The following is a 144,179-nucleotide window of genomic DNA, read 5'->3' as shown; positions in this document are numbered from 1 at the left end:
TGGAACGGTCGTTAAGACACTAACAGCTTACAGACGGTAGGCAATTAAGGTCACAGTTATGAAAACTTAGGACACTAAAGAGGCCTTTCTACTGACTCTGAAAAACACCAAAAGAAAGATGCCCAGGGTCCCTGCTCATCTGCGTGAACGTGCCTTAGGCATGCTCCAAGGAGGCATGAGGACTGCTGATGTGGCCAGAGCAATAAAATTGCAATGTCCGTACTGTGAGACGCCTAAGACAGCGCTACAGGGAAACAGGACTGACAGCTGATCGTCCTCGCAGTGGCAGACCACGTGTAACAACACCTGCACAGGATCGGTACATCCGAACATCACACCTGCGGGACAGGTACAGGATGGCAACAACAACTGCCCGAGTTACACAAGGAACGCACAATCCCTCCATCAGTGCTCAGACTGTCCACAATAGGCTGAGAGAGGCTGGACTGAGGGCTTGTAGGCCTGTTGTAAGGCAGGTCCTCACCAGACATCACCGGCAACAACGTCGCCTATGGGCACAAACCCACCGTCGCTGGACCAGACAGGACTGGCAAAAAGTGCTCTTCACTGACGAGTCGCAGTTTTGTCTCACCAGGGGTGATGGTCGGATTTGCGTTTATCGTCGAAGGAATGAGCGTTACACCGAGGCCTGTACTCTGGAGCGAGATCGATTTGGAGGTGGAGGGTCCGTCATGGTCTGGGGCGGTGTGTCATAGCATCATCGGACTGAGCTTGTCATTGCAGGCAATCTCAACGCTGTGCGTTACAGGGAAGACATCCTCCTCCCTCATGTGGTACCCTTCCTGCAGGCTCATCCTGACATGACCCTCCAGCATGACAATGCCACCAGCCATACTGCTCGTTCTGTGCATGATTTCCTGCAAGACAGGAATGTCAGTGTTCTGCCATGGCAAGCGAAGAGCCCGGATCTCAATCCCATTGAGCACGTCTGGGACCTGTTGGATCGGAGGGTGAGGGCTAGGGCATTCCCCCCAGAAATGTCTGGGAACTTGCAGGTGCCTTGGTGGAAGAGTGGGGTAACATCTCACAGCAAGAACTGGAAAATCTGGGGCAGTCCATGAGGAGGAGATGCACTGCAGTACTTAATGCAGCTGGTGGCCACACCAGATACTGACTGTTACTTTTGATTTTGACCCCCCCTTTGTTCAGGGACACATTATTCCATTTCTGTTAGTCACATGTCTGTGGAACTTGTTCTGTTTATGTCGCAGTTGTTGAATGTTGTTATGTTCATACAAATATTTACACATGTTAGGTTTGCTGAAAATAAACGCAGTTGACAGTGAGAGGACATTTCTTTTTTTGCTGAGTTTATATACAAGCACACACATGCACACACAAACACTACTTACCCTCGATGTGTTCTCTGATGAAGGGGTCGTCCATGATACTACTATGGTTGGTTTTCAGTATCTTCTCAAACTCTGTGATGTCATTATTCTGATAGGAGCTGGGAGCAGACACACAACAGTAGAACAATCACTGGGTTAGAATAATGATATAATAATCCATAAAATCATGATATAATAATCCATAGAATAATGATATAATAATCCATAGAATAATGACAATGATCCATAAAATCATGATATAATAATCCATAAAATAATGATATAATAATCCATAGAATCATGATATAATAATCCATAGAATCATGATATAATAATCCATAGAATAATGACAATGATCCATAGAATACTGATATAATATTCCATAAAATCATGATATAATAATCCATACATCCATATATTGTCTTCATCCAACCACAACACCACCACAGCTCCACTATCCCACTAAAACACATTTCTAAATATTAGCCTTTTCAACATCAACAATCTATTCTTTTCTACAGTTCTGGGTGTGTTTAAAATTGTCTGTTTACATAACAACAAAGTTCAAATGCATGGAAGGAAACAGTTGGAGTCCTATTTTAGCCACCGCCTGTTTTATGACCTAAGAGAGTGTGAATAGAATAAGGGAGGAGACCAGAGCTAAAGAGCAAATGGCCTCGAAGGTGCTTTTTATGGTCGATGCCATTCAATCCGGCATCCGCTGTGTTAACGAATGCGGAGCCCGTGAACGGTAGGGCATTTATGCTTCTCACGCTGTTCAGAACAGAGATACCAGAAACAACTGCCCCAACTCACCTATCAACCAGTCATCGTTTGTGAGTCAAACACCGAGCTCACGGAGGCCTCTGCGTTGTTTCACATTTTGAGAGGTGTACGGAGCCATAGCCTATGCACACTTCCATTTACTTCTGCAATTGCATCATAATCGTAGAGCAGACCCTCTGTGTCATGGATGCCAGATTGACCATAAATTAGGTTGAAGAGACACCACACAGCTGAACCGATGGTTAAAGGATATCTTCACTATGTTACACCTCTATCTATTAACCACTTATACAGTGGGGAGAACAAGTATTTGATACACTGCCGATTTTGCAGGTTTTCCTACTTACAAAGCATGTAGAGGTCTGTAATTTTTATCATAGGTACACTTCAACTGTGAGAGACGGAATCTAAAACAAAAATCCAGAAAATCACATTGTATGATTTTTAAGTAATTAATTTGCATTTTATTGCATGACATAAGTATTTGATCACCTACCAACCAGTAAGAATTCCGGCTCTCACAGACCTGTTAGTTTTTCTTTAAGAAGCCCTCCTGTTCTCCACTCATTACCTGTATTAACTGCACCTGTTTGAACTCATTACCTGTATAAAAGACACCTGTCCACACACTCAGTCGCTTTGGATAAAAGCGTCTGCTAAATGGCATATTATTATTACTCAATCAAACAGACTCCAACCTCTCCACAATGGCCAAGACCAGAGAGCTGTGTAAGGACATCAGGGATAAAATTGTAGACCTGCACAAGGCTGGGATGGGCTACAGGACAATAGGCAAGCAGCTTGGTGAGAAGGCAACAACTGTTGGCGCAATTATTAGAAAATGGAAGAAGTTCAAGATGACGGTCAATCACCCTCGGTCTGGGGCTCCATGCAAGATCTCACCTCGTGGGGCATCAATGATCATGAGGAAGGTGAGGGATCAGCCCAGAACTACACGGCAGGACCTGGTCAATGACCTGAAGAGAGCTGGGACCACAGTCTCAAAGAAAACCATTAGTAACACACTACGCTGTCATGGATTAAAATCCTGCAGCGCACGCAAGGTCCCCCTGCTCAAGCCAGCGCATGTCCAGGCCCGTCTGAAGTTTGCCAATGACCATCTGGATGATCCAGAGAAGGAATGGGAGAAGGTCATGTGGTCTGAAAAGACAAAAATAGAGCTTTTTGGTCTAATCTCCACTCGCCGTGTTTGGAGGAAGAAGAAGGATGAGTACAACCCCAAGAACACCATCCCAACCGTGAAGCATGGAGGTGGAAACATCATTCTTTGGGGATGCTTTTCTGCAAAGGGGACAGGACGACTGCACCGTATTGAGGGGAGGATGGATGGGGCCATGTATCGCGAGATCTTGGCCAACAACCTCCTTCCCTCAGTAAGAGCATTGAAGATGGGTCGTGGCTGGGTCTTCCAGCATGACAACGACCCGAAACATACAGCCAGGGCAACTAAGGAGTGGCTCCGTAAGAAGCATCTCAAGGTCCTGGAGTGGCCTAGCCAGTCTCCAGACCTGAACCCAATAGAAAATATTTGGAGGGAGCTGAAAGTCCGTATTGCCCAGCGACAGCCCCGAAACCTGAAGGATCTGGAGAAGGTCTGTATGGAGGAGTGGGCCAAAATCCCTGCTGCAGTGTGTGCAAACCTGGTCAAGACCTACAGGAAATGTATGATCTCTGTAATTGCAAACAAAGGTTTCTGTACCAAATATTAAGTTCTGCTTTTCTGATGTATCAAATACTTATGTCATGCAATAAAATGCAAATTAATTACTTAAAAATCATACAATGTGATTTTCTGGATTTTTGTTTTAGATTCCGTCTATCACAGTTGAAGTGTACCTATGATAAAAATGACAGACCTCTACATGCTTTGTAAGTAGGAAAACCTGCAAAATCGGCAGTGTATCAAATACTTGTTCTCCCCACTGTATGTGATGTAAAACAATAACAGTTTGGGTCGACTGACAACACTACACAAATAAGTGGAAATAGGTTGTAAATAGTGAAGATATCGTTTAACTGATGCCATGGCTTTCTACCCTAAAATATCACCAACACCACCATGGATGACCCAGAAGCACACGTGTTCTTACCTTACTAGATTTGTCATGGCCAAGATCTCTGGGTCGTTTTTATAAGGTTTGGCCTGTCACAGAAAAACACAATAAGAACAGCCACTGTAATACAACACTTTATCAAGCAGTGTTTGCTGCAGGTGATTTGAATACCATTAATGCAATGTTGTTGCCGCCAACAATATAAAGGTGCGTGATGCAACCACCACGTGTTGCTATGGAGTTGTGAAATAAACAATGTATAAATATAACAATATCGGATAATCATAAAAATAGACTTGCCCTGAATCTGATTAGTCTAATATTTTCCAATATAAATCAGATGCAGATATTTTTCCCATAATGTCAGTGATAATGTTAGTAATTGCTCTAAGGGGATAAATAAAATGGAATTCAACTGGACTTAACTAAACTGAACTGACTGAATGAGGGTTGTACCTCCTGTGAGTCGAATGGGTTGATTCCAGACTTCATGAGCATGTTGGCCAGCACCAGGTACTTCAGACAGGTGGTTCTCCTGGGGCTGCCTGACTCATCGTAGTTCTTAAACGCCTCAAAGAAGTCTGTGTGGGCCTTCTCAAACTCCCCCTCTCTCAGGTGCATCTTACCCCCACACTCTGGGGAAGGGGACCAAATAAGAACAGGCCTGTTACTACATCACATAAACACACGCAGTGACACACACACACCTTTTTACCATATTAGCGATTTTATCCTCCAATTGTAAAAAGGTACAGTACTTGTCTGTGACTCTTTCAGGGTCTCGCCTCGATAGTGACAAATCTCCCTGAGACTCCCTACAGGTCAGTTTACAAGTCCTAACTATAGAATTACTATTCTAAGGAGGATTCTATTTCTATGGTCATTTTCTATTTATTCAATGTGTACCACTGTGTGTGTGGCTCCGATGCAATACATGTAATAGATACTGTTGACAGCTATGCTGCCTTCAGGGGTTCCTAATTCTACGGTGGTAACACTCACCCCTGATGACTCCCATGATGAGTGGGTGAGGGATAGCAGACTTGATGTGCAGGGACTGTTCATACAGGGCCTTCAGCTTCTTGTTGTTCTTCTGGGTTGTGTACATCTGGATCTCCAGAGCATAGATCTCCAGGAGCTGGGTGCCTTTCTTTAGGTCGTCCTCCCCGTCATCTGTCTAGAGAGAGACATAGATATACAACATTACAGATCATATACACATAACAGACCACAGATCTTCAACATCGTCTGTCTGCAGTGCACGTAGATATAGAGCATAACAGATCAGATATACACATAACAGACCATAGATCTCTAACATAATCTGTCTGCAGTGCAGATAGATATACAACATAACAGATCATACTAGTATACAACAACAACAAAAAATACTGCTAGCAGCCATATTGGGAACTTGGAAGTTGGCTACTGTGGATCACTCCTAACCTCAGATGGCTGCGTAAACCCCATCAGACTAAACGTTGTCTCAGACTACCACCTGTCTTACTGTACCTGACAGGACTGGTGCAGCTGTCTGAGGATCTTCTGTAACTTCCCAAACTCCTCCCTCTCCAGGTACAGCTTGCCCAGCTGAAACACAACAACAGGACCAGTTAAAACAGGCTGAGAGACAACAGGAGGACTTCAGTTAAAACAGGCTGAGAGACAACAAGAGGACTTCAGTTAAAACAGGCTGAGAGACAACAGGAGGACTTCAGTTAAAACAGGCTGAGAGACAACAGGAGGACTTCAGTTAAAACAGGCTGAGAGACAACAGGAGGACTTCAGTTAAAACAGGCTGAGAGACAACAAGAGGACTTCAGTTAAAACAGGCTGAGAGACAACAGGAGGACTTCAGTTAAAACAGGCTGAGAGACAACAGGAGGACTTCAGTTAAAACAGGCTGAGAGACAACAGGAGGACTTCAGTTAAAACAGGCTGAGAGACAACAAGAGGACTTCAGTTAAAACAGGCTGAGAGACAAAACAACAACTTATATATGTTTGTGCTATCACAAAAAAAGGGCTTTACGATGTTGTTTGGCAAATAATTTAACACAAACAGATCTGGCTACGAGTCTAGGGCATTGCAGAGGTAAAAACTCCCAAACACAGAGGTCTGAAACTGACAGGTCAGATATTGTCCTACCCATAGAAATAAACAGAAACATTGTGTACTACATGCATATGTCCCAATTATCTCCCCTTTCTCCCAAAGTGTGCACTTGTTCACTTCAATAATTTGAGAGAAATTACCAGTCCATGCCTCCACCAATCCACTGCTTTTAGGTTTTTATTGTAAGTAGTGACTGAGTGCACACTTTAGGAAAAAGGTAATATTAATGGGACATACCCTACCTTTGTGTTGGTTTTGAACCAGAGTCTGTCGTTCTTGGCGTCCTTCAGAGCGTCCAGAGTCGTTTCATAAAACTCCTGCAGCAGGTCCATCTGTGACACATAAAACAACCAACCACAACCCACATTTAACACCTCAGTCATGTAGAACATGGAACCACAGCCCCCACTAACACCTCAGTCATGTAGAACATGGAACCACAGCCCCCACTAACACCTCAGTCATGTAGAACATGGAACCACAGCCCCCACTAACACCTCAGTCATGTAGAACATGGAACCACAGCCCCCACTAACACCTCAGTCATGTAGAACATGGAACCACAGCCCCCACTAACACCTCAGTCATGTAGAACATGGAACCACAGCCCCCACTAACACCTCAGTCATGTAGAACATGGAACCACAGCCCCCACTAACACCTCAGTCATGTAGAACATGGAACCACAGCCCCCACTAACACCTCAGTCATGTAGAACATGGAACCACAGCCACCACTTCATTCACACCAACAGGACTGACCCAGAGTCAGTCACTTTATCAGCCATTTACAACAAAAGTTGTAAGAAATTTATATTGATATTGTTAAAAAGGTTAAATAATAATAATAATAATAATAATAATAATGGAATAACAAACAGTTCACATAACTTGAGATTTGAGCCAAAATAAAGATCTGAGCTTTGTTCTAGTTCCAGGTATTGTGTCTATACCTGTTTGGAGGTGGAGATGTAGTCTAAGATGGAGTTGATGGATTTCTCTGAGTAGTTTCTGGTCACAGCGCTCCTGATGTACGTCAACAGCTGCTTGTACCGAGACATCATTTCTGGGAAGTTGGTCTGCAGGACACACACAGTTTACCAGGAGACAGGGCATTGAGTTAAGTTGTAGTGGGAATGACAGTATGCTGTAAAGAAAAGAAAAAAACTCACAAGCACTAATCATATGGACTCAGAGACAGAGAGTTGACATTGAGATAACGCTACAGCGCGTTTAATTTCTTACCAGCTTGAAGTTGATTTTGATCATCTGTTTTAGGGCTTTGAACCCCCATTCTCCCTTCTCTCCCTCCAGCTCCAATACCTGCCAATGGAGAGTATACATTATATCATACATTCATCAATATGTGAGTGAGTGAGTGGAGTGAGTAGCCAGTACCCACCTTCTGGAAGCTGCTGAGAGCTGCTTTGGGTTCATCCTCCTTCAGTGCTTTGGAGTTGTAGTACTGGTTCTCCAAATCGACGTTTGGCTCTGAGTTACTGTCCTCGGAATATTCCTGGGTTGAGACATAAACTCAGGACATAAGTTAGCTGGCTATGAGCTAATACAACTCAGATTGATAACGTGACAGAGATGTTATGATTTGGGCTAACGGCTTGCCATAGTTGTTTACTAATGAGGCTAAGTAGCAAGCTGTTTTAGCTAACCAGCATCGGCGCATGCTCGGTTAAAGGATAGTTATCTACACCTAGCTAGCTGGTTAACTAAACGCTTGTATGTTCGTGGCTAGCTACGATAACATGTTACAAAAAATTGACTAGCATAGCTAACTCAGTATACTATATATATATATATATATATATATATATATATAGCCTCGCCTTTATGCTAACGTTAGCTGAACTAGCTATCTATCGAGGTAGTTTAGCTAACTAGCTAGCTACATCCTCTGCTCTGATCTAGCTAATGCAAATATACTACCTAAGGAAGCAGCTCTGATTAGACATTTAAAAAAAACAAGGAAATAGAAACGTATTATGTAAACTTACGCTTACCAGATCATAATCTTCTTCATCATCGCACATGAAATCATCTTCCATGTCAGACATCTTGACGGGTCTTCGGAAACAACAAACAAACCGCAGCTCTACAGCGCCACCAAACGCTACGCCGGTTGGTTTCAGCACAGTACTGCAGGATTCTTTCTAGTATTGTAGTTCGCTCTTCTATCCGAAGATGACGCTGTCACATCACATTTAGGGTGTGTTCGTAAATTCAATCTGGAGTGACAGGATGCGCTCTGGGCGTTCTTAAATTCAGAGCGTTTTCTCTGGGAGCGTTCAGAGCGCAAGCTGGACGCTCTGGCGGAGGAGTAGGGTTGATCCGAGAGTTCTGACCTCAAAACGGCAGTCAAGAACCCAAGCTTACTGGCTAACGTTGGCTAGCTACTTCCAGACACAAATTAGAGAATACCTCACTCTGACCATTTTACTCGCCCTAGGCTGTTTTCATGTTATCCAGAGCGTTAGTGATTGTAACTGTGCTGCTGGCAACAATTTAATTGCGCTATTTTGCAGACGTTTACTGACACCGGCCATATTCAACCGGTATTGAGCGTTCGCAAATTCATGAGTTATTCTGCGCTCTGGCACACAGACGAGAGTGCTCTAAAATCTGAGTAGATAGCCAGAGCGAATTTACGAAGATAACCTTGGTCCAGCTACAATTCAGAAAGAAGTTTAGATCTGTAAGATTTCTAGGCTTTTCAATTAATTACATTTGACTCACAGATACCTATGACTTACAGATAACTATCTTACGTTATCATCATAGAAATAGCCATAAAAAACTTGCATCACAAATCAAAGGGGCAAGCATGAGAACCATTAATTTATGTAGGAAGGGAGGGGGGAGTCATACACACACACACACACACACACATTGACCCAGTTGCAATCCCACACTGAGAAATGGGTCTGAACCATGACCAGAGGTTTTCAGCATTTTGATGGGGTCGAATAATTTGTTTAAAGGGATTTCAACAGGCCAGCCTCTGGGGTACAGAGAAAAAAAGCAGCCTTGGCAGTTGGTGAGGGACTGACTCACTGAGGTATGAACTATGAATGTGGATCTATTGGAGTGTTTTTTACTAACATTGCGTGATAACGCTGGGAGGCCGTTTCAGATTAGAGTGGAGTCAACCCCGTGGATCAGGTTTAAATATATTTCATTAGTATTTTTAAACAGTGTTGGCTGCCACTCTAGTTGATTTATCCCATTATTCTGGACCATGGAGTCAGTTGGAGCATAATATTCATAATATAACCTAGTGGATCCAACACCATAGAGAGGAGAGCAGGGGGGGATGTGTCAGCACGCTGTTACTGGGAAATAGGGCTCCTTTGTCACAATATCCAGTGTGTGTGTGTGTGCAGAGATGGGCAAAAATTACAAAATACCCTAAAGACTAATGTATCAAAATAAAATACAACAATAACCTCAACAACATTCTTAGTAACGGTAAAAAAAATACATTTGACTTGCTATGACTCTGATATGTGGTTGTTTATCTGCTTTAGTTGAATGCACTGACTGTAAATCACTCTGGATGCCAAATGACCAAAAATGTAAATGTAAATATGACCACTTGCAAAGCATGGGTATTATTATTCTAATAAGCTACACCCCCAAACAAGACCACTTAATTTTTTATATTTTTTATCGAATGACTTCAGATGGGCAAAGATACAGCAACATGTATCTTATTATAAAATACCCTAAAGAATGTATGAAAATAAAATGCGAAATACTGAAAAACATTTTATTTAAAAAATGTATAGGCAAAATAACAGAAAATAAATAATAGACAGACTATTTCAGTCAGATGTCTTGTGCAGTTAGAAATTGAACAAATACATGTGTGAACACCAAATGTTTTTTCAATTTAAACTTATTTTAGAAGAAATAGCCCTTATATAATTTTCTATCGGGACTGTTGAAAAGTATTTGTATATTTTGAAAATACAAAATACAGCTCTCTAAAGTATATTGTTACAAAATACAGTGGACTGTAGTTCAGGCAGTGAAATACAAATTACAAAATACTCAAAAGTAATTTAAATACGTATTTTAAATACATAAATACTGCCCATCTCTCTGTGTGTGTGTGTGTGTGTGAAGGGTCTGTCAGCGCCTTTATAATTGTGTTGGGTTTCTATCAACAGGACCACTGGGGAGTGACTCTCTTCCTGTTACAGTTCCAGCTAGGGTGGAAACACACACACACACACACACACACACACACACACACACACACACACACACACACACACACACACACACACACACACACACACACACACACACACACACACACACACACACACACACACAGATAAACAGAGACGGGAGAGGGGGCTTTGAGTTGTAGTGGGAATGAGAGGTGTTGTAGGCCAACAGAGGACACAGCAGGCCAGCTGTGATCAGTGATCAGCCAAAATCTGGTCTCTCTCTCTGGGCCTGTGATCAGTGATCAGCCCAGCTCTGGTCTCTCTCTCTGGGCCTGTGATCAGTGATCAGCCCATCTCTGGTCTCTCTCTCTGGGCCTGTGAGTCAACTGAACCAGGCTTCTTATTATCACACTGACTCACATTGTCTGTCTGTGATGAATAGGACCATTTCACCAACCTGCCAACATCAACCTACTGGGTAACATCAATCAATAATTATTAATTGACAGTCTCTCTGTGTACGTGCCTCAAGCTTCTCTTCCTCCAGCTCCAATACCTGCCAACGGACAGAATAAATAACCACCAGACATCTGTCTGTGTGTGTGTGTGTGTGCATGTGCGTGTGCGTGTGTGTCCGCTTGTGTGAGTTGATTGTGAGTGTGTGTGTGTGCACGCCTCCTGTGTATATTTGTGTGTTATTATAAACATCACAGTGCTGCCCTCTCCTCTCACCTCTCTCTCTGGTGATTCATGTAATAACTTTAAAACATTTATATTATTCCCCAACCCCTAATGTAAACAACAGGGTTTATCTGCCGTTTAATTTCGAGTTGCCAAAAACGGTTTCATGCTGCAGCTAATAACGGTAATCCAGTAAATGTAATCTTGTTTCTGACAGTTCCTTAAACATTAGCAGCCCCTTTAATGTGTCTCCAACAGGGCAGCTGGCAACTATGGCAACCACCACGGCCCTGTGTTCTCTACCCAGCATGCAGTCTGATTTTATACTTCTCTCTAAATGTGTTTCTCTAGGAAAGAGCTCACGGGAGGGGCCCTAACTCTCTTACACACACACATGCACACACACGCACGCACGCACGTACACACACACACACACACACACACACACACACACACACACACACACACCCTCTCTCCCTACCTCGCGCCCTCTCTCTCCCTCTCTGTTCTCCATGCCAGAACCCCAGGGTCATCAGAGCGGTGTTCCCTCCCTAACCTGCCCAAGATGCGTGACTAGACATTTTGTTTTCTTATTGCTGTTATTTTTTACAAGGTAGAAGCATGTCTTACTTTTATACAGCAATTTGTGTTCGGCGGTGATGTTATTACACATCAAACCCGGCTTGGAGAGTAGAAAACACGCTGCTGCCAAGTCTACACACACCCTCTCCACACACACCCTCTCCACACACACCCTGCTGGCTATGGTATGTGTCTGGTGAAGGGGTTGAGGTTTGGGGGTGGGGTGAGGGGTGTGTAGGAGGTTGAGGTTTAGGGGTGAGGTGAGGGGTGTGTAGGGGGTTGAGGTTTGGGGGTGGGGTGAGGGGTGTGTAGGGGGTTGAGGTTTGGGGGTGGGGTGAGGTTGTGGGGGTACTGTACGTGTTAGTGAGGGTGTGTATGTAGGGGTTTAGTGTGTATGTGTGTGCTGGGCAGAGGGGGATGTGGATGCATGTGCTTGTGAAGTGTATGTTTGGAGTGTAAAGGGGTGTGTGTTGGTCAGGTGGAGTGTAAAGGGGTGTGTGTTGGTCAGGTGGAGTGTGTTTGGAGTGTAAAGGGGTGTGTGTTGGTCAGGTGGAGTGTGTTTGGAGTGTAAAGGGGACCAGACAGACCAGACACCCAGACCCTGAAGCAGTCAGCCCAGAGTGCAGGGTTCAGCTGCCCTTCCTCTATATGGCTGGGGAGGGGTATATGGCTGGGGAGGGGTATATGGCTGGGGAGGGGTATATGGCTGGGGAGGGGTATATGGCTGGGGAGGGGTATATGGCTGGGGATGGGTATATGGCTGGGGACGGGTATATGGCTGGGGACGGGTATATGGCTGGGGAGGGGTATATGGCTGGGGAGGGGTATATGGCTGGGGATGGGTATATGGCTGGGGACGGGTATATGGCTGGGGACGGGTATATGGCTGGGGACGGGTATATGGCTGGGGACGGGTACAGTATATGGCTGGGGACGGGTACAGTATATGGCTGGGGCATAGGTCTCCCTCCCTGCATCTTCTCTTAGAGTCTATCTCTGTTTTTATCCCCAGATCTCTTGATGGTATACAGAAATTCTCTTCACATCACTTTGGGTTACCGATGTTTATCCACGTTTCTCTAAACGTCAAATTTCGAAGTTGCTCCAAACTTCAAATGACAAGGTGTTTTTCACACCCTGGGTTACTCCACCTGCTGCAGCTCCTTCATTCATTCCGAATGGTTAACTTAAGGGTTAAGGTAGGTTTGGGATAGGGTTAAGTTTAGGCATTCATTCCGAATGGTTAAGTTAAAGGTTAAGTCTACCACTGGAATTGAACACAGACCCTCGGAGCCGGAGCTTGCCGTTTATGACCATCCACCATTCCCGTCCACAACGCCCTAGCAAAACCCAAGCCGGGACATGGACGGACGTCCAGTTTCGAAGTGAATCTTGAGCGACCTGGCTGGCCAAGGCTAACCCTAACTCTGCATCTGAGAACATCCCAACACAACATCTCAACATCAGCTCCCCTGTACTGTCAGGTCTGTCTGACATGGGAAGGGCAGGGGAACACAACAGATCCCTCCAGCAGGTTTTTTCTTCCTCTTTTTCCGTTGGAAGTCAAACCAGATGTGGTGTTACAGTCTGATTGTAACTCCCATGTCACTGACCAGATGGAGGGATCTCCTCCCCTTCTCCTCTACTCTCTCCTTCCTCCTCTCCTCTCCTCCCTTCTCTCCTACTTCTTCTCCTCCTCTCCTCTCATGTGCTCCTCTCCTCCCCTCCTCTCCTGGTATAGACATCTGTCTAGTAGGTGAGCTGCCTGCCTGTCTGTTTGACTGCCTGTCTTCCTGACTGCCTGCCTGTCTGTCTGACTGCCTGTCTCCCAGCCTGCCTGCCTGTCTGTTTGTCCGACTGCCTGCCTGTCTTCCTGCCTGCCTGTCTGTCTGTTCTGTACTGAGCTGTCAGAGTAGAGTAGATCTAGTGATTAATGAGTGTTGCAGGTTAATCTCCTCACAGCAGTCTGCTTTGAGCTAAAGTATATGTGTGTGTGTGTGTGTGTGTGTGTGTGTGTGTGCCTGCGTTCTTCCGTGTGTGCATGTGTATGAGCTCTGTCATAAAGGGGTCTAGCCCCTGAGAGCACTGTCAGGAGTGGAGGGTTTAAAACCTCAGATGATGAAAGGGCCTTGCGTGTATCTGCAGCTTCCTCACACAGTAAATACAGATCACATGACCCTCCTGGGACAGATCACTGAAACGTTATCATATGGACTACTGTCCTTCTCTGCATGGACACAGGGGTCTCTCTCTGTTTCTTTCCCTATCACTCTCTTTTTCTCTCTTTCTCTCTCTCTCTCTGTCTTTCCCTGGACCCCACTCTGTTCTTTTCTTTATCTCTGTTTTTCTCACCTCTATCCCTCTCTCTCATTCTCTGTCTTTCTCTCTCTGTCTCTTTCTCTCTCTCCTCTCGTTCTCTCTCACTCTCTCTCTCTCTTTCTCTGTTTGTATGGTGCTCTACTCCAGTGGGGGCTGCTGAGGGGAGAATGGCTCATAATAATGGCTGGAACAGAGCAAATGGAATGGCATCAAACACATGGAAACCATATGATTGATGTATTTGATACCATTCCAATTATTCCGCTCTAGCCATTACCACGAGCCCATCCTCCCTAATTAAGGTGCCACCAACCTCCTGTGCTCTACTCCCTCTCCCTCTGACAGACAGTCACAAATAGTAACTTTCCACTGCATTAAGACTGGGCTGGTTCCTCCTGTCACAGGCTACATTAAGACTGGGCTGGGTCCTCCTGTCACAGGCTACATTAAGACTGGGCTGGGGTCCTCCTGTCACAGGCTACATTAAGACTGGGCTGGGGTCCTCCTGTCACAGGCTACATTAAGACTGGGCTGGGGTCCTCCTGTCACAGGCTACATTAAGACTGGGCTGGGTCTTCCTGTCACAGGCTGCATTAAGACTGGGCTGGGGTCCTCCTGTCACAGGCTGCATTAAGACTGGGCTGGGGTCCTCCTGTCACAGGCTACATTAAGACTGGGCTGGGGTCCTCCTGTCACAGGCTACATTAAGACTGGGCTGGGTCTTCCTGTCACAGGCTGCATTAAGACTGGGCTGGGGTCCTCCTGTCACAGGCTGCATTAAGACTGGGCTGGGTCCTCCTGTCACAGGCTACATTAAGACTGGTCTGGGTCCTCCTGTCACAGGCTACATTAAGACTGGGCTGGGTCCTCCTGTCACAGGCTACATTAAGACTGGGCTGGGTCCTCCTGTCACAGGCTACATTAAGACTGGGCTGGGGTCCTCCTGTCACAGGCTACATTAAGACTGGGCTGGGTCTTCCTGTCACAGGCTGCATTAAGACTGGGCTGGGGTCCTCCTGTCACAGGCTGCATTAAGACTGGGCTGGGTCCTCCTGTCACAGGCTACATTAAGACTGGGCTGGGTCCTCCTGTCACAGGCTGCATTAAGACTGGGCTGGGGTCCTCCTGTCACAGGCTACATTAAGACTGGGCTGGGTCCTCCTGTCACAGGCTACATTAAGACTGGGCTGGGTCCTCCTGTCACAGGCTGCATTAAGACTGGGCTGGGTCCTCCTGTCACAGGCTACATTAAGACTGGGGTCCTGTCTGGGCTCTAAGAGCTTCCAACTTTAAACAACAACACTGAGGGCTTCTGGGAAAGCACAGGGGAAATATCTTCATCAACTTGTGGACGGACATTGTGTTGTGTGTTTTATGTGGTGTGCGTGTGCGCGTGCGTGTGTGCATATGTCAGCCACAAGGACAGTCTCCCCATCATGGAAAACCCATAGAACACCAGGCCACTCTGACCAGATCTGTCAACATCCTCTGAGACTGCAGTATATTAGCAGTAATACAGTCTGATAGAGCCCATAAATCCCAGTCAGCTGGAGGAAAATGGACTCTGACATGATAATGAAGACCTCCAAACCAGGCAACAGTCTGGCTGGCCTGCGCTGGAAGTTAAACTAATATTATCAAACCCAAATAATTTCACTGTTTGCAGAATACTATCAACAAAGCAAGACACTAAACAACAACAGAAAGCTGATCAGAACCATATTGCAGCATTCCTCTGGCCTGGCTGGCTGGGGCGTGCATGAGCCTCAGGAGATGACTGTGTGGTTGACAACATTCTAACAACAAGGTGGTGTCAGGAGGAAGGACTGAGAGTCTGAAACGCTAGTGAGGTGACACAGTGTTAACCAGGATACACCCCCTGCTACTCTGGTCCTTGGTATAGCTTGGGTATAAGCCTGGGGTATAGGACTGGGGTATAGGGCTGGGACTCATGTAGAAAGCTTGGGTATAAGCCTGGGGTATAGGGCTGGGCTCATGTATAAACCGTGGGTATAAGCCTGGGGTATAGGGCTGGGGCTCATGTATAAACCGTGGGTATAAGCCTGGGGTATAGGGCTGGGGCTCATGTATAAACCGTGGGTATAAGCCTGGGGTATAGGGCTGGGGCTCATGTATAAACCGTGGGAATAAGCCTGGGGTATAGGACTGGGGTATAGGGCTGGGGCTCATGTATAAACCGTGGGTATAAGCCTGGGGTATAGGGCTGGGGCTCATGTATAAACCGTGGGTATAAGCCTGGGGTATAGGGCTGGGGCTCATGTATAAACCGTGGGAATAAGCCTGGGGTATAGGACTGGGGTATGGGGCTGGGGCTCATGTATAAACCGTGGGTATAAGCCTGGGGTATAGGACTGGGGTATAGGGCTGGGCCTCATGTATAAACCGTGGGTATAAGCCTGGGGTATAGGGCTGGGGCTCATGTATAAACCGTGGGTATAAGCCTGGGGTATAGGGCTGGGGCTCATGTATAAACCGTGGGAATAAGCCTGGGGTATAGGACTGGGGTATGGGGCTGGGGCTCATGTATAAACCGTGGGAATAAGCCTGGGGTATAGGACTGGGGTATAGGGCTGGGGCTCATGTATAAACTGTGGGAATAAGCCTGGGGTATAGGACTGGGGTATAGGGCTGGGGCTCATGTATAAACCGTGGGTATAAGCCTGGGGTATAAGCCTGGGGTATAGGGCTGGGCCTCATGTATAAACCGTGGGTATAAGCCTGGGGTATAGGGCTGGGGCTCATGTATAAACCGTGGGTATAAGCCTGGGGTATAGGACTGGGGTATAGGGCTGGGGCTCATGTATAAACTGTGGGTATAAGCCTGGGGTATATGGCTGGGGCTCATGTATAAAGCTTGGGTATAAACCTGGGGTATAGGACTGGGGCTCATGTATAAAGCTTGGGTATAAGCCTGGGGTATAGGGCTGGGGCTCATGTATAAACCGTGGGTATAAGCCTGGGGTATAGGACTGGGGTATGGGGCTGGGGCTCATGTATAAACCGTGGGTATAAGCCTGGGGTATAGGGCTGGGGCTCATGTATAAAGCTTGGGTATAAGCCTGGGGTATAGGGCTGGGGCTCATGTATAAACCGTGGGTATAAGACTGGGGTATAGGGCTGGGGTATGGGGCTGGGGCTCATGTATAAACCGTGGGTATAAGCCTGGGGTATAGGGCTGGGGCTCATGTATAAACCGTGGGTATAAGACTGGGGTATAGGGCTGGGGCTCATGTATAAACCGTGGGTATAAGCCTGGGGTATAGGGCTGGGGTATGGGGCTGGGGCTCATGCTTGAATTATGATTCGCGTGCAGACATTTTTACACACCACTCAGTTGCCAAGAGCTGGTGAGGGTAAGGTTCGTGCTAAATGTAATAAAACAAATATTATTACACAACTTACAATCCATTAGAGATGTTGTTGAGGCATATGGCTCAGATTTAGCCGTGACCGCGGTAAACTGATCTCTGGCTGGGGGCCAGCACTGCTAGAGAACCACAGCCATCTTCTTCACCAGTTATTATGGAGGATCAGGCAATCAAGTACATTTACAATTACATTTGAGTAATTTAGCAGACTCTCTTATCCAGAGAGACTTACAGTCTTTTATGTCTGTTTCCACCATGAGATAAAAGTAAACTCATGGACGGTAAGTAGATAAGATGTAAACAGTATCAGTTTCTCATCTTGTCCTCAGTAGTCAACTTATGAGCCATTTTAGATTCTATAAAGCACCAGGCTGAAAGGGCAATAGGTTGGGATAGTTCAATGTGTGTGTGTCTGTGTGTGTGCGCATGCATGTTTGCGCGTGCTATTGTGTGCCTGCATGTATGCGTGTGTATGCGTGCGCGTGTGTGTATACTCTCTGTCAGGACATGGTCTGTCATACAGGGTGACTGGTCCTTGGGGCTGTGTGATGAGGGTGAGGATCAGGTCTGTGAGAGCTCTTTATTCTGAATGAGAACCTATTTGTAGGTGTGATGCTGTTTTTTCCTGTGCTGACCTGGGGAGAGCAGGGTCAAGTTAGAGAGAACTCCAACAGAGTAACCTAATATAGAAACACTGACTTTACAATCTGTAAAGAGTTAGGAGTAGGCAGAGAAGGAGAGGGTGTGTGTGCGTCTGTGTATGTGTGTGTGTGTGTGTGTGTGTTTGTGTGTGTGTGAGGCGGCGGAGGAGAGGGCTTACAAATGGTTCTGGGCAGGGATCCCACCGTAAAGGGAATTCCACCCCAGTCCACCAATCTGGACATGTTTACCTACCAATGAGAACTGGGAGGCTGTGTGTGTGTTTTTGTTTAACTATCCTTGTGGTACCAGAAGTCCTCACAAGGATAGAAAAACAAGGCAAATTCATACATTTTGCCAGTCCCCACAAGGAAAAAGCTATTTTAGGCTTAGGGGTTAGGTTTAGGGTTAGGGTTACAATTAGGGTTAGGGTTAGAATTAAGGTTAGAGGTTACGGTTAGCTTTAGGGTTAGGAGTTAGGGTTAGGTATAGTTTTAGGGTTAGGGTTTGGTTAGGTTAAGGTTAGGGTTAGATTTAGGGTTAGGAAAAATATGATTTTGGATGGGAATCTATTATTTGGTCCCCACAAGGATAGCAGTATAAACCTGTGCGTGTGTGTGTGTGATTGTGTGTGTGGTCGGAGGAAACCCAGGGCTTTCGTGACTGGGGATGTGAGCGGGGAGAGGGGGGGGGGGCTGATTTCTGTGGTTATGATGACATCCAGATAATAGCACACACACACACATCGCTTTAGCAGCCCAGCCCAGCAACACTGAGCTGACACACACACACACACACACACACACACACACACCACACACACACACACACACACACACACACACACACACACACACACACACACACACACACACACACACACACACACACACACACACACACACACACACAGTAAATTAGAGTTTAGCATGCGAGCGGCAAGCAGATGGGCTGGTTAATTACTGTTGTGTACAGTGGAGCTCTCCTCCCTCCCTCCATCCTTTCCTTCTTTCCTCTCTCCCACCATCTACCTCTCTCTCCATACCTTCCTTCTTCCCTCCCTCCCTCCCCCTCTCAGCCCTCCGCTAGACCCCACCATACAATCTGGTCTTCATTAGTGTTATGTATTAACTGGCACCAGCCCGTGATGTGTAACATGCAGGTGGTCGCAGTACGGAGAGAAAAAATGAATGGCTTTGTGGTTTCAAAGTGTTTTTCATATTGGGGACTTGATTCGGATGGTGTCACACACACACACACACTTTCTCTCTCTCACACACACACACACACACACACACACACACACACACACACACACACACACACACACACACTTTCTCTCTCTCTCACACACGTGTCAGATCTGATGTGAGGCCTGCAGTGTGACACGGTGTGTGAAGCAGCAGATGGAGGACCTGATTGAGAGCATTTTTTCACTCCATTTAGTTTTTGGTGATATCTCAAATGGTGCGTGGCAAAATAAAGATCCTTCATTGTGAGCATGTGTGTTAGTTACAGAAGAAAGGGAGGCCCATAGAGGAGCGGTGTGTGTGTGTGTGTGTTACGTCAGACGGTTAGCACGTCAATTACAGATGATCTGTCATGATTAGTGTCATGGGATGATTATTTCAACATGATGTCATTTCATGATCTAATGGTTCTGAAGATATACAGCTCTGTTTCTCCCGTTAATATGTGTTCATTCTGTTCCAGATAATAATAGTTAATTCTCCTCCAGACCAGTTACAGGGGAAACATCCACCCTAATGTTTCTCCTTCCTCTGAGAAGACATGGAGAATTCCAGAACTTCCAGTCCATCTGGTCTAGACCCTACACTCTAGCTCTAAGCACTACGCTGAGTTGGACCCACGCTTTCGTCATGAGGTTGCCCTGCCTGAGACTTAAGAAATGTCCTCTTGGTCTAATGGTTAAGACGTTGGTTTCCCAAGCAGGAGACCAGAGTTCAGATCGCAACAGTTAACCTAGCTCCTAGGGGTGTTCAAAGCTGCCAGCTGTATTTCCACACAGGGCAGGCCACACACATGCATGTCATGTGAGCGTTTGAAAGGAGACCTTTTATTGTCACTAAAGATGAGCAAACTAATGGAGAGAAGGATATAATACACAAAGAACTGTCTCTGAAACTCTCAATATCATTGGCTCATGCTTCAGAGCAACCAGTCACAACCCAGCTCAGCGCAAATTTTTTTTTGTGTCATTTAGCAGACGCTCTTATCCAGAGCAACTTACAACAGCAATTAGGGTTAAGTGCCTTGCTCAAGGGCACATCAAAAGATTTTTCACCTAGTCAGCTCGGGGATTAGAACCACAGCTCGGGGATTAGAACCAGCGACCTTTCGGTTACCGGCACAACACTCTTAACCACTAAGCTACCTGCCGCCCTAGCTATGAGAGGGATGGGGTGTGTGTGACTCTACCCATTTCTCTACCCTATTGTGATGTGTTTGTGCGTGTGTATAAAAGAGTGTGTGTGTATGCGGTGTATGTGTGAGGGGCCTGTCTGGGCCTAATTTCCCTACAGCACGCAGTGGCGTTTTAGACAGCCATGAAGGTACACTCTCTACACACACACACTCACATGATCAGCCCCTCACACACACATGCGCATACACACACACACACACACACACACACACACTATTACATCATTGAGCGAGGAAGCCCTTCTGTGTGAGTGAGGGAGCCCACTTAGAACAGATGTAAATTCAAAGTCTATTCCACGTTGGTTCAACATCATTTCATTGAAATGACATGAATGAATGTTGATTCAACCAGTGTGTGCCCAGGGGGAGGTGTGTGTGTGTAACAGGGTGTCTGGTTCTGATTGAGACGTCTAAGTGGAAGACAGTACTGCTGAAGGTCTGTTAGTCTCAACTCTCCTTCTCTCACACGATATCCTGTCTTTACCTTCCTCTCCTCCCCCTCTACCTCCCTAGCTTCCCCCAGCCTTGTGTTGTCAGGCCTCTGTCTCCCCCTCTACCTCCCTCCCTCCCTAGCTTCCCCCAGCCTTGTGTTGTCAGGCCTCTGTCTCCCCCTCTACCTCCCTCCCTCCCTAGCTTCCCCCAGCCTTGTGTTGTCAGGTCTCTACCTCCCTCCCTCCCTCCCTCCCTAGCTTCCCCCAGCCTTGTGTTGTCAGGCCTCTGCCTCCCTCCCTCCCTAGCTTCCCCCAGCCTTGTGTTGTCAGGCCTCTGCCTCCCCCTCTACCTCCCTCCCTCCCTAGCTTCCCCCAGCCTTGTGTTGTCAGGCCTCTGTCTCCCCCTCTACCTCCCTCCCTCCCTAGCTTCCCCCAGCCTTGTGTTGTCAGGCCTCTGCCTCCCCCTCTACTTCCCTCCCTCCCTAGCTTCCCCCAGCCTTGTGTTGTCAGGCCTCTGCCTCCCCCTCTACCTCCCTCCCTCCCTAGCTTCCCCCAGCCTTGTGTTGTCAGGCCTCTGCCTCCCCCTCTACCTCCCTCCCTCCCTAGCTTCCCCCAGCCTTGTGTTGTCAGGCCTCTGCCTCCCCCTCTACCTCCCTCCCTCCCTAGCTTCCCCCAGCCTTGTGTTGTCAGGCCTCTGTCTCCCCCTCTACCTCCCTCCCTCCCTAGCTTCCCCCAGCCTTGTGTTGTCAGGCCTCTGCCTCCCCCTCTACTTCCCTCCCTCCCTAGCTTCCCCCAGCCTTGTGTTGTCAGGCCTCTGCCTCCCCCTCTACTTCCCTCCCTCCCTAGCTTCCCCCAGCCTTGTGTTGTCAGGTCTCTGTCTCCCCCTCTACTTCCCTCCCTCCCTAGCTTCCCCCAGCCTTGTGTTGTCAGGTCTCTGTCTCCCCCTCTACCTCCCTCCCTCCCTCCCTCCCTTCCTCCCTCCCTCCCTCCCTCCCCCCTTAGCTTCTCCCAGCCTTGTGTTGTCAGGTCTCTACCTCCCTCCCTCCTCTTTCTTCTCTCCTCTTACCTCCTTCCTCTTCTCCTGTGTGTGTGTGTGTGTGTGTGTGTGTGTGCGCGTGTGATATCCTATACACGCTGCACTTTTGACCAACAGGTCTGGCTAATGGTTTTCCGACTCTCCAAGGTGGCCTGAAACAGAGCCAGACACCAGAACACAGAGAGACCTAGCTAGCCTTGCGTCTGTCCGTCCATCCATCCTTCCTTCCATCACTCTATCTATCTGCCTTTTTACCTCCCTCTGTCCCTGCTTAGCTCCAACGTAAGCTGATTACAGCTTCATAATACTTTCTGTCACACTTCTCCATGTTAGACTTCATTGTGAGGCACAGGGCCAGATGGAGTGTCAGTTTGTTTTACTAGGTCTGTCTTTATGTAATGTTGTCAGCTGCACATAGAACAGTCATTAGTTTAGAATGGAACCTTCTCCTTCATTCCTCCTCCTCTCCTCCACTTCTCCTCTAATCTCCTCCACCCTTTCTCTCCTCCTTGTCTCTGTGGTTTAGGGCTCCTCTATCTATCTAAATCTATTTCTACTCCATCTCTTCTCTCCTCTCCTCCCCTTTCCTCTCCTCCTCTATCTTTAACAGCACAACTCATGTTAGAGGACACAACAGAAATGACAACGTGATGTTGAATATCTCTCTGTCTCTGTGTCTCTGTGTCTCTCTGTCTCTGTGTCTGAGTCTCTCTGTCTCTGTGTCTCTGTGTCTCTCTGTCTGTCTCTGTGCCTCTCTGTCTCTGTGTCTGTGTCTCTGTGTCTCTCTGTCTCTGTGTCACTCTGTCTCTGTGTCTCTCTGTCTCTGTGTTCTCCTGACCAGATCCCACCACACAACTAAATAATGTTCACTAACAGGCTGACAGCCTTGGGCCTTGTGGCACGTACAGTGCAACACAACACAACAAAGCACAACACAACACAACACAACACAGAACAGTACAACGCAACAACACAATACAATACAACAACACAACACAGAACAATACAATGCAACACCACAACACAACATTACAATACAACAACACAACACAATGCAACACCACAACACAATACAATACAACACAATGCAGAACAACGCAACACCACAACACAACACGCCATTACAATAACACAACACAACACCACAACACAATACAACAACACAACACAGAACAATACAACCCAACACCACAGCAACACAAAGGAACACAACACAGCGCATCACAATGGCCACAATTATTTGGTTTAAATCTGTAAGGGATGTGAAGCCTTAAAAAATACAGGATATAAAACATTATTTCAATTGTAAACATAGGAACTAATGTCTGCGCTAAACTGTTATATTGGTCAACAAAACATCTAAAGTGTGTGTATAGACTATGTGAGGTATAAATAAACCCAGGTCTATATGCCTGTGTTCCTGTGTGGGTATGTTTTGTGTGTATGACGTCCTGCAGTTCTGTGCAGTGATGTGTCCGATCCTCCCTTTCACAAGGTTTTGTGTGTGTGTGTGTGTGAGGGGTGGTCTCAGCCTCAGCCCAGCCTTGGCTCAGCCAGTCAGTGGTAATTGTATCCAGGTGTGTTTGGGGTTGGTTCCCTGAGTTACTACTGTTCGCCTGTGATTTACAAGACTGTGTGAGATATGGAAACCTCTCACGCAACTCCAGATATGGACTGAGAGGAAGCACATTGAGCAATGGCCCCTTACACACACACACACACGTCATGAACACACAAACCAACGCACACACGTCACGCACGCACACCCATGCATGCGAACACACACACACACAAACAAACACTGTGGGGAGAAGCATGCTATTCCTCCATTTGCTCATATCTGTTTACAGTGTTTTCATCTCTCCAGCTTGGCATCTTGTAGTGGTGAGAATGTCTGCTGGGGCTGTAATGGGAAAAGCATGCTGAGAATACTGCGTTCCAAATGGCACCCTATTCCCCTACACAGTACACTACTTTTGAACAGGGCCCATAGTGATAATTATAGAGGTATGCCTGCGACCCGCTCTAACATTATAATAAATAGTTCAATGGCTGAAATTAAAATCACTTTCTTTTTTTGAGAGCTTTTTTTGCAATAAACATCATTTTGTAAGATTTATTTGTAATTCACGGAAACTGAGACGTGATTTTAATTTGCTGAACCTCAATATTGTTGAGTTGTTGTGTGAGTATAGATGTGGTTACTGCCAAGACTATGTGTTGTGTTGTTGTTGTTGTTGTACTCGTGTAACTAATTCTATACAACACATTTCATGTTGTTTATCCATGTGGTTCGGTGCTTTGTAGTTGTTCTGATGACAGTGACACACCTAGTCTTATATAAAACACAAAATCTCAAACACACACCTTGCCTTATGAAACAGGCGGACGGTGAGGGACGCAATGGATTACTAAAGTTATTTCCTCTGGCATGCAGACAGGCTTCTCGCGTGCCTCTACCTCCACAGGATCCTTTCTAACCTCAGATCTGTCCTCTCACACACACACACATACACACACACTTCCCCTCTCTCAGGTAGGCTGGACGTTCCAGTTCTGAGAACTGTTTTAATGAAACACAGAGGGTCTAACTTCTGATTCTAACAGACCCTCACACTCTGAGGCCAGGGGAGGAAGGAGGGCAAAGGGGGGTGGGGTGGGGAGATGGAGAGGGGTTTTCCAGTGCACATTATGTAGTCTTTCACCCTATCTTTCCAGTAGGGAAGAACGTACACACACACACACAAACATACACACACACACACGCACACACACGCACACACACACTCATACACATGCAAGCACAGTCAAACCAGTCCAATAGGCAGCCAGAATAGAGCTCATCAATCATAACTATATTTATAAACATGAGGATGTGAGAGACCACTCAAATCAACATTTAAATACCAGCATGGTTTGGGCTGTGTGTGTACATGTGTGTGTGTGGGTGGTTTGGGCTGCGAAGTTGAAAGCAGATGATGTAAACTACTTGTTTTGTGCCAAAGTTTTGATAATTGGTTGTCGTTGTATGACTTCTGAGGTGTGTGTGTGTGTGTGTGTGTGTGTGTGTTCTAGGGATCCTGAAACATAAACATAAACACTGGGGAGTATAAACTTCTGACAAAACACAGTTATTCATATCTCACAGGGCAGTCAACACATCACATGGTGAGAACCAGAGGAGAATGTCATAGCTTCTCAGAACCAGAGGAGAATGTCATAGCTTCTCAGAACCATAGGAGGATGTCACAGCTTCTCAGAACCAGTGGAGAATGTCATAGCTTCTCAGAACCAGAGGAGAATGTCATAGCTTCTCAGAAACAGAGGAGAATGTCATAGCTTCTCAGAACCAGAGGAGAATGTCATAGCTTCTCAGAACCAGATGAGAATGTCATAGCTTCTCAGAACCAGAGGAGAATGTCATAGCTTCTCAGAACCAGAGGAGAATGTCATAGCTTCTCAGAACCAGAGGAGAATGTCATAGCTTCTCAGAACCAGAGGAGAATGTCATAGCTTCTCAGAACCAGGAAAGAGATGAACGTGGAAAGACTTCAAATTGGGACTATACGTTTCTATCTGCATTGTTGTCCAAATTGAGTTATTGACATAGCTTTGTTCTGTTCAATATTCTCTACCTATATAGTACTCTAACTACCCCCATCTCATGGTGTTAAGGTCAAAAGAATACAATATAAAACTTGCTGACACCATTCAAACCAATGAGGGTTCGGAACTTTAAAGCCAATTATCTCATGATCATCTTTTTGCAGGATAGAACTTTACAGTCCCAAGCTCTAACATCAGCTTTTTTTAGCTGTATGTATCATTCATTTTACCGTAGATTTGTTTTCTTGATCTTTCCTTAAAGTTCTGACACACACACACACACACACACACACACACACACACACACAAACACAAACACAAACACGCACTCTTGCACACACCCTCTCCTCTGGTGTGGTATGAGTCTCTGAGAGGTAATATGTTTCTGTGAAGAGCCTTTATGACTTCACTCAGGCAGCATATGAGTCATAAAACACACTGGCCCTGCTCTGGCCCGACACACACACACACACACACACTGTTTTAAGTCAGCGTCTGAGAAAGGGAGAACAGACTGAAGGGAAATAATCACAGTGCGACTTAAATGGTGAAGTGTGAAGGTTGGCATTTAAATCATCTGGGTGGATTAGAATGAAAACAACTGTAAAATATATGTTAATGTGGCACAAAGCACTGACATCATGTTCTGTAGATCTGATTGGCATAACGAGAAAGAGAGAGAGAGGAGAGAGAGAGAGAGAGAGAGAGAGAGAGGAGGAGAGAGAGAGAGAGAGAGAGAGAGAGAGAGAGAGAGAGAGAGAGAGAGAGAGAGAGAGAGAGAGAGAGAGAGAGAGAGACTGTGCTGAAAGCTGCAGTGTCATTGTCCAGCTGTCTTTCGGTTCTCTGGAGAAACAGAAGGTTGGTTTGCATTCTTCACCTCCTCCGACTCCATCTCTATCCCCTCTCCCTTCTGCAGACACTGGCGGTACGGGGGGTGGTTCTGAACACACACACACACAGAGACGAACGGCTCTGGATTACCTAGAGTCTGCACTGTTTGTGTTCTCCAAACCCTTGTAGTTTAATTTATGTGACAAAAGTTGGTTAGAGTACAGATATTATGTAACTATACAGTGGAGAGTTCAGTTACCCATTTATTCATGATTCCTTCGCTGGCGATCTTCACCTCGATGCAGTTGCTGAAAATCTCTTTCTTCATCCTGGACACACAAGAAAAGAAAACACAGGAAAGGTTAAAGTGGCAGTTCAGTCCTAAATCAATATTTGTCAAAGTGACTAAAACCTCAGTGAGGACAATGTGTTAGTTTCCTACCTGTTGAGTCTCATGTTGTGGATGAGTCGATCTCTGTGGATGTCAGCTATCTCCTGTTTAGTCTGCTGGCAGAACCTACAGGGATGGAGATGGAGTAGTGTAGAGCACAGCAGTCAGACATGTTATATACTGTAATATTATTGGTGATGCTATCTCTTTCTTGCCTATGTGTTGTATTCCTGTGCCCGTGTGTGTGTGTGTGTGTGTGTGTGTGTGTGTGTGTGTGTGTGTGTGTGCGTATGTGTATGTGTGTGTGTGTGTCTTACGTGTTGTATTCCTGTTGCCTTTTGTGACTCCTCTCCTCCACATCAGTCAGCACCTCTTGGTAGGTGGGTTTGGACGGAGTTACACCACAGACAGTCAAGGAATACAACTACTGTCACCTTCTTATGACAAACTACAGTATCTCTATCTAACTTCTGTTACAGTGAGGGAAAAAAGTATTCGTTTGCCCACTGACAAAGAAATGATCAATCTATAATTTTAATGGTAGGTTTATTTGAACAGTGAGAGGCAGAATAACAACAAAAAAATCCAGAAAAACGCATGTCAAAAATGTTATAAATTGATTTGCATTTTAATGAGGGAAATAAGTATTTGACCCCCTCTCAATCAGAAAGATTTCTGGCTCCCAGTTGTCTTTTATACAGGTAACGAGCTGAGATTAGGAGCACACTCTTAAAGGGAGTGCTCCTAATCTCAGCTTGTTACCTGTATAAAAGACACCTGTCCACAGAAGCAATCAATCAATCAGATTCCAAACTCTCCACCATGGCCAAGACCAAAGAGCTCTCCAAGGATGTCAGGGACAAGATTGTAGACCTACTCAAGGCTGGAATGGGCTACAAGACCATCGCCAAGCAGCTTGGTGAGAAGGTGACAACAGTTGGTGCGATTATTCGCAAATGGAAGAAACACAAAAGAACTGTCAATCTCCCTTGGCCTGGGGCTCCATGCAAGATCTCACCTCGTGGAGTTGCAATGATCATTAGAACGGTGAGGAATCAGCCCAGAACTACACGGGAGGATCTTCTCAATGATCTCAAGGCAGCTGGGACCATAGTCACCAAGAAAACAATTGGTAACACACTACGCCATGAAGGACTGAAATCCTGCAGCACCCGCAAGGTCCCCCTTCTCAAGAAAACACATATACAGGCCCGTCTGAAGTTTGCCAATGAACATCTGAATGATTCAGAGGAGAACTGGGTGAAAGTGTTGTGGTCAGATGAGACCAAAATCGAGCTCTTTGGCAACAACTCAACTCGCCGTGTTTGGAGGAGGAGGAATGCTGCCTATGACCCCAAGAACACCATCCCCACCATCAAATATGGAGGTGGAAACATTATGCTTTGGGGGTGTTTTTCTGCTAAGGGGAAAAGACAACTTCACTGCATCAAAGGGACGATGGACGGGGCCATGTACCGTCAAATCTTGGGTGAGAACCTCCTTCCCTCAGCCAGGGCATTGAAAATGGGTCGTGGATGGGTATTCCAGCATGACAATGACCCAAAACACACGGCCAAGGCAACAAAGGAGTGGCTCAAGAAGAAGCACATTAAGGTCCTGGAGTGGCCTAGCCAGTCTCCAGACCTTAATCCCATAGAAAATCTGTGGAGGGAGCTGAACGTTCGAGTTGCCAAATGTCAGCCTCGAAACCTTAATGACTTGGAGAAGATCTGCAAAGAGGTGGGACAAAATCCCTCCTGAGATGTGTGCAAACCTGGTGGCCAACTACAAGAAACATCTGACCTCTGTGATTGCCAACAAGGGTTTTGCCACCAAGTACTAAGTCATGTTTTGCAGAGGGGTCAAATACTTATTTCTCTCATTAAAATGCAAATCAATTTATAACATTTTTGACATGCATTTTTCTGGATTTTTTTGTTGTTATTCTGTCTCTCAGTGTTCAAATAAACCTACCATTAAAATTATAGACTGATCATGTCTTTGTCAGTGGGCAAACGTACAAAATCAGCAGGGGATCAAATACTTTTTTCCCTCACTGTATGTTAAATTTCATTAAAGCCTATCAGGTCCTGTGCCTCCCGAGTTGCGCAGCGGTCTAAGGCACTGCATCGCAGTGCTAGAGGCGTCACTACAGACCATGGTTCGATCCCGGCCTGTATCACAACCGGCTGTGATCGGGAGGACCATAGGGCGGCGCACAATTGTCCCAGCGTCGTCCGGGTTAGGAGAGGGTTTGGCCGGGGGGGGCTTTACTGCAGGCTGACCTCAGTCGTCAGTTGAACAGTGTTTCCTCCGACACATTGCCAGGTCGCAGTTGTAAATGCGAACTTGTTCTCAACTGGCTTACCTGGTTAAATAAAGGTGAAATTAATATAAATAAATAAAATTGGTGCGGCTGGCTTCTGGGTTAAGCGGGTGGGTGTTAAGAAGCACGGTTAGGCGGGTCATGTTTCGGAAGGACCCATTACTTGAAAAAGGGGGTGAAATACAAAAAAAAAAGCCTATCAGGTCCTATACATTCTCAAACTATGATTATCACAGAGTTTTACAGTTTTACAGTCAGAATATGGACAGAAAAAGCAGATGAGATTAGTTAACTTTGAACTCTATAGCCCCTGTACCCAGCCCTCCCCTCTTCTCCTGTGCCAGGTTCATTAAGGGGTCCATTAACTCCAGTAAAGTACAGTCCCACATAATCCATGCATGTTTTATTAGCATGTTTATGAGTATGTTTTTGACATGTTGTTCTCAGCATGAATACAGTGTGCCAGCTGTGTACAAGACAACGTGTGTGTCTATGCCTGTGTGCGTGTGTGCGTGTGTGCGTGTTTGTGTCTGTGTGTGTTTGTGTGAGTGTGTGTGCATGTGTGTGTGTGTGAAAGGATATGGCAGGTTGGTGATCTCAGTGCGTGTGATCCTGCGTGTGTCAGATCCAGCGGGTGTAGGGATGTCTTGGAGGTGCAGGTAGCGAGACACCAGAGGACTCTGACCACAGGGCTTGAAACGGACATGCTGGAACTCTGGACCTGCTCCGATGTAGTGGGACTGGAACACACAACACATTACAACTAATACTAAACACACAACACATTACAACTAATACTAAAAACAAAACACATTACAACTGATACTAAACACACAACAACTAATACTAAACACAAAACACATTACAACTAATACTAAACACACAACACATTACTACTAATACTAAACACACAGAACACATTACAACTAATACTAAACACACAACAACTAATACTAAACACAAAACACATTACAACTAATACTAAACACACAACACATTACTACTAATACTAAACACACAGAACACATTACAACTAATACTAAACACACAACAACTAATACTAAACACAATTACATTTTAATCATTTAGCAGACGCTCTTATCCAGAACGACTTACAGGAGCAATTAGGGTTAAGTGCCTTGCTCAAGGGCACATCGACAGATTTTTCACCTAGTTGGCTCGGGGATTAGAACCAGCGACCTTTCGGTTACTGGCACAACGCTCTTAACCACTAAGCTACCTGCCGCCAACTAATACTAAACACACAACACATTACAACTAATACTAAACACACAACACATTACAACTAATACTAAACACAGAATGCTGTGGTGAATGATGGACGGAGTCAGGCGCAGGAGTAAAATAACCGGATGCAGATGTATTCCTTCCAGACATACAATGCGCCTATAACGGCAATCGAAACAGGTACAGGGGAAACAATCCTCCCTGACCAAACACAGTCTCAGAAAATACAATAAATGTAATGACACAGGGGAAAATCAACCCTGGCAAAATAAATGAGAGAGTATCGCAACCGAGCTACTCTCCTCCCACATAGAACAATCACTCACAAAGACAAGGGGGCAGAGGAAACACTTATACACAGACTAATTACATTTTAGGGGCAGCAGGTAGCTTAGTGGTTAAGAGCGTTGTGCCAGTAATCGAAAGGTCACTGGTTCTAATCCCCGAGCCGACTAGGTGAAAAATCTGTCGATGTGCCCTTGAGCAAGGCACTTAACCCTAATTGCACCTGTAAGTCGCTCTGGATAAGAGCGTCTGCTAAATGACTAAAATGTAAATGTAATTAGGGGATGAGCACCAGGTGTGTGTGATTGACAAGTGGAGTGATGAGAATGGGAGCGGCAGTAGCTAGTAAGCCGGTGACGACGAATGCCGAAACCTGCCCGAACAAGGCGTCGTGACAAACGCATTACTACTAAACACATAACTAAACACACATTACACATAACACATTACAATCAATACTAAACACACAACACATATCAACTAATACTTAACACACATATCAGCTAATACACAACACATGATAATTACACACACACTTTGACACCTTTACCATTTTCACACTATCGTGCCGACCCAAACTGTACTGTTCTGGCTCTGATGTGTTCTTTCCACCGTTGCAGCAGGGTTCCGTCAACTACAGTGGATGCATAACCAGGCCAGCTTGGCTTGGCTTGACCCGGCTCAGTAGAAATGGGTAATTGTGTTGATTCTCTCTGAATCAACGTAGTGTACCATATTGCTGTGTTACCTCTCTCTTGCGGTCCATCCTGGTGTCAGCATTGGCGATGCTTCCTCTCTTCTGCTTCTCTGTGGGGCTGAGACTCAGTCTCCTGGCGCTGGACACCATCTCTTCAAACTCCATCTGCAGGTCTGACACACACACAGTGAGTGATTAGTGTATAGTGTGGGTATGGTTAACACCAGAGTCATGTATAGGCTATGGGTGCAAAAGCACGGTGCACTGCAAAGTGGAAAATGTACCATAAACCTCATTATCATCGGAATTTAATGAAACTTTTCTTCAACAATGTGCGTTATGAAGAGGAGACTATTTATGTATTGCTCCGTTTTTTTTATTATTATACCATGCCATTGTTGAATATTTGTTTTTGATTGTCTTGAAGGGCATTCTATAACGCACGGTATATCAGCACGGTAGAATTCAATGGCTATAGTTAATTCTTATATGTTATATACTGCTTTTGACAGCAAAAGTCAAATTGCAAACATTATTGGCATTGTTGAGCTAGGACTGATGGTTTGGTTAGCTAAACTAGCAAGTCTGTTTGTTTGGTTACCAAGGCAATTACTGTAGCTATCTAAACTCAGCAAAAAAAGAAACGTCCACTCACTGTCAACTGCATTTATTTTCAGCAAACTTAACATGTGTAAATATTTGTATGAACGTAACAAGATTCAACAACTGAGACATAAACTGAAAAGGTTCCACAGACATGTGACTAACAGAAATTGAATAATGTGTCCCTGAACAAAGGGGGGGTCAAAATCAAAAGTAACAGTCAGTATCTGGTGTGGTCACAAGCTGCATTAAGTACTGCAGTGCATCTCCTCCTCATGGACTGCACCAGATTTGCCAGTTCTTGCTGTGAGATGTTACCCCACTCTTCCTCCAAGGCACCTGCAAGTTCCCGGACATTTCTGGGGGGAATGGCCAAAGCCCTCACCCTCCGATCCAACAGGTCCCAGACGTGCTCAATGGGATTGAGATCCGGGCTCTTCGCTTGCCATGGCAGAACACTGACATTCCTGTCTTGCAGGACATCACGCACAGAACGAGCAGTATGGCTGGTGGCATTGTCATGCTGGAGGGTCATGTCAGGATGAGCCTGCAGGAAGGGTACCACATGAGGGAGGAGGAGGAGGATGTCTTCCCTGTAACGCACAGCGTTGAGATTGCCTGCAATGACAACAAGCTCAGTCCGATGATGCTGTGACACACCGCCCCAGACCATGACGGACCCTATACCTCCAAATCGATCCCGCTCCAGAGTACAGGCCTCGGTGTAACGCTCATTCCTTCGACGATAAACGCGAATCCGACCATCACCCTTTGAGACAAAACCGTGACTCGTCAGTGAAGAGCACTTTTTGCCAGTCCTGTCTGGTCCAGCGACGGTGGGTTTGTGCCTATAGGCGACATTGTTGCCGGTGATGTCTGGTGAGGACCTGCCTTACAACAGGCCTACAAGCCCTCAGTCCAGCCTCTCTCAGCCTATTGCGGACAGTCTGAGCACTGATGGAGGTATTGTGCGTTCCTGGTGTAACTCGGGCAGTTGTTGTTGCCATCCTGTACCTGTCCCGCAGGTGTGATGTTCGGATGTACCGATCCTGTGCAGGTGTTGTTACACGTGTTCTGCCACTGCGAGGACGATCAGCTGTCCGTCCTGTCTCCCTGTAGCACTGTCTTAGGCGTCTCACAGTACGGACATTGCAGTTTATTGCCCTGGCCACATCTGCAGTCCTCATGCCTCCTTGCAGCATGCCTAAGGCACATTCACGCAGATGAGCAGGGACCCTGGGCATCTTTCTTTTGGTGTTTTTCAGAGTCAGTAGAAAGGCCTCTTTAGTGTCCTAAGTTTTCATAACTGTGACCTTAATTGCCTACCGTCTGTAAGCTGTTAGGCCCCGTGTAGCTCAGTTGGTAGAGCATGGCGCTTGCAACGCCAGGGTTGTGGGTTCGTTCCCTACGGGGGGCCAGTATGAAAAAATGTATGCACTCACTAACTGAAAGTCGCTCTGGATAAGAGCATCTGCTAAATGACTAAAATGTAAATGTTAGTGGATTTTGAACACATTTCTTGCTGCAAATGTATTAACTTATGGCCAAGTTGTTAATTTTTTCCATAGAATACATAGCCCCCAGTTATTATCCCTTACATAATCCGCTCCTTATAACGGCCATTGTTGAAGAACATTTTCAGATTAAATCACACTGCAAGATTATAATGAGGTTTACGGTATTTTCTGCACTTTGCACAATGCTTTTGCACTAAGAAAATGTTGCCCTAAATCTATGAATCAGGTTGGCACTAGACTAACCTCACCCCCAGGCTATTGTGCACAGCGCATATAAGCCTGGGATATCAACCACTCAAAATTGGCCTTACTGGGAGTGACCATAGAATTCTATTGGAGTGACCTACTGAGTAAAGTATTTGTCATCATTTAATTTAAGCGAATCCCACAACTGCGAAGAGTGGCTCTGTGCTTGTGGTGTGCTAGCGTACAGGATAGAGTTAGGGGGAAGGTGTTGTGGAAGATGATTGGTTGGTAGATTAAGCCGATTAAGCCAATGTCTACGCGGCGGGAATTTCTCCCGGCTCTCTGTATTGGCTAACGAAGGTACACCAGGCTTTGGGTGAAAGTGTCTGGGAAGGAGATTAGCACTGGACAGATGATGTATGACATGCCCTGTTCAAATCCGCCTGACGCCACTTCTAACCCCAACACTCACTACACCAGGGTCAAACAAACACACAGGGTGTCCTTTTTAGAGGAAACTTTATACCATACACACACACATGGACACAAGCATACACCCACACACACAAACATACGCACACACAAACACACAACTACTCTAACAGGTGGGCAGGCAGGAACTCAGCTGTTTGGGTTTCCAGAGCTTGTTCAGTTAAATTGTGACCAGAGCCACAGATGGAGAGCTAAATGCCCCTAAACCCCTAAAAACACTGCCTGCCAGCTCTCTCTCTCTCTCTCTCTCTCTCTCTCTCTCTCTCTCTCTCTCTCCTCTGTCCCTCTCTCTCTCTCTCTCTCTCTCTCTCTCACTCTCTCTCTCCCTCTGTCCCTCTCTCTCTCTCTCTCTCTCTCTCTCTCTCTCTCTCCCTCTGTCCCTCTCTCTCTCTCTCTCTCTCTCTCCCTCTGTCCCTCTCTCTCTCTCTCTCTCTCTCTCTCTCTCTCTCTCTCTCTCTCTCTCTCTCTCTCTCTCTCTCTCTCTCTCTCTCTCTCTCTCTCTCTCTCTCTCTCTCTCTCTCTCTCTCTCTCTCTCTCTCTCTCTCTCTCTCTCTCTCTCTCTCTCTCTCTCTCTCTCTCTCTCTCTCTCTCTCTCTCTCTCTCTCTCTCTCTCTCTCTCTCTCTCTCTCTCTCTCTCTCTCTCTCTCTCTCTCTCTCTCTCTCTCTCTCTCTCTCTCTCTCTCTCTCTCTACTCTCTCTCTCTCTCTCTCCCTCTGTCCCTCTCTGTCTGTCTCTCTCACTATCCCTCTCTCTATCTCTCTCTCTATATCCCCCTCTCTCTCTTTCTGTTTGGTCTCTCTATCTCTCTCTCTCTAGAGTGTGTTTGTCTAAGCAAGGCAAGGCAGTGCTCTTCCAGCCCCAGAGAGCAGACCTGATCCCCAGCAGCTGTTGCTGTATTCATGTGGATTAGAGTTTTCCCCAGACACAGGCTGCGTCCTAAATACTATTCCATATGTGGTGCACTACTTTTGACCATAGCCTTATGGGCCCTGATCAAAAGTAGTGCATTATACAGGGAGTAGTGTTTCATTTGAGACACAGCCACAAAGAGAGACACAACACCTGTTCACATTCTGCACCAGCAACTAACTAGACCCATTACAACACTACACAACTCCCTAACAAGACACATAGTGTATAATAGGTTATACGCCACTTAGCAGACACTTTTATCTAAAGCGACTTGCAGTACAGTGAGTGCACACATGTTTAGTCAAGAGAGAGAAGAGATGTAGATAAGGCCTTTGGGGATATTAACAGTTAATGCTGTGTTCTGTATTTTGAGAAAGTGGACTGTCATTATTTTATGACAACAGTCTCCTTTTCAGACAGTCTTTGGAAGATAAGCCATCATAAGGTAAACACACCACAGAGGAGGAACATGACACGTGGCCCCATAATGTTTCATTATGAAGTTACTGAAACCCAATGATATATTTGCAACGCCAGGGTTGTGGGTTCGATTCCCATTGGGGGGCCAGTATGAATAATAATATGTATTCACTAACTGTAAGTCGCTCTGGATAAGAGCGTCTGATAAATGACGTAAATGTAAATGTTAGCAAAGCATGGACCACATATATTTTCTAGCCAGGGACAGTCAGTGAGTTAAGAAGAAACAACCAGCTCAGTGTTCATATAAACAAAAAGACAGACAGACGGACAGACAGACAGGCGGACAGACAGACAGACATCAGACATCATCATCAGCAACATCAAAGTCATGTTGTAACATAGCCTGGTCTAAGCCTGGGGTGAAGTCATGTTGTAACGTAGCCTGGTCTAAGCCTGGGGTGAAGTCATGTTGTAACATAGCCTGTTCTAAGCCTGGGGTGAAGTCATGTTGTAACATAGCCTGGTCTAAGCCTGGGGTGAAGTCATGTTGTAACGTAGCCTGGTCTAAGCCTGGGGTGAAGTCATGTTGTAATGTAGCCTGGTCTAAGCCTGGGGTGAAGTCATGTTGTAACATAGCCTGGTCTAAGCCTGGGGGTGAAGTCATGTTGTAACATAGCCTGGTCTAAGCCTGGGGTGAAGTCATGTTGTAACATAGCCTGGTCTAAGCCTGGGGTGAAGTCATGTTGTAACGTAGCCTGGTCTAAGCCTGGGGTGAAGTCATGTTGTAATGTAGCCTGGTCTAAGCCTGGGGTGAAGTCATGTTGTAACATAGCCTGGTCTAAGCCTGGGGGTGAAGTCATGTTGTAATGTAGCCTGGTCTAAGCCTGGGGTGAAGTCATGTTGTAACGTAGCCTGGTCTAAGCCTGGGGGTGAAGTCATGTTGTAACGTAGCCTGGTCTAAGCCTGGGGTGAAGTCATGTTGTAACGTAGCCTGGTCTAAGCCTGGGGGTGAAGTCATGTTGTAATGTAGCCTGGTCTAAGCCTGGGGGTGAAGTCATGTTGTAATGTAGCCTGGTCTAAGCCTGGGGTGAAGTCATGTTGTAACATATCCTGGTCTAAGCCTGGGGTGAAGTCATGTTGTAACATAGCCTGGTCTAAGCCTGGGGTGAAGTCATGTTGTAACATAGCCTGGTCTAAGCCTGGGGGTGAAGTCATGTTGTAACACATCCTGGTCTAAGCCTGGGGTGATATCCAGAGTGACTGTAAAGAGGGTGGACAGGTCTGAGAAGTGACCAATAGGACCAGGCAGCCCTGTCTCTCTCAATTCAATTCAATTAAATTCAATCTAAGGGCTTTATTGGCATGGGAAACGTATGTTAACATTGCCAAAGCAAGTGAAGTAGATAGTAAACAAAAGTGAAATAAACAATAAATATTAACAGTAAACATTACACTCAGCAGTTCCAAAAGAATAAAGACATTTCAAATGTCATATTATGTCTATATACAGTGTTGTAACAATGTGCAAATAGTTAAAGTACAAATGGGAAAATAAATAAACATAAATATGGGTTGTATTTACAATCGTGCTTGTTCTTCACTGGTTGCCCTTTTCTTGTGGCAACAGGTCACAAATCTTGCTGCTGTGATGGCACACTGTGGTTTTTCACCCAGTAGATAAGGAAGTTTATCAAAATTGGGTTTGTTTTCAAATTATTTGTGGATCTCTGTAATCTGAGGGAAATATGTGTCTCTAATATGGTCATACATTTGGCAGGAGGTTAGGAAGTGCAGCTCAGTTTCCACCTCATTTTGTGGGCAGTGTGCACATAGCCTGTCTTCTCTTGAGAGCCAGGTCTGCCTACGGCGGCCTTTCTCAATAGCAAGGCTATGCTCACTGAGTCTATACATAGTCAAAGCTTTCCTTAACTTTGGGTCAGTCACAGTGGTCAGGTATTGTGCCACTGTGTACTCTCTGTTTAGGGCCAAATAGCATTCTAGTTTGCTCTGTTTTTTTGTTAATTCTTTCCAATGTGTCAAGTAATTATCTTTTTGGTTTCTCATGATTTGATTGGGTCTAATTGTGTTGTTGTTGTTGTCCTGGGGCTCTCTCTCTCTCTCTCTCTCTCTCTCTCTCTCTCTCTCTCTCTCTCTCTCTCTCACTCTCTCTCTCTCACTCTCCTTCTCACATTTCCTTCTCTTATCTATCTGTACGATCTCTTTCACACTTCAGTAACCCTTACCCTGAGACTATCTGAGCTGGAGCTATCTGAGACTATCTGTAGGGTCACTCTGACACCTCCACTCTGACCTGAGCTGACACCTCCACCCTGAGCTGAGCTGACACCTCCACCCTGACCTGAGCTGACACCTCCACCCTGAGATGAGCTGACACCTCCACCCTGACCAGAGCTGACACCTCCACCCTGACCTGAGCTGACTCCTCCACCCTGACCTGACACCTCCACCCTGACCTGAGCTGACACCTCCACCCTGACCTGACACCTCCACCCTGACCTGAGCTGACACCTCCACCCTGACCTGACCTGAGCTGACACCTCCACCCTGACCTGACCTGAGCTGACACCTCCACCCTGACCTGACCTGAGCTGACACCTCCACCCTGACCTGAGCTGACACCTCCACCCTGACCAGAGCTGACACCTCCACCCTGAGCTGAGCTGAGCTGACACCTCCACCCTGACCTGAGCTGACACCTCCACCCTGACCTGAGCTGACACCTCCACCCTGAGCTGAGCTGACACCGCCACCCTGAGCTGAGCTGACACCTCCACCCTGAGCTGAGCTGACACCTACACCCTGACCTGACACCTCCACCCTGACCTGAGCTGACACCTCCACCCTGACCTGAGCTGAGCTGACACCTCCACCCTGAGCTGAGCTGAGCTGACACCTCCACCCTGAGCTGAGCTGTAACCATCAGAGCTGTGATGATCTAGCCTGTGACTCTCTGTCACCTTTTATTGCTGCTGTGAAACTGTGTGTTAGGACCCAGGAAGAGACGCTTCAGAGAGCTTGTTTACAGCAGTACAGTCGGAGTGCGTGCCATGGAGTGTGTGTGAGAGGGTGTGTGTTTTCTGTGTCCTGTCCTTGGCTGCTGTTCCAGATCAGACTGTTCTATTCCTCTTCACAGGATACTGCTGTTTCATGGTGAGTCATGTTACATCTTCAATCATCGTCTTCATCTTCCTTCAGTTACAGGATATGAGTAAAAGCCATTTTGATTCTGCGACAACACATTTTCTTTGTATTCTTCACTGTAAGATGGTGTTTGATCTCTGATATCTGATATCTGATCCAGTGCTGTTGGAGACAGGTCAACCTGTCTGCTAGTTACACATGCTACGTGTGTGTGTTTGTGTGTGTTTGTTTGTGTGTGTGTGTGTGTGTTATTTATAGTGCATGGCGAATGTTGTCAGCTCCATCCCTAGAGCTCCCCACTTACAGTGGAATTTAGAAAGCAAGAGCTAAACCCAAACAGTCTAAACCTGGGCTAAGAATAACTGACCTTAAATATCATCCATCCACACACAGAGTAAACCTTCTCATTTCACTACAAGACAGGGCGAAGCAGGAACACACACACAGACACAGACACACACACGCACACGCACACACACACACGCCTCCTCCCAGAAATGCTTTTAAAGAGTGGTGCGGTGTGTGTGTGTGTGTGTGTGTGTGTGTGTGTGTGTGTGTCTGCTTGTGTGGAGGAAGATATCACAAAGTACCCTAATAGTGGAACTACTCTAACTAGTGGATCTAGCACTGTGTCAGCAGGAGAAGTGGTTCACTGGACACACCAACGGACAAAACCAACAGGGAAATCCTGTTCTGATCCTGCCAATGAGGCATTCTAATCTCTGCACCCAGAACCCAATCTCACACAAGAGACTATAGAGGCATTACAACTAACCAGTTGTGGCTGGCGGCACTCTAAGCCGGAGGACAGGTTCATAGTAGTGGCTGGACCGGAATGAATGGAACGGTATCAAACACATCAATATGTGGTTTCCATATGTTTGATTCTGCTCCATTCGGTCTATTCCAGTCAATACTACGAGCCGCCCTCACCTGCCTCCACTGTAACTAACCTGCTGATTAACCAACATGTTGGTTGGACTGAGGTCCAGTCTGTGTTTGATGTATGGCTACGCCCCAAATAGCACCCTATTCCCTATAGCACACTACTTTTGACCAGGGCCAATATAGGGACAAACCAATGCACTATATAGGGAATAGTGTGCCATTTGGGGCACAGGCTGCTGGACCTTGGGGCCTATGATTAGACAGTAACCAGTGATTTGTCCCCAAACCATAACCCTGACCTGCAGACACCCCATCAGCCACAGTCCATAAACCCTGCTCCTACATTATATGTAAAGATACAGCTAGAGAGACCGGACGCACGTAACAACAACACTCACACGGATACTGCAGCTCTGGATAGTTTCTGAGCTTAGGACTTCCAATGGATTCAGAGAATAAAATTCATAACCTGTCCTGTAAATGTAACTTCATGTCTTCAGGAAATTGTGGTAAGGAAATACTTCTGGTCTAACTCACTATGGCTGTTTCTCCCAAGTTGTACCCAATTCCCTATAAAGTGCACTCCTTTTGACCAGAGCCCTATGGGCCCTGGTCAAAAGTAGTGAAATACATACGGAATAGGGTGCCATTTGGGACGTAAGTACTGTACGTGGTTCAGAAGAGCAGTCTTCAGCTCTGAGTCAGAAGGCTACCCCTGACAACAGGCTGTATCTGGAGTTGGCTTTAAGGTTTGAGGTTTGGCCCTCCAGAGCTCTGTTAGCGTGTTAGTGTGTTTCTGGTGCGTGTTAGCATGTTTCTGCAAACGTGTCCCATCCCAATCACCTCAGCCCTCTCAGGATCTATTGGCCGTGGCAGCTTTAACAATGAGCCCAGTCAATTAGCAGGAAAGGTGAGGTTTTAAAGACTGACCTCTGGGTTGGACGCAGCACATACCTCTGGCAGCTACCACACTCTACTCAATAACCTATCTACTATGAGAGAGAGAGAGAGAGAGAGAGAGAGAGAGAGAGAGACAGACAGAGAGAGAGACAGACAGAGAGAGAGACAGACAGAGAGAGAGACAGACAGAGAGAGAGACAGACAGAGAGAGAGACAGACAGAGAGAGAGACAGACAGAGAGAGAGACAGACAGAGAGAGAGACAGACAGACAGAGAGACAGACAGAGAGACAGACAGAGAGAGAGACAGAGAGACAGAGAGACAGAGAGACAGAGAGACAGAGAGACAGAGAGAGAGAGAGAGGAGGAGGGAGAGAGACGGATTAAGAGAAAGAAAGAGAGAGGTAGAGAAGTTAAAGAGGTGTACTCACGCAGGTCTGTCGTGCCTGCGGCCAGTCTACTTCCTGTGCTGTTCTGCTGTAAAGGCCAGCTGAGCTGAACAGAGCTGAGCAGAGCAGAGACCGAACAGAGCTGAGCAGAGCAGAGGCCGAATAGAGCAGAGCAGAGACCGAACAGAGCTGAGCAGAGACAGAACAGAGCTGAGCAGAGCAGAACTGAACAGAGACAAAACAGAGCTGAGCAGAGCAGAGACATAGCTGAGGTCAACATGACTTCACCCCAGGCTTAGACCAGGCTATGTTACAACATGACTTCACAGAACTGAGCAGAGACAGAACAGAAACAGAACTGTGCTGTATTTTATCCTCTACAGAAGGCTACTGTTTAAACACTGCAACACACTACCGTACCTGTACACACTGTCATATAGGACTGTGCACCCACACTACCTGTACCCACACTACCTGTACCCACACTACCTGTACCCACACTACATGTTGTCACGAACCGGCTCAAGTTCGTAACAAAAGGGAGACACGTGGAGACAAGGAGTACTCAAAGTGTATATTTATTAATTAAAGTAAACTAACTGAAATAACCATGGGGTGTGTAATCAGTAATCAGTAGTGTAAGTGAGTGGTTGCTTGCATAAATGTAATATAGAAAAGTGTTGAGAAGTGCCAAAGCAAACAACCCAAAAAGGCCACAAAAATATCACAACCAAAATCAAAGTATCTGCCTGGAGAGAGTCTCCTTAATGAATGTGGAAGAGGTCCATTTATCCTGGGACACACCCGGCCCAGGTGTTTCCCATATAGCTGACGACCCTCCAAACTCCGCCCACCGGCATCCTAATAAGGAAACAAGAGCAAAGAGAGAATACGGCAGACAGAGTGGGAGGGTCGTCACACCCCCCCCCATAAGACCGGGGACCAACAAGGACCCCGGACCAACGTACCAGCCCCTGCGTCCCAAACCGACAATTTGTACATGTTCACCCCTCCACTTGCCCCACCCATCATCCTCCTCTCCAGACCTCAGCAACCTTTACACAGGAAGCAACCTTTAAGAGGAAAGAAAAACACAAGACTAGGAGGGGACAAACAGGAAAGATAGAACATGACAAAATCAAACACTGGTCGGTCACATCAATATTCATGAACAGGGCGCACGAGAGAGCGCATCAGCAATCACGTTATCAGTCCCCCGGATGTGCCGCACATCTAGATGGAAAGATTGTAAAAATAAACACCATCTCATTATCCTCTGATTAGGACACCTCATGGACCTCAAAAATGTGAGAGGGTTATGGTCGGTGTAGACCACAATAGGTACTACACCCGACCCAACATACACTTCAAAGTGTTGTAGCGCCCATATAAGTGCTAATGCTTCTTTTTCAATGACCGAATAGTTCAACTGATAATGGTTAAACTTTTTGGAAAAGAAACTAACAGGCCTCTCAACCCCAGCCACATCTGCTTGCAGCAACACTGCACCCGCCCCCACATGACTAGCATCCACCTGCAAGGTAAATGACAAATCCACACGAGGAGCAGCCAGTACCGGAGTTGAAGTAAGCAACCTCTTTGCATCTTCGAAAGCCTGTTGACAATGAGAAGACCATACGTACACAGCCTTAGCTTTCAGCAAATCTGTCAAGGGAGCGACCACAGTAGAGAAGTTCCTACAAAAACCACGATAATACCCAATCATTCCCAAGAAACGCATCAGTTCCTTTTTAGTAGTTGGTAGTGGAAAAGCATCAATAGCTACCACTTTAGCCCGAACAGGACGCACTTCACCCTGCCCAACCACCTTTCCAAGGTATGTAACAGTCGCCTGAGCAAACTCACATTTAGCCAAATTTATCGTCAGACGACCCGCAGCCAGACGTTCGAACAAGGCTTGAATACGGGACAGATGTTCCTCCCAAGTATCTGCATATATCACTACATCGTCCAGATAAACAGCGCACCCGGCCAGACCAGAGACAATCCTGTTCATAAGTCGCTGAAAAGTTGCAGGCGCATTACGCAGCCCGAAACTCATAACCGAATACGAGTACAGACCAAAAGGTGTAATAAAGGCAGAGATTTCACGTGCCCTACTCGTCAGTGGCACCTGCCAATAGCCCTTTAACAGGTCAAATTTGCTCACAAACTTAGCTGCGCCGACTTGATCAACGCAGTCCTCCATCCGAGGAAGAGGAAATGAATCCGGCTTAGTGACATCGTTTACCTTACGGTAGTCCGTACAAAATCTGTTTGTTCCATCCGATTTACTGACCAAGATACAGGGAGAAGCCCAACTGGAGAAAGAAGGCTCTGCTATTTTACTCTCCAGCATGTACCTGACCTCAGCATCCAGACAACGCAGTTTCTCTGAAGAAACTCTATAGAACCGTTGACGAATGGGGTCAGCATCTCCAATGTCAATATCATGTTCTATTAAGTTTGTACGTGTTGGTGTATCAGAAAACAACCCTGGAAATCTCCGAATCAGACCCACCATCTCTTTCCGCCCATCAACAGGTAGATGAGTAAGAAGACTATCTAAAATCTCCAGTGTCTCTGAATTCTTCAATCTACCCTGCAGTATGCAATCGTCGGGACCAGAAACATCTTCCTGCTCCTGCACAGACCTAGCATGACCAGAATCCAGGGAATAAACAGTATCAGCCAAAAGAACAGCCTTACCGTCCTCTGTAGACTCCCCCTGTTCAGTCTCAGAGGAACGTGCATAATAGGGTTTTAACAAATTTATATGGCACAGTTGGTGTGCTTTCCTCCGTTCTGGAGTGGCAACTAGATAATTTTGCTCAGTGTACTGGCGCACCACTGTATATGGACCTTGAAACTTGGCTTGAAAAGGAGAACCAACAATTGGCAGCAGAGCCAGAACCTGATCACCTGGACTAAAGTGACGAGGCTCAGCTCGCCGATCATATATGCTCTTCATCCTGTCCTGTGAAGATGATAGCTTCTCTTTAGCCATTTCACCAGCGGCATACAAGCGTCGCCGAAAATCACACACATATGATAACAGGGACTGAGGAGGCTCGGGAGACTTCCAGTCATCCTGGAGAACAGATAAAAGCCCACGCACCTTATGTCCAAACACTAGGTCATTTGGGCTAAAACCTGTGCTCTCCTGTGAAACCTCCCTAGCAGATAACAGTAACCAAGGCAACCCCTCCTCCCAATCCTTATCCATCTCAGTACAATAAGCTCTCAACAAAGACTTAAGCGTTTGATGGAAACGTTCCAGTGCTCCTTGACTTTGGGCATGATAAGCGCTAGACAAGTTGTGTTTAATATGGAGTTGTTGGAGAACCTGTCCAAAGAGATTAGAGGTGAAATTAGATCCTTGATCACTTTGAATGACCTTAGGGATTCCAAACAGTGAGAAAAACTGAGTCAAAGCTTTTAACACAGACTTAGTCGTGATAGACCGGAGAGGATAGGCAGCAGGAAACCTAGTGGTCTGACACATCACAGTCAACAAATAATTACTACCCTTTCTGGAACGAGGCAGAGGACCAACACAGTCAATAATCAGATACTCAAAAGGTTTACTGAGTACAGGAATAGGGAACAGTGGTACCGGCTTAATAGCTTGATTAGGTTTACCAGTTAATTGACAGGTGTGACAAGTTTTGATGAAATCAGAAACATCCCTCTTTAATCTTGGCCAAAAGAAATGTCGTAATATGCGATTGTAGGTTTTTCTCACACCCATATGCCCAGCAACGTCGTTGTGAGAAGTTGTCAGCACCAACTCACGAAGCTTAACTGGTACCACAACCTGACTAATCGCCTCCCCCAGAAAACAACTACCATGAGACATCCACTTTCTCATCAGGACCTCCTCTTGAAGAAAATAGCCCTGTGCGACATCTCCCAACTGTTCCACAGGCACAATTTGGTCCCGCAACTCTTCTAATGTAGGGTCAGTCCGTTGCGCCTCGATTAAATCGGAGCGGGATACAGATAACGGGATAACAGGGAAAACAGTAACAGACTTCTTTATGGTATTCTCGTTAGCCAGCTCCGTGACCAGGTCGTCATGGATCATAGAACGCGTCACTGCACACGCAGAAAACACCTCTGGGAAATTCTGCGCACTCTCATCAGGAATCCCTACAATTGACGGCTTAGTGGAAACCACTAAAGATGGAGACACGATAGGCCACACACGCTCCCCAGCCAAGTTATTTCCAAGGATCACGTCAATACCCTCAATAGGCAATGAAGGCCGCACCCCCACAACAACCTCACCTTTCACCAGTCCACAATCCAACATCAGTTTATGCAATGGAACTGACAGAGTGTTCAAACCTATTCCCCTAATTAGAACACTATTCCCCGAATCAGTCTCCGCAGAGAAGGGTAACACAGATTCCAACACAAAGGATTCAGAGGCACCTGTGTCTCTTAGGATCTTTACTGGCACTAAGTTCTTACTTCCTACCATAGACACAAAACCCTCCGTAACGAAAGGTAAATAGTCGGGATCAATATAACCCTTCACCTGGCTCCGGGCATGAGACAATGCGTCATGAGTGAACTGATGTGGAACAGGCGCGGCTAACGCTGCAGGCCTCGATTTACCATAAGCACCTGTACTGAATTTACCCCTAGACCTAAGAATCGGACATTCATTTTTCCAATGACCTAATTCTTGACAGTAGTGACATTCTTGACCAACGTCAGTTTTACCACGGGTATCAGGCTCAACCCTATTTGAATGAAACTCTGCCCGGGAACCGAAGTATCTCGGCGAGCGCGGCCCAAATCTCTGCGAACGCCCCCACTCACTCCGAATACGGGGTTCTGCAAAAACATTTTTGTGAGTCAACACATATTCATCTGCCAAAACCGCAGCTTCAGCGACAGTGTCGTAGTAAATATATTATGTTATAGCTTGGTCTGACTAAAATCTTGTGCATAACCCATCTTGTGTTGGGCCTTGGGATTTAATACAATGCACAAAGACTTCTATCTTGTCGGCCTTATCAGCAGGTGGCTATGGACAACACCCACGCCATAGGTCTCTCAGCTCTCCCAAACTCACGAGTTATTGCTCTGAGGACATACACACACACACCCCCCCCCACACACACACACACACACACACACACATCATCATCGTTAAACATACACACACACACATACACACACATATACACACATACACACACATCATCATTGTTAAGCACACACACACAAAAAACCCCTTCTCTTAGGAACATCTGAAGACAGAGAACCCGACTCAGAGCCAATGCAATGGAGATGACCTCGACCAACTCATCAGGACCAATCGGAAGATCAGAACTACTAGAATCAACCTACTTTATTTTATTGTATAAAATGTCAGCACACAATGTTTTGGGCGCGCTCTCAGATATCTCCCTACGAGGTTGACGAACGGGTCCGTGCACGCTATTTTCAGATATCTTTACCTCTGAATAAACTGCCTTATATTATACAATCATCCACCTTGTCCGAAAGTCTCTACTTGGTCTCCGTTCTCCAGTAAACTTGTGATTATCAACAACAGTCTTTATTTTTCGTTCGTTAATGTACGTCGCTATACGATCAGGGATTGTGTCCTTAAATTGTTCTAACATAATCAGATCACACAGCCCTTGGAAAGTCATAACTGCAGAGGCAGAACACCAGCGATTGAACTGTGAAGATAATATTCGCGCAAACTCAACATGAGTCTGCTGATCATCCCTTTTTAAAGTTCTAAATCGTTGGCGGTAAGCCTCAGGGACCAATTCATAACTCTTTAACACAGCCATTTTAACCTTCTCTTAACTAACACGGTCTGCTACACTAAGAGCTGAATATGCTTCTTGCGCTTTACCAGTCAGCACACACTGCAACATCAAAGTGCGATCAGAATCAGGCCAACTCCTAGCGTCAGCAACACGCTCAAACAACGAAAAGAATGTCTCCGGGTCCTTTTCATTAAACTGGGGCAACAACCGTAAATTCCCTACAACATCAAATGTGTCTGGATTACGACCAAAAGAGGAACGACCCCTAGGTAACTCTGGGTCACCTTCCCAGAGCAAACTCTCCCCTGAGAGCTTTCCTTCCCTGACCAACTCTAGTCGCTCTTGTTGCAGCTTGATTTTAGCACGCTCCATATCCTGTTTAAATTCCAATTCCCTTTCATATTTTACACGATCATGCTCCATTTTAGCTCTTTGTCCATTTCGTTCATGCTCCATTTTAGCTTGTTCATGCTCCATTTTAGCTCTTTGTCCATTTTGTTCATGCTCTAGCTGTAACAGAAGCAGTTCTTTCTGCTGTTCAAAAAGAAGACCACTATGACTAACCGATGGAGCGGTCATTGTAACATATCGGGGAGACAACGTGTCCTCAGCAGAGGCTGCCCCAGTGGTAACATCCAGAATACCACTCTCCATCAAATTGGCCTTCAATATTAACCTAATAGAATTTTTTAGGCGTTTATCACTAATTTCAACCTTGTAGTGTTCCGCAATCTTCAACAGCTGTTCTTTAGTACATAATTCTAACAGTTCTTCTGATGGAAAGCGAATGAACTCGTCTACATTAGACGCCATAATCAGGAAAATAAATAAATATATATATATATATCATAGTAATCTTGCTCAACCCCTCTGCTGAGCACACCAGACACAAGAGAAATGACAATCACACCGAGCACCACAGAGAGGAGCTGGGATATGGAGCTTCCCCAAAACCTACAATAACTCAACCCTAGTCTTCGTGCAGATTCGCGGTGGGTAATTACGCACTGTAGCCCGCTGGCAAGGAATTAAACCCCCCAGCACGCTGGTAGATTCCCCCAAGCCACGGATGTGCCCCCGAGACAACTGCTCAGTCCACAGACACCACACAAAAATAACAAACATTTAACCATGCCCAACGTATCCCAAAACAAAACACGTCACTAAGCCTATCAGGGGAAAGCTATCGCTCCGGGTAGCAAATGTCACTACCCTACCCAATCTCCCACTGAGGTACACAGCCGATTGTACTCACCTCCTCAGCCCGATGTCCCAACAGCGAGTAGAGCAAGAGTTTCCAAGCTGGGCAGGGACTGGAAACTAACCAATGTATTCTCTCCAACGCAGTACACAACCCAAAGACAACCAATACTGGGCCTATCAAACTCAACCAAACTAACAAAATTTACCAAAAAAAAAAAAAAACTACAGAATTGGACATTAACTCCACGTTCTCCCAAACACAACCAGTTCAATATCCCGGACGAGCCCCCACTTGTCACGAACCGGCTCAAGTTCGTAACAAAAGGGAGACACGTGGAGACAAGGAGTACTCAAAGTGTATATTTATTAATTAAAGTAAACTAACTGAAATAACCATGGGGTGTGTAATCAGTAATCAGTAGTGTAAGTGAGTGTTTGCTTGCATAAATGTAATATAGAAAAGTGTTGAGAAGTGCCAAAGCAAACAACCCAAAAAGGCCACAAAAATATCACAACCAAAATCAAAGTATCTGCCTGGAGAGAGTCTCCTTAATGAATGTGGAAGAGGTCCATTTATCCTGGGACACACCCGGCCCAGGTGTTTCCCATATAGCTGACGACCCTCCAAACTCCGCCCACCGGCATCCTAATAAGGAAACAAGAGCAAAGAGAGAATACGGCAGACAGAGTGGGAGGGTCGTCACAATGTACACACTTAAACCACCTGCAGAGAAAATGGGCTGTGTCATGACTGTGAGGGTAAAGACCCTGTCCTTAACCTCCAGTTTGGTCTCTGGTACAACCTCTAGGTAAAGACCCTGTCCTTAACCTCCAGTATGGTCTCTGGTACAACCTCTAGGTAAAGACCCTGTCCTTAACCTCCAGTATGGTCTCTGGTACAACCTCTAGGAAAAGACCCTGTCCTTAACCTCCAGTATGGTCTCTGGTACAACCTCTAGGTAAAGACCCTGTCCTTAACCTCCAGTATGGTCTCTGGTACAACCTCTAGGAAAAGACCCTGTCCTTAACCTCCAGTATGGTCTCTGGTATAACCTCTAGGTAAAGACCCTGTCCTTAACCTCCAGTATGGTCTCTGGTACAACCTCTAGGTAAAGACCCTGTCCTTAACCTCCAGTATGGTCTCTGGTACAACCTCTAGGTAAAGACCCTGTCCTTAACCTGCAGCATGGTCTCTGGTTTAACCTCTGGGTAAAAACTTGGTCTTAACCTGCGATCTGGGTCTCTATTAAAACCACTGAAATAGCCTAATAGATGCACTAATATCAAGAACCAGCACCTCTTTGAAGTGTGTGTGTGTGTGTCCCTTTTTCCACAGTTTGTTACGTTACAGCCTTATTCTAAAGTGGATTAAATTGATTGTTTTCCTCATCAACCTACACACAATATCCCATAATGACAAAGTGAAAACAGTTTTCTAGAAATGTTTGCACATTTATAAAATAAACTTGATTGGAGTCCACCTGTGGTAAATTCAATTGATTGGACATGATTTGGAAAGACACACACCTGTCTATATAAGGTCCCACAGTTGACAGTGCATGTCAGAGCAAAAACCAAGCCATGAGGTCGAAGGAATTGTCCATAGAGCTCCGAGACAGAATTGTGTCGAGGCACAGATCTGGGGAAGGCTACCAAAAAATGTCTGCAGCATTGAAGTTCCCCAAGAACACAGTGGCCTCCATCATTCTTAAATGGAAGAAGTTTGGAACCACCAAGACTCTTCCTAGAGCTGGCCGCCAGGCCAAACTGAGCAATTGGGGGAGAAGGGCCTTGGTCAGGGAGGTGACCAAGAACCCGATGGTCACTCTGACAGAGCTCCAGAGTTCCTCTGTAGAGATGGGAGAACCTTCCAGGAGAAAAACCATATCTGCAGCACTCCACCAAACAGGCCTTGATGGTAGAGTGGCCAGACAGAAGACACTCCTCAGGCACATGACAGCCCGCTTGGAGTTTGCCAAAAGGCACCTAAAGGACTCTCAGACCATGAGAAAGAAGATTCTCTGGTCTGATGAAACCAAGATTGAACTCTTTGGCCTGAATGCCAAGCGTCACGTCTGGAGGAAACCTAGCACCATCCCTACGGTGAAGCATGGTGGTGGCAGCATCATGCTGTGGGGATGTTTTTCAGCGGCAGGGACTGGGAGACTAGTCAGGATCGATGAAACCAGAGTACAGAGAGATCCTTGATGAAAACCTGCTCCAGAGCACTCAGGACCTCAAACTGGGGCGAAGGTTCACCTTCCAACAGGACAAAAACCCTAAGCACACAGCCAAGACAACGCAGGAGTGGCTTCAGGACAAGTCTCTGAATGACCTTGAGTGGCCCAGCCAGAGCCCGGACTTGAACACGATCGAACATCTCTGGAGAAACCTGAAAATAGCTGTGCAGCAACACTCCCCATCCAACCTGACAGAGCTTGAGAGGATCTACAGAGAAGAACGGGAGAAACTCCCCAAATACAGGTGTACCATGCTTGTAGTGTCATACCCAAGAAGACTCGAAGCTGTAATCGCTGCCAAAGGTGCTTCAACAAAGTATTTAGTAAAGGGACTGAATATTTATGTAAATGTGATATTTCCATTTGTTCTTTTTTATACACATTTCTAAAAACCTGTTTTTGCTTTGTCATTATGGGGTATTGTGTGTAGATTGATGAGGGGAAAATAAAACAATTTAATCAATTTTAGAATAAGGCTGTAACGTAACAAAATGTGGAAAAAGTCAAGGGGTCTGAATACTTTCCCAATGAACTGTAAGCCTAGAGCAATAGCTACACTGTAGTTTTTTTTTATTTATTTTTTAAGTTTTTTAAAATTATTATTATTATTATTATTATTATTTTTCTGGGGGAATGGATCAGCTTAATATTGCAGATAGATTGTATCTTCTATCAATGTAATTGTCTGCATCACTTCCAATCCCCCATGTTTATTTTTTATTTTTTATATATATATTCCCCTTTATTACTTTTCAACCCCACCATCCTTTCCCTACTTGGAGTAAATTAGTGAACAACAACGCCCAGGCCTCTACTTCCGGTCTATACTTACTATCTACACCTTATGGACAGAGTTAATTTTACAATAATTCTATATATATATATATATTATTTTTTTTGCTCCTGAACTTCTTCTACTCTCAACCTCTCCGATCATTTTCATGATGTCCATCCGGTTTGCTGCTATATGCCATATCTTTCTAACTGTGCTCTTTCCCAAAAGCTCCCAACATACAACCTATATACTTATTATGGACACAGTATGCTTACATTATTAGCTATCTTTGTTATTATTTGTTGTTATTTGTTATTAGTCCCATCCTTCAACTCTATTCAATACCTCCCATCTATCTTTTAACACCATCCATATAGGATTTCTATTTGCCATATATATTTCAACCGTACTGTGATGTTTTACAAAAGTTCTGAACCTTTCTATTCTCATTGCTTCTACAGATTGTGAATTAAAAATAAACATTTTTGCTAAAAGTATTATTATATTATTGATTGATTGACTATGACTTTTCAGATCACCCAGTAATGCTATCTGCAAGGTTAGTTCCAGGTAAATATTGCAATCCTTTAGCCATTCCTGGACCTGTGTCCAAAAACAAGCTACAAATGGACAGAACCAAAACAAATGATCTAATGATTCTGTCTCTTCACAGCAAAATCTGCAGAGCTGGGAAGATTGTATCCCCCATATAAATAACATTCTATTGGTAGCAAGAATTTTATATAATAATTTAAATTGAAAGATTCTAATTTTTGAATCCGTTGTCGTTTTGCGTGTCAGTTCATAAACACTATGCCATGGGATCGGTACGTCAAAGATCTCTTCCCAACTATTTTGTAATCTATATGGGACGGCTGTCAATCCTTTGGTCCTTAAGTGAAACTGATATACTTTTTTATTTATCACAGTTTTCCTTAACCAATTATGTTCTTTAATGCAAGGCCGACAGACAAGTTCCTTACTTTCTCCCCCTTCAACTTTCCTCTTCCACTTTTGCGGTAAGGCTGCAATTATTTGGTTGTAATTTTGGGTAGAGCAGACATTTCCATATGTTTTTGTTAGCTGCATGTGCGACATAACTCCACCAGTCCTACCGATGATATCATTTACGAAGATTATACCTTTTTTAAACATTCTGTCAAAAAATAAAGGTTTTTTGTCAATTAGTATATTTGAATTTAACCACAATATTTGTTGCATTATTTGTTCTGTCGTTTCTGGAGGATTAAATTGAAATTGCAACCAACTTTCTATGGCTTGTTTTAGAAATAGTGACATTTGGGAGATTATTTCCTTTTCAAATAACTGAAAGTGAGAGGTTGTAATCTGAATAAAGGGAAAAAGGCCTTTCTTGAACAGTGGGTGAGACAATCTTACTAATTTGCTTGAGAACCAGTTCGGATTTAAGTATAACTTTTGGATGACTGAAGATTTTAGTGATAGGTCTAATGCTTTAATATTTAATAATTTCTGTCCTCCGAATTCATATTCATTATATAAATATGCTCTTTTAATTTTGTCTGGCTTGCCGTTCCAAATAAAATTGAATATTTTTTTCTCATATAATTTAAAAAACTGTTTGCTAGGCGTAGGCAAGACCATAAGCAAATAGGTAAACTGGGATAATACTAAAGAGTTAATCAGGGTGATTTTTCCACAAATTGACAGGTATTTTCCTTTCCATGGTAGTAAGATCTTATCTATTTTTGCTAACTTTCTATTTGTTCTATTACACTGTAGTTTTAAGATGAATGACACAACAAGATCTCAACAAAATTAGACGTATTATGGATGAACGTCTATTTTTGACGCATTCATTCTTAAAACACAAACAACTTAAAGGTTAACAGTTTAGGCATGAATTCCGAGTGGTTAAGATTAGGGCTTGGGGAAGGCTTAAAACCATTAAAAATGACGTGCTATTACCATCAAGTATCATCAAGTATTCTCATGGCTTCCTAGAGCATTGTGAACTGCGGTGGCACAGTGGTCTAAGTAAGGCGCTCCAGCTCCGAGCATCACGAGTTGGAGCCCAGTGCTGGCCAATCCTTTTTTTTTAAATGGTGCGCACCGAGGAAGGCGCAGGTGTCTAAACAGAGGAAGGCAAATATCAATGTTCTCAGGACCTTTTCAAACTTCCAAAATCTATTTATAGTGATCAGGCTGGAATGACAACGCTTACATAATTACAAATAGTTAGTTTATTTTAAACTATATTAAATAAGCTAGGTTGTATACACAATGGTGATATATGGTGCTGTGTGTTTACAGTAGCCTACATCATTATTGGCTTTAAAGAGCTGAGGATTTACATTGTCAACTGTCAATGCATCTTGTGATGCGCTTTGTTAACATGTGGATAACTATTTATTGCAAAAAATAACAACACTGTTTCAATGCCACATAAATATTAAAAACCTTGGCCATAAAAGATCACTAGAGCAGAAAACATTGAAATATCACACCCTTAGCGTGTGAACGCTATCTGAGGTGATGGAGAGGACACATGAAGGATCCCTACACACGCACGCACACATACACACACACACACACACACACACACACACACACACACACACACACACACACACAGACACCCACACACACAGACACCCACACTCTCTCTCAAACACACACACACACACCACAACCACAGGCTGGGTCCTGACTGACACCTAATCGATGAGATGTTTATGACCACTAGTTGAGTTCAGCAGATGAGAGGGAGGCAGAAACTCCTCAGCATTCTCCCTCTCCCCACGAGAGCCCTCATCATTAGGGACCATATAAAAGTGAACTGTCCAGTCCTAGGAGAGGCCAGGTATGTGGGCTTTAATAACAAACATGGAAAGTGAAAGAGTGCTTGACCCCAGAGGGAGATGAGTACCTGAGAGAGGTAATGCCTTCTGGTTCTGTCTGCCCCAATAGAAGGCTGCCAGTGTGTGAGTTTAGCGAGGGCTTTGATCTTCAGGTCTGGGGGTGGACGAATCCCTTACTCTCTAAAGATGTCTCAAAGCTACTAAAGACACCCAGTGAATGATTGTGACATGTACAATAACAGGGGAAACGTTGGGCTTTGGATGTTTATAATTTTGTGTAATAATCTCATCCCGCTCTTTAATTGAAGGTAAGGTTTTCTAACAAACACACTTAGACATGAGTTGACATTTGAAACAATGCTAAAGCGTTTAAGTGAGGGGGCATTTGGTGGGAAAGGGGGAGAGAGACGCTGCACTGGTCGTTGAGAGCGCATGCTAAAGTAATAATGGCATTCCAGGAGCAGACCAGGAGAAAATCAGCTATTTATTCATGTTTATAGCTCCCTCTCAGGATGACTGGCTGACTGACAGACAAAAACAGAGAGATAGAGAGAGATACAGGCAATAAAAAAGAGAGAGACAGAAAGAGATTAAAACAGAGAAAGGGAGAGAGAAAGAAATATAGAAAAAGATAGAGAGGGAGAGAGAGAGAGAGAGAGAGAGAGAAGAGAGAGAGAGAGAGAGAGAGAGAGAGAGAGAGAGAGAGAGAGAGAGAGAGAAACAGAGAGAGAAAAACAGAGAGAGAAACAGGGTGGAACAGAAGGGGGGAGTTTTGGGGGGAGGGTTGGTGATGAAGGGGGGTGCTCTCTCCCTCTCTGTCTCCCTCTCTCTCCACCAGTGACAGCTGAGTGGCTAGGAGCTAATTGCTGTTGCGTGAGGTCAGAGAGGCATTTATCTAACTGAGCTAGCCTTCCCTGCTAGCCCACAACAGACAGACAGACAGTGAGGATGATGCACAGCTCACACTACAGAGAGGAGAGACTGGCTGCTAAAGCACTGACTGACTGAGACGTCCCAGGGACACGCACACACATACATTGCTCTGACACATACACACACTCTCTCTCTCTCACACATACATCCACATACCCACACACTCCTCTGACACACACACCTACACACAGCTTGTGTCTAACTAATCAGGAGCAGTGGGATCACAGTAACTCTGAAGCCTTCTAAGGAAAAGGAATACCACTAACTGTTTCATCTCTGAACGCTCAACACTAATGTAAGTTTTTATTCCAACTTCATTTGTTCTCTTTATATTTTATTTACATTTTATTGAACCAATTAATTCAGTTAAGATCTGACTGCAGTAAGAAAACTTTTTGGAAATATATTAGGAAACTAACTAAGAGTTGTTGCCTTATTTGTGAATGAATTAGTGAATTGATTAGTGAATGTGTGTATGGAAGCTCAGGGTTTGGTGAGACTTCTGTTTATCTGTTGAGACTGACTGAAAGTCTACAGACGTGTTGCAGACAGATAGAGATATTACAGATAGAGGTTTAGAGATAGATATAGAAATATAGAGATATAGAGATAGCAGCTCTAGAATATGTCCCTCTATCCACACACAGCTAAAGGAGAGTTCATTTCAATTCACTTTTTGGGCTTTATTCAGGAATTTCAACTTGCATCTTGAACTGGCATCTTTTGAGAATCACATCTTGAGCATGCACAGCTTACATTTCCATTTCCAGACAACTCTGTCTGAGACAAATGACAACAACAAGATCGCAGAGACCGATAGAGCCATTGACAACACAATCTATGAAATCGGACATATCACAATCAGTGTTGTTGCTAAAGATGCATGGCAAAAGGTTTTGAGTGCACAGGTCAGTAAGGTACAGTACAGTAGGCAGTAGACTGGGCTGGGGACAGTTTGGTAAACCACTGCACACTGGGATTAAGAGTGACCGGCTACTAGAGCGAGGTTACAAACCTAAAGCAGATGTCCAGTGTTACATTCAGCACTGCAGCTCTACTCCTCACTTTAACAATCAACACTGTCTGGGAATCATACTTTATCCATGTGTGAGTAGTAGTATACTGTAGATCCACATCCACTGGACTGCCATCTAAATTACAGGCTGTAGAAATATCAGACCTTTAGGCTAATACTACTAGCTGTAGTAATAACAGACATCTAACACACACACACAAAAAACATCCTTCTCTTCCACAGCTCTGGCCTCCACAGAACCCCTGAAACATCTGGAAACATCTGGAAACAGACGGAAACAGACGGAAACAGACAGAAAAGAGACTGAAACAGACAGGACAATGTCACACAACCAAGACACACAGTGAGGATTACACTGAGACAGACTGACGGACATCAACATAAAGACTGGCCTCATTCATACAGAGAGACAGTGAGACAGACGGACATCAACCTACAGCCTTGTGTCCTTTCAACAGAGACAGCCAGACAACTCCAAACAGAGAGAGACATCACACTAGTGCCTGGTCACTCTCCAACCCTCCTACCCTCCACCCACTCCACCTCCCACCAGCTGGCCTCAGCGCCCCAGCCAGGGGTTACAGGTCACAGGTCAGGGAAACTAGCCCGACAGGCTCCTAGTGAACAGCGCTAGGAGGGCTCTGTCTGGCCTTCTGTTCTGTTCTGTCTGCCAGAGCAGACAGCAGTATTTCAGCATGTTGTCCGTGGCGCCCCACAGCAGTGCATTATAATGCCCAGATGGATGACACTGCCATGCAACCTGCCTAACTTGCTGTCGGGACTGTACCTTCACATCATCTTCCTGCTGGGCAGCGTGTGTGTGGCCTGCAGCGACTGCACACCCGAGCAGCTGGCCGCCATCATGAACTGCTCCAAGCACGAGCGCCACGCACGGAACTACGACTACATGGAGGGGGGAGACGTACGCATACGACAGCTGTTCAGCCGGACGCAGTGGTTCCTTACCGTCGACGACTACGGCAACATCAACGGGACACAAGACCCCACCAACTGTTACAGTAAGACCAGTGTTTCCCCTATATACATTTGGCATCGGCGCACCACCGCTGCTAAAATCGTGGCCGCCGCTGCTAAAATCGTGGCCGCCGCTGCTAAAATCGTGGCCACCGCTGCTAAATCATGGCCACCGCTGCTAAATCATGGCCACCGCTGCTAAATCGTGGCCACTGCTGCTAAAATAATAATGTTGATGTATAAATGTATTCCCCAGGAAGACCCCATCCGCCCCCCCGCGCCAACTGTTACAGTAAGACTGATCTATATACTGTATATCTATCTATAAGACCCCACCAACTGTTACAGTAAGACTGATCTATATACTGTATATCTATCTATAAGACCCCACCAACTGTTACAGTAAGACTGATCTATATACTGTATATCTATCTATAAGACCCCACCAACTGTTACAGTAAGACTGATCTATATACTGTATATCTATCTATAAGACCCCACCAACTGTTACAGTAAGACTGATCTATATACTGTATATCTATCTATAAGACCCCACCAAATGTTACAGTAAGACTGATCTATATACTGTATATCTATCTATAAGACCCCACCAACTGTTACAGTAAGACTGATCTATATACTGTATATCTATCTATAAGACCCCGCCAACTGTTACAGTAAGACTGATCTATATACTGTATATCTATCTATAAGACCCCAACAACTGTTACAGTAAGACTGATCTATATACTGTATATCTATCTATAAGACCCCACCAACTGTTACAGTAAGACTGATCTATATACTGTATATCTATCTATAAGACCCCACCAAATGTTACAGTAAGACTGATCTATATACTGTATATCTATCTATAAGACCCCACCAACTGTTACAGTAAGACTGATCTATATACTGTATATCTATCTATAAGACCCCACCAACTGTTACAGTAAGACTGATCTATATACTGTATATCTATCTATAAGACCCCGCCAACTGTTACAGTAAGACTGATCTATATACTGTATATCTATCTATAAGACCCCACCAACTGTTACAGTAAGACTGATCTATATACTGTATATCTATCTATAAGACCCCACCAAATGTTACAGTAAGACTGATCTATATACTGTATATCTATCTATAAGACCCCACCAACTGTTACAGTAAGACTGATCTATATACTGTATATCTATCTATAAGACCCCACCAACTGTTACAGTAAGACTGATCTATATACTGTATATCTATCTATAAGACCCCGCCAACTGTTACAGTAAGACTGATCTATACACTGTATAGGGCGGCAGGTAGCCTAGCCATTAGAGCAGGGGTGTCCAGGCCCGTGAGGGGGAACGAACTCAATATACTTTCAAATGACTAAAACCAAATCAAAACTGTGTATAAATGATAATGGACCTACATTCATACAGTTTCTTGACTGTGTCCAGCTCGTTAATAATCACCGAAATGAAAGCTAGTCAGTCAGGGAGCATCGGAAATTCCGTAAACGATGGATAGAGGACTATTTTTAGCAAATGTTGACCGCGAGGAAATATTGCCAATTTTATGTGTGGCCCCTTGACCTCGTTGAAGACCGAATAGGGGCTCCCGGGGCAAAATATGTTTGACACCCCTGGGTTAGAGCATTGAGCCAGTAACCGAAAGGTCGCTAGTTCGAATCCCCGAACCGACAAGGTGAAAATCTGTTCATGTACCCTTGAGCAAGGCACTTAGCCCTAATTAACCCTTAACTCACCAACTTTTACAGTAAGACTGATCTATCTACTGTATCTCTATATCTATAAGACCGGCCAAATGTTACAGTAGTGTTACAGATCCAAATGCTATATTCTGTTTAATACCCCATTCATTGCTACAGTAAGGCAGGTTTATTATCTACAACTTAACATCTACTGTATGTGCTGTCTTAGGACTCATCACTTCAATGAAATTCTATCAAACAAACCCATATTGCGCAGGTTGTAGTTTGTAAACAAAGATAGATACAGCGTAAACTGGTGTGGCAGGTTTGATTGAATTCCAGTCTTTGTTGTAGGATTAATCTTTTACTAACAGTGGCTCTGACTTATTGATTCTACTCACTGTATATTTATGGGCTGCTTTAGACTCTCAGAGATGTCTAAACATTTTTACAGCTGATGTGTTACTGTTAATAACAATATGGTTGAGCAACGTCCACGTTGCTGAGATCTTAGTCACTCATGTCTAATCAGAGAGGGAGAGAGAGAGAGAAAAAAGAGATAGAAGAGAGAGATAGAGAGGGAGAAGGGGAAAGAGAGCGAAAGAAAGAAACAGAGAGAGCAGAAAAACAGAGAGAGAACCCAAAAACCAAACAGAGGGAGAGAAACGGAGAGACAGAGAGCTCCGCTGGCAGATTCCTCTGTGTCTGTGTGAGTTATCTCCCAGTCTGTTGAGTGAGTAATACGGCTGTTGGAACACGGTCATATAGCAGCTAGCGCTCTCCCCTCTGGGACTCCCTGGAACAGCCTGATGTTATTGTCCAATGTTCCCTCAGCAGTGTAATCACACTGGTAATGGGTCATGTGTCTCTGTTAGGGCAGCCAAAGTGACAGAGGTAAAGTGAAGCAGGTGTAGGCTCTGGCAGAGCCAACCATAACACCATGTAAACACAGCCACTAATGAAGTAAACCAAGGGGCTGGGAGTTCAGGCTGGGGATGCAGACGGTCAGGACAAATGAACTGGCATGAAACACGCACACACCCACGCACATATTCAAACACCTCAGTGAAGTGGTGCAGTGCTAGCTGTGCCACTAGAGATCCTGGTTCGAATCCAGGCTCTGTCGTAGCCGGCCGCGACCGGGAGACCCATGGGGCGGCACACAATTGGCCCAGCGTCGTTCAGGGTAGGAGAGGGAATGGCCGGCAGGGATGTAGCTCAGTTGGTAGAGCATGGTGTTTGCAACGCCAGGGTTGTGGGTTCGATTCCCACGGGGGGCCAGTATGAAAAAGGAAAAAATAATGTATGCACTCACTAACTGTAAGTCGCTCTGGATAAGAGTGTCTGCTAAATGACTAGAATGTCAAAATGTAAAACATGAAGTAGCCCAAGCTGACATAGTCTATCCACAGAGATACAGGGTTAGTGTGTGTGAGTGTGTCTGCGTACTGAGTGACATCAAAACAATCACTCTTTAGGTTTCAATAATGTCTGTCTGTCTGTCTGTCTGTCTGTCTGTCTGTCTGTCTGTCTGTCTGTCTGTCTGTCTGTCTGTCTGTCTGTCTGTCTGTCTGTCTGTCTGTCTGTCTGTCTGTCTGTCTCTTCACCTGCCTGCCTCCCTCCCTGTCTGTGTGTCAGTGGAATGCTGACGTAGCCTGTCTGCCTGTCTGTCTGCTCACCTGCCCATATGCCTGTCTATCTGGCTGTGGAATGTTGGCATGACCAGGGTAGCCTCTGCCTCTGGTGAGGAGGGGGAAGTTGGGTCTTGCGAAACAAAAACTGGTGATGAGAAGCAGAGAAATGGATCCACCCAGATGTGTCTGACAATAGCACGCAGGGAGACATGCAGGCACGCACACACACACAAACACACACACACCGACAGGCCTTTGAAGAGCCCAGCATGGGCATGAATATAGCTAATAAATCTTTGATTCATATTGCTCTGTTCCTCTGTCTGGCCTGGGCTGGTCTGAGGTGAGGTGGGGTGGGCTTGGTTGAGCAGTGCAGGGCAGGGCTGAGGTGAAGTGAGGTGGGGTGAGGTGGGCTGGGTTGAGCAGGGCAGGGCTGAGGTGAAGTGAGGTGGGGTGAGGTGGGCTGGGTTGAGCAGGGCAGGGCTGAGGTGAAGTGAGGTGGGGTGAAGTGGGCTAGGTTGAGCAGTGCAGGGCAGGGCTGAGGTGAGGTGGGCTGGGTTGAGCAGGGCAGGGCTGAGGTGAAGTGAGGTGGGGTGAAGTGGGCTGGGTTGAGCAGGGCAGGGCTGAGGTGAAGTGAGGTGGGGTGAGGTGGGCTGGGTTGAGCAGGACAGGGCTGAGGTGAAGTGAGGTGGGGTGGGGGGGGCTGGGTTGAGCAGGGCAGGGCTGAGGTGAAGTGAGGTGGGGTGAGGTGGGCTGGGTTGAGCAGGACAGGGCTGAGGTGAAGTGAGGTGGGGTGAGGTGGGCTTGGGGACTAACCAGCCTTGAACACAACCGCTGCACAGACAGACAGACAGACAGGCAGACAAACGAACACAGACATGACAAAGTGGGGAAAGAGTGACCGTTGGCTATGACAGTTTGTTCTCTCAGAGCTTAACAATTTTTTCCCCCTCAAGCGCATCTCTGAGCACAGACGACAATCTAAGACTTTACTCAGAAAGACAGTGAACGGGTTCAGCGATTGATTATGAAGTGAACTCTGACAGTCTTTCAAACTACTGTCTGAGACTTGTGATGGAACTTGGAAGTACTCCAATGGCTGACAGGAAGGAATTGAGATACATACATTTCTGTGCTATTTGTGCTGACTAGAGTAGACTAAATCATCTAACCCTTTATTCTAAAACAAGAGAGTACCCCAACAATGAGATACTGTTACAGGAACAGGCATGGGATCTGTTTCTCAGGGTGGACAGTGCTAAGAGGTTGTTATAGGAACAGGTTTGAGGTCAGTTTCTCAGGGTATTCTGCTCAATGTCCTGTCCACTGTGTTAGTCCAACCTGACAACCAAACAAACACAGGTGATATACTGTACTGTATGCGCTAACAGGCATATAGTACACTATATTACACCGGATTAGATAAAAGTCAGTGCTCGAATACCCGTACTTGTGTTCTAAATAGTAGGCATTTTGGGTATGTTTTATAATATGTGAAATTTCGTAAAATAAAATGTGTACGCTTTTAACGCCAGGATGTCATACTCATTTACGCCTTTCATCTAGTAGAATTCGCTGCACACTATTGAGGAAGATAATCATCTTTTCAGACTGATAATCAGCTGATAATCAGCTGGGGGCGTGCTGTACCAAAAGCTACATTTCTTTTTGCAGGATAGCTGGAGGCAAAGTCATTCATATTCATGAGTTACGTTGGGTGCTTGGTTGAGCCTTCTTGGGTGTGTGACATCACAAAGATGCACTGCAGAGGCTTGCTCGCCAGGATGACCAGTGAGCACCGACTTCCAGCTACATACCAATCTATTTTAGTTTCACTTTCCGATCATTCATAAAATGAGTCCACAAATTATAATTGTTTTAATTTCCACAAACTGTCTGTTGATATATTCAAGTCAACCCAAATGTTCCAAAGAATAGGAAATCCACGATTAGTTGGCTAGTAGTGGCTACTGCCTGGCCTGTGAGCTAGCTACATTTCAGTCAGTAGCTATCCTTCTAAATGCGATGGTCACTGGATAAACTATATAGCTATGAGTTGAACATATCTTGTTGAAAACAAACTAATATCCAGTTGTTGTTGCCCATGGTGGAATCATATCTAACCAGCTGGCCCCTGAATCCCGTGTCTATGTGGCCATGCATGAGCTTCTGAGTCAGATGTAGTCTGGCTAACATTAGCTAGCTAGCTACCTAGCATCGCTAGCTGAGCTGTTTTATAAGAAAACCAAAGTACCAAAATGAATGAATGGCAGGAATCAACACAATTGTGCATGAGATTACGCATTCTCAGTAGGATGAGCCTAGTATGCTGATATTTGTTGCTTACTGCATTAGGTTTTTATTAAACAGTACGTTCTAAATAGTATACGATTAGTACACAGTATGCAGTTTAAGTAAGTAGTAGGCAAACCAGATTTCAGACACAGCCATTGGCTTTTTTAATCCCCAATCACAGCATTTTAATCTGAATCACTAACACATGACGCAGGTGCTTGGTTTGTAGTGAAAACACTGAAGAAGGGTCTTCATAGACAGCAGAGCATGTTTTACTGTATGTGGTTTTAAGCAAATAATTTGTAACTGTAGGCCAGGGGTCGGCAACGGGCCAGTTTTAGCCAGTGATTTATTTATTTTGCCCCCCCCCCAAAGTTTTTAGTACATTTTAGGATTTTTGTTTTTGGTATAAAGAAAATACTGTAAAATCACCAGGAATTCAGCTAGAAATTTGTTTAATTTAAAAGAGACATATGAGATCTTGTCTCAATGTATTCAAGGTATGAAAGTATTGTTATTTTCAAATACAATCTCTTTTTTGGGCTTAGTTGTGGTCAATTTGCAGTGTACAAATTATTATAATTATGTCCTGGCCCCCCGACCATCCGCTCCGACAAAAATCGCCCCGCGGCTGAATCTAGTGGCCTACCCCTGCTGTAGGCTATTCACAAACATATGGGAACACTCTTAAACCCTCCAGACAGTTTGCTGGTGAGTGTGTTGTGTCTGTTGCCCCAGTACAACAGATAGGCTATATAATAGTATTGTTACCCTGTTATAACCCAGTATAAGCGATATACAACAGTATTATTGATTTGTTACTGTGACGAGGTGTGAATGAAGGAGTCAGGCGCAGGAGGTAAAATACCAGTCCAGAGTCCAGAGTTTATTCCGTTTACATAAATCAAACGCCCCAAGCGTCAAACGAAACTATTACAAGGGAAAATATCCACCTTGGCATAAACACAATGAATAGTAGCTCAACCGAGCTACATGCTCTCACAATACAAACAATCTCTCACAAAGACAAGGGGAACAGAGGGAACACTTATACACATACTAATTAGGGGAATGAGCACCAGGTGTGTGTGATTGACAAGACATGACAAGTGGAGTGATGAGAATGGGATCGGCAGTAGCTAGTACTCCGGTGACGACGAACGCTGAAGCCTGGCCGAACCAGGAGGGGGGGCAGCTTCGGCGGAAGTCGTGACAGTTACCCTGTTGTATCAATATACCAGATAATAGTATTGTTACCCTTTTATTACAATAGAATATACTGTACGGTATATAGTATTGCGACGCTGTTAGTATTACAAATATATTGTGACCCTATTATAACAGTATAACAGTATAAGAGATATGACCCTGTTCTATCAGTCAGTGTCAGCCTCTGAGTGTCTCCCTGAATAACCTCAGCAGCCAGATCTGACCTGAGACGCATCCTCAGCGTTACGCACCATAAACCATCAGATGCCTGTGACTCAGCCGTAACATGACACACATGGGCTTAGAAACCCTTAGAAAAGACTAGAAACACCAGAGTAGAGAAGCGATATCCACACACTCAGCTATGATGCAGGTTCCTAATAAACATCCATACACTCAGCTGTGATGCAGGTTCCTAATAAACATCCATACACTCAGCTATGATGCAGGTTCCTAATAAACATCCATACACTCAGCTGTGATGCAGGTTCCTAATAAACATCCATACACTCAGCTGTGATGCAGGTTCCTATTAAACATCCACACACTCAGGAGTGGTGCAGTCTGTATCCTACAGGCTTCTTATTCAGTGAGCTGAGCTTTCAGATAAACAACCCTTAATCAGAGCAATAGGATGAAAGTTGTTTGACCAACATCTGAGCTAAATACTGTACAACCCAAGTATGTAGAAGAAGTTCCCTCTCTATTTCAGGGTGATAAAATGTTACAACTTTGTTGACAAATTACTAAAGAGATACAGTTGAGGTCGGAAGTTTACATACACCTTAGCCAAATACATTTAAACTCAGTTTTTCACAATTCCTGACATTTAATCCTAGTAAGAATTCCCTGTCTTAGGTCAGTTAGGATCACCACTTTATTTTAAGAATGTGAAATGTCAGAATAATAGTAGAGAGAATGATTTATTTCAGCTTTTATTTCTTTCATCACATTCCCAGTGGGTCAGAAGTTTACATACACTCAATTAGTATTTGGTAGCATTGCCTTTAAATTGTTTAACTTGGGTCAAACGTTTCGGGTAGCCTTCCACAAGCTTCCCACAATAAGTTGGGTAAATTTTGGCCCATTCCTCCTGACAGAGCTGGTGTAACTGAGTCAGGTTTGTAGGCCTCCTTGCTCGCACACGCTTTTTCAGTTCTGCCCACAAATGTTCTATAGGATTGAGGTCAGGGCTTTGTGATGGCCACTCCAATACCTTGACTTTGTTGTTCTTAAGCCATTTTGCCACAACTTTGGAAGTATGCTTGGGGTCATTGTCCATTTGGAAGACCTATTTGCGACCAAGCTTTAACTTCCTGACTGATGTCTTGAGATGTTGCTTCAATATATCCACATAATTTTCCTTCCTCATGATGCCATCTATTTTGTGAAGTGCACCAGTCCCTCCTGCAGCAAAGCACCCCCACAGCATGATGCTGCACCCCCGTGCTTCATGGTTGGGATGGTGTTCTTCGGCTTGCAAGCATCCCCCTTTTTCCTCCAAACATAACAATGGTCATTATTGCCAAACAGTTCTATTTTTGTTTCATCAGACCAGAGGACATTTCTCCAAAAAGTACGATCTTTGTCCCCATGTGCAGTTGCAAACCGTAATCGGTCTTTTTTATGGCAGTTTTGGAGCAGTGGCTTCTTCCTTGCTGAGCGGCCTTTCAGGTTATGTCGATACAGGACTAGTTTTACTGTGGATATAGATACTTTTGTACCTATTTCCTCCAGCATCTTCACAAGGTCCTTTGCTGTTGTTCTGGGATTGATTTGCACTTTTCGCACCAAAGTACGTTCATCTCTAGGAGACAGAACGCATCTCCTTCCTGAGCGGTATGACGGCTGCGTGGTCCCTTGGTGTTTATACTTGCGTACTATTGTTTGTACAGATGAACGTGGTACCTTCAGGCGTTTGGAAATTGCTCCCAAGGATGAACCAGACTTGTGGAGGTCTACAATTATTTTTCTGATGTCTTGGCTGATTTCTTTTGATTTTCCCATGATGTCAAGCAAAGAGGCACTGAGTTTGAAGGTAGGCCTTGAAATACATCCACAGATACACCTCCAATTGACTCAAATGATGTCAATTAGCCTATCAGAAGCTTCTAAAGCCATGACATAATTTTCTGGAATTTTCCAAGCTGTTTAAAGGCACAGTCAACTTAGTGTATGTAAACTTCTGACCCACTGGAATTGTGATACAGTATTATAAGTGAAATAATCTGTCTGTAAACAATTGTTGGAAAAATTACTTGTGTCATGCACAAAGTAGATGTCCTAACCGACTTGCCAAAACTATAGTTTGTTAAGAAGAAATTTGTGGAGTGGTTGAAAAACGAGTTTTAATGACTCCAACCTAAGTGTATGTAAACTTCCGACATCAACTGTATGTCCATTTCTTAAATAGCTGTGTGGTGTTTTTTTATTTTATTAATTTCAAACTGCGTTAGAGCTGACAATGTAACAACAGTCCGTCTCTGCTGGTTTGTCATGATGTGTTTTCCTGTTGGACCAGACTCTGCTTTATTACATCCTTAATATGCAAAGCAGTGTGGATCCAGCCTGGATCCAGGGAAGACAGAGTTAGAATGGATCACCCACAATGTGTTGACTTAGCCAGGGGCTGGCTGGGCTGGGCCAGGGAGAGAGCAGGGAAGTGTGTGTGTGTGTGTGTGTGTGTGTGTGTGTGTGTGTGTGTGTGTGTGTGTTTGTGTGCACCACTCCAGTCTCCCTGTGTCCACTAAACAGTGTCAGTGTCTGAGACAGAGCAGTAACAGAATAGTGTATCAGTTCTGTTCTGTGTCTTTGTGACCAGAGCTCTCAGCTGCTTTATAGCTCTCAGCTCTCAGTGTTTCTGTGACAAAGCACTCTGTCTGCTAGCCTAATGTCAGCCCCAGCACAATACCTCTCATCATACAACTACAGCCCAGCCCCAGCACAATACCACTCATCATACAACTACAGCCCAGCCCCAGCACCATACCACTCATCATACAACTACAGCCCAGCCCCAGCACAATACCACTCATCATACAACTACAGCCCAGCCCCAGCACAATACCACTCATCATACAACTACAGCCCAGCCCCAGCACAATACCTCTCATCATACAACTACAGCCCAGCCCCAGCACAATACCTCTCATCATACAACTACAGCCCAGCCCCAGCACAATACCACTCATCATACAACTACAGCCCAGCCCCAGCACAATACCTCTCATCATACAACTACAGCCCAGCCCCAGCACAATACCTCTCATCATACAACTACAGCCCAGCCCCAGCACCATACCACTCATCATACAACTACAGCCCAGCCCCAGCACAATACCTCTCATCATACAACTACAGCCCAGCCCCAGCACAATACCTCTCATCATACAACTACAGCCCAGCGCCAGCACAATACCGCTCATCATACAACATTAATCATTCTAATCATTCATCTCCTGCTTCCTTTGGGAGATATTGACCAGTGAGGGCTGGATCATCTCCTGCTTCCCATGGGAGATATTAACCAGTGAAGGCTGGATTGAGAAGAAGGGATTGAGAAACATTTGTGCAACTACAACCTTCCCACAACTGTACCATTGGCTTCAATACATGATTCAAGATTTACCCAAAATGTTTAGTAAAGTTTCTCACGTTAGGGTTTGGCAGAGTCTGACTGTTACAGAGGTTATCTCGCTCTCTCTCTCTATCTCTCTCTCTCTGCTCCACTGCAGTTATTCTCTCTCACTCTCTCTCTCTCCCTCTCTCTCTCTCTGCTCCACTGCAGTTCTATCTCTCTGACATTGAGATATTGGCATCAATTGTTTGATGTGACAAATAGCTGTGGCTCAAAGAGCTCAGCATTTAATCTGAATGTCTGTGAAGCTGCTACACACACATCAAAGCAGGACCACTGACTGTCTGTTGCTCTGTGTCTGTCTGACTCTCTTTTACTCTGTGTCTGTCTGCCTGTCTGTTGCTCTGTGTCTGTCTGCCTGTCTGTTGCTCTGTGTCTGTGTGATGAGGTGATTTGAAGGAGTCAGGCGCAGGAGGGTAAATCACAGAATAACAGGATTTATTCTGGAATACAGAGTTACGCAATAAAGCGTCAAAACAGTCCAGTGCGCAAAACAGGCGCACTGAAACCAAGAAGGCACACGGGAAAATAACCTGGTGATACAAAATACAAGGAGCTCCACCGAGCTTCACTAATCTCACAATATACAATCACACACAAAGACAAGGGGGCAGAGGGAACACTTATACAGGTACTGATGAGGGGATATGAACCAGGTGTGTGTAATAAACAAGACAAAACAAATGGAATGATGAGATATGGAGCGGCAGTGGCTAGAAGGCTGGTGACAACGAACGCCGAAGCCTGCCCGAACAAGGAGAGGAGGCAGCCTCGGAGGAAGTCGTGACAGTACATACAATTATCTAAAATGCTTTTAGCATTGAGGATGTACTTAGTAACAGACTTTACTGCAGTTGTTTCATAAAATATTTCTGCCTAACATAATTGACCTGAGCTGCTCTCTGAACTGGTGTTAAAGAGTCTAGTTGTCTGGTTTCTCAGCAGCCGAGCAGTAAATCTCCATGACACATCTTCACACAGTGTGCAACGATGTTACAAACACTGCCAGTTACAGATGCATGGGCTAAAACCACAGCACTGGTGTTTCTCAACCACACACACACACAGCCGAATATATTGATACAAGTCACCTTGTCCAAGAGACATTTACATGTCTATCAAAATGTCATGCCAGGGTAGGCCTACACGAAACACAGCCCTTATGTTAAGTGTTTCTAAAATCCCCCTATGGGGAAAAATGAATGGTGGAAAAACAATTGGAACCATTTCCCTGTTTGACAGCTAGGTTTTATGGGTATTATGACACCTCCACTGTGGGGCTCTATAGGATCCTTAATGATGCTTGGTCATCTGTGATCATTAACTCTGAGGGAGGTGAACCAGAAGAGAGAGAGTCTTTGATAAACACAACGTCACTGTTGTCTGGGTCTGGCTGACACACAGACAGATGTTGCTCTGGCAACCGCTCGCTCGCTATCACAACTGTGTTTTATTAACACATTAGTCCTGTGTTGGACCTGACAGCTTTTGTTTTGCTACGATATATAATATACACCATCTGATATTCTTCATGTTTAATGAGCCAGTAAATTGGAAAATGAATTGTTATGCCCCTTTTCAAAAGAAAAACACTATATTATTGTAGCTTTCTACACCCGTAATAAAACATCAAACGTGTGCATGTTTAAAAAAATGGGTTGAACAACTTGTTATTTGAATAGTAAATAAATCACATGAACTTTATATCTGAGTATCCCGTGAGATATCTAAATTATGTTGTTAATCTCAGCGGTGCTCCATGGCCGTAAAGCAAACCAACAAGCTAAATCCTTTTATTTGTCCTCTCCCACAGAGAGTGAGAGAGAGAGTTGAGGCGTAGGTCTGAAGACTGAGGCTGGGGCAGAGGTTGGGGCTGAGGATGGGGCTGTGGTGTAGCGTGCAAAGCGCAGGAGAGTAGGTAGTTTTCTCAATCCCGGGGGAGCATGCCTAGTCTGCCTCCCATATGTGGCATGGCATGAAGCTGTGGTTTAGTAATGGCCACCCAGAGAAGAGAGAGGAGGGCCTGCCTGGATACATCCAGTAAAGCCAGAGACCAACCTAACCGCAGACTGATTAACCACTAAGACCTCCTTCCTGTTAGATTAATGAAGATGAATACTGAGATCAGGAGAGGAACGCTTGAGTGGGATTGGCTAGTAGGGCTCATACCTACTATCTGTCCTGACTGAGACTCTCTGATAGGTCTACTGTGATGGTCCAGTGATGGTCCTTGTCATGTGATTACTACATCATTATATATATTTAGATACTGTGGTAGTCTCTTATATCAGTACTGTGATTGTTAGGTATATATTGTGGGTATTGAGATATTTGACAGTCTTCTGTAGTATTTAGATATTTGTCCTGTGATTGTTAAGTTTATTGGTACAGTATGTCCTCTGTGATTGTTGCTCAAAGGGTATATACAGTCCCCCAGTGAAAGTCTACACACCAAAAATCCCTTTTTAGATTTAATTTTAAGGCAGCAAAATGTGAAAACTGTGCAAGGAGTGTGTAGACTTTCACTAGGCACTGTATACTATAGTAATTTATAGTAATTTATATATCTGCCCCGTCTCCTGTAGGTATCCTGGAGGTCCGTACGGTGTCCGAGGGAGGAGTGTTAGCTATCAAAGGAGTGAAGAGCCAGTACTATATCTCCATGAACAGGACAGGCCTGCTGCAAGGCAAGGTAATGAACTAAACTAGCATCTCTCTGCTGGACAGGGTTGGAATGCACTGTACTGTACAGTGCCTTGTGTTCTAGGTTATTATCTTGCTGAAAGATGAATTAATCTCCCAGTGTCTGGTGGAAATCAGACTGAACCAGGTTTTCCTCTAGGACTTTGCCTGTGCTTAGCTCCATTCCATTTCCCTTTTATCTTGAAAAACTCCCCAGTCCTTAACGATTACAAGCATACCCATAACATGATGCAGCCACCACTATGGTTGAAAATATGTAGAGTGGTACTCAGTAGTGTGTTGTATTGGACTTGCCCCAAATATAACCATTTATATTCAGGACAAAAAGTTGATTGCTTTGCCACACTTTTTTGTAGTATTACTTTAGTGCCTTGTTGCAAACAGGATGCATGTTTTGGAATATGTTTTATTCTGTACAGGCTTCCTTCTTTTCATTCTGTCAATTATGTTAGTATTGTGGAGTAACTACAATGTTGTTGATCCATCCTCCGTTTTCTTCCTCCGTTTTCTTCTATCACAGCCATTCAACTCTGCAACTGAGTTAGGAAGGACACCTGTATCTTTGTAACGACGAAGTGTAATTAATAACTTCACCATACTCAAAGGGATATTCAATGTCTGCTTTTTGTTTTTACCCACCAATAGGTGCCCTTTTTTGCAAGGCATTGGAAAACCTCCCTGGTCTTTGTGGTTGAATCTGTTTTTGAAATTCACTCTTCGACTGAGGGACTTTACAGATAATTGTCTGTGTGGAGTACAGAGATGAGTTAGTCATTCAAAAACCAAGTTAAACACTATTATTGCACACAGAGTGAGTCCATGCAACTTATTATGTGACTTGTTAAGCAAATATTTACTCTTGAACTTGTTTAGGCTTGCCATAACAAAGGGGTTGAATACTTATTGATTCAAGACATTTCAGCTTTTCATTTTTAATAAATGTTTTATTCAAACACATTTTTTTTAAACACAATTACACTTTGACATTATGGGGTATTATTGTGTGTAGGCCAGTGACAAAACATCTCAATTTAATCCATTTTAAATTCAGCCTGTAACCCAACAACATGTGGAAAAGGTAAAGCGGTGTGAATACTTTCTGAAGGCACTGTATGTCTGACACATTTGGAGAAGATACCAATTGTTTTTGAATAAAGTATTAACCAGTTATTGTTATTCTACATTTACATTTAGTCATTTAGTAGACACTCTTATCCAGAGCGCCTTACATTCATCTTAAAATAGCTAGGTGAGACTACCACACCTCAGTCATAGTAAGTACATTTTTCCTCAATAAAGTAACTATCAGCAAAGTCAGTGTTAATTCATGAAAGGCAACTGTGTTTTTTGGGGGGGTTTTGCACTATGATTTCATATTTTATTCTAGCACCTCCAACACTTTTTAACAAGGTTTTACTTAAGAGTGGCAAGAGTGTCAACTAAATGACTGAAATATAAATAGGAGAAATATAACCAAGTAAAAAAGCCAGAAGATGTTTATAACCCTCCTCACGCCTAATATCGTCCCATTTTGTGTCCTCATGTATTTACAGAAAATCTACAATGAGAACTGCAACTTCAAGGAGGTTTTCCTAGAAAACTACTTCAACGCGTACTCGTCTACTAAGTGGACTAGAAACGGCAAGGAGATGTTCATTGCTCTGTCTCAAAAGGGCAGGCCGCTGAGAGGGAAGAAGACCAGGAGGGAACACATCGCCTCCCACTTCATCCCCATGAAATGTAGAGAGGAGGAGAGGACTGGCGTCTGAGAGAAGGAGAGGACCCGACTGAAAAAGGAAGGGGTGACTGGAGCCTGAGAGGAAGAGAGGACTGAAAGAGGAGAGGACTGAAAGAGAGGGAGGAGACTGAAAGAGAAGGAGAGTACTGAAAGAGGAGGAGAGGACTGAAAGAGAAGGAGAGGACTGAAAGAGGAGAGGAGGAGAGGACTGAAAGAGGAGGAGAGGAGGAGAGGACTGAAAGAGGAGGAGAGGACTGAAAGAGGAGAGGAGGAGAGAAATGGGGCCTTAAAGGAGGAGAAGAGGAGGAGAGGATGGGCCTGAGAGCTGAGAGGACAGAGAGCAGAGAGGACAGAAAGAGGAGGAAAGAAGGATAGGAGAGAGGACTGAGAGAGCAGAGAGGACAGAAAGAGGAGGAAAGAAGGATAGGAGAGAGGACTGAGAGTGCAGAAAAGACTGAGAACAGAAAAGACTGAAGCTGTGACGTCCGGATGACCCATGTTGGGGTTCTTGGACGTTGTGACAGCTTAGCTGCAGATCTTTGATGTATAATTTAATATAATCTAACTCCAGTCAGTACAGTATACCACTTCAGTCACGTCATATTAGCTGGTACAATGTAAATAAGTTCTGTAGCTACTTATCCATTCATGTGTCAAAGTTTTTATTGTAAAACTGATGCACGGTCCTCCTCAGTTGTGTGCATGTTAAAGGTCCAATGCAGCTGTTCTGAGTAACAATTAAGTACCTTACTCTGATCGATTTAAATACAAATGGTCAAAAATAAACAAAAATAGCTTCTTAGCAAAGAGCAATTTCTCAAGCAAGAATTTAGCTAGGACTGTCTGGGAGTGGTCTGAGCGGGGAGGGGAAAACTAGCTGTTATTGGCAGAGAGATTTGAAACTCTCTTTCTTATTGGTGATGTCACCAGGCAGGCCAAAACTCCATCCCACCAAGACAGGCTGAAATTTCATGCAGTCTTCTCAAACAGCTCTTACACTAAAAGGGCATTATCATAATTTTCTAAATTTCACAGTATTACTCCAACCTCATTGTGTGGAAATATATATAAAAAACAGGAAAATCACGTTTTGACTGCACTGTGCCTTTAAGCTTTTACAATGATTTTTTCAGTTTGCAATTACGTTAGTACCTTTTTGTAACAAGGATTGCTACACCATTATGATGGCACTACAACTACCTGTTTATCTCATATTTCTTCACAGAATGGATTGTGGTCAATAATACTAACAATAACCTTGATATGGATGAAGTCAAGCACTCTGTTTCAGCATGCATAACAGTTGTTTTGGGATAAACACAATACAGGGAAAGGAATTAGAAAAGGGATGTTTGAGAACATTTATAATAAAACTGTTCCTACTGACTGAATTCTCCAGGCAATGTCAAAATGTAATGTTAAAGTAAGCTGATCAGTCACTTACTTTACTCAAGAAAAGTATTATTATTGATAATAGTTGTACTATTATACTCATTTTAGTTCCCTTATTATAATGGGTAATAGTGTAATGAATATAGGAGTAGTAATAAAATAGAGTTGGTATTTACCTGGAATTTACTAAAACAAACAGCTGGTTATAATTTGTATTAAAAACTGGGTTGTTCGAATGCTGATTGTCTGACAGCCGTGGTATATCAGACCGTAAACCACGGGTATGACAAAATATTTTTTTTTACTGCTCTAATTCCGTTGGTAACCAGTTTATAAGAGCAATAAGGCACCTCGGGGGTTTGTGGTATATGGCCAATATACCTTGGCTGAGGGCTGTATCCAGGAACTCTGCGTTGCGTCGTGCTTAAGAACAGCCCTTAGCTGTGGTATATTGGCCATATACCACACCCCCTGGGGCCTTATTGCTTAATTATAGCTTACTTAATCAATCAATGAAATTGAAAACGATGCGATATCAAATGGTACCTATTGTAGTGCTACTTGTTTCACTTAGTCCCAAATATTCTAAGAGCTAGTTACTGAGTAATAATAATTTGTTTCCATGTTATGTTTAAGTAAATAACAGGTAGAAAGCAGGCTGTAAAATAAAGTGTAACTAAACGTAGTATAATAAGCAAACAGTACCACTGTTGGACGTTGGATCAATGTAAAGACAGTCAGCAAGCTGGACTTGCCTTTTCACTATACAAGTGTTCAAAACACACCATATATATACACAATATATTGATAAATATATATGTACAAACTAAAATACATATGTAATTACATGCGACAGCTGCTCATTGACTCCCTATTCATTTACTAAGGTTTGATAATGATTGTGTCCCAAATGGCACTGTATTTCCTACATGGGGCAATTATATAAAATCATGTACTTTGTGGGATAAATAAAGTATTTCTCCTTGGTCAAAAGTAGTGCACTATGTAGGGAATAGGCTGCCATTTGGGACACAGATTTAACAATGCAAGAATGTAATGCTGCTGCTGCTGATGATGATGATGAGGATGATGATGATGACGATGATGAAGTTAGGAATGATATCTGGATTAAAGTACAGAGAGACCAGAACATACAGCTTGTTAAATGTGTATGCTATACTGTATGCCTTGATCTTCCTCCACTATAATTAATTAATTAATGATTATATAAATTGTTAGCGTTGATCTCTGTTATGTCCCTGATGTGATAAATGGTATTTATTTGAACTTTGAGATGAGGGGGCTGTGTCCCAACTAGCACCCTATTCCCTATATAGTGCACTACTTTTGACCGGAGCCCTATGGGCCCTGGTTAAAAGTAGTGCACTACACAGACAATAGGGTGCCATTTGGGACGTAGACAGGCTTTTTTTCTGTTGAGACATTCCATGTTCTGCCAGATACCATAATGCTTTACTAAGATATTGTTGGTCTCACTAACGAATTTAAGTTAACTGTAGCAACATACCAGAGGCTTCATTTAAATCACTTCATTCCTTTCATCTCTTCTGTTTTTGGATGTTCCTGAAGCACATCACATATACCGTACTCGTCATCTCATTACCATTAAATAACCTTTTAACAACCTTTTAAAGACGTTCACTCTGTCTGCACAGTTACAACTAAACTGCAAAATCTCCATACTGGCCTATAACGTTTGTGTTATTATCCATTGTTGTAAGTTATTATTTGTGTTATTTATATAAAAACCAAAGATTAGTTATTATGGGGTGTTTGGAGTGTAAATTATTTATTTTCTAAGATGTGTTTTGCCACGTCATCTTTGGGGACATAAACCATGCCCTCACTCTGCCACTACCCATAAGCCTCGCTGGCCAGGAGTCTGAGCAGAGGGTTCGGTTGGAACCAGAGAATCAACAACCTATCAGCTGCCAACAACACATTAGAGGAACAGCAAAATACAAGACATTCAGAGAATAACTGAACGGCAAAATGCAAGACATTCTAGGAATAACTGAACAGCAAAATACAAGACATTCAGAGAATAACTGAACGGCAAAATGCAAGACATTCTAGGAATAACTGAACGGCAAAATGCAAGACATTCTAGGAATAACTGAATGGCAAAATGCAAGACATTCTAGGAATAACTGGGCAGGAATATCAAAAGGATCCGCTGTGCTGCTGTAATATGGATAATCAACCAGCCTATATCTGACAACTTAAGTGTTTTGTATTTTAAACACAGACACTGATATACAGAATGTCATTGGGTTCCACAATCATAGAGGTGTTCAGGAAAAACATAACACATTTGAATAAACAAATCAACTCCTGTAAAGTTTAAACTTAACAACATGACACTCAACTAAAAAGTTTAGTTGAATTGACTTGAACTGTTAGTCATTGAGTTTCATCATATCTTTGTTATCTATACTCTCAATTAATTCAACTAAATTACTTAATAACCACTTTAATATTTAGAATATAAAGCAGTTTGTTACATCCAACCAAATGTATGTTATCATGTACTATAACTGAGATGCTAATGACCCTGTTAGAAATCCGGAATATGGTTCTCGGTAAAGACAGAACAGATCAAGATGAGAGGTGGGGAGTGTGTTATGTACCTCCATCGAAGTTGATTTGCGAAGTTTCATCAAAATTGGTGTCATATTGCCTTAGATGTGCTGGTAGGAAATTTTGATTTTAACATTGAGCATTAATCAATGCCTCGGGTACCATAACAATGTTTTATACGTTATATGTTATATAATGTATAATATAACAACAGTATATTATTGGATTGTGGGTTTACCGGTTAAACCACAACAAAAGACAAGTATCCATGCCTGGTGATCCTCTAAGATCTTCTAGGATCTCTAAAGATCTTTTCAGGATGTGAGCTTGGCTAGGATCTCAAAAACATATTCAGAGATTGTGAGTTAAGACCCCTACAGAGCCATATATAATTCTAACACCATCCATTAGTCTCTTAATACTGCCGGCCTAAAACAAAATCCTGCAGTTTATCACAGTATAAAGGTCTGCTGCAGGTCTGGGTCCTTCAGACTGCTGATGTTAATAAAACGCTCTCTCACTGCGTTGGAGTTCTCTCCAGAGATGTTAACCAGACTAGTTCCCAGCTTATATGACTAAAGGACTAGATAATCAAATCTGCTGTCCTTTGTCCCAACAAGATTAAATACACATCGGGAAGATAAATCTGGAAAAAGTTTCATTTAGATAAGGGTCCAGCAGTGAGATGCATGAGACAAATGAATTACATTATTCCCTGTCTGATAAAGTACACCAGAATAACACAAGTCCTGGATACATCTCTTAATTTGATGCAGGGGCAGATAAAAATATGTCAACACACGGACTGAATGTTGTAATAATTTGCTCATAACTTTATATTGTATTGAGTGAAATCTGAGCGCTGTCAGATTGAGGGTAGAGCATATTGGCAGTTGGCCACACACACACACCATACACCAACACTGTACACACCATACACAAACACTGTACACGCACACCACAGGAGGTCAGTGGCACCTTAATTGGGGAGGACGGGCTCATGGTATTGGCTGGAGCGGAATGAGTGGAATGGTATCAAATACATCAAACACATGGTTTCCATGGTTTCCATGTGTTTGATACAATTACATTCGCTCTGTTCCAGACATTATTATGAGCTGTCCTCCCCTCATCAGCCTCCACTGATGCACACATATAGGCAGATAGATGAAAGCTTTACCTTCTGTTGGGGTTCACATCTGGCTCCGAGCAGCTCTGACAGATAAAGAGAGTGAAGTTGAGAGAGAAAACCCCAGAATGAGGTTGACGCAAACAAAGTCTGAGCAAGGTGAAGGCTTCTGCCAAGTCACGCAAAGTTAGTCTTAGCAGACTTGTAACATGTTCAAAATGTAAACACATTTCTAACTCAAGGCTGTGGATTCCCAACAGACTGTGGAGGAGACTGCAGCCAACAGGAGCTAACTGGGTTGTAGAGAAGAGAGCTGGGTCTGCTAAGAGCATAGAGGAGAGAGCTGGCTAGGCCTGCTACGAACATAGAGGAGAGAGGAGAGAGCTGGCTAGACCTGCTACGAACATAGAGGAGAGAGGAGAGAGCTGGCTAGGCCTGCTACGAACATAGAGGAGAGAGGAGAGAGCTGGCTAGGCCTGCTACGAACATAGAGGAGAGAGGAGAGAGCTGGCTAGGCCTGCTACGAACATAGAGGAGAGAGGAGAGAGCTGGCTAGGCCTGCTACGAACATAGAGGACAGAGGAGAGAGCTGGGTCTGCGAAGAGCATAGAGGAGAGAGGAGAGAGCTGGCTAGGCCTGCTACGAACATAGAGGACAGAGGAGAGAGCTGGCTAGGCCTGCTACGAACATAGAGGAGAGAGGAGAGAGCTGGCTAGGCCTGCTACGAACATAGAGGAGAGAGGAGAGAGCTGGCTAGGCCTGCTAGGAACATAGAGGACAGAGGAGAGAGCTGGCTAGACCTGCTACGAACATAGAGGACAGAGGAGAGAGCTGGCTAGGCCTGCTACGAACATAGAGGACAGAGGAGAGAGCTGGCTAGGCCTGCTACGAACATAGAGGAGAGAGCTGGCTAGGCCTGCTACGAACATAGAGGAGAGAGGAGAGAGCTGGCTAGGCCTGCTACGAACATAGAGGACAGAGGAGAGAGCTGGGTCTGCTAAGAGCATAGAGGAGAGAGGAGAGAGCTGGCTAGGCCTGCTAGGAACATAGAGGACAGAGGAGAGAGCTGGCTAGGCCTGCTAGGAACATAGAGGACAGAGGAGAGAGCTGGCTAGACCTGCTACGAACATAGAGGACAGAGGAGAGAGCTGGCTAGGCCTGCTACGAACATAGAGGACAGAGGAGAGAGCTGGCTAGGCCTGCTACGAACATAGAGGAGAGAGGAGAGAGCTGGCTAGGCCTGCTACGAACATAGAGGAGAGAGGAGAGAGCTGGCTAGACCTGCTACGAACATAGAGGAGAGAGGAGAGAGCTGGCTAGACCTGCTACGAACATAGAGGAGAGAGGAGAGAGCTGGCTAGACCTGCTACGAACATAGAGGAGAGAGGAGAGAGCTGGCTAGACCTGCTACGAACATAGAGGAGAGAGGAGAGAGCTGGCTAGGCCTGCTACGAACATAGAGGAGAGAGGAGAGAGCTGGCTAGGCCTGCTACGAACATAGAGGAGAGAGGAGAGAGCTGGCTAGGCCTGCTACGAACATAGAGGAGAGAGGAGAGAGCTGGCTAGGCCTGCTACGAACATAGAGGACAGAGGAGAGAGCTGGGTCTGCGAAGAGCATAGAGGAGAGAGGAGAGAGCTGGCTAGGCCTGCTACGAACATAGAGGACAGAGGAGAGAGCTGGCTAGGCCTGCTACGAACATAGAGGAGAGAGGAGAGAGCTGGCTAGGCCTGCTACGAACATAGAGGAGAGAGGAGAGAGCTGGCTAGGCCTGCTAGGAACATAGAGGACAGAGGAGAGAGCTGGCTAGACCTGCTACGAACATAGAGGACAGAGGAGAGAGCTGGCTAGGCCTGCTACGAACATAGAGGACAGAGGAGAGAGCTGGCTAGGCCTGCTACGAACATAGAGGAGAGAGCTGGCTAGGCCTGCTACGAACATAGAGGAGAGAGGAGAGAGCTGGCTAGGCCTGCTACGAACATAGAGGACAGAGGAGAGAGCTGGGTCTGCTAAGAGCATAGAGGAGAGAGGAGAGAGCTGGCTAGGCCTGCTAGGAACATAGAGGACAGAGGAGAGAGCTGGCTAGGCCTGCTAGGAACATAGAGGACAGAGGAGAGAGCTGGCTAGACCTGCTACGAACATAGAGGACAGAGGAGAGAGCTGGCTAGGCCTGCTACGAACATAGAGGACAGAGGAGAGAGCTGGCTAGGCCTGCTACGAACATAGAGGAGAGAGGAGAGAGCTGGCTAGGCCTGCTATGAACATAGAGGAGAGAGGAGAGAGCTGGCTAGGCCTGCTACGAACATAGAGGACAGAGGAGAGAGCTGGCTAGGCCTGCTAGGAACATAGAGGACAGAGGAGAGAGCTGGCTAGGCCTGCTAGGAACATAGAGGACAGAGGAGAGAGCTGGCTAGGCCTGCTACGAACATAGAGGACAGAGGAGAGAGCTGGCTAGGCCTGCTACGAACATAGAGGAGAGAGGAGAGAGCTGGCTAGGCCTGCTAGGAACATAGAGGACAGAGGAGAGAGCTGGCTAGGCCTGCTACGAACATAGAGGACAGAGGAGAGAGCTGGCTAGGCCTGCTACGAACATAGAGGAGAGAGGAGAGAGCTGGCTAGGCCTGCTACGAACATAGAGGACAGAGGAGAGAGCTGGCTAGGCCTGCTAGGAACATAGAGGACAGAGGAGAGAGCTGGCTAGGCCTGCTACGAACATAGAGGAGAGAGGAGAGAGCTGGCTAGGCCTGCTACGAACATAGAGGACAGAGGAGAGAGCTGGCTAGGCCTGCTAGGAACATAGAGGACAGAGGAGAGAGCTGGCTAGGCCTGTTAGGAACATAGAGGACAGAAGAGAGAGCTGGCTAGGCCTGCTACGAACATAGAGGACAGAGGAGAGAGCTGGCTAGACCTGCTACGAACATAGAGGTGAGAGGAGAGAGCTGGCTAGGCCTGCTAGGAACATAGAGGACAGAGGAGAGAGCTGGCTAGACCTGCTAGGAACATAGAGGACAGAGGAGAGAGCTGGCTAGGCCTGCTACGAACATAGAGGAGAGAGGAAAGAGCTGGCTAGGCCTGCTAGGAACATAGAGGACAGAGGAGAGAGCTGGCTAGGCCTGCTAGGAACATAGAGGACAGAGGAGAGAGCTGGCTAGGCCTGCTAGGAACATAGAGGACAGAGGAGAGAGCTGGCTAGGCCTCCTACGAACATAGAGGAGAGAGGAGAGAGCTGGCTAGGCCTGCTACGAACATAGAGGCGAGAGAGAGCTGGCTAGGCCTGCTACGAACATAGAGGCGAGAGGAGAGAGCTGGCTAGGCCTGTTAGGAACATAGAGGAGAGAGGAGAGAGCTGGCTAGGCCTGTTAGGAACATAGAGGAGAGAGGAGAGAGCTGGCTAGGCCTGTTAGGAACATAGAGGAGAGAGGAGAGAGCTGGCTAGCCCTGCTAGGAACATAGAGGACAGAGGAGAGAGCTGGCTAGGCCTGCTAGGAACATAGAGGACAGAGGAGAGAGCTGGCTAGGCCTGTTAGGAACATAGAGGAGTGAGGAGAAAGCTGGCTTGCTATGAGCATAGAGGAAAGAGGAGAGAGCTGGCTGGCCCTGCTAGGCACAAATCAAATCAAATCAAAATCAAATCTAATTTTATTTGTCACATGGGCCGAATACAACAGGTGTAGACCCTTACAGTGAAATGCTTACTTACAAGCCCTTAACCAATGATGCAGTTTTAAGAAAGAATATCCCCCAAAAATTACAGAAAAATACGCCTCAAAAATACAAATCATACGAAATAAAAGTAACAAATAATTAAAGAGCAGCAATAAAAATAACAATAGCGAGGCTATATACAGGGGGTACCGGTACCGAGTCAATGTGTGGGGGCATCGGTTAGTCTAGGTAATTGGGGTAATATGTACATGTAGGTAGAGTTATTAAAGTGACTATGCATAGATAATAAGCAGAGAGTAGCAGCAGCATAAAAGAGGGGTGGGGGTGCAATGCAAATAGTCTGGGTAGCCAAATAATCTGGGTAGCCATTTGAACATAGAGGAGAGAGGAGAGAGCTGGCTAGGCCTGCTAGGAACATAGAGGAGAGAGCTGGCTAGGCCTGCTAGGAACATAGAGGAGAGAGCTGGCTAGGCCTGCTAGGATCATAGAGGAGAGAGCTGGCTAGGCCTGCTACGAACATAGAGGAGAGAGCTGGCTAGGCCTGCTACGAACATAGAGGAGAGAGCTGGCTAGGCCTGCTAGGAACATAGAGGAGAGACCTGGCTAGGCCTGTTAGGAACATAGAGGAGAGAGCTGGCTAGGCCTGCTAGGAACATAGAGGAGAGAGCTGGCTAGGCCTGCTAGGAACATAGAGGAGAGAGGAGAGAGCTGGCTAGGCCTGTTAGGAACATAGAGGAGACTGCCTGGGACACAGAAAACAGCTATAGGTAGAGAAGAGAGCTATAGGTAGCTATGGAGGCTAGGCCTGCTATGAACATAAAGGACAGAGAGCTAGCAAGGCCTGCTAATAACATAGAGGACAGAGAGCTAGCAAGGCCTGCTATAAACATAGAGGACAGAGAGCTAGCAAGGCCTGCTATAAACAGAGGACAGAGAGCTAGCAAGGCCTGCTATAAACATAGAGGACAGAGAGCTAGCAAGGCCTGCTATGAACATAAAGGACAGAGAGCTAGCAAGGCCTGCTATGAACATAGAGGACAGAGAGCTAGCAAGGCCTGCTATGAACAGAGGACATAGAGCTAGCAAGGCCTGCTATGAACATAGAGGACAGAGAGCTAGCAAGGCCTGCTATGAACATAGAGGACAGAGAGCTAGCAAGGCCTGCTATGAACATAGAGGACAGAGAGCTAGTAAGGCCTGCTATGAACATAGAGGACAGAGAGCTAGTAAGGCCTGCTATAAATATAGAGGACAGAGAGCTAGCAAGGCCTGCTAATAACATAAGAGGAGAGAGATAGCTATGGGGGTTAGGCTTGCTTGCTAGGAATTTAAAGGAGAGAGGAGAGCTAGCTATGAGAGTGTACACAGGGCAGGCTCTAGCCTTTTGGGGGCCTTAAGCGTGATTTGGTTGTGTGGGGATATATTTTCTCATAACTGGATGGGATGACTAACTTAGAAAGAATGCATTAATGATTAAAGCATAAAAGGTTTGTACTGTACTGATATAAATTGTTTCACATAACAAGCTGTGATTCATGTGAGGAACGTTAGGGGGTAGGATGAGATGAGACTTGTATTTCTCACAGACACGAACACTTCTTCTATTGTGATCTGTGAACCGACCAAGGACGTGTACTGCAAAAGTGCTGACTTTCTGGATAAGTTGCAAAACAACTAGACACCTGGCAACAGAGATGCGCCAAGGGACTGGGACCAGCCTGTGCGCCAACGGATTGGTTGAGTAAGTCTAAACCACGCTCAGTCTCTACTCTGATTGGCCAGCAGAGAGTGGGAACTATCTCTGTCAGAGTATTTGAAGAAGAACCTGTAACAATGGATTAGTTCTGTGTCTGCCCTGCGTGGTATTTCAGTGGACCCGTATATACGAACATCATATTTACCATTGAAGTGGTTTGCATTAATTAAAATACTAGTCTATTTAGAAGACGTGTATTGACCTCTTTTGTTCCTAATACCAGATTTGAATTGACGCAACTTAACAATTGGTGACCACCGACTGTGATCTGGTAGAAGGGACTTCGCTGGGTATTGTCCGGCCCATTGGACATCTCTGTCATTGAACGGTGTGTTTCACAAAAAGTCCGGACTACTAAAAAAGGTAAGCAGACACCTATTGTTATATAACTAAAGTTCTGCACATTGGCTTTATCCAAATTAATTTTTGTGAAACACCTGTCTGATGTAAGTGAACTAAATTATGAAACTATTATGAGTAGATAAGCACCATATTGTGACATGCAAACCTTTGGTGAATGTGATGTTAAACCATGGTACCAGAGAGTATTTGTGCTACCGGCAAGGTCCGTAACTGTGGAGTACGGCTAGGTTCGGAGACAATACTGACATCAATCGGCAAGGTCCGTAACTGCGAGAATACGGCTAGGTTCGAAGATACAGGGAATAATTGACTTAGTAATTGCTATCGGCAAGGTCCGTAACTACGAGGATACGGCTAGGTTCGAAGAATTACACCGGCAAGGTCCGTAACTACGAGGGTACGGCTAGGTTCGGGAAATGTTAGATAATACTAGCGACTGGCAAGGTCCGTAACTTCGAGGGTACGGCTAGGTTCAGCTGAGTATTTTTTAGATAGAGAGGAGGCTGTGTGCCCCATAGTAGAAGGAGGCTGTGTGCCCCATAGTAGAAGGAGGCTGTGAGCCCCATAGTAGAAGGAGGCTGTGTGCCCCATAGTAGAAGGAGGCTGTGTGCCCCATAGTAGAAGGAGGCTGTGTGCCCCATAGTAGAAGGAGGCTGTGTGCCCCATAGTAGAAGGAGGCTGTGTGCCCCATAGTAGAAGGAGGCTGTGTGCCCCATAGTAGAAGGAGGCTGTGTGCCCCATAGTAGAAGGAGGCTGTGTGCCCCACTGTGTATCGTTGTTGACTGTGTGTCATAAGACATTTTAGTTGTGTGACATAGAATTACGATTGTGTGTCGAGTGTAAGTGTGTCATTTATGACTGTGTGACATATTTGACTGTGTGATAGGATTATGACTGTGTATTGTGAGTGAGTGCGATAACTGTGTACTATTTTTGCTGTGTGATAACTGTATACTACGTTTAACTGTGTAATAACTGTGTACCATTTTGGCTGTGAATACAAACAATATTTTAAAACAGTAAATAATGAGAATTACAATTAGGAAATAAAGTTTAAATTGTGCAAACGTTAACAAAAGACACCCATAGGAGGTAATTTAAATAGATAGGCAGTGCGACGCTATGGCACATATCAGCTCAGACTAGATATGACTAGGTTCAAAGGAGACACTTAAAATTCTTTAAGACAGGGGTGACGATATGCATGAGAGTGTGAATGATAAACCTGTATACCTTGATAGAAAACTAATTGGGAATTAAAGACGTCTGTGGCTGTCCAAACTGTATAATTTGGGGATAACTGTTGGGTTTGTGGTTGCTTAAACCGTATAACCCGTTAATAACAACTGGGAGCATAAAGCTAAAGTGATGAATGGCTAGTGTGACTGAAACGTTTGAGCTGATATGATTGAACTGTGGCGTTTGATGTTTGACCCTGCAAAATACTGGTTAAACAATTAGACTGAAATAATTCGGTTTATCGTTGAAATATAAATATGCACCGACTTTAACTAATTAGGTGGGAATAATTTGATTTAAATAAATAGACTAAAGTACTTTAAATAAGGGCAGAATATTGGAAACGCTAAAACGAAAAACAGCTCCTCAAAAAGCCTGTTCCCACTGGACACGGAAGAGAGAGTTGCGAGGGGAGGGGCTGGAGACAGCGAGAGTGTGGCTTTTGAAAAGTCAGGAAGGACTAGGGGGTGATTTGTGTCGATTAAGAATTGGCTAAAAACACCACGAAGCGATTGTTTGAGAGGTGCCTGTGGGTTTCTGTCGATATATACGTATGAACTTGCTCACCCGAACGTAGACGTACATCATGGGTGAGAAAGTAGAGAATATTTACATTTGCATTTTTGGTAATTTGGCAGACGCTCTTGTCCAGAGCGACTTACAGGAGCAATTGGGGTTGGGTGCCTTGCTCGAGGGCACATCGGCAGATTTTTCGCCTGGTCGGCTCGGGGATTGGAACCGGCGACCTCTCGGTTGTTGGCGCGGCACTATTGGTCACTAAGCTGCCTGCCGCCCCATATGAGTTTAAGGTTGTGCCGTTGTTTGATCATGTGATAAGGTTTAATGGGTAATCGGACCATAACTAATGTGGTTATGGAAGTAATGTATAAATAGTGGAGAGCCAATAGAGGGCTCCATTGAACTATTATGGTTTATTTGGCATTTCAATGGCATAAGGTGAAATCTGTATGTATGAGGGGAATTCGCTTATGTTTTATTATAGTATTATGGACACGCCGTAATAAATAAACTGAACCAAACAAGACGTTACTACAGCAATAGAGGATGGTTAATGTTGTTACGTTAGTTTTTAAACCCGATGATAGAGGTAAATGCAGAACGCTGTTTGAGAGTGTGTTTTATTTATTTTTTTGAGACGAAAGGGCTGGCTAGACGGGGAGTGATGACGTGGCTGGTTATGCGACATGAAAGTATTTACTTTGAAAGCATCGCGGAATGTGTGGAGTGACTGGCGATGTATGTAGAGGGTTCCTGGTTCGAAAACAGGTAGGGACAGTAGGTAAAGCTTTCGCATTGGGGCTATAGACCTAGATTACTATGTGGATTGGGAAATGTGAAAGGTTGAATTAGATAGCTTAAGTAGAAGTATTCTAGAAAGGTCTATGAAAATATGTTACTAGGTCCTTGCCCCTTCCCCGTTGGATAGAAAGGAGCAAGGGGAGGGGTGAGAGAGAGTTCAAATGTTAGGAACATTAGCAAGTATTTGTTTTATTAATTAGGGCCTAATCAGAGAGAACAGTTAAATAAATTGAATAGCGAACTGAAATGGGTTAGCGGGAAAATAGAAATAGTTGGTAAATTTTAGAACGATAATTTATTTTCGTTAAGGGGAACAAGGGATGCAAGTGGCATTGGCTGTTGTGCTGGGGGAATGGCGCCAGCCTGTGGTGGGTTCTGGATTTGTTACATAAACAAACTTATATTTTAAACTAAAGTCATGGAATAGGCTACAATTATAACATTATCAGAAAAAGGGCACAATTTAATGTGAAATAGTTATTACAATTATTATTGATAGTTATTACAGTTATTATCATTGATCCAGTAATGATAAAAGGATAGTAGAGGAAAGGCAAGGGATTAAATCTCATTTAGGGAAATAAGAAGAGTATGAAATATTAGGGAGAAAATACCATTAACTGAGGGATATAAAACGTTTAGCTGAAAAGAAAACAGGAATAATTTACCTTACACCCTAATATAGACATTGCATTACTTTTGATGTAACCGTGATTGTATTGGCTAAAAAGTGAAGTGTGACATTTACAGGGGGGACAGGAACAATAGAAGGGGAGACAGATTTTCCTAGGGGGTTGAACAAATAATTGATAATGGATCATTTGAGATGAGATCACATGTAGCAGAGTTAGGGTAATCAATTAAATAATCATTGTATACTCGAGGAATTTTTAGTGGTTTTATGGATTAGTTATGAGGAATTAGATTGATACAAACAATTATTGATGGGTTAGGACTGGGGATATCTGTATCATGTTTTGTGTGTACTACCATCTTTAGATTATAACCAGGAGAAAGAGATTAGCTCATCTCATTGGAATGTTGCCCAGGGCTAGGGGGAGCAGTAGTGAAGTTAGGCAGTATTTAGGTCATAAAAGTGAGCTACCAAATTAAGTGAGGCCTGGCTATTTGTGGTTGTTGTTTTTCAAATTGGGTTTTTCAAACAAAAAACAACATACCTAGTATGATGTTTATAAAGCCTTGTTGTTAAAATTGTAGGGGGTTTTCAGCAGGTCAAGGGTGATAGGTCTTAGTTTCAGCAGGTCTTAGAGGAGCACGCACAGTGAATTTTATGGAGTTTTTTAGGTTTTGGCTGAGTTTGGGGTATATTTGATTTCTTATGAGAATGAATGTCATGAGGACTTACTGAACACTTGGGATAACTAACATTTATGAAATATTTAGAATAATGGTAATGTTTGGTATACTATGGGATGGAACAGTTCGTTAAATGATTTCAATGGCCTCTGAACTCTGTCTATTTAGAAGACGTGTATTGACCTCTTTTGTTCCTAATACCAGATTTGAATTGACGCAACTTAACAGTTGGGTGTAGGGCTGTTACGGTGACCATATTACCACCACACTGGTGGTCACGAGTCATGACCGCAGTCAAATTCTACGTGACCGTTTAGTCACGGTAACTAGGCTTCTCCAAGCTCTGATGCTGCTGATGGTCATTAGTAGCCTACCAAACCTGCTAACTGCCTGGTACTCAGCACTCTATTGTCCCTCTAATCACTCTGACATCAATGCAAATGTCATCGAAAATCTAATCAAACACTTCATGAGAGCCCATGAGCTCATGTTGCCCAACATTTCTATAGGCTACGCAACTGCATGAGAAAACAGAGTTTTGTTGGCCTCTATTAAAAAGAGGAGGATCCCATCAGCTTTCTATAGGCTAGGCCTATTATATTTATTGCTCAACTTTCCTAATATTAAGCACATTGCTTCTCTTCACAACATGAGTATAGCCTACCTGGTTGGCATGAAAATGAACCACGGGAAAAGCGTCCTCCATTCGCTATTTAAGTGCATAGATTACTTATTTTTTTCCCCTGCCCCTGTTCCGAGACAGGTGCATGATAATGGTCCATTCTAAATCAAAACTAATATCACACATATATTATTTAGTATATGTAAAGACAAGATTAAATCAAGAAGAAGTCTGATGGGTGACAATATCAGCCTATCACCTGTGAATTATATATTATCAATTGTAAATGATGCCCAGCTTGTGAGCAGTAAGGCAAGAAACAGTGCATACCATTTTTTTGTGACTTTTTCAAATCATAGTCACACAACTATGTAGCCTAGCCCATAGGCCTATATGTTTTGATAAGGTTTGTATCACAACTAAAGTGGCCAAATAACTTCTTACAATTAAGCACATTCAGCCGCTTTATAACCGGTGTAGAGACTAACTGGCATACATTGGCGGCGCATGAGTTTCAAGTTTGGGGAAAGTAATTTTCACCATAAAAATGCACTTTTATAATAAAGCATTACATGCATAATCGCATTTGCGGTCACTTTTGAGAATGGTGTTTTCCCACTAATTGATTGCATTTTGGAACATTCGCGCTTATAGCCTACTGCCGTGTGCACATTGCTGCGCTAATAATGTGAAGAAGTAGCCTAATAGTTTATCATCATTTTAAGCTAAACGTTCTGATCTGTTGCATCATTTCTTTTAAAAGGTTTTTTGATGCTAGCGGTTGTATTAATTTGGGATCTATCGCAACCCACAACTGTTCCAGACTCTGTTTGCAATATTTATTTCACACTGAAGGAAAAGTTGACAAATAGAATAGGTCAACTTTTGTACTATGGGGGATAGTAGATTGACATAGGCTAGTGCTTTTGCTGTTCGTTAGGCTTGTTCATCTTGTTGGTAGACGAATAGTAAATCTTCAATATGAGCCTAGGAATTCGATTAGGATGCGCGCAGTTGTGTCCCAGCTGTGTCTGTCTTCACTTGTAGCCTGTGAGAAGGACCCAAGATGCTTTGAGAAGGACCCAATCACTTGACGTGCATTGGCTAATATGAATTGAGATATCTGAGAGAGCCATGTGAGTGAGAGGTGATTCGGAGCACGCAGCCGGGAGAAGGGAATTATAATTATTATATTCAGCCCAAGGGCACAACGGCCACTGGCCGCAAAAGGCAGGATTTTTTTAGGGGGCTTTACGGCCACACAAAGGGGATGCCGCCGGGTAATTCAAAGTATTATCAAGTGCTTGTCAAACTGTGAATGAGAGACTGATGAAGTGTGTGTAGCCTGCGCAAATAACTAAGCAGAGCTCATGCCTTTGATGCAACTTTTTTCATATCATCATTAGTCACATCATACAGGCTTAGAATGTATTAAAAAACAAAACATATAGCCCAACGTTTGTATCACAACTAAAGTTGCATAAATAACTCTAAATTAAGCATATATGAGGACCTGTTTCTTTGTTAACTGTCCAACACAGAATAGCCGCATGTGCACACTCCCTCAAATCGTTAGGAGAAAATATCCTTTCTATTTTATTCAGCTATGTTCAATTGTATTCTTCATACTATTAATTTTATAAAATAATGCCATGGAATTCTAAGCAAATATTGTCTGCTTAATGAACTAGTGTAGCCCACAGCCATATGGCATAGCCAGATCAGGGCCTAACATAAGGACAACTCAGAGTATGCTATTCTGTTCTTCTGAAATAGACTACATTTTCTTCATATCATGTTTCTTTAGACCTGTCTAAAATAAATAATGGATTTATTGGGATGGTGTAGGCTATATTAAATGGATTTATTACACTTTTTCAAAGCTTGTAGGCTATGCGTAGAAGCCAGGAGATGCTAAATGTGTTTAAGTTAAATAATGTAAATTTGCTTGACAATCACCGGCTGACAACATTTCCTGACCACCACAGCCCTAGTTGTGTGGGCCCCACACCTCACGGAAAAACATTTTAGTGGCCCCCCTCTTTATGGCAGAGAGAAAATCATTTGTTTTAAAGTTCAATTCTTGCAATTCTACTCATTTTGCCATGTGGCATAGATATTTACTTTGCAGTTTTACGTCACATTTCGGGCTTGAAATCTATATCCACAGTAAAACGAGTCCTATATCGACATAACCTGAAAGGCCGTTCAGCAAGGAAGAAGCCACTGCTCCAAAACCGCCATTGTCCATTTGGAAGACCCATTTGCAACCAAGCCTTAACTTCCTGACTGATGTCTTGAGATGTTGCTTCAATATATCCACATAATTTTCCTTCCTCATGATGCCATCTATTTTGTGAAGTGCACCAGTCCCTCCTGCAGCAAAGCACCCACACAGCATGATGCTGCCACCCCCGTGGAGCAGTGGCTTCTTCCTTGCTGAGCGGCCTTTCAGGTTATGTCGATATAGGACTCGTTTTACTGTGGATATAGATACTTTTGTACCTGTTTCCTCCAGCATCTTCACAAGGTCCTTTGCTGTTGTTCTGGGATTTATTTGCACTTTTCGCACCAAAGTACGTTCATCTCTAGGAGACAGAACGCGTCTCCTTCCTGAGCGGTATGACGGCTGCGTGGTCCCATGGTGTTTATACTTGCGTACTATTGTTTGTACAGATTAACGTGGTACCTTCAGGCGTTTGGAAATTGCTCCCAAGGATGAACCAGACTTGTGGAGGTCTACCACCACTTGGCTGATTTCTTTTGATTTTCCCATGATGTCAAGCAAAGAGTCACTGAGTTTGAAGGTATGCCTTGAAATACATCCACAGGTAGACCTCCAATTGACTCAAATGATGTCAATTCGCCTATCAGAAGCTTCTAAAGCCATGACATCATTTTCGGGAATTTTCCAAGCTGTTTAAAGTCACAGTCAACTTAGTGTATGTAAACTTCTGACCCACTGGAATTTTGATACAGTGAATTATAAGTGAAATAATCTATCTGTAAACAATTGTTGGAAAAATTAGTTGTGTCATGCACAAAGTAGATGTCCTAACCGACTTGCCAAAACTATAATTTGTTAACAAGAAATTTGTGGAGTGGGTGAAAAACAAGTTTTAATGACTCTAACCTAAGTGTATGTAAACTTCCGACTTCAACTGTAGGCCATAGAAAAGACTGCCTGGGACATAGAGGAGAGGAGAGAGCTAGCTAGGAATACAGTATAAGTATAGGGAAGACATATAACTTGTACAGATGTAGGAGCTTAATTTGAGCCAATTTGCTATAGCAGGGAAATAACAGTAATTATTATGTTGAATATAATTCATGGACATTTTTGTAGGGGTTGATACACTTTTCATAAGGGAAAACCAAGTCTGAACTTTCAAAGTGAAATTACAAACTTCAGAAGCCTTTTCAAACCTAAAATACACTACAAGTTTTAAATGTCCTGCATTGCAGGAATGTTCTCCTTCAACAGGGTGATCAAATTAAGATCCTACATCTGTAGGGAGTCATATCCCAAACATACCAAGACGATCACCTCTCCTGCCCTTTTGCTTGGCTGTATAAAGAGAAAGCGTACTATTTAAAATCTTTAAAATATACTTTGAGTGTTTGTTCTAGCCTGCCTAGAGTGCCAGGTGGGCAGGGTTTATAGTTTTAGGACGATTATATTGGTCCATTAAGCCAGGCATGCTCAATCAAGCCCAGATGGAGTATTTTAAATTATTTTAAATAGTATTTGTACCCAGTTCTGGAACAGACCCAGTCTACATCCCAAATGGCACCCAATTCCCTATATAGTGCACTTCTTTTGACCAGGGAGAATAGGATGCCATTTGGGATGCAGACCGAGTCAGAGTGGCATGAACACTGGTGATGAGTGGAATCAGCTACAGTAACATCAGTGTGGCACAGCAGCAAACTCTCCACTTGTTAAAGTAATGTGAGGAACGATTTACTACGATCCAGAGACACACTTTAAGCACGGACGGCAGTAGGCCCTGCTTGCATTTGTGGCGAAGCAGGAACACACGAGACAACGTGTGTGCTTAATGCCAACAGCATGTGTGGAGGGAAGGGAAGGGGTGAGAGGGGAAGCAAGGGGAGACGGGGGAGACTGTAGGGGGTTCCAGGGGGAGACTCGGGGGAGGTAGAGGAGGGGGAGACCCAGGGAGGCCCTGGCAGCAGCTGAACTTGATACATTTGAACCTTGTTTCCCCGGAGAGTCTGGAGTGTTTGGAACCTTAGCACGGAACCCCCAGAACACCACAACACTTTCAAACAGCACTAACATTCCACACTCTCCTCTCTAGTGACAAATCTAAACCACAGAGAGAGATAATCAGTTACATACATACATACACACACACACACCACACACACACCATATAAATCCATGGCTGAGAGTTATGAGTGCAAGCTACAAATGATGATCAACAGAATATTGTGAGAATATAAGTGAATGAATTTCATATCCTACTTTCTGGTAAGTATTACATTATTAATAACAACAAGATAACTAATGTAAAGCATACTGTGTCCATAATAAGGATATAGGTTATAGGTTGAGAGCTTTTGTGAAAGAGCACAGTTAGAAAGATATGGCATATAGAAGCAAACCGGATGGACATCATGAAAATGATCTGAGAGGTTGAGGGTAGAGGAAGTTCAGGAGTAAAAACAAACAAAATAGAATTATTGTAAAATTGACTGTGTCCATAAAATGTATATAGTATGTACAGTGGGGAAAAAAGTGATGCAGACAATTACAATCTATCTGCAATATTAAAGCTGATCTACCCCCCCCCCCCCAAAAAAAATATAATAATATATATATTAAATTATTTCCCTCCTCTAAAGCTGTCCATAAAAAGTTGTATCTTGAAACGTTTTTAAAAGGAGCCCATATCCCATTACTGTCCCAGAAGCACAGTGCAGTGATGGTTTGTTGTGAGCCAACACTCAGCGAGGCCGCGGCACCACAGTCAGGATGACTTGACAGTTTAATGTCTATATATCAAGTCATGCCCTCACTACATCACAGCGCTATGTGACAGAATAGAGTGCAGTAGTGATAGATAGGCATGTGTTAAAGCAGAGGTTCATGTTGTAGCTTGTTCTCTTTGTGGTTATACGCCTTACTGAAACAACAGGTCAGTAGGTTTAGCCTAAACCCTCAGTCAATCTGAAACAACGGGTCAGTAGGTTTAGCCTAAACCCTCAGTCAGTCTGAAACAACGGGTCAGTAGGTTTAGCCTAAACCCTCAGTCAATCTGAAACAACGGGTCAGTAGGTTTAGCCTAAACCCTCAGTCAATCTGAAACAACGGGTCAGTAGGTTTAGCCTAAACCCTCAGTCAGTCTGAAACAACAGGTCAGTAGGTTTAGCCTAAACCCTCAGTCAGTCTGAAACAACAGGTCAGTAGGTTTAGCCTAAACCCTTAGTCAATCTGAAACAACGGGTCAGTAGGTTTAGCCTAAACCCTCAGTCAGTCTGAAACAACGGGTCAGTAGGTTTAGCCTAAACCCTCAGTCAATCTGAAACAACAGGTCAGTAGGTTTAGCCTAAACCCTCAGTCAATCTGAAACAACGGGTCAGTAGGTTTAGCCTAAACCCTCAGTCAATCTGAAACAACAGGTCAATAGGTTTAGCCTAAACCCTCAATAAATCTGAAACAACAGGTCAGTAGATGTAAACCCTCAGTAAATCTGAAACAACAGGTCAGTAGGTTTAGCCTAAACCCTCAGTAAATCTGAAACAACAGGTCAGTAGGTTTAGCCTAAACCCTCAGTCAGTCTGAAACAACAGGTCAGTAGGTTTAGCCTAAACCCTCAGTCAGTCTGAAACAACAGGTCAGTAGGTTTAGCCTAAACCCTCAGTCAGTCTGAAACAACAGGTCAGTAGGTTTAGCCTAAACCCTCAGTCAGTCTGAAACAACAGGTCAGTAGGTTTAGCCTAAACCCTCAGTCAGTCTGAAACAACAGGTCAGTAGGTTTAGCCTAAACCCTTAGTCAATCTGAAACAACAGGTCAGTAGGTTTAGCCTAAACCCTCAGTCAGTCTGAAACAACAGGTCAGTAGGTTTAGCCTAAACCCTCAGTCAGTCTGAAACAACAGGTCAGTAGGTTTAGCCTAAACCCTTAGTCAATCTGAAACAACAGGTCAGTAGATGTAAACCCTCAGTAAATCTGAAACAACAGGTCAGTAGCTAGATGTAAACCCTCAGCAAATCTGAAACAACAGGTCAGTAGCTAGATGTAAACCCTCTGTGAATCTGAAACAACAGGTCAGTAGATCAGGTCTTACCACATGCTGACTCTCCATGGCTCTCCCCGGACGTGTCTACAGGATCCAGCCAGCCCAGGTTCCAGCTCTGCCACGACAACATGGTGGGCTTCACACCTAACAGAGACACACAGGAGACGAACTATTTTTAAACACTAACTGTATGTTGTTCTTATCAAAGGAAGGCACTAAAAACTGTCAGACACCAGCCACCTATGTCATAGACTGGTCTCTCTGCTACCGAACGGCAAGCGATACCAATGGACCAAGTCTGGAACCAACAACACCCTGAAAAGCTTCTACCCCCAAGCCATAAGACTGCTAAATAGTTAACTAAATAGCTACCGGGACTATCTGCATTGACCCTTTCTGGACTAACTCTTTTGACTCATCACAGCTGCTACTGTTTATTATCTATCCTGATGCGTAGTCACTTTACCACTATCTATATGTACATATCTACCTCAATTACATCGTACCCTTGCACATGGACTCGGTACTGGTATTCCGTGTATATATCAAGTTATCGTTACTCATTGTGTATTTATTCCTCGTGTAATTAATATTTTTCTAAAATGTTTATATTGTTCTCTCTGCATTGTTGAGAAGGGCCCGTAAGCAAGCATTTCACTGTTAGTCTACACCTGTTGTTTACCAAGCATGTGACAAATACATTTTGATTTGATCTTTGTTGTTCTTTGTCATTTAGAGTATGTCATTTTGTTGTTTAGAAAGTCTGTAATGCATTGAGATGTTTAACTGTACTTTAAATACAGCGTGATGTGGTTGCATGCGATGATCACCAGACCCAAACACTAACACTAACCTGATACCCAGAGGGAGATGAGGTCAGTCAGGTCTGTCTTGAAGTCATTGCCTAGACGTTCCATGGACTCAGGGAATGCTCTGTAGAACGCTCCGTAGACCGCCTGGGCCAGGCAGTCTGCATACACCTGGAACACACATAGGCTTTACTGTGACTGCTGGATTTGTCTTGTCTTGCACAAACACTCACACTATTCTTCAAGTAAGTTACTAGCACTGATTTTGCAGATAGCAGCAACTTTTTGAAGAAGGTTCTACAAAGATTGTGATAGCTGAATGTGCTGAATGTAAATCTCTCTGGATAACAGTGTTTGTTAAATATAAGTACCTTAAAGAGCTTGTCCTTCAGGTCCATCTGAACAGTCATCAGCAGAGAGACAAAGGCTCCAGAGATACGATCAAACAACTGGCTCTCCTCCTCCACGTTAGGCTGGGAGGGTATTGACACACAGTTCCCCACTGTAAGGTACTGCAGGCTACCTAACCTGACAGCATCCAACAACTACTGTACAGTCAGAACATATTCTAAAATAAATGTTCGCACAGAGCCCTACATTTCATCCTTTACTCAACTTTATCAAGACCAATTACGTACAATATTTTGATATTTCACGTTATATTGTGCATACGTGCGTAAGACTGCCTCTGCTTAATACTGAGTATATCATAACTTAGTTGTGGAATCTGGCAGAAACCGTCAGATAAGATAATTTTCACTGCATGCTTTTTCCTCTAAATCACATTCATCTATAAATACTGTATTACCAGTGATGGATGTACTGTACTGTCTCCCCCATCATCTGCCTCATATTACTACGGATATGTATCATAGTTACATGTTTTTAGGTAGCATTGTGCGTTGATACAGTGCATCACAAAGGTTGGAGTGAAGTCACCTTAAATCTGTGGAGGAAGAACCACCAGAATGTGTCTTTGAGAACAGCCACGGACAGATCACACAGAAAGAACGGCCTCCAGATCTTCAGGAAGCCTGGCTGCAGTAAAGAATCATACACACACATGCACACACACACAGCAGGATTAATGATGATTAGCCTAACCCCAATGAGATGGAATTGTCCTGTTATGTACACAGCAATTAAATGGTAATTGCAAAGTGGTAATTACATAAGAATTGCATAAGAATTATGCTTTAGTATTTTGATAACTCATTGAAACAGGCACCATGTCCTTACCTGTTGGTAGGTAGTTAACAATTGTGTTGGTAAATACCAGCTGACACAGGAGTGTTAAATAAAGCATTACAGATAACTAGCTAATCTCTAATCTACTTCTCATTGAATACCAATCCACCCTGCCATTAAAGACTGGCACACAGCAGCATAGCTACAGTTCATATGTGAGAGATTAATCATGTGTGTTTGGAATGCAGTCGAATCCGATCGCATGCACCGAGAGCGGGAGAGGGCCACATTCAATACACATGTGCTTGACGTGCATGCGAAGTTTGCATGCGATCCCTTTCTCTTTTTCCTAAAAGCTGTGACCGCTCAGGTATCTGTGAAACCTGACATAACATAACAAGTCTGCTCTCCATCACCCGGACCGACCACATCTGGCTTTCAGCGAGATGGATGGATATTAGTGTTTCTGGTCATAAATAAGACCTAGCCCAGCGCTGGTTTACTCTGCATTTCATTTGTCTCTCTGTTTCTGTATACTGTATAGTGCACTACTTTTGACCAGAACCCTATGGGAAACTCTATGGGCCCTGATTAAAAGTAGTGCACTATATAGGGAATAGGGTACCATTTGGGATGCAGCCTGAGACTGTTAATACTACAGGACTTTAATAGGAGCCTGGCTACTCCTTAGATTAACATGATTGGTTGCAGAGCTGCCACAGTATTCCCCTGTGATGAGAGAGAGCAGAACACTGGCCACACCACACACACACACACACACACACACTGACACACACAGAGTAGATATGAGATTGCAGGTACGTACATTGAAGCCTTGGGCCTCTGAGACGCTGTCCAAATGTTGTAAGGCATCAGGATGTCCTGGGATGTCAGTATCCACGACTGCATCAAACCCTGGGTAGTCATAGTCCTGGAGAAACACAACTCATTAGTCTAACTAAGTAAACACCAGAGAGATAATGCCCTCATGGTGTAAAGAGCCATAAACAGACAAGACAACAGACTCACCTTGATGTCCAAGCTCCACGACACTGCCTCACTCTGGAAATGAACAGTCAATGTTGTTGTAAATCAGAATCATCCTATATAAATTATACAATCTAATACAAATAACTATAACTGCTCCTCTGCAATTTCACTGTCTGAAAATCATTACCTGTTCTTTCATGATTCGATGTGCTCTTTCCACATACATTTTATCTGAGAAAGAAACATTGAGATAATGGCAACGTTATCACCACTTCACAGCAGCCCTGTTTCGTTGAGACTGGGTTCGAAATGCACAATTTGGCCTGATGGTGAATTTGAGAGCTGTGGGTAGTGTAGCTACTTACATTTATTAACGTCACCAAACACTGACTCCGCATTCTTGTTTTTGCTCTGTTCTTGTGAGATTATGGATGCATGTAGTTTTATTTTGGAATATAGCTCCTCTATGCTCTTGGAGAAGGACATGGCGACGTCCACTGGGAATGGCACGTTTACTTTAAAGTAGTCATATATCTGTATGGGATGACTGTAATGTTTGAAGTGTGATGATATCTCTATATTCTCCTCAAACGCAACGGGCCAGTCAACCTACAGAAAATGTTGAGAGACCGTTTCAGTATCATGATGTAGGCCTATTTGTTATATGTGAGTATTTATGTTGATTATTATCATGTTGTTATCCATCTCAAATACCTATACAATTAACACGTTAATGCATTCTTACAGCTTAACACATGGTAGAAAACAACATTGCCTACACTATGTAATCTTGCCTGGACTGTGCTAGGAACTACTTGTTAACGTTAGCAAACGTTAAAACAACACATTGGCAGCAGTATCTAATAAATAACCATTGTTTATAAGGCTTTTCTTACCAGTCCCTGATTCCGAACAAACTTTTCAAACGTGCTCAGGATTTCTTCACCGTCCTCCAGGTCTTGTTGTTTAGCCATGTTTTGTCTCTCGTACCCTCCAAAGATGCTCAGCCCTCTGATCCTGACTGTCAAAATATTACACGTGTTCCGTTGCTAGGTAACAGCTATCATCAACATGCGCCCCGCTAACTTCTTCCGGTTAACACTTCCGGCGTAGAAAGAGTCCATGCTTGCTCTGCTTCAGAAAACATCGACAATTGCTCTAAATCAACTGGATAAAGTCACATTTTAAACAGGTAACGTTAATGAAATGTGCTTTCTGTCTTCCACTGTTAGATAAAAGCATTAGTTGTATCGCTATATGAACGTGTTTATAGCCTCAAGCTACAAGCTAATTTAGCTAGCTATCGTTAGCTGCAACAAGATTCTAGCTAATTAGCTTGTAAGCTTGCACCACAGATAGCACAATGGGTTAGTTATAAAACTCTTTGCTTGCACACTTCAGTGCTGACATTACCGTTCTCCTAGCAACATGATATTATACTGGCAGTCCCCCTGCAAAGACATGCTAAACTTTGGTAATATACATTTTTTTTAGCGCTCTAGTGCAGTACAACCAAAGATGTTTATAACTAAACCAAGATAGACCACAGCCTGTCGTTTCTAATGGGAACTAATGAGTAATAGTGGGCAGAACAAACAAGGAGGTGGGCAGAGCCAAACACGAGCTAGCGAGATCCTATTTGCCCGTTCTAGCAACATCTGCATATTTCCGTTAGGGAACGCCTACTCTGTGCAAAAAACTGAAATCGCCTTTGCACGCCTAAACAACGCGATTTTTTACAACTTTGACAAAGGTTAAAGTCTACAAAACGCAGTCCACTCTGTTCATAACAGATTCTAGTTTTGGGAACAGAAAACCGTACTGAGATCAAATGTTTCATCAATGAGAAAATGTGCAGAATGTTGGCCGAAATCCATCTTCTCCAACAGCCGGCTACTCGGCTTTCTCTCATAGCCTGCTGCTGGCTTTTCACTCCGCCCACTCTATAGGTCCCAATGCAATACACTGTAATAGACTGTACATGGGACAGGGGCGGTGTGTTCAATAGGGCGATATGGGCGACGCACTGCCAAACGGGAAAAGGAAGGGATTTTTTTTCTAATCAATTATATCACGGCAACAGTAGTTATCAGTGTTGTAATCTAGACGTGTCTGGTCTGATCTGCCACTAAATGTCCAATCAGGCTAAAGTCGTGCTTCAAATGGCCACCCCCCCTTTTTGGGCGATTTCAGTCAGGTTGAAAATCGCCCAGAAGTCTGTCATAGACTCCCATGTAAAATCTATTTTTTTCAAATTTCAGAGCTTTCAATACAATCTCTATGGGTGTCTGAGGGCTTGCACTTACGCGCTTTCGTCATACGTAACGTAACCATGAACGTAACTAAGAAAAGACCGGGTAGCAGCCTCAATCAATTCACTACTACTGTAAAAATGGCTAGCCTTCAGTGCAACTCGATTGTGTCTTTGAAAGAAGTTCCTTTTTGTCGGCGAACAAATCAAGATAAATTGGCAACGAAACAATTAGGACCTCCCAGACCAAATTTAATAATTCAACAGGTTTCTACTAAAGGCGGAAAGTCCTACACCCGAGGATTTTCCAAAAATTGGTACTAACGAAAAAAGAACATTGCCACTCAACTGGATGAGGGATACAGGCTAGCTGTCTGCCGCCACAACGATGAGGTTAGTGTTGATAATCACAAGTTTACTGGAGAACTGAGACCAAGTAGAGACTTTGGACAGGGTGGATATGGTATAATAAAGGCAGTTTATTCAGAGGTAAAGATATCTGGAATCGCGTGCACGGACCCGTTCGTCAAACTCTTAGGGAGCTATACATTAAGCCCCATTACTTACCATATCAGATAAGAGAAATTGCTGCAGCTACATATATTTTACATCCTGGCCCTACATAGTTCACTATTTGCATCACTTACCAAAATATTACATGTGGTCATATATGCTTGGAAAGTGGAGATGCCATAGAACGTCAAAAAAGTAAACATTGCTGGAGACACATTGCCGTTTTGGAGAAGACATCGCGTTTGCTAGCGAAGAGATTTGTTGTGGCAAATGAACTTGGGCTGGGAATTGCCAGGAACCTCACGATAAGATATATGCATTGCGAGTCTCATGATTCTATACGTATTGCGATTCGATACTGTGATTTTATTGCGCACCATATGTCTGTTGCAGAGGGATCAGAAAGCCATGAGAACGAGTTTTGATCAGTCATGGAAATAAAAGTGCTGAAAACAAATTGGCTCCCAATGTGAAAAGATTGAGAACAAGCTATGAAGGAACAATAATGGTGTTTTGGTGCAGGTACAGCCAACTAGCGCTAAAATATTGCGATATTGTCAATACAGTATATCGTAAAGTATCACTATGTAACTCGATTTCTTTCACCCCAATCCCTCAAATTAACGGTAAATAACTGAATTGTTTGCCCCACATTTAGCTAAGATGATTAGCTAGCCAGCTAAAATGTTTTATTTAGTTAGCAGTCGCATCTACAATAGTTTACTGTCAATAACATGTCTCCAAAAATGACGTGGTGTCTCCAATTGTGTTGACATTTGACAATTGCGATGCGCATCCATGAGTATCCACTTTCTGTAGCTCAGCTGGTAGAGCACGGCGCTTGTAACGCCAAGGTAGTGGGTTCGATCCCCGGGACCACCCATACACAAAAATGTATGCACGCATGACTGTAAGTCGCTTTGGATAAAAGCGTCTGCTAAATGGCATATTATTATTATTATTATTATTATTATTATTATCTGAAGAGAGCCCCGAAACATTGTGTGCAGACATTTTATGCAATAAATGAAGTAGGTTGAATCTAGTAGTTCTGATCTTCTGATTGGTCCTGATGAGTTGGGCGAGGTCCCCTCCAGGCTACTGTCACTGTTGCATTGGCTCTGAGTCGGGTTCTCTGTCTTCAAATGTTCAGCCTAAGAGAGGGGATTTTTGTGTGTGTGTGTGTGTGTGTGTGTTTAACAGTGATGATGTGTGTGTGTGTGTGTGTGTGTGTGTGTGTGTGTGTGTTTAACAGTGATGATGTGTGTTTGTGTGTGTGTGTGTGTGTCCTCAGAGCAAGAACTCGTGAGTTGGAAGAACTGAGAGGCCTATGGCGTGGGTGTTGTCCTTGGCTGACAAGATAGGACCCTTTTGTCCATTGTTATTGGATAGGAACAGAACTTATAACCAGCTCCTGACCTAAATAGATCTTAGCACAACATTTTACTCAACATATCATATTCCATATTCACTATAACAAATATATTTACTACGACATTAGCAAGAACCGCCACATCCTCAGCCGGCTAATCCAGTGTGTGAAGTTTTGCGGAGTGTTTGAGTTAGCTTTGCGAGGCAAAGATGAAACTGAGGGCTCCACCAACCCTGGTAAGCCAACACTTTTGAGATCAGTCAATAAATGCTTCTGGTATTGACTTATATGCTGCCCCTGTCTTCATGTTGTTGCTGGACATATCTTTTTTAAAATGTGTGTAGGTCACCTAAATCATCAGAAAAATTGCCCCCCCTGATAATTTTTTCAGGAGCCGCCACTGACATGGGATACATATTGGCTTGTAGAGAGAATATTTCGACCAGTCTCAGCTAAAGTGGGTTGGGAAATACTCAGTAGTCATTGTACTCATTGTCTTTTGTTTGGAGTGCTCCATGTGAGCATGGGTGTTGTTAATGTTGAGGGAGCACGCGCGCCTGAGCACGCATAGAAGTAGCCTACTTGTCCTGCTACGGGCAAATGTAAGAAAATGCCCATTAAATCACCACGTCCACCACTAAAAAGCTGAGCTTCTCAGTCATTTTTTCTTCACCTCACACAGTAAGTCAACAAAGTATTATTATATATTTTTTTTTTCATCCATTGCGAATGATAGCCTAATAGTTCCTCACAGTAGGCCTATTTGAAAACAATTACCAACAATCTCCCCCTCGATAATCACCAAGCCTCGGTGTGAAACAGCAAAATATCACAATCTGATGATTCCATATATTCAGTGGAAAAGTCATAAAATACCTTTCCCTTGCTCAAAAACACGGGAAACTCGGAGGGCCCGTAATAGACTCGTTGATCGTTGCAAGTTCGCTAGAGACAGCTTCCGGCCGGTTCCAGTTGATTGATTTGATACAATGTTGCACTTCACTAGTGATAGCTCAAGCCAAGACCGATAGAAAGGGAGGGAGACAGGCAGAGTATAGAGATGAATGTGAAAGAACCGGAATTTTCAGCAGTATATTTTATACTGTTTTTATTTGTCGGCTTTATGTATTTTTTATCGGCATTAAAAAAAATTGCGTCCAAAAAACGGAAATTACCAGCTAACGCAAACCCTGGTAGAGACCCTACTGAGTATTTCCCAACCCACTTTAGCTGAGACAACTTTTCTACCTTTCTCTCTACAAGCCAATATATTTCCCATGTACAGTCTATTACAGTATACTGCATTGGGCATTCAAGATGGGACTGAGAACGAAGTGCTGCTGGGTATGTAGGACACAGTCCCACTCCAAACTAACCATATTTGGTCAGTAGAGAAACTACTGAGTATTTCCCACCCCACTTTAGCTGAGATGGGTAGAAAAGTTCTCTCTCTATAGACCAATATTCTCAACATACAAGTGTCAACATTGTATTTTTTAATTATTGGTATTAATCATGTATTTAAAACCTTTTTTCCCCTTTTTTTAAATATATATATATAAATGACTCATTGCATTTTCTTGTCACAATAGAAGTGGCCATTGATTTAAAATTCTATATCTTTTGAGTTCTCATTACCATACGAAAGTGATGTCATTGTTTGTGCTGCTGGCAGAATACTAATAGTGTAGCTACTGCCGCTTTACAGACATAATTTGACTATAGCACACATACATAACGTATTTGTTGTTATTTGCTTAGTAGCGAGTCAGCTACCGAGCTAACTGGTATAACTACGTCCCAGGCTGTGCACCTGATTCTCCAGTTTGATGGTTTGTTTGTTGTCAGTCAGCAGGATGTCCAGTTCGGACGTGTCCTCCTCTCCCAAATCAACACAGGCTAAAACCCAACATCCTGACAACAACTCCAAACCAGTAACCAAACAGAACCCTGTCCCTGCCTCCCCTCCCCTCCGTGGTCTGAAGCTGGCCCCCCACAGGGTGCTGGAGCAGGCACAGCAGAGGGGCAGGCTGAAGTGTTCTAGCTGCGGAGGCTCCCGGATGTTCTTCTGCTACACCTGCTGTTCTTTAGTGGGCGTCAGCCAGCAGGAAATCCCCTCCGTCAAGGTCAGGGAAAGATCTGGGTCTCGGTTCACCTTATTGGTCCTATTATGCACAACACAACACAGGCTTGTAGTGGTTTAATCTGATTGGTCTTATTAAAGCACTAGCCTGCAGAGATGGGTGTCAGAGATAGTAGTACTACTTACGGTGCCTCACACACAAGATTGAAGTGTTCTTCGGTTCTGGTGCAGATGCAGGCTTTTGTTACAGCCCAGCATGAAAGAACACATCTGATTCAAGTAATTATCAAGCTTATGGTGTAGGTATAGATACACGTTTTAGACACAATTCACAGTACATGTGTTGACTGTTGTTGTTAATACCTGAACTGTAATTGATGAACATGGTTGGTCACACTGTAAAGTTCCTCTAACTGTGTAATTGATGAACATGGTTGGTCACACTGTAAAGTTCCTCTAACTGTGTAATTGATGAACATGGTTGGTCACACTGTAAAGTTCCTCTAACTGTTGTGTTTGCAGCTCCCTATAAAGATTGACATCATCAAGCATCCCAGTGAGGTTGATGGGAAGAGCACAGCCATACACGCCAAGATCCTCGCTCCTGATGATGTCACCATCTACACCTACCCCTGCATACCTGAGTATGAAGATGAAACAGACAAAGTTAGTCAGCTTTCCTCATCTTCATATGAACAAATATACAGAGAACAACTTGAGCCTTTGATAAACAGTTTGTCTACCATATCATATACATACAAATGAATGTCATTCTAACGTAACCTGATTAGATAACAGTAATACCATTTGTATTATGTTGACTTGAAATTACAAGTATTATGTGCGTGTTCGTGTGTGTGCGTGCATGTTTAGGTAGTGCTGGTGTTCCCTGGTCCTGGATCAGTCTCGGTGGAGGAGATGTCGCAGAGATTACAGAACCTGGCTGACATGAAGTCAGTTGCCTCCCCAGAGGAGGAACCTTCCCCGAAGAGGCCCAGAGCTGAGGAGGCGCCAGGGGCCACACAGCAGGCTGAGGGACAGACATCAGGGGCCACACACACAGAAGAGAGGGGAGGGGAAGCAGGGTTAGAGGGCCAAACTGAGACACCAGGGGCCTGTCCCCTCCAGAGAGTGGTGTTCATCGACAGCACATGGAACCAGACCAACAGAATCATCACAGATGAGAGACTACAGGGTAATTATGATAGATATAGCATTGATGTAGCTTAAAGTGCTGTACATTATGAGGGGGACCTACTTTGTTATTACCTAGTTATAGCCTACAACTAAAGCCCAGAGTTTTTACTGGTCGGGTCACAACGTGAACAGTAAAAACTCCTGGCCCTGCTAATGACTGATGGACTGTTCCTCTCTCTGTCCCTGCAGCGTTGCTCCGTGTGGAGCTAAAGCCCTGCTAATGACTGATGGACTGTTCCTCTCTCTGTCCCTGCAGCGTTGCTCCGTGTGGAGCTAAAGCCCTGCTAATGACTGATGGACTGTTCCTCTCTCTGTCCCTGCAGCGTTGCTCCGTGTGGAGCTAAAGCCCTGCTAATGACTGACGGACTGTTCCTCTCTCTGTCCCTGCAGCGTTGCTCCGTGTGGAGCTAAAGCCCTGCTAATGACTGTTCCTCTCTCTGTCCCTGCAGCGTTGCTCCGTGTGGAGCTAAAGCCCTGCTAATGACTGATGGACTGTTCCTCTCTCTGTCCCTGCAGCGTTGCTCCGTGTGGAGCTAAAGCCCTGCTAATGGCTGATGGACTGTTCCTCTCTCTGTCCCTGCAGCGTTGCTCCGTGTGGAGCTAAAGCCCTGCTAATGACTGATGGACTGTTCCTCTCTCTGTCCCTGCAGCGTTGCTCCGTGTGGAGCTAAAGCCCTGCTAATGACTGACGGACTGTTCCTCTCTCTGTCCCTGCAGCGTTGCTCCGTGTGGAGCTGAAGACCAGGAAGACATGTTTCTGGCGCCATCAGAAGGGTTCTCCAGACACCTACCTGGCAACCATAGAGGCTGTCTACTACTTCCTCAAGGACTACCAGGAGTTGTGTCTGAGACAGGAGTACACAGGACAGTACGACAACCTGATGTATTTCTACTGTTACCTACACACACTGATCAACAATGCTAAGACAACCGCTGGGAGACGCTGAGACTGCAGGGAGGAGAGAGAGACAGAGAGAGGCCAAAACTACCGCAGGAAGACGCTGAGACTGGAGACAAGAACCTACCTACACACAATCACCACCAAGGCCAAAAAATATATAATCGCTGACAACCTTTTTATGAGAGTAAAGTAGGTCAGATAAAAAAATGTCACAACAGGCCTGATGTAAACTTTCCAAATGTCGACAAAACAATACTCTAGACAAGGTGGGGTCTTTTTGTGTCGGTAAAATGTATTATGCGAGAAATGGCGGTGGAAACGCTTTTAGGCGCAAATATTGTGATATGTTGATATGCATTTTATTAGGCTACAGGTTAAATATGTTATGAACTTCACAGGGTGGTGAAAGTGCAAGGTGATGAGCTTGATGCTCCTTTCCAATAAATATTGGGGGTCGTATTCTGGTGATGATCGATGCTTTGCTGCCGTTTGACAAATAAAAAATAATCTCGCTCTTTCGTCCATAATAATCTCATCACGTAGGCTATACCCACACTGTATCTGCGAGTGCCAGCTGTTGGCTAGAGCGCACATGCCAAGACCAGAGTGGAACCATTTGCTATATAACGCAACATTTGTTGGGACGAAACCATCAGTAGAGTTACAAAAATGTGATGAAAACCAATTACATTTTTTACAGTTATTTTTATGTGCACTACATCACACAGACTTTTATCCACAACAAGTCAATTTGATGAAAACATCTCTGGTGGGAAACCACATATTGTTTTTATGCAGATTTTAGAATATTCGAATGGAACTCGTTCATTGGATGGAAACCTAGCTACTGTCTAAAACTCTGAGCCAGGAGAACTGTGATATTTATGTAGAGAGGACTACTAAGTACAGATCTAATTAGATCAAAACTGTGATGAAACTCTTGGTGCTGTCTATGTCAGTGATTCAGGTTCACCCATCAGATGTGATGTTCTAAAGAATGGTTGTGGTTGTTACTGCGCAACAATGTCATGTTGAATTATGAACAGTAGATCACCTGGTCTGTGTTCATGTGTTCTGTATAAAATTACTAAAGAAAATATACTGCATTTACTGTGAGTATATGTGACTACTGAAGTTGAAAGGTTTTGATAAAGGCTGGGATTGAGTTCATTACGCTGGACAGCTGACAATGCGGCTTTTAAATGAATGATGAAGCTGCGCATGTAGGCTCCATTACCTTTAACAGGCTGGTTTGGAGCTGCTGGTGTTTACTTGTTGAGAGCCAATCTACCGTTAGCTACTGGCAGTATGTGGCTTTATCTCCAAATGGTGCTGCTCAATGATTCAATGGCAGCGTGTGAAATTATACCTGACAAGCTCTTACAGATGCAATTGAATAGGGAACTCTAGCCGACAAAGATCACATTTAAACATATTTTTATTTACAAATCAGGGCAGGCAGTGCATGCAGAATGGGTTAATTTAAATAATTAAATTTCTCCAATTTAAAGAAGTAATTTCATAGTCGCTTCCACACCTTTGGTTCAACATCATCATCACTGTCCAACATCCAATAATCATTACATGTACTGAGGACCTCAATCATCAAACCACTAAGTGTAAAAATACTCTACGTTGCGATTGTTGTTTCCTAATCTTAACAGAACCATACACCTGCATCTGGATTAACGACAAATACATCCATCCGTAAAGCCAATGGGGAGTGTGTGTGCTGTACTGTCCATCTCTCCATGTGTTCTAGTAGTAGGCCTCTCTGATCTTGGCCTGTAGTGTGTCGCAGGTCTTCTTGGCATCTCCCAGCAGCATGGATGTGTTGGGCTTGTAGAAGATGGGGTTGTCTACAGCAGCATAGCCTACACCCATGGTCCTCTTCATCACAATCACCTACAGTACAGGGAGGGGAACGGGTTAGACAATGGCTAACATCACGTTTTATATTCCTCTTCCCACTGGAGACCGGGGTTTGATCCCCATGTCCACCCTTCCTCCCACTTGCCTGTCTCCCCCTCTGTTTCCAACTGTCTAAATCGGGTACGGAAGTACTATTTGAGAAGGTCCGGTCACACAAATTTCCTACGCGGAAAAGGTCCATATATTGTCATTTATCGGCGTAGTAACAAACCCCCACCTCACAACCCCAAATGGTTCACACCCCTCTTGTTGGCGGAGAGAAAAATGTGCAGCTAATTTCCTGCAATTCTACACATTTTGCCGTGTTCATATGATACCAGGGGTCAAGGCCCGAATAAAAATAAAAATAAATGTTTGGGACCCGCATTCTGTATTGACCCCATTCTGGGTCCGGATTTGAACCACAGTCCGCCTGTTGAGTATGGCTGGTGGAAATAAAGTGTCAGAATTATATATATTTGTAACTAGTCCCAGAGCCCCTTCATCAAAATCCCCTACAGAGGAACAGAAGTATGACAGTGCACTTCACAAGCTCATTTTATGCTCTACCTGTGAGAGCTCTTGTCACCCAAAGCGTAGGAGTGCTTAGTCCTCAACACTGGAGAACAACAAGGCCATATTATGCATCCTTCCTTCCGTAAACCAGTGAGAGGGCCCTGTACTAATACTCTTACACTACCTTCTTCCTTCCCTACCTGTTTGGACTTCCAGACCTCCAGGACTGGCATGCCAGCGATGATGGAGTTGGGGTCCTCCTGGGCTGCTGAGTTCACTGTGTCATTAGCACCCACCACCAGTGTCAGGTCCGTCTCTGTGGGACACACACACACCAGACATTCAGTAAAACCAGTAGAGACCCTGGCGGAACTATGGATGGACCCAGCCAGGCAGCGTTACAAACACAACCAAGTGTCTGAGGGATGCCTGCTGGTTGTTATGATCAAATCGATTAAACAAAAATATAAAAAACGCAACATGCAACAAATTCAACGATTTTACTGAGTTACAGTTCATAGAAGGAAATCAATCAATTTAAATAAATTAATTAGGCCCTAATCTATGGACTTCACATGAATGGGCATTGGCGCAGCCATGGGTGGGCATAGGCCCACCCACTTGGGAGCCAGGTCCACCCACTGGGGAGCCAAGCCCAGCCAAATAGAATGAGTTTTTCCCCACAAAAGGGCTTTATTACAGACAGAAATACTCCTCAGCACCCCCCCTCAGACGATCCTGCAGCTGAAGAAGCCGGATGTGGAGGTCCTGGGCTGGCGTGGTTACACGTGGTCTGCCAAATTCTCTAAAACTACGTTGGAGGCGGCTTATGGTAGAGAAATAAACATTACATTTTCTGGCAACAGCTCTGTTGGACATTCCAGCAGTCAGCATGCCAATTGCACACACCCTCAAAAGTTGACACATCTGTGGCATTGTGTTGTGTGACAAATTTTAGAGTAGCCTTTTACTGTCCCCAGCAGAAGGTGCACCTGTGTAATGATCATGCTGTTTAATCGTTTAATCAGCTTCTTGAAATGCCACACCTGTCAGGTGGACAGATTATCCTGGCAAAGGATAAATGCTCACTAACAGGGATGTAAACTAATTTATGCACAACATTTTTGAGACATAAGCCTTTTGTGCGTATGGAACATTTCTGGGATCTTTTGTTTCAGCTCATGAATAATGGGACCAACACTTTACATGTTGCGTTTATATTTTTGTTAAGTATATTGATCAGTGTGAGTGTGAGTGTTCTGACCTTTGAAGTCCTCATTGATCTCATCCATCTCCAGAACCACGTCATATGGAACTCCAGCCTCAGCCAGGAGCACGTTCAGCTGGCCGGGCATACGACCTGCCACAGGGTGGATACCAAACCTAGAGACACACGTGCACACAAACACGCAGAAAAACACGCACACGCATTAATAATGTCTACATGCAATCCCTCAGTCAGTCAGGGCTTAACAGCTTTGCTCTGTATTTGGAGAATAAAGATGTTTTCCACTAAAGCTTTTAGACCCAGATGTGTTTTGTCTTCCTTGAACATAAGAGGTGACCTGCCAGTGTTCCTGACCAGGAAATTCAAGATGGTCAGTAGGATAAGTAAAACTAACTGGAAATAATGTTATTTTAGAACTCAGACTAATACAGAAAGATATCGTTATCTCACTCTGTGACAGGAGGTCTGATGGTACCCAACTAAAATAAAGGACAGTGAAAGAGGGATGAGAGAGAGAGAGAGAGAGAGAGAGAGAGAGAGAGAGAGAGAGAGAGAGAGAAAGAGGGATGATTGAGAAGAGAGGGATGATTGAGGAGACAGAGAGAGGGATGATTGAGGAGAGAGAGAAAGAGGGATGATTGAGGAGAGAGAGAAAGAGGGATGATTGAGGAGAGAGGGATGATTGAGGAGACAGAGAGAGGGATGATTGAGGAGAGAGAGAAAGAGGGATGATTGAGGAGACAGAGAGAGGGATGATTGAGGAGAGAGAGAAAGAGGGATGATTGAGGAGAGAGGGATGATTGAGGAGAGAGGGATGATTGAGGAGACAGGGATGATTGAGGAGACAGAGAGAGGGATGATTGAGGAGAGAGAAAGAGGGATGATTGAGGAGACAGAGAGATGTATTGTGAGGACCTACCTGACAGTCTTGCCCTGCTCTACCAGCATCTTCACCATGTCAGCGATGGGGTACTGTGCCTTAGCCGCACACAGACCCCAACCTACACACACAGACACTAGTGTTATAAGCAGACCCCAACCTACACATCACAGTATCACTGTACGTTAAGTTAAAGTTTTACTGTTAAAGGTAGACTCAGCGACGCACGAAGTAAACAGAATATCGGGCCGATTTCCTCAACTAAGAGTGTTGAAGCACGAGGCTAAACCTCTCCACTGTTTTGGTCCCGTAGCTACCATGCTGTAGCAGTCGCGCATATACTCTGTGTGACTGTGTGAGAGCAAGGTCTTGCATCATGCTCATCTTAATATCTGCGGTGCTGCTCGTGGCAACGTCATAACGCTGAGTCTACATTTAATGTGTTTGATGTTTCAGGTTGATGTGACCTTTTCCAAGACATAGTCGAGAAATATAATGTCGACCAGATAAGCGATAGAGGTAACTTAATGACCAGATAAGCGATAGAGGTAACTTAATGACCAGATAAATGATAAAGGTAACTTTATGCAGAGGTTATTCATGGAAGACTAAAAACAGAAGTGAGTAAGGTCTGTTTGAAACAATTTGTTCTCATCTCCTCTCCTGACCAAGGCTATAGTATCCCCTCTTACCCCTCCTCTCTCCCAATATTCACCTCCTCTTTCCCCATTTCGCCCTCTCTTCTTCCCCTCATCCCCCCCCCCCCCCCCCTACTCTCTTCTCCCCCTCCAACTCTCCCTCATCTTTCCCCCCCTCTTCTCCCCCTCCAACTCTCCCTCATCTTTCCCCCCCCTCTTCTCTCCCTCCAACTCTCCCCTCATCTTTCCCCCCCTCTCTTCCCTCTTTACCCATTCTCTTCCATCTCTCCTCTCTCCCTTCTGTCTTAAATCATAGGATTTCTACCGTCTGGGGGGTGTGCGTGCGAGGAAACCCCTTTCCCCTGCCTGTAAGTGTTATGGGTGGGGGGTTATGTGTGTGTGTGTGTGTTATGGGCGGGGGGTTATGTGTGTTTGTGTTATGGACGGGGGGAGTTATGTGTGTGTGTGTGTTATGGGTGGGGGGTTATGTGTGTGTGTGTGTTATGGGCGGGGGGGGTTATGTGTGTGTGTGTGTTATGGGCGGGGGGTTATGTGTGTTTGTGTTATGGGCGGGGGGGGTTATGTGTGTGTGTGTGTTATGGGTGGGGGGTTATGTGTGTGTGTGTGTTATGGGTGGGGGGTTATGTGTGTGTGTGCTATGGGGCGGGGGGTTATGTGTGTGTGTGCTATGGGGCGGGGGGTTATGTGTGTGTGTGTGTGTTATGGGCGGGGGGGTTATGTGTGTGTGTGCTATGGGCGGGGGGTTATGTGTGTGTTATGGGCGGGGGGTTGTGTGTGTGCTATGGGGCGGGGGGTTATGTGTGTGTGTGTGTGTGTTATGGGCGGGTGGTTATGTGTGTGTGTGTGTTATGGGCGGGGGGTTATGTGTGTGTGTGTTATGGGCGGGGGGTTATGTGTGTGTGAGTTACACAGGTTCCTCTAGCACGCATGACCTCTTCTTCACCCCCCCTCCCATGGGTCTGTCTAATGCCTGCCTGCGTAACTCTGTCCAGGGTTATCAGCGTACTGGGTAGAGGTGTGTGTGTGTTCTGATACTGGGTAGAGTTGAGAGGTGAGCGGTGAGAGGCCAGTGCTGTATGTTGATTAAACAACTAATCAACTTCGTTTGGAACAAATCCCCCTGACCTTTAACCCTCTGACCCCTGGGCCACTGTAGTCTTCTATACTACCGGTTAACTCCGAGGTCTGTCTGACTGCCTGCCTGGCGGACAAGCTAGCTCCGCTTCACAGGGACATAGACAAACCGCACCCTCTACTGGACATTCCCTGTACCTGTCTGTCAGGCTCCAATACAGATGTTATGCTAGGTTTCATTACAACCCCTCTATGCTAGATCCTACATATACTACATTTTCTTATCTGGTAGTAGAGTTCAGCCTGGGGAGGAGAGCAGAACACAGACAGAGACATATAGAGATGCATGACTCAGCACACAACCCTCCTACAGTGATGAACACTGATACACAGGTGTGTTACATCAGACTACCTCTGAACCCTTCCCAGAACATGCCTGTTGTGCGCACGCATGATTGCATTTGTGCTGCGTATGTGTTTGTGTCTGTGTGTACCTGGTGTGATGATGATGCTGTTGGCCTCTTTGATGAGTTCGATGGACTGGTCCACGTTGACCTCTGTGTGGGTGCCCGTGATCTCCATGGGTTTCCCCCCAGCCGTGGAGCTGGTACCAAACCCTCCCAGGATCACGTTGGGCAGGGAACGGTTCATTGCCTAGAAAGAGCGTTGTGTACCCAGGATTAAATACAACATTTATATAATATCGTATCTCTATGGGGAAGGCGCCAAATCTTTTGACGAATTCCAAAAACATCATTCCTGTAAAAAAAATCTCAAACTGCAAGAGCAAAACTAAGATGACAAGGCTGTCTGACTGGCAGGTGAGTGTGTGAGTGAGAGAGAGAGGCTGAGAGAGTGAGTGTGTGTGAGTGAGAGAGAGAGGCTGAGAGAGTGAGTGTGTGTGAGTGAGAGAGAGGGGCTGAGAGAGTGAGTGTGTGTGAGTGAGAGAGAGGGGCTGAGAGAGTGAGTGTGTGTGAGTGCGAGAGAGAGGCTGAGAGTGAGTGTGTGTGAGTGAGAGAGAGAGGCTGAGAGAGTGAGTGTGTGTGAGTGAGAGAGAGAGGCTGAGAGAGTGAGTGTGTGTGAGTGAGAGAGAGAGGCTGAGAGAGTGAGTGTGTGTGAGTGAGAGAGAGGGGCTGAGAGAGTGAGTGTGTGTGAGTGCGAGAGAGAGGCTGAGAGTGAGTGTGTGTGAGTGAGAGAGAGAGGCTGAGAGAGTGAGTGTGTGTGAGTGAGAGAGAGAGGCTGAGAGAGTGAGTGTGTGTGAGTGAGAGAGAGAGGCTGAGAGAGTGAGTGTGTGTGAGTGAGAGAGAGGGGCTGAGAGAGTGAGTGTGTGTGAGTGAGAGAGAGGGGCTGAGAGAGTGAGTGTGTGTGAGTGAGAGAGAGAGGCTGAGAGAGTGAGTGTGTGTGAGTGAGAGAGAGGGGCTGAGAGAGTGAGTGTGTGTGAGTGAGAGAGAGAGGCTGAGAGAGTGAGTGTGTGTGAGTGAGAGAGAGGGGCTGAGAGAGTGAGTGTGTGTGAGTGAGAGAGAGGGGCTGAGAGAGTGAGTGTGTGTGAGTGCGAGAGAGAGGCTGAGAGTGAGTGTGTGTGAGTGAGAGAGAGGGGCTGAGAGAGTGAGTGTGTGTGAGTGCGAGAGAGAGGCTGAGAGTGAGTGTGTGTGAGTGAGAGAGAGGGGCTGAGAGAGTGAGTGTGTGTGAGTGCGAGAGAGAGGCTGAGAGTGAGTGTGTGTGAGTGAGAGAGAGAGGCTGAGAGAGTGAGTGTGTGTGAGTGAGAGAGAGAGGCTGAGAGAGTGAGTGTGTGTGAGTGAGAGAGAGGGGCTGAGAGAGTGAGTGTGTGTGAGTGAGAGAGAGGGGCTGAGAGAGTGAGTGTGTGTGAGTGAGAGAGAGAGGCTGAGAGAGTGAGTGTGTGTGAGTGAGAGAGAGGGGCTGAGAGAGTGAGTGTGTGTGAGTGAGAGAGAGGGGCTGAGAGAGTGAGTGTGTGTGAGTGCGAGAGAGAGGCTGAGAGTGAGTGTGTGTGAGTGAGAGAGAGAGGCTGAGAGAGTGAGTGTGTGTGAGTGAGAGAGAGGCTGAGAGAGTGAGTGTGTGTGAGTGAGAGAGAGGGGCTGAGAGAGTGAGTGTGTGTGAGTGAGAGAGAGGGGCTGAGAGAGTGAGTGTGTGTGAGTGAGAGAGAGAGGCTGAGAGAGTGAGTGTGTGTGAGTGAGAGAGAGAGGCTGAGAGAGTGAGTGTGTGTGAGTGAGTGCGTGTGTTTAGCAGTACTCACCACACACATGATGTAGGAGAGGATAGCACCCGAGGAGCCAATGAGAGCTCCTACGATGGTCATGAGGTTGTTGTCCAATAGGAATCCCTCGGCACACAGCGCCCAACCAGAGTAGGAGTTGAGCACAGTGATGACCACGGGCATGTCAGCGCCCCCGATGGCCATTGTCAGGGTTACGCCCTACAAGAACACAATCACCGTCAGGACACTCTTCACAGTCACCAATAGGGTTGCAAAATTCCAAGGTTTTCCAGAAATCCTAGTTGGAGGATCCCTGGATTTCCTGCTTATTCCCCACTGATTCCAGTAATCTTCCAACCTGGATTTCTGGATAATCTTCCAACCTGGATTTTTGGGAAAGTTACTAGAATCTTGGAACTCTCTCCATCAAACCGGGAACATTCCCAGAACATTAGCTAAGATTCCCATTAAGTTCTAGTTCGTTTTTGATCTAACATTAGGATGATAACATCCCAAAATCATTCAAAGAAAGTTATTTTGTATTTATTTGTTATGTTTTAAATGAAATATTCTTGGAATGTATTCCTAACATTCACAAACATGTTGTGCACAACATCTGTAATAACCACCACAGAACATTCCCCAAACGTTCTCATTAGGTTTCCTGGTAAGGAAATAACAATGCACCTGTACTGTTTTTAGAACATACTGCCACAACGAAATATGAGAGCAATGTTCTTGCAACATCAGGCACATTTTTTATACAAACATTGTATAATCATCAGCACAACTGGACAGTTTTTGTGTTATGAGAGCATTTGCTACAACCTAATGACTGTTCTGGAAACTTTTACAGAGCCAATTTTGGTTTGCTGGGTAGTCACTAGATAAACCCCTCACAGAATTTGTATGATACTGTGTTATTTCCTGTAGATCAGGTGTAGGCAACTAGATTAAGACGTGGGCCCATTTTTGTTGGAGCGAATGGGCCGGAAAACAATTATAATAATTTTTACACTGCAAATTGATCTTAACTAAGCCCAAAAAGAGATTGTATTTGAAAATAACAATAATTTCATACCTTGATTGACTTGAGACACGATCACGTCTCTTTTTTTTATTTGTGGGAATACTTGGGAAGAGATTCTCAATTAAACATATTTTTTGAAGAATTCCTGGTTATTTTTTGAAATGTTGAAATTTTTACTAAAAACATCCGGTGGGCCCAAAAAAATTAACTATGAAATAAATAAACAACACTCGGGGGCCAGTTTTGGCCCACGGGCCGCCTGTTGCCGACCCCTGCTGTAGATTGTTTAGCCTTTATCAAGGTCAGTCCCACCAACATTGTTGAGTGTCATTTTTCTTATTCTGATTAGAGCTGAATAACACTATTGGTCATTGCCGGTGTTTCTTCACCATGTCTGTATAAAACATTGCAGCTTTAGCCATGTTCTCACCATGATGGTGGAAAGTCCAGACACTCCAACCAGACAGCCCATGCCAGTAGCGTAGTCGGTACTGAGCATGAAGGGAATCATACCGCCGACAGATGCCGTCATCAAACCGGCGTTCATCATGTGACGCCCCGGCAACATCAGCGGGGCGGAGTTCAGAACGCCTGACAGGAGGGAATACAGAACAATATTCACAATACTGCACACGGAACTCGGAATTCAAAACTCTGAACTGGGAATTTATCATTCTGAACTGGAAATTGGGAACAGAGAGAGGCGGAATGGAGCAGGGAATCCTGGGTATGTCTACCTCTGCTAAGCTTCCCAGTAAAGCAAGAAAAATAATCAAGCATCCCAGAAAAGTTTTAAAAATAGCCCACGTTAACATATGTAGCTTAAGAAACAAGGTTAATGAAATCAATAATTTGCTTGTAACAGATGACATTCATATTCTGACAATCTCTGAAACTCACTTAGATAATATATTTGATGATACAGTGGTAGCAATACAAGGTTATAACATTTACAGAAAATACAGAAATGCCAATGGGGGCGGTGTTGCGGTCTATATTCAGAACCACATTCCTGTAAAGCTTAGAGAGGATCTCATGTTAAATACTGTTGAAGTAATATGGCTACAGATTCACCTACCTCACCTAAAGCCCATTCTGGTAGGAAGCTGCTTTAGACCACCAAGTGCTAAAAGTCAGTATCTGGATAACATGTGTGAAATGCTTGATAATATATGTGATATCAATAGAGAGGTATACTTTCTGGGTGATTTAAATATTGACTGTCTTTCATCAGGCTGCCCACTCAAGAGAAAGCTTCAAACTGTAACTAGTGCCTGCAACCTGGTATCAGTCAACCTACCAGGGTAGTTACAAACAGTACAGGAATTAAATCATCAACATGTATTGATCATATCTTTACTAATGCTGCAGAAATTTGTTTGAAAGCATTATCCTAATCCATCGGATGTAGTGATCACAATATAGTAGCCATATCTAGGAAAACCAAAGTTCCACAGGCTGGGCCTAATATTGTGTATAAGAGGTCATACAAGAAGTTCTGTAGTTATTCCTATGTTGTTGATGTGAAGAATATTTGTTGGTCTGTGGTGTGTAATGACGAGCAACCAGACGCTGCACTTGACACATTTATGAAATTGCTTATCCCAGTTACTAATAAGCATGCACCCATTAAGAAAATGACTGTAAAAACTGTTAAATCCCCGTGGATTGATGAGAAATTGAAAAATTGTATGGTTGAGAGGGATGAGGCAAAAGCGATGGCAAATAGGTCTGGCTGTACAACCGATTGCCAAACGTACTGCAAATTGAGAAATCATGTGACTAAACTGAATAAAAAGAAGAAACGACACTATGAAACAAAGATAAATGACATTAAGAATGATTTAAAAAACGCTTTGGAGTACCTTAAATGAAATGTTGGGCAAAAAGGCAAACTCAGCTCCATCATTCATTGGATCAGATGGCTCATTCATTACAAAACCCACTGATATTACCAACTACTTCAATAATTTTTTCATTGGCAAGATTAGCAAACTTAGGCATGACATGCCAGCAACAAACGCAGACACTACACATCCAAGTATATCTGACCAAATTATGAAAGACAAGCATTGTAATTTTGAATTCCGTAAAGTAAGTGTGGAAGAGGTGGAAAAAGTATTATTGTCGATCAACAATGAAAAGCCACCGGGGTCTGACAACTTGGATGGAAAATTACTGGAGGATAATGGCAGACTATATTGCCACTCCGATTTGCCATATCTTAAATTTAAGCCTACTAGAAAGTGTGTGCCCTCAGGCCTGGAAGTAAGCAAACGTTATTCCCCTACCTAAGAATAGTAAAGCCCCCTTAACTGGCTCAAATAGCCAACCAATCAGCCTGTTACCAACCCTTAGTAAACTTTTGGAAAGAATGGTGTTTGACCAGATAAAATGCTATTTCACAGTAAACAAATTGACAAGACTTTCAGCACGCTTATAGGGAAGGACATTCAACAAGCACAGCACTTACACAAATGACTGATGTTTGGCTGAGAGAAATTGATGATAAAAAGATTGTGGGGGGCCGTTTTGTTTTTGTTTTGACATTAAATCGATTATAGTCTAATGATGGAAAAACGTATGTGTTTTGGCTTTACTCCCCCTGCTATATTGTGGATAAAGAGTTACCCGTCTAACAGAACACAGAGGGTGTTCTTTAATGGAAGCCTCTCCAACAAAATCCAGGTAGAATCAGGAATTCCCCAGGGCAGCTGTCTAGGTCCCTTACTTTTTTCAATCTTTACTAACGACATGCCACTGGCTTTGAGTAAAGCCAGTGTGTCTATGTATGCAGATGACTCAACGCTATACACGTCAGCTACCAAAGCGGCTGAAATGACAGCAACACTTAACAAAAGAGCTGCAGTTAGTTTCAGAATGGCTGTATTTGGGACAAATCATTTACTAAACCCTAAACCTCAACTAAATCTTGTAATGAATAATGTGGAAATTGAGCAAGTTGAGGAGACTAAATTGCTTGGAGTAACCCTGGATTGTAAACTGTCGTCATGGTCAAAACATATTGATACAACAGTAACTAGGATGGGGAGAAGTCTGTCTATAATAAAGCGCTGCTTTGCATTCTTAACAGCACTATCAACAAGGCAGGTCCTACAGGCCCTAGTTTTGTCGCACCTGGACTACTGTTCAGTCGTATGGTCAGGTGCCACAGTGGGACTTAGGAAAATTGCATTTGGCTCAGAACAGGGCAGCACGGCTGGCCCTTGGATGTACACAGAGAGCTAACATTAATAATATGTATGTCAATCTCTCCTGGCTCAAAGTGGAGGAGAGATTGACTTCATCACTACTTGTATTTGTGAGAGGTATTGACATGTTGAATGAACCGAGCTGTCTGTTTGAACTACTGGCACACAGCTCGGAAACCCATGCATACCCCACAAGACATGCCAGAGGTCTCTTCACAGTCCCCAAGTCAAGAACAGACTATGGGAGGCGCACAGTACTACATAGAGCCATGACTACATGGAACTCTATTCCACATCAAGTAAATTTGATTTTTTTTTAAACAGATAAAAATCCACCTTATGGAACAGCAGGGACTGTGAAGCAACACAAACATAGACACATGTATACAAACACACAATAACATACGCACTATACACACATGTAAACATGGATTTTGTGTTAGAGATATGTGGTAGTAGAGTAGAGGCCTGAGGGCAGACACTTAATATGTTGTGAAATCTGTTATGAATGTATTGTAATGTTTTTAAAATGTATAACTGCCTTAATTTTGCTGGACCCCAGGAAGAGTAGCTGCTGCCTTGGCAGCAGCTAATGGGGATTCATAATAAATACAAATGTCATTGATTAGAGTGAGGGGGTGAAGGCCAGGTGGGGGGTTGTATTGATATATCACATTGATTAGAGTGAGGGGTGGAGGCCAGGTGGAGTGTTGTATTATACTGATAACAGACCACAGATCTGGCAGGGACTCCTGCCTTCAGTCTGTCTCTCATTACCAGTGATCACACAGGGAACAGAGAACTGCCAGTTTCTAAACGCAATAGATAGACAGACAACCATTTCTCATGTGGGCCAGAAGGACTTCCCTCCTTAGAGAAGCAGCCCCCCCCCCCCCCCCCCGCCGCTCTCACTACCCTGGAAGTTAATAGGAATACGACTTTTAGATCGCAAAAACGTCTATCATACATGTCAGATTTCAATACTGGCCGATGTCATAACTCGGGAGGTTGTCTTCTCTCGAATGAACCAGTGATCGTACCTCGAGAAATGTATAATTTAACAGAGGGTCTAGCACATTTCTTCTATTTGTCTTGCTCTTCAGTCCAGGGTGACTCCTAAATTGATAGTGCAGTTGGTATTATTGTGTGTAGCTAAGTTCGCTAGCTAGCTAGCTAGCTAGCCAGCCCATATAGAGCATTGCATTGTGGATTTTGTAGTCTACTTGAGCTGCAACATATTTCCACAACGATTTTCACGTTTCTACCAACCTTATTATAATGACAAAATGAAACATTTGTTCCACAAAAAATATTGTTCTCACATAGTGTTATTTAACACATTAAATTATAGGAATGAGGGGTTTTGGGTGGATTTTTCCTTTATCAACTGTTACCTTTCCCACATAGAATTCCTACAAAGCCTCCCGGCCCTTACACTCTGTCAGGCACGCAATAATCAGCCATACACACAAACACACACACACACCATCCTGGCCTGGATTTCCCATGGGATCTTGAGCTTTGGCTAGATCAAAGGAGGCAATCAGTACCACAGGACAGAGAGCTCAGAGTGTGTGTGTGTGTGTGTCTGTCTGTCTGTCTGCATTCACGTGTGTTAATGGCTGTCTACATTACCTTGCAGCTTGCCATATGCCACCAGTGACCCGCTGAAGGTGACCCCTCCGATGTATGTGCCGAGGTAGGCCACAGTCTTCACCATGTTGGCTGCAGGGTGCACGTCCAGGTGGGGATACTCGATCATGTACTCTGCCACACAGGTTAGCACTGCAGCCAGACCTACCAGGCTGTGGAAGGCAGCTACCAGCTGGGGGAGGTCGGTGATCTCAATACGCTTAGCAATGGTCAGACCTGGGGAAGCAGAGTAGCAGAGATTCAGAAACACGCAGTGGGGCACAGGGGAAAACACAGACACGCCGTCACAGAGACCTTCAGTTCTATATACAGTTGAAGTCTGAAGTTTACATACACCTTAGCCAAATTCACAATTTCTGACATTTAATCTGAGTAAAAATTCCCTGTCTTAGGTCGGTTAGGATCACCACTTTATTTTAAGAATGTGAAATGTCAGAATAATAGTAGAGATAATTATTTATTTCAGCTTTTATTTGTTTCATCACATTCCCAGTGGGTCAGAAGTTTACATACACTCAATTAGTATTTGGTAGCATTGCCTTTAAATTGTTTAACTTGGGTCAAACGTTTCAGGTAGCCTTCCACAATAAGTTGGGTGAATTTTGGCCCATTCCTCCTGACAGAGCTGGTGTAACTGAGTCAGGTTTGTAGGCCTCCTTGCTCGCACACGCTTTTTCAGTTCTACCCACACATTTTCTATAGGATCGAGGTCAGGGCTTTGTGATGGCCACTCCAATACCTTGACTTTGTTGTCCTTCAGCCATTTTGCCACAACTTTGGAAGTATGCTTGGGGTCATTGTCCATTTGGAAGAACCATTTGCGACCAAGCTTTAACTTCCTGACTGATGTCTTGAGATGTTGCTTCAATATATCCACATAATTTTCCTTCCTCTTGATGCCATCTATTTTGTGAAGTGCACCAGTCCCTCCTGCAGCAAAGCACCCCCACAGCATGATGCTGCCACCCCCGTGCTTCACGGTAGGATGGTGTTCTTCGGCTTGCAAGCATCCCCCTTTTTCCTCCATACATAACGATTATCATTATGGCCAAACAGTTCTATTTTTGTTTCATCAGACCAGAGGAAATTTATCCAAAAAGTACGATCTTTGTCCCCATGTGCAGTTGCAAACCGTAGTCTGCCTTTTTTATGGCAGTTTTGGAGCAGTGGCTTCTTCCTTGCTGAGCGGCCTTTCAGGTTATGTTGATATAGGACTTGTTTTATTGTGGATATAGATACTTTTGTACCTGTGTCCTCCAGCATCTTCATAAGGTCCTTTGCTGTGGTTCTGGGATTGATTTGCACTTTTCGCACCAAAGTACGTTCATCTCTAGGAGACAGAACGCATCTCCTTCCTGAGCGGTATGACGGCTGCGTGGTCCCATGGTGTTTATACTTGCATACTATTGTTTGTACAGATGAACGTGGTACCTTCAGGCGTTTGGAAATTGCTCCCAAGGATGAACGAGACTTGTGGAGGTCTACAATTATTTTTCTGAGGTCTTGGCTGATTTCTTTTGATTTTCCCATGATGTCAAGCAAAGAGGCACTGAGTTTGAAGGTAGGCCTTGAAATACATCCACAGGTACACCTCCGATAGGCTAATTGACATAATTTGAGTCAATCAGAAGCTTCTAAAGCCATGACATCATTTTCTGGAATTTTCCAAGCTGTTTAAAGGCACAGTCAACTTAGTGTATGTAAACTTCTGACCCACTGGAATTGTGATACAGTGAATTATAAGTGAAATAATCTGTCTCTAAACAATTGTTGGAAAAATTGCTTGTGTCATGTACAAAGTAGAGGTCCTAACCGACTTGCCAAAACTAGTTTGTTAACAAGAAATTTGTGGAGTGGTTGAAAAACGAATTTGAATGACTCCAACCTAAGTGTATGTAAACTTCCGACTTCAACTGTAAGTACTGAGGCTGTAGGTCCTAGCAGTTGATTTGGAATTCAGTAACAAAAAAAAACTGCCCTGAATCTCTGAAGGTGACCAAATGTATAAGACCCTTTCTATGGAAGTATTTTCTCCTAGTCTCACAGTGCTTCACATAGAGTTGGACTAACTCCTAGTGCTACAACATACTGTATTTGGTGGAAAGGCAACCATCTGTACTGAATTACTTTTGTATTCATATTGGACATTAACATCAAAAGTAACAAAATAGTCTGGAGGCATGCTCTAAACAGTGTTGTCAAAAACCCTAATAAAATAAGAGCTAGTTTTCTCTAAAGGATAATATTACTAATCTCAGACTGCGTTAACACACACGCCCTGTTTGTGTGTGTATGCATGTCCGACGGCTGCCAGGGCCTAACAGAATAATAACATCATTCATCATAACACACCACTCCTAAAGTACACACACACACACACACACAACTACTAAGTACACTCTGATGCCTTGAAGATATCAGAACATGTTATTTCTCTAAATCTAGACAGCATGATGGATGGTCCATCATAGTTTTAATAATTCACACTCATTTTTCAAAGACTTCAGAAATAAGATGCAAAGTCGATAACATGTAAAAACATGAATCATGGTTTTATACGCTTTTAAACAAATGTGGAATGGTGTTTGAGATCAGATATTTCTAGACTTTTCTGCCTGTGTTTTCCAGACCAAAATTCTCATCACCAATGGCAGAATGAAAAGTTCAGAGGTAGAAACATGGCATCTAGCTGGAAAAGTTGACTTTATATGGGCCTGTTTCCTGGAAACGGATTAAGCCTATGGTCTTGGAGGAAGGGCCTACATACCCAGTGTTCTTCCGGTGGCTATGGGCTTTTTAGTTTCCATTTGAATCATATGGTATTTTTAGATGTTTAAACGCACTTTCAATACATTTTGATTAGATTTGACATGGTATGTATCTGTATATGGCTGTGTGGTGTAGCAGGTCTACGTACCCAGGGTTCCTCCGGTGGCCATGGCGGCACTCATCTGTGCCAGCAGCTCAGGAGAGGGCTTCAGGGAGCCAAGGGTGGCAGCGATGCCCCCTGCTACCCCCATCATGCCCAGGGCATTACCCAGACGACTGGTGCCCTGTGAAGACAGCCCTGCCAACGCTCCCACACAGCACATACCAGACCCCAGGTACATCATCTGGAACACACAAAATATAACACATTCTAACACAACACCGCCACACAGCACATACCAGGCCCTATGTACATCATCTGGAATACACAGTGTTACACAATGCAATACACCTACACAACAAAGTACAATGTAACAACACAGATAGCACATCCTAACCCCAGGTAGTTACATCATCTGTAGAACAGCACTTCAACAACAACAATAACAGCACATCAGTGTCACCTGCTCGATGTGGAAGCCAGCAGCCACAGAGGCCCCGTAGCCTCCTATGAAGACTCCTATTGGCAGACCGTACAGGTAGTTGTACTCTGGAGGGTCTGTAGGACGCTTAAACATGTCCAGCATCCTCTGGGTGATCATGAAACCACCTGGGAGGACAGAGAGAGACAGTGAGTGAGTGACTGAGTGTGTGACTGAGTGAGTGTCGTGTGTGTGCCGGACCTGCGATGTTGATGGAGGAGACGAAGGCTGCAGCCAGAGCCAGGCTCTCGGGGAAGGAGGAGGGGTGGAGACCTCCCCCCATCAGGACCAGACCACCCACAGCAGTCAGACCTGCCATGGGGAGAGAAGACAACACATGTTCACACACCTTGTTCATTCAAAGTCCAGGTGCTTGAAGGAGTAAAGTAATAGTTTCTGCAGGGGTTTCTTAGAGGGAGAAAAACACAGGGCTTTATTACACTATACAGCTCAATACTACAGACACACCACATATGGAGAATAGTGTGTCATTTGACCATTACCTACTGACACACCAGGGTCATATTCACTAGACACCAAACAGCTGAAAACTGACCGAATCGAGGAGGAACTGCCAAAACGTGTCCAATAAAATGCTTGTTTTTCCATTACAAAGCGTTTTGCTACATTTTGCTAAGGTGTGCACGAATGAATACGACCCATCAGTGAACCTGTTTGAGCCCTGACCTCTTACCTGAGATGGCATTGGTGACGGACATGAGTGGTGAGTGGAGGGCGGAGGTAACGCCCCACACCGTGTGGTATCCCACAATGCCGGCCAGGCCGAAGGTGGTGACCATCTGGGTGAAGGCTGCGTTGGGCGCTGCCAAGCCCAGAGCCAGACATGTGGAGAGACCTGGGGACAGGAGAGGTCAGCAGAGAGGGAGGGAGTTAGGGCGTGTGTGTGTGTGTGTGTGTGTGTGTGTGTGTATGTGCGTTGTGAGTGTGTGTCTGACCTGCGGTGTAGACACCAGCGTTGGTCAAGGTCTTCTGGAAGGGTGAGACCACAGCTGCCTTCTCTGCCGCTAGCTCTGCTACACTCTTCTGTTTGACTGGAGCGGCTGGGGGTTGTGTCTTAGGTTGGGGGGACGGGAACAGGTTCTTGCCCTCCTGGAGATGTGACAAACACAATGTGAGAGATACACTATATAAGAAAACACACAAGATGAGAAATACACAAAATGACAAATCCACAACAGTAGAGGAATACACACATTGAGAAACACGTGAGCAATTGAGGTTATTGTTAGAAATGGAGGGATCATGTCATGGATTTAATTGGAATATTTTCTTTTTTTAAAAAGTGAGTTTCTATGGCATGCAAGGTTGAAAATAAGACACTGACCGATCATGTGCCAGTTTAGGTGTATTTTATCTGTCTACCTAAGGAACCTGAGTAACAACCACGGGGATATAACGATGGAACATAGCAACCGAGAAAAATCCACATTTAAATAGCATGAATAATTCTTTGTTTAATACGTGGTAAGGTGATACGCCTCGTGCTTTCTCTGCCTCTAGTCTGCCATAAACACTGTCAAAGTGTCAAAACTGTCAAATCAAGACATTCCTGGAAAAGTGCATTTAAAAAATATATTTCATAACAAGCATTCCTGTTTCTCACGTAAGCTGTGCTATGTGCAGCCAGCTGGGTTCCAGCTCTGAGAAACCATAGCAGGGTGGCTTATGGGTCATGGTGACGCTTCACTCAGAATTCACAGCCTGCGTCCCAAATGGCACCCTATTCCCTATATAATGAACTACTTTTGACCAGGGCCCATAGGGTGCCATCTGGGAGGCAGAGAAAGTCTGAGCATGATGGGACGTGGACTCTTTGACTCATTCAACAGATAAGATCTGACAAACTTTGATTTTGGAGTGAAATATCACGTTTAAACCTCCCTGCTTTCTTCAGTGTCAGTGTGACTGATTCACCTACTTTGGAGACACTTTACTTATTGTGTCGATTAAAACAAAACCGAATCCAACGTTTCCACGGGAGAAGACAGCGTTTGCACCCACAAGTTGACGGGCAAAAATTACTGCCAACCTCAAGAGACATCTGAAAGAGAGTCCTCACAATATATACACTCAGGTAATAACAGACTGATAATGCTAGTTAGTTAGTTACTACTTCTGACAGAACTTTTCCAATACAGCTACAGTATGTCAAAGAGTGTGATTTATCATCTGCTGCAGAGTAATGTGTTCTTCTGCCAATCTGGCTGTTGGGAAAATAATCATGCGATAGGATGTTATGCAGAGCAATCTGTTGGTAGGACAAGGTTATGCATGTTTGTGCACATGGAAGTCAGTGATGTATGTTTACTATAGGTTAATGAGGCAATACAAATGTGATGTGACTAAAATGTGACTCAATTGAAAGGGCATTTAGTTGACTAAAATGGCCCACTGTTTTCGTCATTTTGACAATAACTAGACTAAATCATTATTCAAATGACAAAAATGTGACTTAATTATATTTTAGTCCAAATGACTAAGACTAGACTAAATAAATAAAAAATGAGTACCAAAATTAACAGACATATACTACATACAGTATTCAGTAGAGACACATACTACATACCTGCATGACCATGGTTCCTCTGATGACGTGGTCCAGTGTCCCGTGGTCAAACTCTTCTTTGGGCTCAAAATGGAAGTAGTCTTTGTCTGGGCTGATGGTGATATTCAGAATGAGAATCATACATTAATATATCACATTTATATACTGTACCACCTTTATCAAACTCCAATCCTTTTAGACTTGACCAGGAACAACTCAGTGTATGTGAGGCTATAACAAAGGACAGGTGTTTTTCCTGGTCAGATAATGTGATCGGTCCTAGGGAAAACTACTGTCCCTGTCCATGTCTAGTAGCATAATAAATTGTCTATCTATCCACCCACCCATCCACCCATCCATCCACCCGTCCACCCGTCTCTCTACCTGATGGCCTTGAGCAGTTTGAGCACATTGTTGGAGTACAGGGTGCTGGCCTGGGTGGGCATACGGCTGGGCAGGTCTGTGAAGCCGATGTGTGTCACACCCTGAGGAGAAACACACACAGCTCTCAGTTACACACACAAACTCCAACTATACACACACTAGGTACAGTATTATTCTTCCAGAACTGAGCTGGTCTCCTCACCTTGTGTACGTGCAGCTCTCCAGGCTTGGTGGTCTCAATGTTTCCTCCAGCCTCAGCAGCCAGATCCACCACCACAGAGCCATCCTTCATAGACTCCACCATCTCTGTCTTGATCAGGATGGGAGCTCGCTTACCTACAGACAGAGAGGGCATGGTCACGGATCATTATAGAAAGGGAAATGATTAGGATAGAAAGAGTGGAATGATATTGATGGTGATAGAGAAGGGATGGAGAGACGTAGGAGAGAAACAGAAAGAGAGAACAAGCAGACAGAGTATGAATGAATGAATGTTCACCTGGGATGAGAGCAGTACTGATGAGGATGTCCACATCTTTACACTGCTTGGCAAACAGCTCCATCTCAGCTGCAATGAACTCTGGGGACATCTCCTTGGCGTAACCTCCAAGACCGTCCCCGGACTCCTTAATGTGCACCTCCAAAGGCTCCGCCCCGAACGACTTAAACTGTTCCAGAGCTGCTGGTCTGAGAGTGGATACAAAACATCGTAGAACATCACCATCATCAATACTGTACCTGGTATCGAAGACTAACTACAGCTCATCTGGTACTGTAGCTGACCTGGTATTAAAGCTTCTGACTGCAACTCACCTGTTATTAAAGCTTCTGACTGCAACTCACCTGGTATTAAAGCTTCTGACGGCAACTCACCTGGTATTAAAGCTTCTGACTGCAACTCACCTGGTATTAAAGTCTGACTGTAGCTCACCTGGTATCGAAGCCTCTGACGATAGCTCCCATAGACTTCGCAGCTCCAGCTGCAGCCAAACCAGCCACTCCACCTCCGATGACCAGGACCTGGAAGTGTTAACAAGATAGCGGTCAGAGATACAGCAACGTTATATTGATCACACGGACTCTGCAGTGCAGTCCAGATGTTCAGTTTTGACAGGTTAGTCAAAATGCTATAATATAGTTCATGCTCTGAGATGTCACAGTTGTTCAGTTTTGACAGGTACATTCACATTGATCTAGTTGATATAACTGCTATAGAAGGACTTACCTTGGCTGGGGGGACTTTCCCTGCTGCTGTGATCTGACCAGTGAAGAATCTGCCAAAGTGGTTAGCAGCCAGAACAACTGCCTTGTACCTGCAGGACACACACAGTTCTATGAACACGTTCAACAAGCTAAGACATATACGTTACTGTGTGTGTGTGTGTGTGTGTGTGTGTGTGTGTATGTATGTATGCATTTGTGCATGCGTGGGTGTCTTGCATGTCTGCGTGCCTGCATCCATGTCTCTGTGCATGTCTCCCCTTACCCTGCAATGTTAGCCATGGAGCTGAGTGCATCGTAGCCCTGTGCGATGGTGACGCGGGGGACTTGATCCATGGCCAACACGGTGGTCTGACTCTGGGCCAGCTTCTCCATGAGCTCAGGGTTCTGGGCTGGGTAGATGAAACTCACCAGGGTGGACTTAGGCTTCAGCATCTCTGACTCATGCTTCCCAGTAGCCTCGTTCAACACTGGAGCTCTCACCTGAAGAGAAAGGTCAAGAGAGAAGATGGGTCAGAGGTTACCGAGGGCTGTAGGATGGCCAACAATGTCTAAGAAATAGAAATGCTATATTTTGCTCTGTTTCCTCTACTAGCTCAAACTACCAGCAAGACTTTACCTGGTTTCACCAGTGCTATACTACACCTAACACATTGGCAGGGCAAAAGTCATTCCTCACTCAATTTGTTGTGCAAAACTCCCATTGACATACTATAAGTGTGAAGTATGGTTTACAATAAAGTTCCATTTCAACATGTGTCTATCTGAAGTTAGGATCTGGCCCTCAATAGATCATAACACATTTTGTTGTCTAACAGAAGGTTTGAGGGGATCTGCCTGAGCTAGGAGCTGTGTGGTATAACTTATCTGGATCTCATGATGAGTAGTTAATGGAATGCAAGATGATCTGTAGATCCATGATTCTGCACAAAGCTTTGCTCAGGCCGATCCTCTCAAAGATGTAACTCTGCGGCCCTGGGTTTAAATATACTCCCAGCCCAGTATTGACCACACTGAGTTTAAGTTTAGTTTGAGTTCCATAGCCCAGTACTGACCTTGAGGACCAGGTCGGATCCGAAGGCCCCGTTAGTGTCTGTGATGGAGGCTCCAGCGTTTATGTACATTTGGTCAGAGAACTTAGCATGGTCTCCTGCTCCAGACTCCACCTGGACGTTGAAGCCCTGTTTGACGAGCAGCTCCACCCCCGCAGGGGACACAGCCACACGACGCTCATTCTTAAAGATCTCCTTAGGAACTCCTACCACCAGGTCCTTATACAGCCGTCCTGTATGGACACACACACAAGCTCATTATAACAAATACTTGAGGACAACCACACAAGGTACAACGCACCACGGGGAAAAACAATGGGCGTGATTTACACACACTGAATCAGTGCGCACACACACACACACACACCTGTACAGATACATGAGTGGGAGACATGAGTATAGCATTACCATTAACAGCATGAAGAGTAACCCAATTCTGATTTCAGAAAACATTGCTGTTTGCCATTATCAAGACTAGGTGAGAATCTGGGAGAGACTGACGGGTTCAGGGTAAAAGAGGCTGCAGATGAGACTGTGGAAGAGGCAGGGAGTGAGGCAGGCTGTAGTGTACTAGGCGGTAGTGACTACTACTGTAGTGTGTGTAAGTTAGACTACAAGACAGTGTAGTTCTGCAGCGGAAAGTGTGCTGGGCCTGAGAGGCCGGTGGAGAGTCAGGTTTCACATATCAGTCCTTACACGGTGTGGTGACCTCCCCAGCACAGAGACATTATTAGCAGCTGGTTGGCTGCGAGCCAGTACCCACACCACGACGAGGCCTGCTCTGTCTCTCACACACACTCTCAGACACAGACCCAAACCCTGCTCCGCAAAACCCCCCAGTAACACACAAAACTCCCACAAACACACAACACACTCCAGCACCGCTACCTCAGTCAGTGACAACACAGGGTAGTGTTTATAAAAAGTAGAAACGCCACAGAACAGCGGAATCCACATTTCACCTTTAACTGACCTCTCTTACATGTTCTCTTTGCAAGTTAGCACTAGAAAGTGGAGTTAGCCACGGTCAGGTTAGCATCCCACTGAAACGTTAGCTAAGTTGATTCACTGTCCTATTGTTTCCTATTTCAACAACTTCCCTAACAACCCCTATTCCAAACACAACCGTCGCTGCTCTGTGGGTGTTTTTCCACTGCTCCAGCCAGGGGAGAAAATGTCCTTAACTGAACTGCTGTTTAGTTTCCTAATGCCTTTAGTAGGACAGAGAGGGGAAGATATAACACTACAAGCAGCCAGGCCTAGACTGCCTACTGTGGCAAAAATACAGATAAGACAATTATAACAAGATAGAGTGTTAAGGAGTTGTTGTGTTTGTTAAGGAGTTCTAGTTGTGTGTGTGTGTTCTATGTGTGTCCTACCTTTAGCAGGCTCACAGTTCCAGAGCTGTGGGAAGGTCCTGAAGGCCCGTCGGCCAGGTGTGTGGTGGCGAACACCTTGCTGGAGCAAGGTGACAGTGGAGCCGCAGCAGGAGACACAGCGCAGCAGAGAGGACATGGCTACTGCTGCTCAAGGACTGGCCTGTACCTGTAGCTCTACCTCTGGTCAACAGCTCCTAGAGACGCAAACAGGTGTGTGTGTGTTACAGGTGGGGACGTCTTTTAACACTACGTCTGCTTGCTGCTTCTTCAGACAGGCCAGCTTATCTTAACTGCCCCCGGAAAGTCCTGAACACACACACACTTTCTTTTCAGCTGCTGGGCCTAGCGACGGCAGTGTGACATTTCAGCTGTGCAGGACAGGACACAGGGCTGGATACACACTAAACAAAGTTACGCGAGATCTGGAAATATGACTGTGTCGTTATGACAAGAACACTCCTGACTGCTGGGCTGGAGCATGGAACAGGGGAGGGGGTTGGGGGGGGGGGGGGGGGGGGGTTTGGGGGGGGGGGGGGGGGGGTTGGGTGGGAGTAGGGACAGGAACAGAAAGGGTAGGGTAGGGGTAGAGGCTGGCGACAGGCAGGCAGGCAGGCAGTAGATCGACATGCAGAAACTGGGGCAGAGAGAAAGAGGGATTATATCCACATGCCATGTTGTGGGTTAGCAGAGCAGAGGGCAGCAGCAGCTCAAAGGAGACACACACAGCCTCTCTCTAATTCATTCATACACTCACTCTCTCTGCTGCTGTTGCACCATTGGAGTATAATTCAGACGAGGTGGAAAACTGGGACACAAGTCTCTATTACAACAACCTGTAGCTGTACCTTTTTTCCATGCATGACTGTTGCATCCATATTTGACATGCCTGTTGCTTCCATTCATTCCTGCAGGAATGAACAGAAAAGTTGAAGAGAAAAGTTTTTTTATTAGGGTAGATACAAAAAGATTTCTCACAAACCTTCTGGTCGTTTTCGTCTCCGCAGGAAATCTGTTCCTGTTGCAGGTTTTATAAGTAACATACAGTAGGGAACTTTGTTTGGTCGGAACGACCTTCACTTTTTAATTTGGCGGCCGCACGAAGGGAAGTTTCGTTATCGTAGGTTTATTGCCGCGTTCATATGCCTGTCGGAACTAGGAAACTCAAACATGTCAGACTTGCTAATTGGTTGAACGCGGCACGTGTATAACTACAACCAGTTAGCAAGTCAGACATTTCCGAGTTTCCTAGTTCTGACTATAAAATCAACGCTGCATATATCATTGACAATAAATAGAGACTATGCGAGTCTCTCATAACCACAATAATACCGCTGCAGGCTTACTTTCATTGAGATTTGGTGACATTAATGGAGAATGCTCTAAGGACTTTCTGTAATCAAAATCACTCCACAACATGTTTTTTTCATTAACTAGCTATATCCCCATCAATAATCAAAATCACTCCACAACATGTTTTTTTCATTAACTAGCTATATCCCCATCAATAATGTAATGTTGCACAGAAGTTGTTTGCATATTGTTGTACACAAGATGACGCCAGTGATACATGTTTTGGATGATAGGTTTATGTAGCTGGGCGACTGTGATAAAAACCACGGTTTTAAAGAGGCAGAAACTTCCGTGCATATGCTTCCAAGATGTTTCATCGTTTCAAAGTTATTTATCAACAACTCTCGAGCAAATATTCTAGTATTTCCATTCTAATCAAACTACAATGTAAAGTGATATCTGAATTATAATCCCTTATCAGCTAAACATCCCCAAATCGACCAAGGGAACGCTTACTGTTGGCCATCTCATTTTCGACACACATGGCTGCTGTAAACATGGAACTGCAGCATGATCGCGTCTAGCTTGCTGTCAAACTATTCGTCTAGTGAAATAAGAGTGAAACAAACGTGGTTGAAGAAGAACGTATAGTACTCATATTGGTAAGTGGCTATAGCTAACTAGCTACTGTGTCTTTATGTGTGTGTTCTTTATGGTGTTGTTAGCTAGAGAAGTCAGCCAGCTAGCCGTCGCTAGCTAGCCACTGTAACCAGAAAGCATAGGTAGCTAGCAGGCTGGGATAGGGTTGCTAAACTGTTTTGGTGATGGTAAAGGTGATTTCACAACTTAGCAAAGTTTCCATCATGGCTCCCAATTTTGGGTCAGGGTGCGCTTCGTTGGGGAAGGAGAGGTGCCTAGTACTGTAGAGAGTATGTGGCTGAAAACCTATAGTTCGAATCCCTGTAGATCACTGCTGCAGACGTCTATTCCTACATAACCCTCCCAAATCGGCGCAACTCAAATGCACATGAGCAGAAATGGAGTGACTGGGAAGTGGAGTCCCCATCCAACGTGGACGAGAAGACTATAACGTTGAAGTTCTGGACATGACATAAGAGTTGTATCTGCAACGCTACTGCACTCTCCTTCAGCCTGCCATGAAACCAGTAGACGACAATGGGATATGCTATGGCCTAAGCAGGTACAAGGTCCGGACCAAGAGAGGAACTGATGGTGAAGCTTTCACGATCCCCAACAACATCATGCTGAGGCCACACAGTGGTAGAATCTTCTACCCAGGACAGACCACCCGCTGCCATGTCTGTAATGCCATGGACCACCAGGTGAAGGATTGCAAGACTGTTACGTGCTGGAGATGCAGTGAGTTCACAAGTCCAGAGAGTGCACAAGTGAAAGCAAGGTGATGGGCACACCTACTTCAACTGTCCACAAGCCTACAGCAACAGAGCAAAGAACGGTGGAATGGGAGCAGAACCTGAAGCGCAACAACCAACACAGCCAGCAGATGAGCCTGAAGAGCCCCAGATCCCACAGCACATCCCCAAACAACATGAGCAGCAGAGAGGTGAGGAAGAGGAGGACAAGGGAGCAGAGAGGTGAAGAGGAGAAACATCACAAACCCGAGAGCAACAACCACACCTACAGCCAGTCTTGCAGTCGGTCTGACAGCACACCAGAGAGCAAGAATGACGAGGAGAACGATGACAGTTTCGAGTCTGCCAGTGAAGAGCCATCCCAAGACTCCTCCCTCCCTGATGACACAGGTCCTGCAGCAGTCTGGTCCACTCAAATGGAGGCTCATGATGACGATCCACCAAACCTTGCCAGTACTCCGGCCGCCTCCCACCTCCCTAGTGGCTACCCTCCTCTGCCCTCAGACACATCCAGCACCATCGAAGGTACCCATCCATCAAAAAGTGGTACGAAATGTCCTGTCTCTTCCCCTCAGGAAAAGGGGACCACAAAAAAGCCCTAAATGAGCATCATTCAATAAAAATATAATTAACAACTGTTTACAAGCATAACTGTTTTATCAGTAGTGGTCTGCCATCTAAAATTTCTAAATGTATGAAAAGTTCAGGTGATTATCTCTAATGACCAACAAATGTCAGTATTTATGTTAGAAATGTCTGCATTCTAGTATGCAATGTGTATTTCTAAAAATATTCTCACGTCATGAATGTTATTATTTATTGAAAGATTATATTAAAACTAAACCAAACAACAAAAAAGCAATAACATATGATGCAAAATAACTTATCTGTATCTCATAAACAAGAAAATAAACAGTTATTTATTTTAAGCTGATAAAAAAAGTACATGTGATTGTGTGTGTGCGTGTCTGTGTCTGTCAGTTAGTGTCTGTATTTTAGTGAGAGAGTTCTTGATGAATAAACCCCATATCCATGTCTCTCAATATTTTCCTCCCACAGACAAGCCTGTGTCTTCTCTCCATCTCCAGCTGTGACGGTGATGGAAGAGGAGGTGTCTCTGAGAGTGCTGCCGATGGACCCAGCTGACAGGGGCACCCAGAGGGTCAGACTGGGCCCAGGGCTGATGTCCTCCCTGGGGTTGGCGCTGGGCTCTCCTGTTCTGGTGGCTCTGTCTGGAGGATCCTGTCTCTGTACTGCCTGGCCCAGGCCTGACCTAGCTGACGGATTCATACAGATAGACATGAAATGTTGCTCTCCAAATCTTATCTTAAACAAAGCTACACCCACACACCTCACCCTCAGCCTACCCCTAACCCCCAGCCCTAGCCCCAGCTCTAGCCCACTTCCCCCCAGCCCATGTCGAAGCCCCAGCCTCACCCCAGTCTCCTGCTCCAAGCTGAAAGGCATCAGAGTATCAGTGGTGGTTCAGAGTTTGGAGTTCCGGAAAACCACTCCTCCCAGTTTCATCCATGAACTTGTGAAGGACATGCTGAAAGGGACGTATGTCCACCAGAATCATGTGATAGATGTGGGTGACTATGACACGGACATTAAACTGATCGTCATCGAGAGCCTGAACCCAGAGTCCACCGTGGCTGGTTTGGTTACATCTAAGACGGGGGTGGAAATAACGGGGACGAGGACCCTCAGGCACTACAGAGGACAGCTACAGGAGCAGCCCCGGGTCCTACTGGGAGGACTGGAGGAGGTGAGGACCCAGGATGAGGCTGCGTCTCAATAGTCTACAGTGGCGTCCTCTTCTCCTCTCCTCCTCAATAGTCAATTTCAATTGTCACATCGTTCACTCTGATGTGACTCAGTAGGTGAAAGCAATATGGACTCTAGGATGCCTCTTGAGAATGTATTTTCTCTTCTCCTGAAGTCTTTAGTTAGTCAATGCAGTTGGAGGAGAGGAGATGAGTGGAGGAAGTCACTGTAGATGAAGGACAGAAAGAACCTTTAGTCTCTGTCTAATCATGTCTTTATTGTCTGTGATTCCAGGTGTCAGCGTGTCTGAGAGAGATGTTGCGCCTGCCCCTGCAGTACCCTGCTACCCTGGGCTCCCTGGGTCTGTCCTGCCCCAGAGGAGTGCTACTGGCTGGGCCCCCGGGGGTCGGAAAGACCCTGCTGGTCCGCTGCCTGGTGGGGGAAGTGGGGGCCAGCCTGATCACAGTCAGAGGACCAGAGGTAAGAGGACACACACAGACATACACATACAGTGCATTCGGAAAGTATTCGGACCCCTTCCCTTTTTCCACATTTTGTTACGTTACAGCCTTATTCTAAAATTGATTAAATTATATTTTTTCCTCATCAATCTACATACAATATCCCATAAAGACAAAGTGAAAACAGGTTTTTAGAAATTTTTGCAAATGTATTAAAAATAAAAAACAGATACCTTATTTACATAAGTAGTCAGACCCTTTGCTATGAGCTCAGGTGCATCCTGTTTCCATTGATCATACTTGAGATGTTTCTACAACTTGATTGGAGTCCACCTGTGTTAACTTCAATTGATTGGACATGATTTGGAAAGGCACACACCTGTCTATATAAGGTCCCACAGTTGACACTGCATGTCAGAGCAAAAACCAAGCCATGAGGTGGAAGGAATTGTCCGTAGAGCTCCGAGACAGGATTGTGTCGAGGCACAGATCTGGGGAAGGGTACCAAAACATTTTTGCAGCATTGAAGGTCCCCAAGAACACAGTGGCCTCCATCATTCTTAAATGGAAGAAGTTTGGAACCACCAAGACTCTTCCTAAAGCTGGCCACCCGGCCAAACTGAGCAATTGGGGGAGAAGGGCCTTGGTCAGGGAGGTGACCAAGAACCTGATGGTCACTCTGACAGAGCTCCAGAGTTCCTCTATGGAGATGGGAGAACCTTCCAGAAGGACAACCATCTCTGCAGCACTCTACCAGTCAGGTCTTGATGGTAGAGTGGCCAGACGGAAGCCACTCTTCAGTAAAAGGCACATGACAGCCCGCTTGGAGTTTGCCAAAAGGCACCTAAGTACAGCGAGATCCTTGATGAAAACCTGCTTCGGAGCGCTCGGGATCTCAGACGGGCGAAGGTTCACCTTCCAACAGGACAACGACCCAAAGCACACAGCCAAGACAACACAGGAGTGGCTTCGGGACAAGTCTCTGAATGTCCTTGAGTGGCCCAGAAGAGCCCGGACTTGAACCCGATCGAACATCTCTGGAGAGACCTGAAAATAGCTGTGCAGTGACGCTCCCCATCCAACCTGACAGAGCTTGCAAGGATCTGCAGAGAAGAATGGGAGAAACTCCCCAAATACAGGTGTGCCAAGCTTGTAGCGTCATACCCAAGAAGAATCGAGGCTGTAATCGCTTCCAAAGGTGCTTCAACAAAGTACTGAGTAAAGGGTCTGAATACTTATGTAAATGTGATATTTACATTTATAAAAACCTGTTTTTGCTTTGTCATTATGGGGTGATTGTGTGTAGATTGATGAGGGGGAAAAAACAATTTAATCCGTTTTAGAATAAGGCTGTAACGTAACAAAATGTGGAAAAAGTCAAGGGGTCTGAATACTTTCCCAATGCAATGTATAAACACATACACACGTACACACATAGACATATAAACATGAACGCACACAAACACATGTACACACATAGACATATAAACATGAACGCACACAAACACATGTACACACATAGACATATAAACATGAACGCACACAAACACATGTACACACATAGACATATAAACATGAACGCACACAAACACATGTACACACACAGACATATAAACATGAACGCACACAAACACATGTACACACATAGACATATAAACATGAACGCACACACACACACAGACATATAAACATGAACGCACACAAACACACGTACACACATAGACATATAAACATGAACGCACACACACACATGTACACACATAGACATATAAACATGAACGCACACACACATAGACATATAAACATGAACGCACACACACACATGTACACACATAGACATATAAACATGAACGCACACAAACACACGTACACACACAGACATATAAACATGAACGCACACAAACACATGTACACACACAGACATATAAACATGAACGCACACAAACACATGTACACACAGACATATAAACATGAACGCACACAAACACATGTACACACATAGACATATAAACATGAACGCACACAAACACATGTACACACATAGACATATAAACATGAACGCACACACACACATGTACACACATAGACATATAAACATGAACGCACACAAACACATGTACACACATAGACATATAAATATGAACGCACACAAACACATGTACACACACAGACATATAAACATGAACGCACACACACACACAGACATATAAACATGAACGCACACACACACACAGACATATAAACATGAACGCACACACACACACACACGCACACAGACATATAAACATGAACACACACACGTACACACAGACATATAAACATGAACGCACACAAACACATGTACACACATAGACATATAAACATGAACGCACACAAACACATGTACACACATAGACATATAAACATGAACGCACACAAACACATGTACACACATAGACATATAAACATGAACGCACACAAACACATGTACACACACAGACATATAAACATGAATGCACACACACACATAGACATATAAACATGAACGCACACACACACACACACGCACACAGACATATAAACATGAACACACACACGTACACACAGACATATAAACATGAACGCACACAAACACATGTACACACATAGACATATAAACATGAACGCACACACACACATAGACATATAAACATGAACGCACACACACACACACACGCACACAGACATATAAACATGAACACACACACGTACACACAGACATATAAACATGAACGCACACAAACACACGTACACACATAGACATACAAACATGAACGCACACAAACACATGTACACACATAGACATATAAACATGAACGCACACAAACACATGTACACACATAGACATATAAACATGAACGCACACAAACACATGTACACACATAGACATATAAACATGAACGCACACAAACACATGTACACACATAGACATATAAACATGAACGCACACAAACACATGTACACACACAGACATATAAACATGAACGCACACAAACACATGTACACACATAGACATATAAACATGAACGCACACAAACACATGTACACACATAGACATATAAACATGAACGCACACAAACACATGTACACACATAGACATATAAACATGAACGCACACACACACATAGACATATAAACATGAACGCACACACACACACACACACACGCACACAGACATATAAACATGAACACACACACGTACACACAGACATATAAACATGAACGCACACAAACACACGTACACACATAGACATACAAACATGAACGCACACAAACACATGTACACACATAGACATATAAACATGAACGCACACAAACACATGTACACACATAGACATATAAACATGAACGCACACAAACACATGTACACACATGAACGCACACAAACACATGTACACACATAGACATATAAACATGAACGCACACAAACACATGTACACACACAGACATATAAACATGAACGCACACAAACACATGTACACACACAGACATATAAACATGAACGCACACAAACACATGTACACACACAGACATATAAACATGAACGCACACACACACACAGACATATAAACATGAACGCACACACACACATAGACATATAAACATGAACGCACACACACACACACACGCACACAGACATATAAACATGAACACACACACGTACACACAGACATATAAACATGAACACACACACACATAATATAACACACAAACATACAGTCACATACATATGCATGCACATACACAACACACAGTATTACACAACACACACTTGAATACTTGCTTACATGAAGCAACATTTAACATCAAACCGTTCCCAGCCTTCTTACCTATGTTGTTTAGCTTGTGGGCTCGCTGTTACACAATACACACACACTGGCTAAATGTAATTGGACCCTGCCTCCTCCGTTCCCCAGGTAGTAGGGTCTCGGCCAGGGGAGAGTGAGGAGAGGTTGCGGGCGGTGTTTGGTCGGGCGCGGGCAGCGGCAGAGGAGGGGCCGTGTGTGTTGTTCCTGGATGAGCTGGACTCTCTCTGTCCCAGACGGACTGGATCCTCCGCACCCGAGAACCGGCTGGTCGCTCAGCTGCTCACACTCATGGACGGCATGGACCAATCAGATCGCTTCCTCATCGTAGGAGCCACCAATCAGCCGGACAGCTTGGATCCAGCGCTACGGAGGCCCGGGAGGTTCGACAGAGAGGTGACTTAATATTGTTATTCAAGCTTAATTAAAACCAGAAAGTTCCACAGAGAGGTACAGTAATGAGTGTGTGTGTTGGTCTGTACAATAAGACTATCCTGTGTCTGTTGCCTCCAGGTGGTTATCGGTGCCCCATCAGGGCAGCAGTAGTTGTCTGTACTGTAATGTACTCTGTCTACTCTCTCTCTCTGTTGTCCAGGTGGTTATCGGTGCCCCTACAGCACAGCAGCGGTTGTCCATCCTGTCAGTGCTGTGCCAGGCCATGCCAGTGTGTGTCAGTGTGGACTGGGCAGAGCTGGCCCAGAGGACTACAGGGTATGTGGGTGCTGACCTCAGTGCTCTCTGCCGCGAGGCTGCCATGCTGGCTATACGACACAACACACAGGTAAGCATAGACACACACACAAACACCTTACACTGTAAAGTCAGCTCATATTGGTCCTTCGAGCCGGATCATCCACACTCACACACAAGACACCACACACAGGGAACCAGCATACACACACTTGTTCTAACTTTTATCCAGGTTATTCTCATTGAGATAAAGTCTTAACATTATTGACTCAGTCTCCTGCTGTGCGTTGTGTATGTTGTCAGGGTTCAGGGGAGCAGGCAATCACCATGGAACACTTCCTGTCTGCCCTGAAGACTGTCCGTCCGTCCTGTCTGAGGGGCAGTCTGGGACGGACAGACCTCCCAGTCGTCTCCTGGGAACAGATAGGAGGCCTGGAGGAAGTCAAACTCAAACTACAACAGGTACTGCTGGAACTATACCGGGCAATCAGCAGCATTCCTTTGTTTATTCATTCATCCATCCATTCATTCACTATTGCATCCATTCATTCATTCATTCATTCATCCATCCATTCATTCACTATTGCATCCATTCATTCATCCATCCATCCATCCATTCATTTAACCAAGCACTGAAGAGCAGCAGGCAATAACAGACACAAGGCTCTGCTCCAAAGTAGTGCACTAGAGAATAGGGTGAATAGGGTGTCATTTGAGACTTGCCCTGACTTCCTGTCCTCTGTTTCTGCTCCCTCCCTGTAGAGTATAGAGTGGCCGATGCGTTACCCTGAGGCGTTTGTGCGTCTGGGTCTGTCCCGTCCCAGGGGGGTGTTGCTGTATGGTCCCCCAGGCTGTGCTAAGACCACCCTGGTCAGGGCTGCAGCCACCTCCTCCCACTGCTCCTTCCTGTCAGTCAGCGGGGCTGACCTCTACTCTCCATACGTAGGAGACTCGGAGAAGGCCCTGGCTCAGGTAGGGGTTTGGAGAACCCCTCGTCTTAAACGAATTGTTCCTCTTTTTCTTGTACTAGCATGCAGTGTTAGACATTTTTTGAAGCAGTTCAACTTTGTTATTTGGAGGAATGTTGCTGTCATGCTTTAATCGATATAATCACTTTGGTAGATGTTATTGTATGTGTGCGTGTTTAACCATGTGGTGTGTTCCTGTATGTAGCTGTTTCGTCAGGCACGGGCCTGCGCTCCCTCCATCCTGTTCCTGGATGAGGTGGACTCTCTGATTGGCTCCCGGTCAGAAGGCCACGCCCCTCAGAGTGCCCAGACCCGCCTCCTGTCTGTGCTGCTGAATGAGCTGGACGGGGTAGGCTTTAGGACCCTGGAGAGGAGAGGAGCAGGGAAGACCCTACAAGCTGAAGGAGTGCAGGAGCGCCACCAACAGGAACAGGTCAGACATTACATCCTACTACTAGAGCACCAATCAGAACTAGTCGTTTAAGGAAACATACACCATATAATCACACAAAAAACATACACACAAACAGCACATCGATTTTTATATCGATTCTGCTCAGAATGACTGATCTACAAATCACTTAAAGAGTAGCAATTCTGAGCTTCACATTGCTCAAACTGATCCCCTCAAACGCCCTGACAATCTGCTCCTGTTGTTGTTAACATGATGTCCTGTCTGTCTGTCTACCCTCTCTGTCAGTTGGAGTACCAGGAGGTGTGTAACAAGGAAGTGATGATCGTAGCGGCCACTAACAGACCAGACTCTCTGGACAGCGCCCTCCTAAGGCCTGGGAGACTGGACCAGATCATCTATGTACCCCCACCTGACCTACAGGTAACTATTACCACCTTCACCTGAACTACAGGTAAATATTACCTCACTTTCACCTGAACTACAGGTAAATAATACCTCACCTGTAGGTAACTATTACCACCTCCACCTGAACTACAGGTAAATATTACCTCACCTGCAGGTAACTATTACCACACCTTCACCTGAACTACAGGTAAATATTACCTCACTTTCACCTGAAGTACAGGTAAATATTACCTCACCTTCACCTGAACTACAGGTAAATATTACCTCACCTGGAAGTAAATATTACCACACCTTCACCTGAAGTACAGGTAAATATTACCTCACCTGGAGGTAAATATTACCTCACCTGAACTACAGGTAAATATTACCACACCTTCACCTGAAGTACAGGTAAATATTACCTCACCTGGAGGTAACTATTACCTCACACGAACAACAGGTAAATATGACCTCACCTGAATTACAGGTACATATTGCTACACCTTCACCTGACCTACGGGTACATATTGCTACATCTTCACCTGACCTACAGGTACATATTGCTACACCTTCACCTGACCTACAGGTACATATTGCTACACCTTCACCTGACCTACAGGTACATATTGCTACACCTTCACCTGACCTACAGGTACATATTGCTACATCTTCACCTGACCTACAGGTACATATTGCTACACCTTCACCTGACCTACAGGTACATATTGCTACACCTTCACCTGACCTACAGGTACATATTGCTACACCTTCACCTGCCCTACAGGTACATATTGCTACACCTTCACCTGCCCTAGAGGGATAAGACAAGGGTCTGATGCGCCAGATTGATGTTGCTGTGACGTTTTTAATCTCCGGTACATGCCTCTGTGTCTGATCATCCCTCTGATCGCACTCTCCCTCTTTCACCTCTCTCTTTCTCCTCTCCCCCTTTTCTCTTCTCCCTCTATCTCTCCCTCCAGGCGCGTGTGTCCATCCTGCAGGTGTGTACAGAGAAGATGCCTCTGGATGATGATGTGTGTCTGGAGGAGCTGGCTGAGCAGACTGACCTCTACTCTGGAGCAGACCTGGAGAACCTGTGCAGAGAGGTACAGAGTACCAAAACACCTAGCCCTTTTAACACGCCTCCCCTTTAAATACAATATACTGTACCTGTCCCTTTAATCCTTCGCAATGAGGTACAGTATACACCAATACACCTGTCCCTAAAGTATTTTTCTGAACGAGAATACAGATAATGCTTTTACAGTGGGATTTCTTCACCACAGTCACTTTTAGAAAAATGCTTCCGAATATTTGTATGTTTTGGCCTCCCGAGTGGCGCAGCGGTCCATGAGGCGTCGGCGGGTTTAGGGGAGGGTTTGGCCGGCCGGGATGTCCTTGTCCCATCGCGCTCTAGCGACTCCTTGTGGCGGGCCGGGTGCATGCACACTGACTTCGGTTGCCAGCTGTACAGCGTTTCCTCTGACACATTGGTGCAGTTGGCTTCCGAGTTAAGCGAGCAGTGTGTCAAGAAGCAGTGCGGCTTGGCGGGGTTGTGTTCTCGACCTTCGCCTCTCCCGAGTCTGTACAGCGATGAGACTAACTACTACAAATTGGATATCACGAAATTGGGGAGAAAAAGGGGTAAAAAGTACCAAAAAATAATAATATTTGTATGTTTTAACCATAGGAGAGAGAATGGGCAAAGTGTTTGTTTATACTATAGAAATAGAATGAGAGCTGCGGGGGTTTAACTGTAATGTTGTTGTCTGCAGGCGGCTCTATTGACCCTCCAGGAGGAGAGTATGGAAGCTTCTAGTATCAAACACCGATACTTCCTCCAGTCTTTACAGAGGATGACTCCCTCTCTCTCGACCCAGCAACTACAGACATACAAAAACCTCTTCAGATGACAAACTACAGACCCACCTCATCATATGATGGCTGACAGATGGGTTGGATTTGGAAAGTAAAATAAAACTTCCATTTTGTGAACTTCCATTTTTTGGGGTCTGTTGGCTGTTTCTATAGCCACGAGTTGGCGGTATGTAGGCCTAATTACGGTCACTTCTTCGTAACTGTTATAACATCCTCCTATTGATTGTAGGGATAACTACACCATCTAGTGGTGTACATGTGTAGTAAATCAGCACAAACAGGATCTCACCACTCTACTTCAGTGTTTCCCAACAGCACACATTGTTGTTGTAGCCTGGATAAAAACACCTGATTAACCTTAAAGGGCTTGATGATTAGTTGACAAGTAGAATCAGGTGTGCTTTTCTGGGACCACACAAAAATATGTACTGTTGGGGTAACTAGAGGACCGGAGGTCAGAAACTGCTAGTTCAGGGTCTTAATTTTCTTGCCCAGGGAGTCAGGGACCCCCGCCCGTGAAAACCAGTGTCCCCCTTCAGATTTTCACCAAAAAAAATGTTTTTCCTATGTCTTATTGGGTAAAGGATAATGGCCAGGCAAAGTAAAACATTGAAAAATGTATACATTTTATTTTGACCTCCCCACAGTTATAAATGGAATACAAGAAGTGTCAACTTTAACAGCCTATTTTAGCTAACAGCTGGTTTAACAAGTTAGCCACGTGTTGGCTAAAATGAATGTCCAAGTCAAGGAAGCTTACCAGCAGCATCCCATGTTGAATACTTTGGCTGTAGTCCCCTGTAGAAGCAGAACAAACCACAAAACAACTCTTTAGGTGGGTGTTCAAAATAAAATATTTATTTCTAAATGTAACAGGTTCTTCATTCACATGTTTCCAGTCAACAAATCTTTAAGTTGAGACAGTGATAGTCGTACTGTGTTAGTTTAGTAAAGGGAAGCGTGAGACTGAGACAGGTCTCGGTCTAGTGATAAATTAACTAAAGATTGATAACCATGAATCATTCACACGTAAACAAACAGCTGATCATGTGATCAACAACCGGGCAATACTGCATCCTGATAAGAGAATAGAAGGCTCGGTTCTCATGCCCATACTAGTTTACCACTTAGAAGCTATGCCATTTGGGATGTAACCATACTTCATTCTACGTAGTGGATATTGGAGCAGAGCCTTAAGAAGTGTTCAGGTTGAAGGAATGAATGTGCAAATCACAGAAACACTGGTGAGTGCTGCTGTAGAGAGCCAACCCTGACACATGATCGACCAAATAAAATAAACATCAAAACAAGAGCAACACAAGGCAGGTAATGCATATACTGATCTGATTTGCAGTTAAGAGAAAGGAAAATACATGTCAGTTCCAACCAACCTCATGTTGATAAGCTGGGACAGGAGGACTAGGACAGTTAGTGGTTATTAAGGAACCAACCAAGACCTGAAGACATGATGATGCCAAACCCATATGTATTTATATACACACATAATAAATATGGCTTTGAATGCATATGATAAATATTGGCATATTATCTCACAGCCCTCATAATGCTTATGGAATAATACTGCCTATCTGAAATGTTGACAGGCTCAATCAATCAATCTGATGATAATTAAATAAAACTGGCTGAAATTAACTAGAGGCAGTAGTCATGTATTACCCTACTACAGTATTACACATGATTCACAAAGTCACTTTCATTGTCCATTTACTGTTTTCAGCTAGAAGAAGTTAACTTAAAGAAACAAGTCAAAGAAACATAACCCTTTAATATAAAAACAACACTTCTCTCTGTCTATTGGTTCAACACAATGAGCAAAGAAGGAGAAGCCATTTTCAAACATTAGCAAAGGCAATATTGACACGATCATCAGATGATCAATAACACGATCAGATGTATGGATTAACCTTTTAGAGCCGGCCTGGGCCTCATCTCTGGCTGTGCCTGAAAACATTACTAGCTTCCTCACTCCTTTTTTCCTCAATTCCTCTCAAAGCTCATTGGAGGAGGTCGTCAGAGGGTAGGACCTTGGATCCTCTCTGCCAATTAGCTTTGAGAAGAGTTAAAGAAACAAGGACAGAGGAAGAAAGGATTGGACAGCTAGTAACATTTTCTGACAGCCTCACATCAACCTTGTCAAACACTGATACAGGCCTCTCCGCTACACTA

General features: G+C 44.5%; 7 protein-coding genes across 8 annotated transcripts in view; 3 read left to right on the top strand and 4 right to left on the bottom strand.

The window, feature by feature from the left end:
- The window catches only part of LOC311120257 (COP9 signalosome complex subunit 2-like), a 13,332-nt gene extending 4,884 nt beyond the window's left edge, over positions 1-8,448 (bottom strand). Inside the window, exons 1-10 of one of the 2 annotated variants that reach the window (XM_084194884.1) lie at positions 8,343-8,448; positions 7,730-7,843; positions 7,573-7,650; positions 7,281-7,406; positions 6,571-6,660; positions 5,726-5,803; positions 5,216-5,390; positions 4,670-4,848; positions 4,250-4,302; positions 1,374-1,471 (exon numbers count right to left, since the gene is read on the bottom strand). In XM_084194884.1, coding sequence (XP_084051010.1) covers positions 1,374-1,471; positions 4,250-4,302; positions 4,670-4,848; positions 5,216-5,390; positions 5,726-5,803; positions 6,571-6,660; positions 7,281-7,406; positions 7,573-7,650; positions 7,730-7,843; positions 8,343-8,396 — 1,045 coding nt within the window. In that variant the 5' untranslated portion in view covers positions 8,397-8,448. Of the gene's footprint in view, positions 1-1,373; positions 1,472-4,249; positions 4,303-4,669; positions 4,849-5,215; positions 5,391-5,725; positions 5,804-6,570; positions 6,661-7,280; positions 7,407-7,572; positions 7,651-7,729; positions 7,844-8,336 lie in introns of both variants that reach the window. The other variant, XM_084194883.1, reaches the window with a different exon arrangement.
- Positions 8,449-26,462: 18,014 nt separating this feature from the next.
- LOC311120264 (protein FAM227B-like) lies at positions 26,463-97,251 on the bottom strand (the record flags this gene model as incomplete). Its single annotated transcript, XM_084194893.1, has 15 exons — positions 26,463-26,585; positions 26,736-26,805; positions 26,919-26,993; positions 27,185-27,262; positions 29,776-29,933; positions 31,475-31,596; positions 93,339-93,434; positions 94,144-94,270; positions 94,471-94,572; positions 95,039-95,137; positions 96,114-96,218; positions 96,317-96,349; positions 96,465-96,508; positions 96,643-96,886; positions 97,174-97,251. 15 exons carry the CDS (start codon positions 97,249-97,251, stop codon positions 26,463-26,465), a joined length of 1,554 nt encoding a protein of 517 aa, XP_084051019.1.
- LOC311120242 (fibroblast growth factor 7-like) lies at positions 55,942-72,398 on the top strand. Its single transcript, XM_084194860.1, has 3 exons — positions 55,942-56,738; positions 69,766-69,872; positions 71,437-72,398. The coding sequence occupies exons 1-3, from the start codon at positions 56,450-56,452 to the stop codon at positions 71,650-71,652; spliced, it is 612 nt and encodes a 203-aa protein (XP_084050986.1). The 5' UTR covers positions 55,942-56,449; the 3' UTR covers positions 71,653-72,398.
- A 114-nt stretch (positions 97,252-97,365) lies between the features above and the next one.
- On the top strand, positions 97,366-105,864 carry LOC311120247 (tRNA-uridine aminocarboxypropyltransferase 1-like). Its single transcript, XM_084194866.1, has 5 exons — positions 97,366-97,469; positions 102,262-102,539; positions 103,019-103,162; positions 103,370-103,691; positions 104,411-105,864. Exons 2-5 carry the CDS (start codon positions 102,270-102,272, stop codon positions 104,638-104,640), a joined length of 966 nt encoding a protein of 321 aa, XP_084050992.1. The 5' UTR covers positions 97,366-97,469; positions 102,262-102,269; the 3' UTR covers positions 104,641-105,864.
- A 151-nt stretch (positions 105,865-106,015) lies between these two features.
- LOC311120241 (NAD(P) transhydrogenase, mitochondrial-like) lies at positions 106,016-130,062 on the bottom strand. The gene is made up of 23 exons (XM_084194859.1): positions 129,901-130,062; positions 128,922-129,115; positions 127,546-127,775; positions 126,756-126,973; positions 126,495-126,582; positions 126,201-126,289; positions 125,769-125,956; positions 125,472-125,605; positions 125,270-125,370; positions 124,907-124,997; positions 123,276-123,429; positions 123,014-123,175; positions 122,521-122,631; positions 122,302-122,447; positions 121,887-122,082; positions 118,952-119,185; positions 114,535-114,695; positions 113,114-113,293; positions 111,357-111,516; positions 109,169-109,250; positions 108,286-108,404; positions 107,222-107,337; positions 106,016-106,499 (listed from the first exon to the last, which is right to left on the bottom strand). Exons 2-23 carry the CDS (start codon positions 129,055-129,057, stop codon positions 106,353-106,355), a joined length of 3,243 nt encoding a protein of 1,080 aa, XP_084050985.1. The 5' UTR covers positions 129,058-129,115; positions 129,901-130,062; the 3' UTR covers positions 106,016-106,352.
- Positions 130,063-130,786: 724 nt separating this feature from the next.
- LOC311120253 (ATPase family gene 2 protein homolog B-like) lies at positions 130,787-142,118 on the top strand. The gene is made up of 11 exons (XM_084194875.1): positions 130,787-130,873; positions 132,665-133,373; positions 133,667-133,852; positions 137,769-138,053; positions 138,253-138,438; positions 138,651-138,809; positions 139,110-139,319; positions 139,521-139,748; positions 140,016-140,150; positions 141,095-141,220; positions 141,890-142,118. Exons 2-11 carry the CDS (start codon positions 132,705-132,707, stop codon positions 142,025-142,027), a joined length of 2,322 nt encoding a protein of 773 aa, XP_084051001.1. The 5' UTR covers positions 130,787-130,873; positions 132,665-132,704; the 3' UTR covers positions 142,028-142,118.
- A 1,640-nt stretch (positions 142,119-143,758) lies between these two features.
- LOC311120278 (putative proton-coupled zinc antiporter SLC30A4) overlaps positions 143,759-144,179 on the bottom strand; it is a 6,983-nt gene continuing 6,562 nt past the window's right edge. The window contains exon 8 of the mRNA XM_084194906.1: positions 143,759-144,179. This exon is cut by the window's right edge and continues 836 nt beyond it. The gene's annotated coding sequence lies outside the window, so the exon portion shown is untranslated.

Source organism: Coregonus lavaretus (genome assembly GCF_964263955.1).
Source record: "Coregonus lavaretus genome assembly, contig: HAP1_SCAFFOLD_161, whole genome shotgun sequence".
NCBI classification, from domain to species: Eukaryota; Metazoa; Chordata; class Actinopteri; order Salmoniformes; family Salmonidae; genus Coregonus; species Coregonus lavaretus.
This window is presented reverse-complemented; position numbering and strand designations above follow the sequence as displayed.

What these genes read in the sequence shown, in the direction of transcription:
- LOC311120253 (XM_084194875.1), top strand. Translation starts at nt 132,705, where the DNA reads ATGGAAGAGGAGGTGTCTCTGAGAGTGCTGCCGATGGACCCAGCTGAC. An exon ending in AGCGCCACCAACAGGAACAG is followed by an intron (nt 139,749 to 140,015) that starts GTCAGACATTAC and finishes CCTCTCTGTCAG; the next exon opens with TTGGAGTACCAGGAGGTGTG. An exon ending in TACCCCCACCTGACCTACAG is followed by an intron (nt 140,151 to 141,094) that starts GTAACTATTACC and finishes CTCTCCCTCCAG; the next exon opens with GCGCGTGTGTCCATCCTGCA.
- LOC311120247 (XM_084194866.1), top strand. Translation starts at nt 102,270, where the DNA reads ATGTCCAGTTCGGACGTGTCCTCCTCTCCCAAATCAACACAGGCTAAA. An exon ending in AGGAAATCCCCTCCGTCAAG is followed by an intron (nt 102,540 to 103,018) that starts GTCAGGGAAAGA and finishes TTGTGTTTGCAG; the next exon opens with CTCCCTATAAAGATTGACAT. An exon ending in CACAGATGAGAGACTACAGG is followed by an intron (nt 103,692 to 104,410) that starts GTAATTATGATA and finishes CTGTCCCTGCAG; the next exon opens with CGTTGCTCCGTGTGGAGCTG.
- LOC311120242 (XM_084194860.1), top strand. Translation starts at nt 56,450, where the DNA reads ATGCCCAGATGGATGACACTGCCATGCAACCTGCCTAACTTGCTGTCG. An exon ending in AGACCCCACCAACTGTTACA is followed by an intron (nt 56,739 to 69,765) that starts GTAAGACCAGTG and finishes CGTCTCCTGTAG; the next exon opens with GTATCCTGGAGGTCCGTACG. An exon ending in CAGGCCTGCTGCAAGGCAAG is followed by an intron (nt 69,873 to 71,436) that starts GTAATGAACTAA and finishes ATGTATTTACAG; the next exon opens with AAAATCTACAATGAGAACTG.
- LOC311120241 (XM_084194859.1), bottom strand. Translation starts at nt 129,057, where the DNA reads ATGTCCTCTCTGCTGCGCTGTGTCTCCTGCTGCGGCTCCACTGTCACC. An exon ending in GATCCGACCTGGTCCTCAAG is followed by an intron (nt 126,974 to 127,545) that starts GTCAGTACTGGG and finishes CTTTCTCTTCAG; the next exon opens with GTGAGAGCTCCAGTGTTGAA. An exon ending in CTCCTCCATCAACATCGCAG is followed by an intron (nt 122,448 to 122,520) that starts GTCCGGCACACA and finishes CTGTCCTCCCAG; the next exon opens with GTGGTTTCATGATCACCCAG.